The sequence below is a fragment of the Fundulus heteroclitus genome, chromosome 6 (genome assembly GCF_011125445.2).
Source record: "Fundulus heteroclitus isolate FHET01 chromosome 6, MU-UCD_Fhet_4.1, whole genome shotgun sequence".
NCBI classification, from domain to species: Eukaryota; Metazoa; Chordata; class Actinopteri; order Cyprinodontiformes; family Fundulidae; genus Fundulus; species Fundulus heteroclitus.
Genome location: NC_046366.1, coordinates 19,401,916 through 19,546,094, shown reverse-complemented (window position 1 = coordinate 19,546,094; position 144,179 = coordinate 19,401,916). Strand labels below are relative to the sequence as shown.

The following is a 144,179-nucleotide window of genomic DNA, read 5'->3' as shown; positions in this document are numbered from 1 at the left end:
GGTCAAAGCGGACAGAGGGACAGTGATGAATCTATATAAAAACGTCCTATCCAGCATTACCACGGAGCCAGGTGGCAGGCGACCATGTTATTATCTACAGCCACTTTCTACTTAATCTTTATCCTAACAGTGGTACCCTCCAAATCCAACAGTAGCCATGTTTATCGCACGCAGTGAGTTATTTCAATGCAGCACACCTAATTTAATGGGCTATCAAGAGGCCTCCTCCTCTGTTTTCGCTCCTCCGGCTGCTGACATGTTTTTTTTTTTTTTTTTTTTGACGGGTCCGGTCTAGACATTACAGGGAGCGGCTATTTCCCAGCAGCCCAGCCTCGAAAGGCCCCAGCAGATCGCTGCTCGAGGCAGGGAGTGTTGGGACACGGGGGGGGAGGAGCTATCAGGGAGCTGCAGAGTGTGAAGGACAAAAGAGCCGGTGTATTCAAGCGCACCGCACCGTCACCCGTCACAGCTCAGCACAGGTTCCATCAGAGCAGGCAGCACTCACTTTAAACTGGCTCCTAAAGAAGAGTGCAGGAGAAGGGACTATCCTCCATAACATACACAAGGAGAAATAACCCTTAGGAGTTAAAGGAATGCACTTTTAGAGTTTATGAACAGCCGTAAAATTTCCACTGTGCACCGCTCCCTAAATATTGAGACCTTGACGATGAGCTCTTGAGATTTTGTAGCTACATTGACATGATTCCGAAGGTTATTTGGCCGTTTATAACAAAAGAAGTACAAAGATCAATGGAACCGATGCTGGTTGCGACTGGAGTTAAACCAGGCTGAGTCCTGATGAGGCCTTCACTAATCCATCATGTCCACTTAACCCCACAAGCAGAACATAAGAAAGGTCAGGTTTGCTCTTTCAGATGCCAAATGGCACTTCCCTCATAACTAGCTTGAGGGAAGGAAGGCTGAGGAACCCCTGGGTGGGTGGGGGTGGGATCGGAGGGGCGGTGGGCTGTCATCCTGTTACACTCCTGCCAGAACTGGCAGTTCAGCTTTGTGTTCTGCAAGTTTACACTAGGGATGGCATAATTGACAATGGCTAACAGCAGAGAGCAGTGCAGAGCTTTGTTGAATGGCCAGTAATGATTGGAGCAGACGCCCACTGCCCCAGTCCCAGGGGACGGTAATCCAAGATCCTGTTTCTGATATAATTGTTAGTCAGAGAATTTCTGCATGGCCAGGCTGGTTCACATTCCCAAGCTAGTTGACACTGCCAGGCAGTTTAATAGAAAAACTGGATGCCGAGGTTTTTTAAAGCACTGAACCTGGACACGGTTCACCAGGAGCGTTATTCTGCCTCCCCACAAAAAATAAGAACAAGCCGGTAACTTTACTCTCACACTTGTAGCCAATGTCAGCCGCTTTCAGGGACTTTAAAGTCCATAACACAAGCAGTCTCGTAAACATCAGATCCGTGCCATGCTTCCCCCATTAAACACATTAAATCTGAAGCATTAGCTACTACATCTTTTCACTGAACTGACAGAGTCTACTTCTATTAGGCTGGACACCAGTTATTTGGATATAGTAATTTGTTTTTCTAATGGCTTCAAGAGGAATTGATCTGATTAAAGAAGATTATTCTGATGGTTTAATGATGAATCAATCCTAATTTTAAGGGTAAAAGCAAAAAGAGTAAAAAAAAAACAAAAAAAACAACAACTTCCAATGTTAGACCCACTGTCAGCACTTCAGAGAATACATCCATGTTAAAAAAAAAAAGGACCGTGTACCTGTATCCCTTATATCCGTTCCGATTGTTTTTTTTTTGGGCTACCAGACACATCTGGATACAGAGGACAGCGCCTTTGAACAAGACAAGACAACTTTTTGCATCTTGCATCGACACGTTTGGATACGTGTCGGTTCTTTGCTGTGGACTCGGCGCACCTTTAAAAAACGTCAGAGTGTAAGGCTGAGATAAAACTGTTTGCAGGGGCTTCACAAATAATCGCTGAGCTAAGCGTGGCGTTAGATGCTAAACCAGCATTTAGCACAGCTGCAGCTCCAATCTCTGGCCAGTTCTTGGTGACTCAGTTGAATCTGGTTTCTTTGAAAGATACATGAGCGGAAAGGAGCCGATTAGGTAAGGAGCTTTAGGCAGCGGGCCAGTCACATGACGCCACACGTCAAAGCAGCGAAGTCTAAATCATTTTTCCATAAAGTTCAAGATTTTTCCTTTTTATTTGAAACACAGCGCTTTTTCAACCTGCTCCACTATTTTCTGAAAATGCAATATTCTAATGAGACGGATCAATTGTAACAGGAAAACAATAGTTTATTTTTGCCTCATATAAATAAAGGCTTAGTCTTGGAAAAAACAATTGTCTCTTCTCAGCAACAAGTACAGGACGAGGGTCAGTCTGTCTTGGAAAAAGAGGAAAAAATTTTAGAGGAACAAATTGCTGGATGTTGTGATTTTAAACGACAGCAAAAATAACGTGTCATGGTGAGAGACTTTGGTAACTGTTTTGTAAAAATATGCTTTATGATCTTTAAATCTTTGTCTACAGTAAACTTAGCGTATTAGTGCATTTAAACAAATTGTCCTGCTTTGTTATTCATTCTCCTTTCTCTTGTTTAACCAGGGAAAGTTGTCGGAAGAACTTCGGCTCATCTCGGCGTTCCTTCAGTCCCTGAGAGACGATTCTGCCTCCATCAAAAACGCTGGAAACAACAAGCATAACCAGTCCAGATGCTGCTGGAGTGAATGAGTAGATGCCTGCAGTGCAAGTAGCAGTGTAATTGGACATTCACCTGTACCAGACAACTTACTTACCCTAGCATGCTTCACTATCTCTACCCCCCCCCCCCCCCCCCCCATCTTCACTTGCAGCAAATCCATAACAATGAAACAGGTGACTTTCATGCTGCTGTCAGGACTGATCTAATTTTAGCTGGGTGAATGATTGCAATTGGCTTTGCCTCATCAGATAATTAATCTATGTCACCATTAATTGGAAAAGAGAATAATTACAGGCAGTGTTGACAGAAATTCTACGCTTCTCCAGATTTCAAGATCCAATTACAACTAGTGAAACCCCGTGACCTTAAGTAGCACTTAGTGCACTTTGGCCACTTTGACCACGTCCAGGTGGAGAGCACCGTCCTGCCGAAAGTCTCCTGTTTTTGTTACGGTGCCCCGTTCTCCTCCAACGTCTTCACCCACTGAAAGCTGTCTCCCTCAATCACTTTTCAATATTCAATCTTAATTTTGTGGAAGTTTAGCATTTTCAATGAGCTGGAGATGAATGATTAATGAATAAATTTAAATGCTTCATTTTGTCCATGGATCATTAGTTAAGTCCTTTGTGGGAAGGACCTGAGAAAGGAGTGAAAATTATTGAGACATTAGCCTGGAGCAATCCAGGGGTAAATAGTGTGCACAAAAGGATGTTGTGTGCGCACTATCCACTGGCTTTCTAAAGAACCCTGGGGAAACGCTGTTTTCAATTTGGAATCTTAACTGAATCACATTTAGTTCTTGTAGGAAATTGATTTTTGTTTCATAGTGTTTAACCAGAGTCATACCATTGCTGCACAACATATTATCTGCTTCATATAGACTTCAAAAGTTAAGTGTGAACCATGGCTTTTAAAAGAATGTGCAAATAGCAAAAATATCTGTTAAATCTAACACAAATAACGTATGAATAGCTAAACACATTTTGACTAATTTAATATTAATCCTGCAAGTTTTTGTTAGGGATATAATGTTGAAGCCCCTTAACTTCTAGGAAATACTGTACCATCCTGTCTGTGTGGACAGAGATCATGTTTTTGTTGTTGTTGTTTTATCAGAGACCTCTCCTGCCAGTCGGGACAGAAGGGGGCAGTGTGAACACAACAACACTGGAAAGATAACCGACTGAAACATGATCTGTTCCAGGGGATCTCAAACCTCATGTCATGAGGTCCACATCTCATTTCTGATTAAAGTCAAAGGTTTGAAACAAGTGATGAGCAAATCCCTTTTTATTTCATTTGCTTACATCTTACAAGCAAAATAGATTGGTCTCTCTGACTAACATAGATTGTTTATGATCCTAAGTTGTTTTGGTTTTTGGCAATAAGGCCTAATAAGCACTTTAAGTGTAAACATGACAATGTAGCATCAAAACAACTGAAGTAAAACTTAGATACCCAGAGACAGTTATGATAAACGGCAACCTACCTTAGAAAATGGCACCATAAGCCTTCACTGAGCTGAGTAAATATAGGGCCCTTAAAAAGTTATTTATTATTATTGCTCTTAAAAATCCATTTTTGTTTTTCAGAATTCCATGTTTTAAAAAGTAAACCATTTATATAACTTTAAAACATATCCAATTATATTGTTAATTTATAAAGCAAAAATCTAGTTGTCAGTTATCTATATGTTTTTTTATACTTAAAGAAGATACCATCTTTTTTGTAAACCCAGAACTCTTTAGACATGAGTACAAGTTTCTCGCTGCATTTTGTTAGTATTATGTGTTTTACAACAGCTTTGGGATTGTGATCTAACTCATGGATGCTTATTTTGTGTCTCCTCACACTTTCTGAACACTCTTCCTTTCCTTGGGTTTTAGAAAGCTGCTATTATGTCCTAACACCACGTCTTGTTAAACATCCAATGTTCTATCAATGCTGAACCATCAAACAGCTTAAAAGAAACTCCATCTCATTATGCTGATATTCTCTGCGAAGGCATGAGTTTACAAAGATAACTGACTGGCTCTTGTTTTGATATGCCTTGTTGATAATTTGGTCCATAACATGTAAGCTTTGCGGTTCTGATAATTTGTATTTTATTTACAGAGAGGGTTGTTTTCCTTCTTCATAAAGCAATTTGCTTTATGCATTGAAGTTAATAATGACTTGTGTTACAGCAGCATGCAGTGACGTGCTCAGGTTTCTCCTGGACAGCTGTCGGTCCGAGAGCCAGAGAAGCAGGTCACATGATGCAGATAGGCTGAGGAGAAGCAGCAGCGATCAAACTCTTTTAATGCTATTTCACTGTAAACATAAGTGGAAAAGATTCATAGGCACTTAGACAACTGGAAAACCTCAGATTTGTTCAATCCAGTCCAGAGATGACCAAAAACAAACCCGTTCCAGACTCCATCTTCGCTTTCTGAATCTTGGACTGAATCCAGATTTGCCGCATGAAATCAGACCTGGACCAAAGTCCAGACTTTTGAGACTGATTTATTCTCATGGATATCCTTTCTTGTTAAAACTCTTGGTTTATAATTGTATTCAAAATATATTTATTCATTTTTATGGTTTATCTTCAGAAGTTTTCTAAAGGCTTCTGAGCCTTAACACCTAAATTGTTGGTCTTTTACACGAACACAAACCATATAGCTGCTAATGGGGAGGACAGCTTGCAGAGCCAAGGTACTATGAGCTCACCAAAAACAGCTATAAAAGAAAAGTCCTCAGTCCACCTAATATTCTTCATATCCTTTACTGACTATATGGCAATATCTTACATGAAAGTGCCTCTCCAACACATTTATCTGCTCACCATGCATCTAATCAATCCCCTAAATAAATGAAAGTGAGCCACGACTGGATGTCATCACATTTATCTACTGGCGTACCTCGAGGTGCACGTGCCTAAAAGCTGCTACTCTAAACAGGGTAGACTGTGAAAGTACTAATGAGGACCGCCTGACAGCTGAGACGTATTTTCTTCCATATTTGATGCTTGTTTCACTATGTTGAGGATAAAATTTATAGTATATTCCTTGCCGTGCTGTTGCACACAGTGATGGATCAAAGCTGGGATAGCAGATTTTCGTAGTTTAGAAATAAAGGTGGATTCTGCAAGAAGCATGTTTAGTGGTGGGTCGGTGGGTGGATGGCTGGAGGGGGTGGTGGGGGGGGGGGGGGGGGGATCTGATTTACTGGCAGCGTGATTCTCAATTTCAGCCCGGCGCCACCATGCAGACGATGGGTCCGTTTCGTTTGGATTCACTCCAGTAATCAGTTTTGATCGCCGAGGTGAAGCCGAGCGAATCAGAGCAACGCTCTGTCTTCTCTGGCTAAACAGAATTCTGCTCTGAGGTCTTTTTAAAACCCGGGGAAATGGAGGTGTCCTCTGAAACCGGCTCGTCTTTGTTCATCGGAAAGTAGAGAGTTGAGCCTTGGAGCTGAAGAAGTCAAGAAAAGAATTTGAGTTGAGAAGGAGGGGTGCCGCTGTGTCTAAAATATCAATGAGGGGGGAGATGCTGCCCAGTTTGGGGAGCACACCAGAGGGAAAAGATGACCCAGGCTGTACACGGCCGCATAGGGAGGCTGATAAGCTTCTCTTTGTGACTTTAGTACATTTGTTTAAACATGTTTTAATCCCACTGCTCTGTTTTTAAAGTCAATATTAAAAAGTGAATTTCAACAAACTTCACTAAGGCATCCATCAGTCAGTCATACTGCACCTCTTAACCGTACTCCGGAACTGCGTGTTTGCCCAGGTGAGTCCTTCATGTTGAGCTCAGCAGAAAACATGACAAACAAATTCATCAGTACAACAATACGTGCTCCTTGTGCTTCCACACTCATTTGATTTCAAAGATATTTATCTTAAGAGGATAATAATTTGTGAAAGTCTCTGACATTTGTGGCTAGCTAGCATGATAATAAATCCGTGGCTTGGAACATTTTTTAGTTAATTAGAGTCAATCAATCCAAACTTTGCTCACTTACCGGTGTGAAACCGGAGTATAATGAGCAGAAATCAGCATGGTGATTGGAAAACACAAATTACAGCTGTTAAAGAGAAACTCATCCACTTTTCTTCTGTTGGTGCCAAAATGCCTGCTGTGAGGATTTAAAATTAGCAAGGCATTCCTTTAATGGATGTTGTGGGAATGTGCACCTCTATAATTAAAAAAAAAAGGTGTTAATATCCTCATAGGCTAAAATCAGAAGGGCTAGTGTGACTGCATGGCTGCTCTTACAGAAACACACTGCTCCGCTGGCTGTTTTAATAAAACTTCCAGTGACTTGCCAAAGTATTCATACCCTTTTCACATTTTCTCACCATACTATTGGGGTTCTATTCGATAGAGTGACACAAAATAAGGCATTATTGAGAAGAGGATGGCAATTGATGTGTTTAAAAGCTCGGCGTGCCTTTTCTGTTCTTCCAGAATACCCCGATACCCTAAAATAAAACAAAATACAACCAACCACAGTCACATATTACCTAATGAGTGAATAGGGTCCACCTGTGTGTAATTGAACCTCACTGTAAATCCATTTTTTATGAAGGCATCCGAGGTTTGTTACAAGACATTAGTGAACAAACAGCAGGACAAAGACCAAGGAACACACCAGACAGATCCTCCATAATGGTTGTGGTGAAGTTTGAAATGGGTCAAGTGGCTTTGAACATCTCACTGAGCACTGTTCAGTACAATGCAATGAGGGCGTTTTTCTTCAGGGAGGATAAGGAGGATGGTCAGAGTTGATGGAAAGATGGACCGACCTAAAAAGAGGGCAATCCTGGATGTAAACTTATTAAGAGGCAGCAAAAGACTCGAGGCTCCTACAGAGGTCCGCTTTTCAGAAGGACCGTCGTACTAAATGTACAGCCAGAGTTACAATGAAACAAATTGGATCATATTCATGTGTTTGAATGTCCCAGTCAAAGTCCAGACCTCAGTTCAACTGAGAATCCGTGACGAGGTATTTTACTGTCTACATAATCCTGGAGGAGACGTACCCCAAAAGATCTGCAGCTTGAACTGACTCAAAACGTCAGTCTACAGCATACAACACACTTTTAGGAGGACTTTTGTAGGTGTATTAAAAAAAGTGAAAAGTACTAATTATTTTCTTTGCACTTATGCACTATTACCCACGACATTGTGCCGGTCTTCCGCATTAAATCCCAAAAAAATACATCACCATTTATGGTCGTAAAATGGGAAAAAGGTTCAGATGGTGTAAATACCCCCCCCCCCCCAAGACCCCATAGGTGATGTTTTTGTTTTGCTTTAGCACCGTTCCACGCAATAAAGTTAACGCATAATCTCGTGTGACCACGCTGTACTGCCGAGGTGGTCAGGGCAAGTGCGTCGGTAAAAGCATGTGGCATCTTAATGAACTCCTCTGATATATGAGGCAGTTTTTTTTATTATTATTATTTTTTTTTGTTGCCGTTAAAAGCTGTGTATATCCCAACGAGATGAGAGCTACATTCATATATTCTTGACATATACCTCGCACCTTACATCCATGGAGTAATGATGTGAATAATGACCTTGCGACGTTAACGGCACCATGCAGCGGGATCTTCATCTGAGCTGGATCTGAGCTCCCAGACGGCAGCGGAATGACACCGCCAGGCTGCCGGGGACGACCGCGACGTATAGGACCTCGCTGCCGGATGTAATTTGCTCTCGAGAGCTCTTGGAAGAGGGAGAGCTTATGTTGTCGAGCTGGTGTCGTCGGGGCTGGTAACAGCAGCTTGCTATTGTATTAATTATTGTCAGGGAATCCAAGGGGTGTAGATAATACAGAATGCACTGGTTGGTCCCATTTGTTTCACTTGTCACTGGAGTGAATAATTGGGAGTGCTGACCATATTAGACACAGAGAATTTCTGAAAGATATGCCTCGAACAGTTGCTATACAAAAGTATGGCTCAGAAATAATAATACAAAAAAAAAAAAAAAAAGCTTATTGTGTGCAAGTTTTAAACGGCTGTGCAATAATAATTTGCCGGCTTTTTATTGCCAGAAGCGTTTGCAGAAGTTTAACTCGATAATTCCGATTCCCACTAAAAACCTCCGTCACGTCGGGGAAACGGTATGTTTTATTGTATGTATCAGAAAACATAAAACTGTGTAGTCTTGATTCTTAAAAAAAAAAGGCTTGAGCAACGTCGATAGCACTTCAGTAGAAAAGGGGTTTGCTAATACAATGGGGCTCATCTTGCAATCCTCTCAAGGAATAACTATCAGTCCTGCTACAGCGGCTTCAGCGTCCCTTGGTGACCGCGCCACTGAGCCCGTGCTCGCTCCATCGCACCCCACTCCACGCCTGCTGCCACCCTGAAGGTAGATGCATCACGCTGGGGAGACTGTGCACCAGCAGCCCTCCTCTTCTCCCTCAAGCCTCCCCCAAGCCTTCTCCACGGCCCTCTCTGCAACTCTGGGTGTCCTCTGCAGCCCCTGGTCCCAGAAGTCCAAGGTTCTCCCTCAGGTGACTCCTCCACACCACCTCCGTGTGTCCTCCCACCTGAACTGCACAACTGCTATCCTTTTGTCATCTGAGAATGCCACACACCAACACACACACACCAACACACACACACACACACGCACACACACTCCTGTGCTCACTCTGGAGGGGACACCGCCTGTTCCTTTTTTGCTCACCTCCCGGCTGCTGGCTGACTCCGTGAGCCGTGTCTGCGGTGGCGACGCCATGTGTGGGGGATCTAGGGGTTTAAAACAGCAGGCCTCCCATTCTCCCTGAATGGCAAATATAAGTGCCTCCAGTTTATTATGCCATGGATATTTTATAACTCCTTTCCGACAAAGTTTGATCGGAAACGACAGGCAAAAGCTATTCGGTCCCCACGTCCAAATTGCTCGTGTGTTAAACAACAGAACTGGCAACGATGGCCGAATCCCATTTCCGAGGGTTACCCCTATCCCCAGCACTCTACCTTCCCCTCAACATTAACTAAAGCTGTGGTTAAAATATTCCACAGGGAAAAGGTTTCCTCTTTTAAGAAACTAAAACATCACAAACTCTCAGTGATTCATGTATATAAACAAGAGTCAGTTATTTTCAAATCTGTAGCGAATGTCAGCAACAGATTTCCAAAAATGCTTCCAAAAATGCCAAACTTAATTCTTAAAGTAGACTGATGATGACTCTAATTGCAAGTATACTTAAGTGTTGAAAATGTTGACATCCTTTGTAGCTTATTATTCAACGGTATGCATGATAATACCTTCAAATAGACATTATATTCCTTCCCATCAGTATGCAGCAAACACATTCCAGTGGTTATTGTAATGTAAGGAAAGTTTAAATGAAGACGTGATATGAAAACACATCACACTTTAAAGTATACTTTAGTGCTTATTGTGGCATTACAAATATGATAACTGAGGAAATATTTACATAAATAAGTAGGTTTGCTGGTATCTCGTTGTATCGGAGTACCCCTGGAAAAGCTATTGTTGTAAAACCATTTTCTTTTTCCCCATCCCTGTTCCACAGGAACGATTTGGACCCAGTACCACATGGAAACGAAGGGTTAACAGCTAAGAATGAGAGACAAGGCGTAAAATGTCGATATTAATCAACATGAGCTAAATCCCCAACTAGAACTACCTCGTTTGAACTCTTTAAAAAGGTTTTGGTCATGTACTAATCAACCAATTTGTTCCCTTCACATTAAGGGTTTTTAAGCAGCACAAGAGAGCGATACAACTCTTAGGCTGAATCCCGTTTCCAAGGGTTATCTAAATGAATAAGCAGAAACAGACTTTAGTAAGTATACTAATCTTGAAATATCCTTGAAGGATAAGGATGACTATTCTTCTGATTGTGAATATACTGAAGTATATCATAAACTTATATAACATACTGCATACTTTATACCAAAATGGTTTCACTAGGTTTATAGTACATAAAATTATAAATAACATTGTATATTTTTCACCTTTTTCTTGTTGAGAAAAAAAACACAGGTTTGCATTTAACAAGATATTGTATTAGTTTCTAATATTATATATATATATATATATATATATATATATATATATATATATATATATATATATATATATAAAACTTGATCTTTGCTACATTTCATGATGGATAACTATACTTAAAGGAGCATTGCGTAAACTCCAGGATTTTTCGAGACGTCTGCCCCCTCTGGCGACAAGACGAAATTACATGAGTGTTGTGCACATGCATGGGAGAAGAGGAAAAACCCCTGCCTCTGCGACTGCACAGGTCTTTTGTTTAGAGACGTGATGACTCCTGAGGTAAGAAAGATATAAATATTGAAGTTAGCCTATATTCTCTCACTAATGCATCAGTTATGATGGAGACTCAACAAAGTAGCAGGGTGAACGAGAGCGTGCAGCGCGTCACACGCATGCCAAGATGCTTTGGCCTGAATCACGGCCTCATAAACTGACTAATCCAGCCCATAGAGACAACTGTGGTGAATAGAAGAAAATACATTTTACACGGTGGTCAAATGTATAGGTGTGTATGGAATAGAAAATATGCATTAACTTCAAAACTTGCACTATGCACCTTTAACAATCATATCAAACATGATACATATTATGCATAATATCCATTAAAATGTGTTATATGGGGGAAATAATTTGGATTTTCAGAGGATTTGCAAACGTAGCTCCTACCGCTTAGTTTCCATGTATGACCTGAAATATCCCTTTCTATGGGTCACAAGGCCATTGGCTTTAGCCCTGCCCCTGCTCCACAAAAAAAAGGACACCTACCCCTTAGAAACATAAGGTTAAGGGCTGAGAGTGAGGAGCAAGGGGTTAAATACACAAGTAAAGCACTTATGTAACCATGAATGTTTTACCATAGGCACTTATGGTTACAAAGATGTAGAAGCAGAACCTTCCAGTCAAAACCCCTCCACAGTTATCTGCTTTTAGTTTAGGAGTCATTCAAAACCAAGTTTAATCTAACTGATGAATTCATTTGCGATCTTCTCGGCTGAAATACAGACAGTAAGGTGATGGCAAACGGGTAAATGTCAGCATATGAGATACAGATTACTGTAACATCCAGATTCTGGGATTTTTTTATTTTTTTTTACCTTGTCCATGTCTTTCCTAGAAAACTGCAGCGTTTTCTGCCCCCACCCCTTTAATATTTTCCTCCCCTGTAAAGAATCCCTTTAAACGGTCCACACTTTCACTGAAAAAAGCCCCAACACACACACACACACAAAAATTACAACTTTCACTTAATAGGTTGCCATACCACACGGCATTTAGCTAACAAAATATTTTATAAAGAAGATGATATCACCCCCCCCCCTCACACCCCACCCTCCATGATATTAATATGATATGTTCTCTGATCTGTAAACAGCTGGTTATCTTGCTTTTCCACGATAAGAGAAAGTGCTGAGGATTTACGCTCGGTGAGCACATTTGGGCTGAATCTTTCACACGTCACAAATTGCAGATGGGAAGCAGTGATCTTGAACAGCCGATCACATTTCCGTGACCATCTGACACCTTCCATTTAGGAAAATAATACTTTCTATCTTAGCATACCCCTCTGCAGGAGCCAGCCAAAAGGAATTATGCCTGGTAGACTTTGCTATTCACAACTTTGCTTTTCTTTGTTTCATTGCACTGATTGGATTAAATGCTCGCTCCTTATTCAGCTACCCAACGTTATGGGGAATGCTGACGTGATTATGCTGTATATTTTTTTCCTGTTTTTAAGAGCGCAATGCTATACGTTCCAAAACAAAAGAGAAAGCTTCGCACGGGGGGAAGTATTATGCAGAGATTTGGAACCTTATTACTGTTTCATTGGACACTCAAGATGGCCTTTAAAGCTGACATTATGACTGTTTTTGAAACTCATTTGTTGTTTACTCTATTATCTCCCGCTCACAATTCCATGATCTTGCAGACAAAAAAAAAAAGAAAAAAAAAAAAGACTTTTTAAGCAACAGAGGTAGATGTGGTATCTGAGTAATATGACAGATAAAAATGAGTCGGGTTAACTGGTACAGAGAGTTGTAAATCACTGTAGTGTGATTCTCAAAGGGTTTAATTAGTCTAGAAATTCCTCTCTTATCTGATGACCCCCCCCCACCCCCCACCCACCCCCCTCTCTACCTCCTCCTCCTGCACACTGCAACAACCTACAACCATAAACGCCCTGCAATCTGAAGACCAGTGGCCTCAGGAGACTGAGTTGCTACAAAGAGCTGAAAGAGTTGGAAATGGTCATTTTATTGCATTAGAATAGCTCGCCCGAGACTCGGGTAATGTACTGCTAACCGAGAGCTAGTAAAGATAACAGTATGTGGCTGCACAGCGAAGTACGGTGAATTACTGTAATGCCAGTGAGGAGACCTCTCGGAATGAGGCAACACAAAATCGGTTGCGTAAACAACAACACAGGCTGACTCCGTGCTTGTCTTGAGCGTCCAATTAATATTACAGTGCTACAGTTTTCCTTTAGTGATAATGATTTTCGTTATTAATTTTTGAGAAGCAGTGCGCAGTCTAATCAGTCATCCCATAGAGTTCAACCGTAGTGATTTTGGTGGCGGGGGGGGCGTGGGGGGGGGTACACTGGCTGAGTGCTTGTCAAGCACTAAATCGTCAAAAATATTATGGCTCCATTGTTTCTAAATGCTGCCTGTATTTATATGTATACATACATATGTGTGTGTGTGTGTGTGTGTACATAAATATATATGGTAGCATTGTGCTGCTCTATTTCATAGTACATGAACAGGAGCATTTATCCCTATCTGTCATTTTTTCAGAACTTGTGAGGCAACTGTCACTACGGCTCCCATGGGAGTCCCGCATGTAAGTTTATTTACTCTAATTGAGCTCCGGGTGTAATTGACAGTTTGCGGTTCTAATAAGCGATACCTGATTTTTTTTCCCCGTGTGCGAGTTTTGAAGACGGATTCCTAATTTATTAACGAAGATTAGGCGTCTCTGGGCTAGACACGGGGACCTCAATCTGGAGGGAGCCTCCGTAGCTGTCTGAGGTCTCATTTAGGTGGTTTTTGCTCAGCGCCAGAACTTCTTTCGCAACGGAGACTCTGTTGGTATTCATCTTCTTGGAAGTAGATAATGGTGTTTGCATCATATTCTTTCCACATTTTTTGTGATGTTCTTCAAAGTGGGAATTTATGTCAAATAGCAGTGAAACGTGGCACATAATCAGGGGGCTGAAATATAAAGGATGTCATTTTTTTTTTATATCAAAAAAGTGCGGTGTGCATGTGAATTCATCCTCCTTCGCTCTTATACCCCTAAAGCTGTTCTGCGAAGGCCTCAGAGGTTTGTTAGAGCACATTAGTGAACAAACGGCATCATGGGGGCCAAGGAATACAGCAGACATGGCGGGCAGGAAGTTGAGAACAAGTTTAAAGCAGGACCAGTTTATGAAACAGTATCCAAAGGATTGCACATCTCCGTGTTCAATCTATCATCCAAAACTGGAAAAAGTATGGCGCAGCAGTACAGATGACTGTGCCCCTAAACCAAAAGGCAGAGCTTTAATCCGAGAGGTGGCCAAGAGGCCCATGGTAACTCTGGAGCGGCTGCAGATGTCCTTAGCTTTGACTGAACAGCTAATAGTAAGTGCTTTTTAGATTAAGATTGGTGAATTGTGAAAAGAGAGCTCTAAGAGGTCCCGTTTGCAGCTTAAACAGGTGGACGAGGGTGCTCTGGTCAGATGAAACCAAAATGTAACGTTTTGGCTTTCATCCTGCCGGAGAACTAACACCAAACCTCGCCTTGGGCTCACCTTTCTCATGCTGAAACATGAACAACGGCAGTATCGTATGGTGGGAATGCAACAACTCCCAAAAGTCTTCATCGCAACTGAACAATAATAATATTGTGAGAGTAACTCCAGCAATAACGGGTTAGCTTCCATGATTTCTCTGTTTTAAGCAACACGCCACATGTTTCAGTCAACCCGACCCGCTTCTTTGTCCCTGTTGACGAACGCATTTCCCGCAGCATTATGCTGCCACCACCATGTTTTTGTGTGTTCCTGCGTTCTGTCTTAAACTGCACAGATTTCCATGAAATAAAAAGGATATTGTAATGTAGACGGTTTATTTATGATAGTGCTTCATGATAAGCCACTTTTATGTGCTTGTTTCTGTACACTTTGGACAAGGTGTGCCGTAATGCTGCATGAGATGCCTTTGTCACAGGATGAAAGGGGGGGGGGGGAATTTAAATGGTTTCACTTGACAATATAAGCACTGTATGTACACCACGGGTGCATGCAATTTATTATACAGATGCGAAACTTGTGTTAGTGCAAAGCATCTTCTTTTGAAGGACTAGCAGGAGCAGAATGAGATGAGGGGGTTATTTTGGCGATGGAGATTAAGGCAGGGGCTTTTTGTCATTTGTGCGAGACAAGCCATTCATCCATCCAGTTCACAGCCAAAAAAAGGCTGGTCCCAGAAATTAGCAGTTTCAGCTCAGCAGCAAAGTCGTCGGGCTGTGAAGGCAGAGAGAAATTGACTAATTAGCAATGCGCACTAAAACTTGACGGTTCTCTCTATAACAGCGAGGGAAAGAGTCGGGTTTTTTTTCTCTTTCCTCTCCCCCCCTTTTCTCTTTTCTTTCTTCCAAAGATGTTTGAAATCGCAGTCATTTACGCTCGACAGTTTTTACAATAGCCTTGAGCCATAATTTTGCGAGTCTCTCCAGCATCCATACCCCTGCATGGTCTCTCTCCACCGGCCATGCACGACCGTTTCTCTCCCCAACCGTGGATTTCCTATTACTCTCGTTACGACTCACTGAGCCCCAGGCCCAAGGATAATGATGTGTTGTTTCTTGGTAGCATAATTTGTCACACGTATATTTCTTCTTCTTCTTCTTCTCTTGCAGAAAGCACAGCTCCCTCTCACACAGTCACACACTTCTTGTTAATTCAGAAGAACAAATGATCAACGTCAACAAATAACCTGAAACAGTGACTTTGTGAGTTGGAATCAATGGTTATTTGGAGACGCCTCGGAGCAAAGACTTTAAAGGAAAGGGATATTCTTTAAAAAAAAAATCCCTCCTCAAAAAAAAAAAAGACAGAAGAACAAAGGAATATTGGGGAGATATTTTGGATCCTGAAGCGTACTTTCTTTCTCTTTTTTTTTGTCGAGAAGAGCTGAAGTCAGGTAAGTTTGGTCTCCCTTCTCAGGAAAGCTGCTCGCATCATTTAGTTGTGACAGGCGCTTTTAGGGACAACGCTACGGCTTAAGTTTACGCACGTTGAGCCAAGCTTGGTCGCAAAGCATTAGAAACGAGCAAACAAACAAACAAACCAAAAAAATAGCGACGCGTAATGTGGGTTAACTTTCCCGAGAGATGCATTCCTGCCAATATTACCCGAATACTCACGATCCGTTCACGCCCGCGCTGCTGCCGCTGCTGCTGCTGCTGACGGCTCGGAGACAAACTAATTGCTTTTTGTATTTGACTCCGTAAATCAGTGTAATGTCCTCAATGTGAGGGGTGTGTGCGCGCTAAGACCGGAAAAAAAAGGATGGCTGGATGCTGCGTGTTGTCCGGCTCCAAGGTGGCGGCGGCGGCGCCTCTCTCCTCCCCCGGTACCCCCCGACAACTTCGGCCGCGCCAAAGGAGAGGAATAGCGCCGCAGCGTCTCCCGGCTCCTCGGCTGCGCACACCGAGCTCCGTCTTCGGCTTTTCCGAAGCGTCTCGCACTCCGGTTGAGCATGCATAGGAGCGGCGCTTTGTGGAGAGTACTGCTGCGTTTCTGTTTGCTGCTTTACGACCAGATCTCAAAAGTTGGAAGCGCCTGAAGCCGTGGCGGCTGGTTGTTGTTGTTTTTTTTTCTTTCTTTTTTGTTGTTGTTGTTGTCTCTCCCTTCTCCTCCCGCTGCTTGGATGGGGAAAAAAAAAATAACTTAAGTGAGAAATCTCTTGTGCTGTCTAGGATGTTTGCTGTGGAAATAAATGGCTTGCGTGGTTTATGTTTTGCCTAGGTGGCGTTCACAGTCAGGAAGTCATGTCCAGATCGGGCGATAGAACATCCACCTTTGACCCAACGCACAGTGACACCTTGCTGCATGGGCTCAACCTCCTGTGGAGAAAGCAGCTTTTCTGCGATGTGACTCTCACTGCCCAGGGACAGCAGTTCCACTGCCACAAAGCCGTGTTGGCGTCCTGCTCGCAGTATTTCAGGTCCCTCTTCTCCTCCCATAACGTGATTAGCAACGAGGGGAGCAAGGGGGATCAGGGCAGCAGTGGGACCCCCTCGTCCTCCCCCGATGACAAGCTGGTGACCACCAGCGCCAGGCCCATCAACAACCTGGTCCTGCAGGGCTGCTCCTCCATTGGACTACGGCTTGTGCTGGAGTACCTCTACACTGCCAATGTTACTCTCTCCCTGGACACGGTGGAAGAGGTGCTTTCAGTCAGCAAGATCCTGAACATCCCCCAGATAACCAAGCTAAGCGTGCAGTTCCTCAACGACCAGATCTCCGTGCAGAACTACAAGCAGATCTGCAAGATCGCCGCCCTGCATGGGCTGGACGAGACCAAGAAGCTGGCCAACAAGTACCTGGTGGAGGACGTGTTGCTGCTGAACTTCGAGGAGATGTGCGCCATGCTGGATGCTCTCCCTCCGCCAGTGGAGTCGGAGCTGGCTCTCTTCCAGATGTCCGTCCTCTGGCTGGAGCACGACCGCGAGACACGCATGCACTACGCTCCGGACCTCATGAAGAGGCTACGCTTTGCTCTCATACCCGCCCCGGAGCTCGTGGAGAGGGTGCAATCCGTGGACTTTATGAGGAGTGACCCCGTGTGCCAGAAGCTACTGCTGGATGCCATGAACTACCACCTGATGCCATTCAGACAGCACTGCAGGCAGACCATGGCAAGCAGGTGAGGACGAGAGAGGCGAAAAAAAAGATGAGCTCACAGGAAACACTGAGGACAATTAGGGTACTGAGACAAAACAAGAAACCAAACTGCATCAGGGGATCAGGTCTAGTTGTGAGGGTTGATGGTCAGATCATGGAGGTGGTGGGGTGCTCCCTCTAACACAACACTCTTTAATGTACTCTGCACTGCACTTCATCCATAATAACAAAGCCGGCATACATATACAAACTACTTTTATCTCTTTAAATATTTGTACAGCTCGTTCCAAATCAATGCGGACGAAATGCAAAAAAATCTTCATAAGTTGTATGCACCTAGCTCTAAGCGGCTTTAATAAGCGGAGCCTGAAACGCTGGAATTGAGTTGTTGCCATGGTAATTACATGGTAATTGCATAGAATTTATGATCCAAATGAAAGAGTTTTTTTTTTTTCTGGTACTGAAATTACATGAAAAAATAAATAAATAAAATGTAACAAAGTTAATCATAATTTTGCGCATTTTAGATATAGCTAATTTTCTTTGAGCCCGGGGAGAGTTATGTTACAGTTGTAGTGAAGAATATCCACACGTGTCGTGTCCATGTCTGTCTGGACTGGCACTTTAAGAAGCAGCTTGTAGCTGATGGATTTGTGGTAAGTGGAGTGATTGTACGAAACTCCTTTTTCCTTTACAGTGATTCCATTTATTTGTTAGAAAAGCAGCGTTAGTGGGGCTTTTATACTTTACAGTGGGGTTGCCGTTTTTTTTCCCCCTGAATAGGCCATCATGTCTATTCAGCCGACACATCGACGCCCTCCTTAGGTGTATAATAAATCCGTTTCCACATTTTCACCCAAATGTGCAACAAATCCCGAATTCTCATAAGTAGTTTAATCTGGCGGTGTTCCCATCTTCTCAATTAATCACTATTATTTATGTCCAGGGCCTCATTTGCATATCAATTACCCCCAAATGTTTCTGAAGGGCCTACATGTTAGGATGTACATACAGAGAGTACAGGGATTTACCCAAGCGAAAAAAATAAAACCAAAAACGCATTTAAATAAAAAAAAGGTTTTATCTGAATATAGAGACTAGCTACAGCTGTTGTTTAAAATGCACATTGTGACAAAGTTATGGAAGTGCATTGGCACTTCATTTAGAATCCCATAGTGGTTATTAATTTACAGTAAAGCTTTGAGGTTAGAGCTGATCTACGAAAGGGAGAAAGCGTCTCACAATTGGGTTAGAGGAGTCACATGAATGAGTGCAGCCAATGAAATGGAGACAGTGTATAGGCAGGTTTATGTTCTGTGCTTTTAGCCTCCAGGATGGCACCCTGCAGGACCATCCTCGCTTCACAGCTAATTGAAAACACATCTTTAGTGTACAATAACCATTCAGCAACACATCATAAGGATATATAGGCGATTGAGCAAATTTAGCTCATGAATTTGCTCTCATGTTATCGAATAAGCCGGGTTAAATAACCACAGCCCATTTATTCTTTATTTATTACTAACCTCCTTCCTGTTATGGGAAGTTGGAAACTTAAAAGTCAAACAAAAAGCTTATGTTGTGAATCAACTAATTTAAAGATGCCCTGATTGCTTTGTACCTTTTTTTTCTTTTCTTTCCCCCCAAAAAAACCTGCACCCTTGGCATCACAGAATCCGTTCCAATAAACGAATGCTGCTCCTGGTGGGTGGCTTGCCTCCTGGACCCGATCGTCTTCCCAGCAATTTGGTTCAGTACTACGACGACGAGAAAAAGACATGGAAGATCCTCACAAGTGAGTTTGCACGAGGCTCTCGCCTCCTCTGCCGCCCCAGGCATCTTGTTTCGGTGGCTATTACGATAAGAAATAGTTGTTCCTGTGGATGACTTTAACACGGGTTAATTTCCACAGAAAATGAGAGTAAGGAGTTCCCTAAATCCTTCAGGTAATAATGTATCACCATCACTTTTAATATAAGTTTTTAATCAGAGCGTGACTTCGCAGCATTGTGGAGCTTCATGCCCGGGTTCCCTTGTTTTTGCTGAAATACGCTGGCGGGATGCATGATGAGATTTGCTTGGATCTAATGATCTATCACAGGCAGCGGCGGAACAATAAGAGATGACATCTGCCCTCCGTAGATTCTGAACGTGACGTTATTTCTTCACTCGCTGATCAATGCTTAAATTGAATTACGCTGTACATGCCGCTACACGGGGCGGCAGTCGACTTGTTGACCCCGTGTCACTTGCATTTCCTGCCAAGTTAACGCGCACAGCAATTGACCGGGCATATGAATTTCATAACAGTGTTTAAAATCCAAGTTGCCATCGTTTTGATCCTTTTGAAGAAATGTTGAGCCTGAACAGAACATATCTGAGACCTTTGGGGATGTTGCAGACACATCCATACTGCTCCCACCTCCACGGAGTGTACTTGTCTCCACCATCTCTCTGTCTTCCCTGACCTTTTGAGGCTCACCACTATATTGTTGGCACACTGCGAAAGGTCAGAGCAGAGGTATCGGGAAACTACATTTCTCCCTTGCACCGTCGCTGCTGGACATATTGAGTTTTTGTCCCTTGCTTTTGTCGGAGTCATATCTCAGCCGCTTCTCTCCGTTCATGCAAATCTTCACGTTGTGTCGTTTTGGAGATGGCTGGGGTTGGAGGTTTACAGCCCTTACTTTGTGGATCAAACTTCAATAAATCTGTTTGTTTTTTTCTTATTTTTGCCTGCATCTTGCTAAAAGTCCTAACTTTTCTTAGCAGAAATCTGCTGTTAAAGCTCATTTTTGGTCTATAAGGGTTTTCTTTCTTCTTTTTTTTTTTTTTTTTTTTTTTTTTTACCAGAGGAAGCAGGCAAGTTCACTGGTGTTTACATAGTCATTTTCTCATTAAAGTCACACTCACGGGCGTAAACTGAAAACAAGCGAAAGGTCAAGAGGGATTTCCATCCCTCACCGCTAAAAAAGTTAACACTCAAATGGTCCGTGGCCAAGTGGAAGGACAAAACTGCAAAATCATCCGCTTAACACATCAGTGACCACCTGATGTAGCTTCCTCACAATGGATGTGGAATAGAAGATTATTAACATTCAATCATATCTTTTCAATGAGGCGAAACCTGAGAGGGACAGCCTTTGATTAAGACATTCATCAACACAATTTAGGCAGAATCTGATTCCCCTCGCTTGTGTCAGAGATGCCCGCCGCTCTCGCCGATTGTAGTGGAAAGTTTGCCATCTAGTGTACCCACGGCAGCGTGGCCGCACACCAGACAAAGGCAGGGAGGGATCCAGCCCGCAATACCGGCCGATGTTTGTCCTCTTTTTTTTTTTTAAAACAACCTGCTGTGAAAAATCTAAAACAAGGATTTTGACTATTGTATCCATCCCTGTGCAGCAAAGGAAATCTGTTCAGCAGGATTTGATGGTGTGGGTGTTGAAGGCACATAAGAGCCTGAGCAGCAGTGGTGCATTAGCTGTGAAATCATTCAACCAGCCAACACTGTGCCTTCTATGCAGAGGCTTCTGACTCCCTCTAGTGAGCCCTAGAGCTTATTGTAGACTGCAGTGATACCCATCTTGTGGAGGACCTGCTTATCCTCCTCTAAGCCTGGCTGTTGACCCCTAGGGGTCAGTAGAAGGAAGGGAGCAGATGGCCAAATACATACATAGGGCCTCGCAAAAGTATTCATAGCCCATGAGCTTTGTCACATTACAACTCCAAACTTTAAGGTACAGTACAACACACAGTAGCACAAAAACTGTGAAGTGAAGAATGATAGCTGCTTTTCGTCCCCCCCAGGCTCTTTTGAAACACTACTTTGTAGAAACTCGTTTCACTGCAATTACAGCTGCAAGTCTTTTTGGGTATGTCTCTATTGCTTTGTGCATCTGAACCTTCTCATGACGATGCGTTGATCTTCTAAACCATTCAGTTGTAGCTCTGAGTGTTTGTCTTTGATTGTTTTCCTGCTGGAATATGAACCTCTGTTCCACTTTCATGGCCTTTGCGGCTTCTACACTGCAAAAACTGAATTAAAAATAAGTACAAAAAATCTTGAAATTAGTGCATTTGTCCTTAATTTGAGCAGGTAAATAAGATGATATGCCAATGGAATGAGTATTTTTACACCTAAAATAAGATAATTAGATAAACTACACTTGAAATAAGATGATGGAGATGAGTCGCTCCTATTTTAAGTGCAAAAATCTTATTCCATTGGCAGATCATGTAAACTTGCTGCTCAAATCAAGGACAAACACACTACTTTCAAGAAAACTTTACTCATTCAGCATGTTCCCATGAACTCTGACCAGCTTCCCTGTCCCTGACGCGGACAATCATCCCCACAGCATGGTGCTTCCACCACCACGTTTCATGGTGTAGGGGTAGAGGGGTGATGTGTTCAGAGTGATGGCTCTGGCACACATATTGGTTAACATGTTAGCCGGAAAGAACTTACTTGCACATATTTGCAAACTGCATAATTGACTCTTCTTTTATGGCTTTCCTTAAATATTGGCTTTCTTCCTGTCCCTGTTCCATAAAGGCTAGATTTTTGGAGTGCACAAACAAACCTCTGTCGCCACGTTCACGGATACCTGAGCAGTGTTACTCTGTAGTTCCTCCAGAGACACAGAGGAGATCTTGCCTGCTCCTCTCATTAATTTTCTCCTTGCCAGGAACTTTGGTTTAAGTGGACTGTCATATATTGGCAGGTTTGCAGCTTCACCATATCCGTTCAGTTCTCCCATGATGGTTCGAACTGTACTTCACAACATATTTTATAACCTTTTATAACCTTACTTCTCCAAAACACTACCCCTGACCTGCCTTGTGTGTTTCTTGATCTTTATGATGCTGATTGTTCTCTGATGTTCCCCAGCAAACCTCTGAGGCCTTCAAAGAGCAGCCGTGTTTAGGCTGAGGTTAAATTACACACAGGTATACCCAATTGGTCGCACTCTGTTTTATTTATTGGGGTTGAACTCCTATGCACGCCGCACTTTCCGATTTTCTTTTTTGTAAAAAAAGAAAATTATGTATTATTTTCCTTCCACTTCGCAATTACTCTATTACTTTGTGTTGCTCGAGCACATAAATTGCCAATAAGATACTTGAACTCTGTAGTTGCGGCGTGACCAAATGTGGAAACGTTAAAGAGGCATGAATACTTTTGCAATGCACTGAATTAAATTTTCTTTTGTAGTGAGTCGCGCCGGTATAAGGGAGTCATGATTGATATGCTCTTTCTCCTTACTTCACAAGGACTATTAAGATAGTTTTATTATATCTTTGCCTCATATTATTCATCATTCACCGCAATCTTTTACATCTTCTCCAAGTAGCTTAAACCAGGACTCTTAAACATAGCAGTACAATAATCTTCTGCATCGGTACAAGATGATTTTTTTTTTCTTTTTTGCAAGTGCAAGTCACTAGATACTAAATAAAAAGCTGCCCATCCGTGTCCTATATACTGCTGACTGAATGATAATATAAATAGCATGTAAGGGAATTTGGGATTTCTATGGAACCTCTCTTTGAGGTGCACTGGAGGCAGGCAACCTAATCCCCCTCGTCTGAGATAAAGCTGTGTTTAGCGTATGTAGCATTAGTTCCTATCTGAGACTTCCTCTCCCGTAGAGGACCAGCACATGTCACCCAGCCTGAGTGAGATTGCAGGGAGAGGCCAATTGGAAAGAAATGAGATTCAAGGCTGTCTAATTTTGCAGCAACTGTGATCCATCAGGCAGTGGGGAGGTGACAGTGGAAATGACTGATGGAGACAGACAGGTGGGCTTTAACATTTCACTGATTTGTGCTCAAAAAGCACCGGGCCCGAGATTTATTGAGTGAACACGATCATGTTCATTATGACTGTCACCTAAGACCATTTCTCTACATCTCAATGGGGTCACTTCAGCAGAAGAAGATGGAGGAGAGACACGGAGCACAAAAACACACATGGAAGAAAAATCCCCCCCGCAGCGGCAGTGGATGTCTAATGTCAAACTATGCAAACATGTATATATAAAAAAGGGCGACATGATGCTGCAGTTGAACTTTATTTGAGCTGGAAGGTTCACTACCGTGGCATCTTTTAGCAAAAAAAAACATGTACACTGTTATATCATTGTCAGAGTAAAATCCGTAAGTATGGGAATGGTAACAATAAGAATTCCTTTAATGTTCCTGCAATGGGGAAATTCGGACAAACACTCAATTATTAGTGATTAAGGAAAAACAAAAATACAGGTAAAGTAAGCTGTCTGATGTAAAGTTAGCTTGAAAGAAAACACCAAGAATAGAATATAAGGATAATATCAGACTAAATATTGTCCAAAGGAAAAATAAAGTTGTTTGATAGTGGAAAAAAAATAACTCCAGCCTATTTACCCAGCATACAATAATAGAATAAGCAATACTTCCATACATACAATTCTATGACATACCAAGCATGTACAAAGTGCACTATCTATCATAGTCCAGCAGCATCCCAACGAAGGTATGTTACCTTAGCATGTACAGTGTAAACAATTAATGGCTGAGTCAGAGCCTGTGCAACAATCTGGATGATGTAGACAGTTACCTTAGTATGTGAGAATAGTATAAACAATTAATGGTTGGACCATGACCGCCCTGTGATACACTGGGCCGCCTCCCGCCCATTGATAACTGCAGATAGACACCAGCATCCCTCGTGACCCCACAAAGGATAGACGTGTTAGAAAATGGATGGATGGATGGATGGATCATGGCCTGTGCAATAATTTGTAGAACTTAAACAGATATTATGTCTGTTGGGAGCAGCCAAGATTAAAAGTCTGATGAATGATCAGCGGAAGCGCTCTTTAGAGCATCCAGCCTCTTCCTCTAACAGGCCACACCATAGAATATGGCTGATGCCACCACAGAGTTAAAGAAAGGCTTCAGGAGCGTCCCCTGCACTCCAGGAGACCTCAGTCTCCTCAGCAGGTAGAGTCTGCTCTGACCCTTCCTCTAAAGAGCATCAGTATTATGAGTCCAGTCCAGTTTATGGTTCAGGTGATCACCCAGGTAGTTATGACAGTCCACTATCTCCACATCAGTTCCCTGAATATTCACCTGTGTCAGTGACGTGGGTCTGCGCCTCCGAAAGTCCACCACCAGCTCCTTTGTTTTCCCTCCACTTAACATGAGGTGGTTAACCGTACAACCCTCATTAAATAATAATAATAAAAAAATAACAATGTCAAAGTTTCATTTGGGCAATAAGAATCTAAAAATGCACTGACCACAGTTCATAACCAGAGACCTGATATATACACTTAGTTTAACAAAAAAAAAAGTTACTTTCCACATGAGAGTTTTTTTCAGAAAACCTATTTTGTAATAACTAAAGCGTCACTATCAAATCATAATCCTCAATTGCAAACGACTGTTTTGATACAAAACTTGTTTGGGTGTTATATTTCTAGGACCAGGCATTCACACTTTACATCCCAATAATATAGCTGGACAGTTGGACCGCCTTTCCCTGCCCTGCCCTCAATTTCCTTTCCTGATACAGATTTTACTTAGCGACATGCTAAAGGTCATGGAGCTTGATAGGAACATGATGGGAAAAAAAGAGAATGGCAGCGTAAATGAGGCTTAAATGCAATAAATATCATCACTGCTATTATCAACAATGAAATGGCAGTTGCATGTTTTCCTAACAGCGTAAATACTATGGCACAATAGGAAGAGTAATAGATTCCAGCTTCCTGCTGCCACATGTTGATGTGCCCCTGGGCAAGGCACCTAACCTCAAGTTGCTCACCGATTCGGCTTTAGGTGGTCAGCATGATTAGATGAGCTATAAATAAATTCAGTCCGTTTCCCAACTACCAACCGCGCAGTATTCATCATACTGTACACAGACAGAAAGAAGAATTTGGGAATTTATTCTGTTTATTCTTGTTTTGTTCCGTTTGAATTTTTATGTAACTTTTTGTGCATTAGACGTTTTAGGGGGAAATTATTTCCTCACCCTTTGGTCGAAATTCTGTATTTGCAGAGATAAAGACACGCGCAAAAGAAAATTAACTGAACCAAAACTTGAAATCGCATGACTGAGTCGCTTGCTAAGACCCAAGACAGTAATTGCAGCAGATGCACAGATTGAAGAGCATTTTATTGTGGTCAAATTAAAGAAATATTGCTGTTATTGCTGCCCTATGGTTGACTGGCGACCTGTCCAAGGTGTTCCCCACCTCTTACCCAATGATGGGATGAGATATGGAGCAGCCTCTCGCGATCCCATTGACAATGGATGAATGGATGGCAGGATGGATGGATGGGTGGATGGATGGATGGATAGATAGATGGATGGATGGATGGATTCTGTTGTTGCATTACATAAACAAGCATTTATGCAGAGGTTGTCATTAAGCAAGAGCTAGTTATAGCTGCATATACACCTGAAACGTTTTCGGACACACTGTTCTTATAGTGATAACGTCCTTTTGCCAAGGAGGGGAAGGAAAGTGTCAGATTGGCCAGAATATACTCCTCCTGTGCAGAGCATAAAATAGAGCACAACCATGTCAACTAACCCCCCTCCCCTCCCCACCCACCCCTTGTTTGTGTGTGAAAAATATAAATGTGATACAGTCATATTTAACTTCCGGAAGTTCAAAAAGTTAAACACAATTTTTAAAGATTATGTTTACTTAAGCATCTTTTTTTTTTTCTTTTTTTTTTTAACAATTGATTCATTCTTGCATCTGAATGTAAATGGTTTTAAAAGTATCTTAAAAGGTCTTCATTTTAATTTGCTGAAATATGCCAAAATCCCTGTAATAGCAGCTAGTTGTCCTCTGCAAAGGGCAGAGCAGCAAAACACGTCACAGATTAAGTTCAATTGCTATCTGTTCTGTTTTTACTTAAGATTATGTATTAAAATAACAATAACAACAAATAGATGTTTTATTAATGTATCCTACTGTATTTAAACTGCAATGACACTTTGTAAAGCACTTTGTGCACCATATGGACTGTTGAAAAGTGCTATAGACATAAACTTTGATTGATTGATTGATAATGATAGAGATGTGGTGTTTGGAACTGCCTTGCATTTGTTGTGTTTTCTCTTCTTGATTGGAAAACAATTCAGTGTTTGCAAAGACTCAGGTCAAATTTGGCCCTAATGCTGGCGTTTCTCTTCATCTGACCTTTATCATCCCCATACTACTGAAACTAAACCCTTTTCCCTGTTTGCCATTCAGTAATGCCTTACAACAGCGCTCATCACTGCGTGGTGGAGGTGGAGAACTTCCTGCTGCTGTTGGGTGGAGAGGACCAGTGGAACCCAAACGGTACGGCACCGTCGCAAACGTTAATTCGCTCTTCCACCGAATCCCCTGCGTCTATGTTTGTTCAAATTCAAACCACGTGATGGGCTTTCAGAGAGCTGTAAACACTCATTCTAGGGTTAGATCAGCTCTGAGTGGACAAACAACACTCCCGTAAACACTTGTCAGTAATTGGGGGAGGAAACTAACTGCCGTTGACGTTGAAATATTTATGGTGTCAACATGTTAACAGTGTTTTTGTGTGAAATGGTGGTAACATGACCCAAACCCTAGACACTAAATCTGATTTATCCAAAAATCAGAGATTAGTATTTTCTTTGTCTAAACATGGGAATTATTCAATACTACTGTTTAGATACACTCACCAGAAACTTTATCAACTACACCTTGCTAGTATGGGGTTGGACTCATTCCTTGCCTTCAGAAATGCTTAAACTTTGGATTCAACAAGGTATCATTCGTATTTCAAAGATTTTTTTTATTGGTCGGAGATCTGGTGACTGTGGAGGCCATCAATGTGAACTCAGTCATGTTCAACAAGGCACTCTGAGATGATTTAAGCAATGTGACATATGTATGTTATCCTGCACCCTATAAGTAGATGGGTACACTGTGATAAAAAGTGAGGGGCATTGCTGCTGAAGGTCCCAAAAGAAAAAAATCTACCCCACACCAGTACACCCCCAGCATTAGCCTGAGCTCCCAGCTGAAATCAAGACTCATCCGACCGGGCAAAATTTTTTTCAGTCTGATATTGTCCAAATTTAGTGAACCCACGTGAATTGTAGCCTCCGTTTCTGTGGTCGTCCGTGGGGATAGCCCAGCTGCTTTAAGACCCAACATGTCGCACAATCATGGATACTATTCCACATGCCCTGATTTTAACAAGCGGTTCATTAAACTGGATATTTTATCTGTCTTGTAAATCCAAGAGATGGTTGAGCCTAAATAATCCTGGTAGGTCAGTAGTTTCTGAAAAGCTCAGATGAGCCCCTGTCACTTTCAAAAACCTCATACATTCCTTTCTTCCTTAAACTGATGCTAGTGAAGTGTTGTAATCTATTTTTGGTATTATACATTTCTATAACAATCACTTATTAGTAAATTGAGTATTTATTACTACAACGTTAATTACTTGTTTGGTATATTTATATATTATATATTGGTCCAGTTTAACAAAAGTATATTGAATTACAATATGTATTCAAAGCATTATAAATAGGGACATGTATTATTGCAGTACATTATGTGTGACAAGAGGGTAGGAGTGAATAAGTGTATACTTCATCCTGCTCCTTTTCAAACTGATTTTTGTCCATTAATCTTTCTGTTTTTATGTTTTTTTTTAATTCACAGTTATTGTTTGAAATAAACTTTCATTCATTCATTCATGATCCGTTTTATCTTCAGTTAACTGTTTTAAAAATGTTTAATTGCCTAAATGCATTGAGTTGCTGCCTTATGATCGGATGATTCACTCTTTGTTTTAATAACTGTGCACGTGTACCACATCAAGTGACCCATGAGTTGAGGTGCATTGTGTGTAGTGGAATATATTCAATTTGTACATAATTACACATTAAAAAAAAGCACAGTTTGCACTATGAAAAACTGGACACTTCATAACTCAAACAGAAATCAGAAGCACGGCAGAAATCAGAAGAAATTATCAAACTGATTGATGACAATACAGGCAAGAATGTATGCAGTTATTTATACCGACAGGATGTTCAGATGTCCGACAATGACATTTAACTTCTTGCAGCAGGATCCGTTTTCTCTGGTCACTGTAAAAGATGTAAATAAATTAGAATATTTGGGTGGGGATAACTATAGGAGAGTGATAAACAAACATGGACCGTAAGACTCTTTTACTGGTGAAACTTTAAAGTGGTTAAAAAAATATATCAGTGCAAAAAGAGAAATAAAAAAAGGGAAATAAAAAACATAGAAATAAAACAAGACAGAAAAAGTTCATGTAAATGCTTTAATAAATGCGTGTTTGAATAAAAATGGCTTCTTTTAAAAGAATCAGTGTTGTCAATAGAGCGTTGTAACAAGGGTAGCATATTCCACAGCCAACGTGGAGCAAAAAAGAGACGATGTGTCCAGGTTGGAGAAACGACCTAAAGTCGATGGTCAGAAGACCTGACAATCTGGTCAGAGCGATAAGGAAGCACAGAAATATATAACGTTATATTGAAATGTATCAGACCTAATTTAGTCAAGAGGAGCGTTTAGCCGATCAGGGCAATGTTTAATGGAAAGGGTTTGATGTATCTGGTTTTAAATTCTGGATTTGTTGTGTGTTTTATGCTGCTGTCTTGGCCAGGTCCAGCGTGAAAAAGAGGTTTTAATCTCAATTAGTTCTTTTCTTGGTTAAATGAAGAACATGTTAGGCATCATCTGACACAGCCAATAAGGAGCAGATCAGCAAACGTCAAACTTCTAACAGCGCCTATCACTTATAAAAAGAAATGCGCTCACAAACTGCGACAGCTGACGTCGACAGTAGTGTAATAATGAAATATTTCAAACAGCATCATTTATTTGAATTTCTTTTCTTTTTTTCCCCCCAGGAAAGCACAGCACTAATTTTGTCAGCCGCTACGATCCCAGATTCAACAGCTGGATTCAGCTGCCTCCCATGCAGGAAAGGTTGGTATTTATTTACTTTTAAATGCACAAGAGACGAGTTTAGACAAACAGTAACAAGTCACAATCACAAAATATATAAGTAAATACAGTAATAATTTGCATTTAGTTATCATGCATCCTCTTTTAACTCCATAAGGTTTACCGGAGTTATCTTCTCACAGTTTGAATGTAGCTACTTTGTTTCTTTTTTTATTCTTGTGATAAATTCCTTGATTACTCTTCACTTTAGGAGTGTGAGGATGCATTGAGCTCACCTTTTGTTTCAGGCTTCGCCGAATGAACGTCCGCACAGTCTAGTGTGACGTTAAGTCATATTATTAGATAATATATTAGGTATTATTAGGTAATCGTAGCAGCTGCATTGGTTCTGTTGCAGTGGCACCCATGTTTGCAAGAATAGTTTTTTTTTTGGCATTTCAGACATGCCATATAGAAAAGCTGGTTGCCTAAATGTACCAGGGCAGTTTTTCTCTACAAAAAGGATATCTGATGATGGTATCTTAATTGCATGATTGACTTGATTAGAAAAGGACTACATCTCGCATCAAAGAAGGCAGGCCACCTGGACGGCGAGGATTTACGAGATGTGTGAGAGTTGTGGCGAGAGTTGTGTCAGTCCGGCTGAACTAGTGATCAAATTGTGCATTCAAGAGTTTAAATAAGTTAGAGGATGTGGGAGGGTTCATTTCCTATGGTATCATGTCTCACGCTGATACTTAACCACGTGATGAAGGTTATAAATTACGCTGCGTGTCTGACCCCTCCTCCTCAGGAGAGCCAGTTTCTTCGCCTGCCGCCTGGACAAGCACCTGTACGTCATCGGAGGTCGGAATGAGTCGGGCTACCTGTCCAGCGTGGAGTCCTACAACCTGGAGACCAACGAGTGGAACTACGTGTCATCTCTGCCGCAACCTTTAGCCGCGCACGCGGGAGCAGTGCACAATGGCAAGATCTACATATCAGGTTAGGGGGAAAACAAAAGGCCAAATCATAAACAGCAGTTACCAAGCAGATGCTTTATGACGTACTGAGTAGCCGCAACAATATATCAGATATTAATGTGTGGTGGACTGGTGGTGAGAGCATTGCACTTTCATCCTGGAGGTTCTGGGTTTGACTCCCACAGACTGCCACTGTGGGTCCCTGAGCAAGACCCCAGATTACTCCCTAGGCACCACTCAGTGTAGGCAGCCCACTGTTTCCTGAGGGATGGGTTAAACGCAGAGACAAAATTTCCCCTCTGTGGAACTTTGAAGGGGAATCTCTCTTTCTTTTCTTCTTTAAATCACAAGCAATTACCAGTAGATGTAAAATTATATTTAAAAAATCTTAGATCAGTAACATCTGACGTTAAGGTTTTAGGTAAACGAACTTCATAAAGTTGCATAAAAATGTTTAGTCAGTCAGAATAAAACATCAAAGTGTTTTTCTTCTTTTTAAATCAATGCCTTTTGGTAAATAAGGTGCTATTTCTCTGCCAACAGTTAATTTACTCACACACACACACACACACACACACACACACACACACACACACACACACACACACACACACACACACGCGCTCTTACATTGTACGTCTACCATATCTACGGTTGCCTCCCCACAGCATGATACTCCCACCACCATGTTTCAATGTGGGGATGATGTGTTCGGGGTTCAGTGTCAGGATCATAAAGAATACACTTTCTCTTTGAATTTCTGATGCAGTTGTTAGCAGAAAAGCTGGCAGACTAAAATCCACTCAGTCGTGTTGACGTAAAATCTTCATAATCATCCTAGACCCCCCCCCGTATTATTTCTTTTTAAACCACATCTTTTCTTCGGGTGCCTTTCATTTTAATCAGCTCCATCATACAAATGCAGAATGTCACAAAACTGAAGCCGCGCTGTATGTGTTTTCTGTCGACTCTTGCTGGCACTGAATCATCCCTACTCCAGTCACAGTGGCAGCATTAAAACAGGCAAACAAAGACACCAACCTGTTCGAACAAAACAGATGGGAGAAGCAGCCATTAAATGTGACACATCATGCTCTATTAGAATAAAAGAAAACAGCGTCTACTCAGCAACGGCTCCAAATACGTTTCTGTGGAGGCAAAAGAAAGTATCAGAAAACGTGTAATCTGCCTTCATACTGTAAAGATGGTTATTCACTGTCAGTACTGGGTTTATGTAGCATGTACTTTTTCAGGCTTTTCACCTCGTTGTATAGCGTGTGGTGCACAAGCGTGCCGTTTTTACAACCAAGTTGTACTTTAACACTGAAACATACGTACATGTTGCAGGAGGAGTGCACAATGGCGAGTATGTGTCCTGGCTCTATTGCTATGACCCTGTCATGGATGTGTGGGCTCGAAAACAAGACATGAACACAAAGCGCGCCATTCACGTCCTGGCTGGGATGAACGATCGTCTGTACGCCATCGGTGGGAACCATTTGAAAGGTGAGCACGCAGGCCTTTTTTTCGGGGAAATGACAAAGGGTCACGATTTGTGTTCTTTTTTTATTTAAAGTTGTGTAAAAATCATGTGGCTGCTTTGCACAAGTGCTGCCCTTTATAGCTCTCTGCACCTTTAATCTCCATTGTTCATGGCGCAAACCGTGGAACAGAACTCGAGGCACACTGCATTTGAATGCATGCGTGTAACAGAAATCTCAGGGAAAGTTGTTTTTTTCCCCAATAGACACAACAACTGTGTTTTTTTGCTTGCATGAATTTGTTTTGTTTTTCTCTTTGCATGCTCACAGAGATACAATTTTGTTTTCAGTTGTTGTTTCCTAAGAAATCTAAATTTTACAGTGAATCCTTGGTAACCTAAATTCGCTTTGACTGCGTGGAAAAGACGTTCACATCTAATAAAATAAGATAAATAAAATCAGCGTTTTTGACGACTTTTTGGTGTTTTTCTGTTCATGTTTTGTGCCAGTCGCCAGGCAGTGCAAGCAAATGACACCAGAACTGCTTGTTCATTTGTGCTTCTCTAAATCCAGACTGGTGCACAGAGGTACTTAACATAGCCCTTTCCAACATGCCCACACAAAAACTGCAGAAAGCGACCAGAGAAAAACATAACGCAGAAAACAAAGAACGGATTATGCCGATGGAAGATTTCTATTTTCGTCTGAAGATATAAAGCTGATTATGAGATGTGTATTGCCTGAGCAGTTACCACATTTTTACCGTTGTTCCTCCTTTCTCTTGGACAGGGTTCTCCCATCTAGACGTTATGTTGGTTGAGTGCTACGACCCAAAAGCTGACCAGTGGAACATCCTCCAGACACCTATACTGGAGGGCCGCAGCGGTCCAGGCTGCGCTGTTTTGGACGACAGCATCTTCCTCGTGGGTGGCTACAGCTGGAGCATGGTATTTAATGTACTTTACACTAATTAAAAACAACAGTAGTCTAATGTATCCATTGGCTGATCATGGTTGGAAACACACCATGCTCTGACCCGCTTAACTATTCATAGTTTAATTTCAAATTACTGTTAGAATAATCTGGACAACGGAAGAATGGTGATCGCAACTTCATCCCAGACATAGCAAAATATCGCCATCTCACGCTTCATGAGAGTTCACAATAATAATTCAGTTTAATAAGAAACAAAAATCCCTTTAATCTTTTAAACCGGTCTTGATCAACATCTCTTCCAGCTTTCAGGCGTTTTTTCATGCTCTTTACTGTTATTTCTCTGTTTCTTGGTCTATTACTTGACATTTAACACTTAGTACCTTTTATGCCTCATGACGGCATAGGAAAGGCTCAGAAACTCAGGACATGATTTAGTGCTGCGTCTACATTTAACACGCGATCCAACAAACAGCCAACGTACCGACAGGCTGTGAAAAGGACACAATTTATTCTTATTTTTATGTCAACGTAAACGTGACACCGTTTGACACACATACAATGCAAAGATGCTGCGGATATAAGTTTAAGCCGGACAGTTTTGTTCTCCAGTTGTAAAATTTCCTAATTTTTACCAAACACTCCATGCCACGTGTCATGGTCGGCTCTTTTGACTGAGTAACTTAACAAAGAATGAACACAGCAGCCAAAAGCCCGGGGAAAACCTGTAATTCCTCCAGAAATTTTGCAAGACTATCCATTACAAACAACTAAGCCTGGCTTCTTAGAAACCAAATACAAGAACCTGAGGGTTGCTAAAAACTTTTACATAACATTGCTGATCAGTCAGCTAAGCATCTAAACTGCTTAGGAAAAGTATTCTTTGAATATTTTCACATTTTGTCATGTTACAAACACTAAAGTGTTTGCTTAAAATTGTATGTGATCTATACACAGTAGAACATAATTGTGATTTGGAAGAAAACTGATACATGTTTGAAGAAAACATTCGGTTCTGAAAACTGGAGCATCCGTCTGTGTTGAACCCACTTTACTCTGATATCCCCTAAATAAAATCCAGCGCAAACAATCCAGCGGTGTTCTTTGAAGGCTCTAGAGCAGGGGTGTCAAACTCATTTCAATATTGGGCCACTTTGCCATCATGAAGTCATTAAATGGGTCACTTGCACCTGTATAGATGACACTTTTAATTTCATTCCAGTTCACATTAAGATGTTTAAAAAATGCACAGTATCATAAAATTAGCAACCTTAGGCCCAGTTTATACAATTCATCTGCAAAAAAAAATCAATATTGGCATGAGTTACACTTTAAACCCATCATTCTGCATCACTTTTCTCTTTTTGGACATTTCTGGGTTATTTTAATGTGTTGTGGAAAAACTGACATCTATTGGCAGGATGCTGTTACTACACGGTAAAAAGAAATCAACATTGACTACAGGAGGCTCAGTTTTAGCCCCTTTATACACTATGCCTCTACTTTATGACCTGATATGCCTTTTTCTGGCTCTTGAGGGCCGGATAAATTGCTTTGACGGGCCGGATTTGGCCCGCGGGCCTTGAGTTTGACACATGTGCTCTAGAGGTTCGGTAGTTGGTGAGCAGACGGCCTCATGAAGGCCGAGCAGCATGATGCAGTCTGGTCTCTGATGTTCTCTCACAAACCTCTGATGCCTTCACAGAACAACTGTATTGGTACTGAGACGAGATAACGCGCACCTGTTGACCTTCGTTACTGATTAGATGACTTCTAAAGCAAAAGAGGGTTAAACCACTGAGCTATATAATACACTGGAGTGCTGATTTTGCCGAAAAACTGAAGTCACTGGCCGCCATCTTGCTACTCCCTACTCTCACAGAATCCCATAGGATTTGTTTGCAACAAAAAGCGGTTTTCTGGCTGAGTGAAAACGTTTCACAGGTAATTCTACAGTCAGTGGATGTACTAACACTATGAACTACTAGAAAATTAGGTGCTATAAATTTTTTTACATGTTACTCATATTAAATATACATATATGTATGTATAAATATTTGTACATGTATATATGTATATTTATGTATACACATATGTAAATATATGTTTTTGTATATTGTTATTTATATATTTATAACTGTTATATATGTATATTTAAATTATTAAAATGCAAAATATTTCAGCACATGACTTTCTCATTACTTGATAGTTTTAGAACATAACATAAAAGTATATGGCATTTGACATTGTAAAAGTTTTAAGCCCCCCTTGAACATGAGAAAGTCCTCGTTATTCGATGCCCTAGTTACTGGAGGAAAATAGGGAGTACCAATATGGCGGCTGGTGGCTTCAAAGCGACTCGTTCTAACAGCGGGCGATTAGCACTCCAGTGTATTATGTAGCTCAGTAGGTTAAACACTAATACATGCCACACTTTTCAGAACTGTGTGTTTGCAGTATGTTTGTGTTGGTCAGTCGCATTCTGTCCCAATAAAACAGGAAGACGACGTAATCGTGTAAAGGAATAAAGAAAAAGGTGTGATTTTTTTTTTTCTTCAGGGGGCGTACAAGTCTTCGACCATCTGCTACAGCCCGGAGAAGGGGACATGGACGGAGCTGGAGGGAGAGGTTGCGGAGCCTCTGGCGGGCCCGGCCTGCTCCACAGTCATCCTGCCTGCCTGCCTTCCCTTCAACAAATGACAACTAATCCAACCAGTGGGCGGTGAGGGCGACGAGCAGCAGCCGAGCGACTGGGGGGAGGACCACCAATAAGCAAAACATTCGTCGAGAACCTTTGCGACAAAAGCCCTCCAGCTTTAGCCCCGGTTGTGATGTATAAATTATTTTTTTACAGGTCTGACCAGAGCACTTTCGTTATTATCTACCGATGGATTGAGAGGGGGGTAAAAAAAAAAAAAAAAAAAAAAGGGACGGTGTAACCCATCTATTTGAATTAATCATCTGTTCTGAGGAATAGTCCATTTCTATACTTGATTTTATTTAATTAAACAGTTTGTGAGTGTTTTTTGGCTTCTCTCTCATCGCACGCATGGCGTCGAGCTGGACTACAGCGTTTCGGATCCATTGTACCTTGTGATCGGTGGAGGCATCATCACCAGATATTGTTTTGAGGGAGGCTGGGGTGAATTAAAAGTGTATAAATAGTCAAAGGTTACGTTGGGACCCATTGCTCTCTGTCCAGACTGTTCACTTATGTAACAAATACGTTGTCTCTTTAGGAGAATGTACATATTTGGGCATCTGAAACGGGACAACCTGGCAACCTGCGCATCAGAGCTGCTGCCAGTCGGTATCTTAACTTGTCTTAATAATGTACACTCAAACCGAATTTGTGTTTTTCTTCATGTTAAATCTTGCCAGAACTTTGTGGCGACACGTCTTTGGTGTCGCGAACAAAGCTATTTAAGAATAGAGATTGATTACTAATATTCTGGTGACGCACTAATATTGTTCAATGATGGTACAATCAAATTGGAATCATTAACGAGTACGATTGTCTGGGTAAATATATTCTGAGGGCATTTGGGGTGTCCGTCCTCTACTGGGGCAGGTCTGTTTGTGAGACCATATGGTTTAATTGTTTAATGTAATAAAGAAAAAATGAAAAATGAAACGAGAGCACACAGTGGTCTTTGATGCACTTTCAATTCAGCAAAGTTCACTGATCTGTAAATTAAATGAATGTGCCGTGTTAAAAGATATCTTCAGTGAAAATGAATCCAGTCTTGTCCACGTTATTACGTCGAATGAAATTAACTCTAAATATCGATACTGTTGAATTCTGTAAAAAAGAAAAAAAAAAAAAAGAAGAAAGAAAAAAAGTTGTCGATTTCAGTCTTGTACATAAACCGCCTGCAGTGAAACATTTTTGTGCACTCAACCTTGGATTTATTCTCAAATCCTGTTATGTATTTGGCATTTTAGAAAAAAATGTAATAAAATGATTGATGATCAAAATGAGTCGTTCAGTCTCTGACAAATGTTCTTAAAAAGGGGAAACAGAACATACACATGGTCAAAGATTTGTTTTGTTTAAATGTATTACAGTCAATGTTTTGATGAAGCAGCAAAATCTCACACTGGTATTAGAGATATACAAACTTTAATATAAGTGTGTATATATATATATATATATATATATATATATATGATGCATTTGATGAGGTTGGAACCCACACAGAGAGGGATATTTGAGAATCCCTTTCTAGATTATCAGGGGCCCTCTTGCTTTCCATTGGATTTTGGTCTTATGACCATAGAAGAAGTCTGCAAAACTATTTCTGTGCTGATTTCTGGGCATTTATTTTTAATTATTATTAGTTTAGATGTTTTTTTTTTTTTTAGTTTATTGGTTTATTACAAACAGGACTGGACTATATAAACAAATGAGATTTCACATTATACATAGTGTAACAGCTCAATGTTATCTCCGAAATAGAATAGAAAGAAGTATAAACTTATCTTGCTGAAAGACAGAGCAGCGACCTATTTTCTTCTTTTTCAAAATGTTAACAGCACCACGTACTCTGACAAGTTCTCAGGGACTTTGGAAAGGGAACAGTCCCACAGCATCATGGGTCCATCACCAACAGAGGGTGAGATGGGCTTTTCTGCATCCATTCTTTGTTATGATAGGAGAAAACATGCTTTTTCATGACCTCACTCTGAAACAACATGTAGATATTGTCTAATGGTGACTAGGTCACACCAAGATACCACTCTTTGCTTTAGTTCTCCAACAGTGAGCTTTGGAGATTTTCACCTCACATGTCAGGTCAAATCTAAGCTGGTGCTGTAAAGTTGGAAAAAACTTTTTTCCCCACCTTATGGAGTGATTGCGACACTGAGATTTGTTCATAACAGGTATTTCAATTCATTTTTTATTTTTTTTTTTGTTTAGTTTCAATTCACAACAAATGTCATACTTGGAGGATTAGTTTTACTGAACCATGCTTTTTACTTCTACTTGAGTTACATTATCTTTTTCAGCTATCGCTGCTTTTACTTCAATACCATTTCTGGCTCCTCTTCCCACCTCGAGTTACTTGTGTGGTTACAAACACATTTTAACCAAAAAGGCACCAGGTCAGCAGAAACATCCGGTTTGAAAACAAACTTTAAAGTTTTTTTCGTCTGCTGAGCCTGTTGTGCTATTTGGAGGTCAAGTAATTATACAGTAAAAAACATGTATGTCTTCTGCCCTGATTTGTTATTTTGTGATGATGTGATTCACTTTTATTTTTTTTATTTTTTTTTACAAATTTTTACTTTATTCTGAGCACCATATTACACAGTTTTCCTGAGAAATCATGTTAAACAGGACTACTCAAGTACTCAATACTTTCTTAGCCTTTTTACCGAATACTTTTTTACTCTTATTTGCTAACTTTTGATTAATCCATTTTACTTCTATTTGAGTGGAACATTTTTTATTGAAATTGTGCTTCTCTTACTTGAGTAAAACATTTGGCTACTTTACTCACCTCTGGGACTTAAGTTCCAAAGCGTGTAGATGAACAGGATCTGTTGAGTTTCAGATATACTGAAGTCTGTTCTCCCTGGCAGATGGCACAACTATATCTGGACAGATTTAAAGCAGCTCTTGGGGGTAGCCAGAAAACAAAGTTGTTTATTCAGAAATAATTTCATTACATTACAGAAATCAATAGAGAGGGTGTCTGGGTGCGCTATGTGATGCCTTGTGCCGGTCTGCCTGGGGCTGTCGTGGTCTTCCGGATCTGAGTCCACCTGTCCTTTGCTGCTCTTGTGTGCTGAATGTTGCAGGCCATTTACCGCTCTCGTCTCTCTAGCAACTGTGCACATCCAGGTGAAAAACTTGCTCACATCCACCCACTCTACACAATTACACGTATTTATCCATATATGCTCACCCCCACGCACACACAAACATACACACACACACACACAAATCCAAATGGTTGAAGGCCATCTGAACACAGATTACTATGACATTCATGTGGCGTTGATTGAGTCTGCATTTCATACGGTCAATTACACAATAAGGATTTTGTCCTGAGATTTACTTCTTAGCAGAGTAAATCTGCTCTGGCACAGGTAGGCAACCAGCCTACAGGACAAAAACAAAACAATTTAAAGCAATCATTGATACTCTTAAAAGCATGTGCATATCAGTTTGTGGAATGTGATGGGGGAAAAAAAAACAACAATCAAAAAAACATAAAGAATTAAAATAAACAAAATGTGAATATCACACTTCCAAGAATAAATGTTAGGAATCTATTTTGAAGGGGTGCATCATAAACGAGGAAGAAATAAAAATAATGCACTTCTGACTGAATCCAGCGTAACGCTTCACAGAATGAATACACGGCTGTTTGATTATATAGCATGAAAATATCAATACATGCAGTCGCATTCAATAAATCAGAATACTATTTTAACTCAATTCACTAAGTGAAACCCATTATATGGATTAGCTACACTCACAACAATGTTTTCAAGCCTTTATTTCTGATAATTACGATGATTTTTCACTCACAGCTAATGTAAACATGACATTTAAGATCATTATATCAGAACAGTAAAAACAAACGTTGGCACAGAAATGTGGGCTTCATGAAACTCATGTTTAATATCGGCTTAAAGGTTGTTGTTTTTAAATGTTGATTTTAATCTGACACACGGGCCTCATCGTAATGCGCATTCGAATTTACTGAACCGTGACTGTATATGTGTACAAGAAGTCCTAGGACCTCAGAATAAATAATCGCTCATATTAAAAGTACTAGAATGACATTTTTAAGGGGAAAAAAATATGCGGATTTAAGTACAGTTATTCAAACTCAAATTCCCTGTTCTAGTTTCTTTCAGTTATGTATAAAGAACAAAAAAAAATTGAGATTTTGCTAAAGTTGCTGCTGTTGTCACACGAGAGGCCACCCTGTGGTTCCATCTTTAACCTCTAACACTTGACAGACACTGAAATTATTCTAACTAATATCTGTGCAGACTTGTCTCCATACCATAAACACGCTTTAGAATATAAATAAATAAATAGAGCAGATTCTTATGGAGTGATGCAGAAGTGGCTAAAATGTAAAGAATCGAGTGAAGAAGGCCCGACCTGTTCACTGTTAACCTCACATCATGTCTTTGAGCATTACAGACTGTCCAACACATGAAACAACATGCATTTGTCGCTGTTAGATACACACACACTGCTTCTTTTCTCAGTCTTGCTTGTCATCTTCATTTCATGCATCCGCTTGGCAAAGTGCCCAGAGCACAGGACAGCAGTTACTTCCCCACAGAGACGACTCTGCCAGATCACATGCGCCCGTATATATCTCGCAATGTGGCTTGGGAAAACTTACAAATACTCGACAGCCTTTATCTCCCAAAGAAAAAAAAAACACATAACTGTAGCGATTTCTTACAACACTTACAGTCCGCAGACAGCCGAATGCTCGAGTGATAATCAGTGGTCATAACTGAAGGAGAACAAGGTAACAGAAGAACAACGCTGATTTGATTAAGACAAAGACACGGAAAGCCATCCACTGAGGAAATCAGGAAATTTAGACAGGTAACAACAGCTTTAATGTGAACGTCGAGCTCTGTGTCGACTTGAAGTCTTCATTTCTCCCTGAGTGTCGGTGGCAGCAGATGGTTTCTGTGCTGCTCAAAGTCCCACTCATGCTCAGCCTTGGGAATAAATGGATTGGTTAAAAAGAACACGACTGACCTTTTAATTATTACATAGACCATCCGGGCTCTGTTTTAATCAAAGATAAACTATTCTCTGTAATTAGCTCCGCTGGAGTAATTATACCTGGCAAAAAAGAAACATTTCCCTCAAAAAAAAAAAAAAAAAAAAAAAAAAAAAAAAAGGGTTACATCCTTTTTATCCAGACAGTACAGTTCTCAAAAACTATTTCCAAGGTCTCATAGTTCAAACCAAAAGCAGCGAGGACACTGAATTGAATGTAAAAGAGTGCAATAAAACGATAAATTTGATCTGTATTTTAACTACCATTTATGTAAATAACCCAAAGAAATTAAGTAGTTAACATAAAAAAAAGTATTCATCAAAGGAGGCAAAGGACAAGTGAGGTAAGCTGCAGGGACAAGGCTGTCAGGGCACAAAACTTCATATTTTCAGGATTGTTTGTCAAGACATTTTATGTGGAAAACGAACAGCACAACAAAACCAAAAGAGCAAAAAGATTTACAAATTTTTAACAACTGTCATGGGTTGTGGAGACAGAGTACCGAAGTGCAGGCGGGAAGCAGGCAGGAACATGTGACGGTGAGTTTAACTATAAAAGTTATGAATAGAAAAGTTCAGTAAACCCTTGCAGTGTGAAATCCTATTGGCACAGAGAGTGAAATAAAACAGATACACAACAGCAGGCAACACGGAGGGTAACCGCAGGACCTGACGATGACTGAGTGAAACAGGAAGTAGTATGTATTGGGCAGAGGGGTTAACTGGATAGGAAGCAGCTAAGATGGTGGGGGGGGGGGGCGATTGGAGACAATGATAGACAATGACTGTAACAACTGGGAAAACCTGGGGTCATAGAGAAACTTACAAAAGCAAGAAGAATAAGGAATATAAGAAGAAGAATATAAAACCTGAGAAACAAGAAAACAAAACCCCAAGAGAACTGATTCAAAATGAAGGAACCAAAAAGAGAAACCAAAGGTCGCAAAACCAAATAGATATATAATTCATTAATATTTGATCCTTAGTTATTTAATAATATTAAGACTTTGATGTTGCTGCATTAACGTAAAAAAATATAAGGTAAAAAAAGCAAATAATAAAACCTTTCTCTTCAGGCAACTAAAACTTCAAACCTCAAGAAAACATCGAGACAAAAGATAAAAACATTCACAAGTGGTATGAAAAGGTTTCTTTTGCTTTTGCTTTTTGTCATGTTTACACGTTTCAGATCATCAAGCAAATATGAACATCAGATAACGATAACCTGTGTAAATACAAACCGTTTTCGAATGATTTCATATCTTGAGAGAAAAATTGCCGTCCAAATCAGCACGACCTTATGGAGGACATGTAGCTGGCTGAGCCCCCTGTAGCAGCAACCGCAGCTATCAAGCGTTTATAAGAACTGGCAATGAGCCTTTTTCCATCGCAATGGAAGAATTTTGCCTCATTTTTCTTAATTCAGCCACACTGGAGGGTTTTGGTGCATTAACAGCATGTTTAAGGTCAGTCAGATTTAAGCCCGGACGTTGACTAGTCTGCTCCAAAACATTCATCTTGTTTTCACCTGTGGTCAGGCTTGTTTTGATATTTTGTTTCCATCAGTGAATAAATTCAACATTTGGACACTGTATTTTGCAGTTTCTCTGCAAAATACATCGGTTTGATGGTCTGAAATATCGAAGTGTCATAACAAAAAGCAACAACAGGAGAAATCTGAAATAGGCTTCTTTATTTCCTATTTTGCAAATTTACATTTCTTTAAAAATGGGGCAAGATGAATGTATTTCTATTCAAAAGCACAGGGTGCTGTGGAAAAACATGATTTGTTTGTACGCTTATATAAACTACCTTTCACATAATACATAAACACACTGCAGATAATCGATTAGCCATTTTCACATTTAATCGCGTTTTTGCTTTCTGTTTAGTCTTTTAACTCTCAATCAGGCTCTTTATCCTTTTAAAATGAAATGCACTGATAAGATCCAAAAACACAATGAACCAATGAACTATTGTTTTTTGTTTTTTTTCATGTTGAAAATGAAACTGACTAAAATGATCAGGTATGATGTGTTGTTTATTTCTGGTAATAACTCAGCAGTTATTTGTCATTGAAGATGATTCACCACTCACAGAGAGAAGATGGAGTAGTGAGTCATTACTAGTTTCATACATTTTTTTTATTTTTTTATTAGGCTATTATATTTTCCACTTTCTTCTCTGTGCTCTTGTAACACGTTTTAAAATTTCAATAAATATGAATAAGGAATATAATCGCAATTGTCTCTGTTAATCAACTAAGCTTCATCTGGACCCTTGGAAGGTCACTTTTCTGAGACATTCATAATTTGGTTTCTTGAAACTAATTCAAACCAAACTCTGTTTCCTAGAGATAAAGAATAAAACGAGCAGCTCTTCCTCAGTATTTTATCTGTGTTGCTTTAGCCCACCATCTAGTGGTACACATCTGAGTATTTGCCCCCCTCACATCCCCCTTCCACATGGATACCTGTTGCATTTCTTTCTCTCTCCAATTACCATTATCATCCCTGCCTCCACGGAGGAGATGAGAACGAACTCTCCCGGTGAAGTTTTGAAGCCACAGCCCTGCGCGTCGTAATCCACGCGCCAAGTGACTCATATATCGCGGACAGCCCGGTTTGCGTGAAGATGGTCGGGATTATATCCACGCCTCGGTCCTTGTCTCCGCGCGTATTTACGCTCATGTCTGCCACACGGCTCTGGCTCCCAGCCACCCAACGATATTTATAGCCACACAGCGGCGACCAGCAGCACTCAAGGAGATACCTGGCTTCCTCTGAGCATCAAACTTGGACTGATTGAGTGGCAGGCGGGCAGGAAGAAAGAGGGAGGGGGGTGGTGGTAAAAGGGGGGTGCCATGGATTTAGGATCCAGCTCAGGATGTAAGGAGCGCGCCGCACCTCGAGGTAAGCCCGCGATCAGATCCATTGATCAGTGCATGGGTTCAGTGATTTTTTTTTTTTTTTTTTTTTTTTGGCGTTCGCCTGCTTGGCGGCGGGTGCATCAGTCCTCCAAGTGTGCATTTTAGCAATCTATTTCCATACTTCTGAGTGCCGCTTTTGTTTCCGCCTCCTCCACTCTCGTGCGCGTCAAACACTTAACTCCGCGGGAATAAAGAAGCGGCAGCCTAATTAACAATACCCGTTAACTGGCTGGTTAATGCATTTCCAAGGCGAATGTCGACGTGCGACTGACGTGAACAAATTGGACAGAGGGGGGCAAAGGAGGGGGGGTGGGGGGCGCCTGTTGTTTTAGTGGGCACTAATTAAAGGAGATCACAGTCTGAGAGCTGAAATTGGAATAAAATAGGACAAGAACTCCTCCACGCATGTGTTTTAACTTTAGCAGAGACTGCTCCTGCGTCCATTACAGAGGAAGGGTTTAATTCTTGTTTGTGTAAGTCCACAAACAGGGATCCACCCTGCTTCTTGTGTAGTTTCAGCTTGTTGGTATATGCAGCCTTGACCTTTAATTGCCCCTCGTCTGTGGCTCCGCAGCAGACTGATAATACCACCTACCCGTCTTTTGTGCCACCATCAGAGGCAGCCCACTGCTGAGCAGCATACAGGTGCCATCAGGCTGCCCTTCTAAATGTGCGCGCTGACCTTGCAGCCTCTGCCGGCTTTCACAGAGGCGCTGCTCCGGTGTTGGAGGGCAGAGCTCAGCTCAGGCTGTGTCCGGTTCGCGTCTGAGGAGCCCCTGCTGCTGATGATGAGTGAGTCACCGAACGCTTTTTTGCCTCGGCTCCTCCACACTCAGTCATCTTCTTTTCAGCTTCCAGCTCAATGGAAGCGGCCTTGTTTCGTCTGTCTGCCCGCTGACTGGCTGGCTCCGTGCGAACTTGCTGTTTTTCAGCCTTTTGACACTCCATATGACCCCCCCCTGTCTCAGCAAGACACATGGTTTGCTGGCAGCAAAAAGGAAGAGAGAGAGAGAGAGAGAGAGAGAGAGAGAGAGAGAGAAAAAGGCTTCACATTGTTTATTTTTAGCTAGATTAAGGCTGAAAATGACAAAACTCCAACCTGACTGTCAGTGGTGGTCCTTTCATAAATGTTCCCTTGGGTAAACCGCTCCTTCTGTGCCCGATTCATGGAGATTCGTGAATCTCAGACTGTGTTGTGGGAAAAGGTCTTTTTCTGTGTCACTTTGTGTACACTCTGGACATGTCACCGATCTATGGCAGGGCAACATAAAGACACCCAAGACAAATAACCACGCACACACACACAGGGCAATTTGAAGAGACCAATTAACCTAATGGTCATATTTTTGGACTGTGGGAGGAAGCTGGAGTACCTGGAGAGAACCACAGGTACAATCAGAACATGAAAACTCCACGCAGAAAAAAACCCAGGCTGGGGATTTAAACCCGAGACTTCTTGTTGCAAGGCAACAGAGCTACCATCTGCCCCACTGTGCAGGCCACACTTTCAGCTTTTGATGTGTAATTTCAGAACGTCACAATAATCAGATAGAAACTTCAGCATCATTATCCAGCTAAGGCGTACATAAATAATTTGTACAATTGAACCACTGTGCACAACACGGTGGGAGTGGGTTGGGGGCGCTCATGCCTATCTGACTGAACATCTGTATTTGCAAGATGGTGACATTTTGTTTCAGTATTTGTTTCAGCCCGTGATACATTGGCACTCTGAGCAGAGAGCCACATCATTTCAGAAACCAATACTGATTTTTGTAGATGTTCAGTCAGAACATTTAGATTAGACAGAAATAGATTTGAGGGCCAATGTATTTTAACAATCTATTTGCATTTTGCAACTTTAATAGTTGGTTTCGAGTATCTTCAGGTTTTATAATCGAAATATTCCGCTTGCCGTCCAGTTTTATAGACTAATGGAAAACCCAAATCACAACATTTGTATAGTTCCTAGCTTTCTATCTGAAATAATCCTCATCCCTCCAATCCCTGATTTTTAAAAAATCAGCCCTACAGTCAGGACAGAGTGGACTTTAAACAGTGGACCTTAAGCAGCAAAAACAAAGCATCTCATGCAGTGATAAAAGAGGTGGTTCAGCAATACTTAGTAGCCAGAAAAACTAAAGCCTGAAAACGAAAGATGCTCCCATCAACAGCTGATTTACCCCCAATCTGAAGGTCAAATATATATATATTTTTTTTTCTAAATGTGGTTTTATGTCCTAAAGCCAACTGGAATTTGTCCGTTTCGGGTCAAAAGGTAATTTTCGAGGTTTTTTGAGATCAAACATTGACAAACTTGTCCTCAGGATTGTATGGTGTCAGCTTCAAATTTGGTCAGTATCCCCTTAAGGCATGGGGGATAAAAAATTATGAAAAGTTTTTGAGGGTGTCTAGGGGAGCGAGGCTAAGCTTCAAACTTGTGTCTCAAGACCTAGAAAAAAGTCTCAAAGCGCTATGGTTTAAATCCAACAGGAATTCAACCATGTTGGATCAAATACGTCATTTTGAGTCTTTAACACACCAAATCCCTCCAACTTTTTGACCAAAATAACTCACCAAATTCCTCCTACGGCTTTCGCCTTAAACATTTCAAAAGGACTCAGTGCAGTCTCATGTCATTAGAGATCAAAAGTTACCAACAGCTTTAATTACAGATCTAATTACTTCCATACACAAGGGTTGGGCGGTACCAAAGTTTCTGCCTGTCCTCACAGACCACTGCTAGACACTTTCACACGGTTACTTGCTGTCAATACTTTGGCCCCGCCCACTCAGAACAGGAAGTGACATTTTTACTGGTGGATCTCCTCCTTTTACACCCTGACTCAATCATTTCAAGCTGTGTCTGTTGACACAGAACAAGCTGATGTTGAATCCTTCTCTTAACAGCGACTGTTGGTCGGACCATGTGGGTGTGATGGAGCAGCCGATGTTTTTATCTCGCCGTTTGGACACGGTTGGTTCTAAATCACACAAGCAGAATCTGATTTTCACCAAACTTAATAGAAATTATGTTTGTCAACCTCCAAACAGCTCAGCTTGATAAACATTTGAATTTGAATCAGTTATGCGCCCGGAATATTTGAAACTGCTAAATCTCTCTGATGCATTGTCAGATCCTCACCACATTGTGTGTGCTTCCTCGCGGACCACTGTTCAACACATTGGTATGAAACACTGATGATGTCGCTTTAGCCCCGCCCACTGAGAACAAAGTCCCAGGTATCTGACTCCATGACAGTCTGTAATTGTCTAATAACAGATAATCATTTCAAATGACATTTCCAAAATATTAGACAATGTGGTCCTTAATCCTTTGACAGCAAACAGGAAGTGACCACAATTTCCATCAGAAAGGTCAGATTTCAGCCGAATTTCGCAAGACTTCTTACCAGAGCTGAAATGAGTCTGACTGAACGTAATATCAAGGCTCGGCTACAATACGGCCAGAACTGAGTGGCGGTCTCATTGAAGGGCACTGAGGTGGCGATGTGGAACACCCGGAGCGGCACTGGGGTGCGAGGGCCGTTCCACGCTGCTTGCAGCTTTAATTATTTTCATTACTACTGTTATTTCTCTCTCTTGTCTGCGTTATAGCGATTGGAAGAATCACAACCTGCAGTCAGAACTGGGATGGGATCTGCAGGTCACAACTCAGTATGACCGTGTCAGACAGTAATCTCTAACTAGAACCTGTTGTTTAAGACCACCAAAGTAAGATTAGAAAACGTGCAGCATTACATAACAATATATGCTGAATGAGTCACTCAGCATATATTGTTTTCTGTTTAAAGGGAAAAATACTGTATCAACGCTACAGACTCAGCAGGAAAATAAGTATCTACAGCTAAACGAAGAAGTTGTCATGTGCACAACAACAGCACATAGTTATAATGTCACGTTCAAGTGACATTAGGTAATTAGAGCTAAGCACACAATGCAGCGGAAGCTACTCATTTATCAATCATTAGCTGGTATTTGGGCACAATACGAGGCATTTCCTCTAAATAAAATGCAGGAATCTCTCAACTCAAAAGGAAACGTTCTAATAAACCGACTGCGGTTGCTGATCAAAAGACAAAAGTTGTGATTCCTTTGAGCGCCACTTGAGCCTCATTGCAGGTTGCTGAAACGTTTCAGTCTGGACAGAAACTAAAAGAGTCCTTTAACTGTGGCTTGTCAATGTTTCTCCAGTCAGTGCTGTCATCTGGCATTCATCATCTTCTGCTTCTCTTTTCTCTTCTAGCCCCATTTGTAGAATTATGGTGAACCTGCGAAGCTCCTGACCCCTGCAGTCATGCTCACCCGTTCGGACCAGTCCCTCTCCCGTTCCCTCACACCGACTCTCCGCTCTCCGTCGCGCTGCGGACGCACTCATGTCCAGTCTTCTCTGTCCCTGCCGGAGCCTGAGGACTGGAGGAGGCCCATCTCGGCTGCCCGTCCTGGCTTGGCTCAAGGAGTTCGCTCCTCCTCCCTGCAGGTCCCTCCCGGCGGCCCTGAGAACCTGGGCCTGCCCCCCCGTGCAGCCAGCTTCGACGTGCACTACAGCCAAGAGGACGGCTCGTCCGATCAGGGCTCGGGGTCTCTCAGCCCCCATGCTGCGCTGCGGCGGCGCGGAGGTCTTGTGGAGCAGAAGGACATCATCATGGCCCACCAGGCTCACAAAATACAGAGCACGCCACAAGCCCGCAGGAAGGAGTGGGAGTGAGTATAAAAGAGCTTCCGATTCAAAGGATTCCTTTTTAAACTGCGCATGTAAGGATGATAAATCCGCAAGGAGTAGGTTGAAAGCACCAATTAAGAAACAAGAAACGACACAAGCATAGTGCAGAGTTTTACTTATCAATAGATATAAAGATATAATTATATGAAAAAAACTTGGTCGAAAACATGATCTGAGACTTATCATGGACAAGCTTCTTCATGAAAGGCTTTTTCTATGTTTCTAAGAAGTCCAAAATATGAGCAAGCGTGAATAATAACAGGGCTGCTGAGCTGGAAACAGAATGTATGCCAGTACTGACAGTAATAATTACATCTGCAACTCCTGCTGCGACGTGTCTGTCTGTCATCAAATTAGTTAGAAGATGTGACATGCCACAGCCTCGGCAGATGCCTAATACACCAAGACATTTCCATGTTTACTAAAACCGTGGCAATTAATTGGTTATTTTATGACTAAATTACTCCTACAGAGTTTTAAAATGTGTTTTTATCTAATAGTTTTGGGTTTATGAGCGCCTGTATTTCTATTACAGCTCCAAATAGAGGACAGTGGAGCATTTCAAATGCTGTTGGAGATCATAACAGGGTGCCATCAAGCAGACTGAAACAAACAAAAAAACTTTTCTTGCAAAAATATATATCAGCCAGCCTAACATTTTCCTTCTAGTAAAAAAAAATTCACATAACAATTAAGATACATTTAAAAAAATGATATTGTCATTAATGAAAATACATGTAGAAAATCTAATGGACAAGGCTTTCACTGTGTGTGGAGGACTGTCTGTAAACCTTATATAAATAATTGTCACATAAAGGGCATTAATTAGTTATAATACATTTACTATTTCATTTCTAAGCTCTTACAGGCATCAGACATTTAAATCAAAAACAGCATTCGTCTTCAGCATTCTTATTGTTAAACAACAACAATAATAATAGATCACGATATGGATCGATATTTTGATTTTGCATCGATGTAATTGGATCGTTATTCATTTAATTAATATATGTATGTGGATTGATGTTTTGCAGTGTATTTCCACTGACTTGCAAAAGCATTCTAACCCCATGATTATTTATTTTAACACATTACAACTATTAACTTCAACACATTTTCTTGTGGTTTTAAGTGATGCACCAACACAAAGTATTGAATATTTATGGGCCGGTAGAACAAATAATGAATTGCGATGCTCTCAGACATTTTTGCAAGTAACTATCTGAAAAGCATTGTGTACATTGGTATTCATCTTCCCCTGAGTCAGCACTTTGAACTACATATCACTGCTATTGCAGGTGCAGGTCTTTTAGGGTATGTCTCTGTGAGCTTTACACATCTATAGCTGACATTTTTGCCCATACTTCTATGCTCAGTAGCTCAAGCTCAGTCATATTGGATGCAGAGCATCTGTGTACTGCTTATTTGACACTTAAATTTTCAACTCAATTCCATTCAGAAAAAACGTTATTAATCCCAAAGGGAAATTAAATGTTGTTGTAACGCATATAGGTTTTTTTTCAATGAGTTGTTTTAGAGGCTGATGGCTGCAGGCAGAAATAATTTCCTGTAGCGGTCTGTCTTACAGTGGATCTGGAGAAGCTTCTGACTGAAGACATTCTGTTGTTGGATGACAGTCTGATGAAGAGGATGCTCAGGGTTGTCTGTAATGTTCTTCATTTTATGAAGAATTCTTCTTTGTAAAAGCTGAAATCAACATTTTGGTCCCATTTGTCCAGAGCTCCTACTTCGCCATGTTGTTTGTTTCCCTTAACTAACTAATTTAAATTTTTACAAATGGGGTTTATTTTATCGTCACCTGGCCTTGGGTTTCTCTGCATGAAGTTTGCATAATCTCCCTGTGTGCGCATGGGTTCTCTCCAAGGCAAGGAAAGGCAAGGCAAATTTATTTGTATAGCACATTTCAGTCCAAAGACAATGCACAGTGCTTTACATGATTACAATATAGGAAGATAAAACAGAATGAAAGCAAGTTGGAATAAAATGTAGAAACAAAATAAAACATGGGAAAATAGAAACTAAAAGCAAATATTAAAAATAGTTGGACTACAGAGCTGAACTAATGATGTTTCAGTAAAACAGTTTAACTAGAACAGCCCAAGGAAATCCTAAACAAATGTTTTTTTAATCTTGATTTAAAGGAACTCAGGCTTTCAGCACTTTTACAGTTTTCTGGAAGTTTGTTCCAGATAAGTGGAGCATAGGAACTAAATTATGCTTCTCTGAGTTTGGTTCTGGTTCTAGGTATGCAGAGCAGGCTGGAGCCAGAAGACCTGAGTGGTCTGGAGGGTTGATACACTGATAACAAGTCTGTGATGTATTTAGGTGCTAAGCCATTCAGGAATTTATAAACCAACAGAAGTAATTTAAAGTCTATTCTCTGAGATACAGGGAGCCAGTATAAGGACTTTAGAACTGGGGTGATGTGCTCTACTTTCTTAGTCTTAGTGAGGACGCGGGCAGCAGCGTTCTGGATCAGCTGCAGCTGTCTGATCCACTTTTTAGGCAGACCTGTAAAAACACCGTTGCAGTAATCAATTCAACTAAAAATAAATGCATGGATTAGTTTTTCTAGATCCTGCTGAGACATCAGTCCTTTAATCCTGGAAATGTTCTTCAGGTGATAGAAAGCCGACCTTGTAATTGTCTTTAGATGCTTTTGGAGGTTCAGGTCTGAGTCCATCACTACACCCAGATTTTGTTCCTTATCATTGGTTTCTAGCTGAAGCGACTGAAGCTGTGTGCTAACTCTTGATTGCTCCTCTATCGGTACAAAAATTATTATTTCTGTTTTGTTTCTATTCAACTGTAGAAAGTTTTGGCACATCCATGCATTGATTTCTTCTAGGCATTTACTCAGTGCCTGAACTGGTTCAAAGTCATCTGGTGACATGGTGATGTAGAGCTGTGTGTCGTCTGCATAGTTATGGTAGCTGATGTTGTATTTTATGATCTGAGCTAAAGGGAGCATGTAGATAAATGAATTGGAGGGGACCCAGGTTTGACCCTTGGGGAACCCCACATGTGATTTTTGTCATCTCTGATGTAAAGTTATCTACTGACACAAAAAATTCACTGTCCTTTAAGTAGGATTTAAACCAGTGGAGTGCTGTACCAGAATGGCTGACCCAGTTCTCCAGGCGTTCTAACAGAATGGTGTGATCGACAGTATCAAATGCTGCACTGAGGTCCAATAGAACCAGCACGGTGGTTCTTCCACAGTCTGTATTTATATGGATGTCATTATACACCTTGATAAGGGCGGTCTCTGTACTGTGGTGAGCACGGAAACCTGACTGGAATACGTCAAAGTGGCTGGTCATTGTTAAGAAGGTATTTAATTGTGGAAACACAGCTTTTTCCATAATCTTACTGATAAAGGGGAGGTTTGAGATGGGCCTATAGTTCTGCAGAAGTAGTTTGTCCAAATTGTTCTTTTTCAGCAGTGGTTTGATAATTGCTGTTTTTAGGAACTGAGGGAAAACACCTGACAGAAGGGACGTGTTTATTATCTATGGCAAATAAGACACTATGACAGGCAAAACTTTCTTAAAGAAAGCTGTGGGGAGAACATCAAGGCAGCAGGAGGAGGAACTTAGCTGCTGAATGATTTCATCCAAGCGTTTGCGGTATATTTGGCTGAATTGGGACACTTTGTCAAGATAAGTTCTAGTTGGATACAGTTTTGGTTCTGAACTTGATACGGATGTACAGACTGATCTTCTGATCTTTAGGATTTTCTCAGTAAAGAAGTTAGCAAATTCATTGCAGGCCATGGTGGAGTGGAGTTCAGAAGCCACGGACACAGAGGGATTTGTTAGCCTGTCAACTGTGGCAAATAAGGCACGGGCATTATTAATGTTTTAAATTATATCTGAAAAAGTCTCTCTTTATAGATGTCATAATGAACCTGAAGTCTTTCTCCACCTGCATTCAGATTTTTGACACTCCCTTTTTTCACTTCTAACTGCTAGAACACTTCTCCACAGAGATTTTTTTCTTCCCTAAAACAACCTTCGCTTTAATTGGAGAAATGCAGCCAATGATGTCTGAGACTTTAGACTGAATGTTATCTACTAGTTCATCTATTGAGTTACACCATAAGGTTGAAGTAGCAGAGGAAACTTGGATATACATGTCTGTGGCATCGTCCTTAAAGGTGTGTTTTCTTATGATTTCCCTTTGGCTAAATGAGTCACTGGAAATTATGCTTTCAAAGGTAACAGAAAAGTGATCAGATAGGGCAACATCAGTTGCATTGACTTTGGAAATGTTTAGACCTTTAGTGATGATTAAGTCTAAAATATGTCCCTGTTTGTGCATTGGCTGTTTAACATGTTGAAATAAACCAAAGTTTCTAAGTGTGTCACACAGTTATTTTGCACTTCTGTCTTCAGGGTTGTCAAAGTGAAAGTTGAAGTCTCCCATGATAATTAAACAGTCATAATTAACACATACCAAAGACAGGAGGTCACTAAGATCATTAAAGGTACTCTGGCTTCCTCCCACAGTCCAAAAACATGATGGTTAGGTTAATTGGTCTCTCCAAATTGTCCTTAGGTATGTGTGTGTTGTTTGTCCTGTGTGTATCTGTGCTGCCCTGTGATGAACTGGCGATATGTCCACGGTGCACCCCGCCTAACACCGAAAGACTGCTAACACCCCCCCCCCTCCCGTTATTGAAAAAATAAACCGATCTCCAGCAACTCCAAGAGCTTCATATCAGAACATCAAGAAGGAAATTCCCGTTCATAAATGGAAGCAGGGACAGAGCATCAACATAAGATCCCATCAGTCAATTGATCTATTTATAATGTTGTTTGTACTTCAGGCTAAGAAGAGCTTTGGTATAACTATTATCACAGTATACATCAGAACATTTACTCAAGTCAATCAACTCTACAGTCATATCTGAGCGATCGGCAGCTTTTGCTTCCACTTCAGTGGAAACCAACGTTCATACTGTATTCCTAGCGCTATTCCAGTCTTTTCCCTCTTGGAATCCTATATTTTTTGTGTTTTTTTACCTTGGACCTTTCTTCAGTGCTTCTATAGTTTGCTGGGAGATGCTAATAGCCATTAGCTGCTTTCTGCACATGAACAGTGTTGTACTTCCGTTGTTATTATAAATAAACACAAACGGCTTTATTTACTAACAGATTGAGCAAAAACAAAGCATAAAACACCAAAATAACAACTAATATGACAGCAGGACGTAACACTCTTTCGTAAAAACTGTATATGCAACCAGAGTGAGTTACTGATGTATATATATGAAAAAAGGCAAATAATGTGGCACCTTTAAGGAGAAGCAGGTATAGACAATGTTTGGATGGATGGATCCTTTTCATATCATTTATTATTCACACTATGTGCAACTTTGTGTTGGTCTATCACAAAAAATCCAAATAAAATAGCCCAACTGCAGTGAATACTTTTGCATGGCACTGTACACCCACAAATGTGTGAAATGAATTGATTAAAACTGATCGTCTGCAACTTTGTGACTGCAATAAACCTGCCGATTGTCTCAGTTTTCTCCTTTTAATCTCAATTCATCACACATTTGAGATTTGATTCAGGAATGTTTCAGTCTGATGTGCTGCCACCATTGCTTTTCTCAGTTCCTTGTATGTCATCCTTGCTGGCACCATGATAAAATTCAAGAGACTTTGTCTCCTGTTCTTTAAATAAAACAAGACACCCACTCACACCCAATTGGCATATCACAGGGAACTGAATCTAATTTCATCTGAATAAACCCCCAGCAAAACACAACAGTAACATCCATATTGTTAAGGTTGGATCTTTTTTATCTTAGAAAATAAATGTTCCTTACTAGTTTAACTGTGGAATTTTCCGGTTTTTTTTGTTTTGTTTTTTACCAACATGCAAGCTCCAACTGAATTTAAAATATTTTCCACATCATATTTTTAATTGTAGTGTGTGTGCAAATCTATGTGCTAAAATTAGTGATGTATATTTGCTAAATCAGTTTGCATCCCTTTCTTCATTAGATAGATTTTTCTCTACAGTTTATCTAACCAGATTTCTTATAGTTTAATGAATGGTGGAGCTCTTCATGCTAACCTGTGAACCTCCGAACTCTGGAGCCGGATCGGTTTGATAATCTACCTCTTACCACTTGAATGACAGAAGGCGCTGGATCAGTGTAACCTCCAGTCAACCAACATAACAACCCCTTCTGGTTTCCATTTACTCCTCCGCACACCCTCTTTATTTCCACTTTGTTGTTGAACACTCATGTAAAGTTTGCGTTCTCCTCAAGAGCAGTTACAACACACAGCAAAATATAAATGCTTTAAAACAGACCCCTAAATTCATGATCACTATAATTTTGTTGGGGGTGGTCTGTAGATGCATTGTGGTTATTTGTCCATTAGGGGATGCTAGGGAATCAAAATAGAGCTGGAGTGTGATGAAGTAAGCAGTAGAGGTTTTGAATGCTGCTGAGCTTTCCCCCAGAATGTTAAATGGCTATTAACACCCTTTAATGAGTAATATGACATGTTTGCAGAACCGACTTTTAAATGTGTGAGATGCCCCTCCCTCCCCCTTCCTCTCCGGAGGCTTTGAATGGAGACTTCCACACATTTACCCAGCATTCTGACCCAAATTTGGGTGTCAATAAACAAAATTGGACTCTGGTTCAAAAATGTGTAACTGGTCTTTATAAATATGCAACATAAACCGACACGGACGGCTTTGCGCCAATCCGGGGCGATATAAGAAGCCATTATTAGACAAATCAAACTGACATAACTCAGAAGAGAGAGTGTCTGTTGCTAGGAAACAGAGAGAAAAATAAAATACTAAAACCACTCCAGTCAATGTTGGGTGAAAGCCTGTCTGCAATTATATAAATGCCCTTCAGAGCTCTGGCACCAAGTGCCATTAATGTTTCAGCTCTCGACGCATGTCACCTGCAGCCAGACCTCCTCGGTCTTCCTCTCTGCATGCATGCGTGACGTGTAGGATGTGACTCCTCGCTGCTTGTTTCCCCAAAATGCATGATTGTAAGTATAAGTCAGCTCTAGCAGCAGACTTAATCTTTTCTCAAAGTTTGGTAAGGCCCAAGCAAATTGATTAAAGCTTTTCTGTACTTGCAATGGTGCTATTTTTGCACTCGTCTGAGTAGGCTGCAAACAAAAGCCGAACCGTCTTAAAGCAGGCTGCACCTGGTCATCTGCATACTGTTGTTTGGAGCATCAGTGGGGCGACGGCGCTGTGCACAAGTCTGTCAGCTTCCTCCCCGCAAGATATCCAGTGACCCTGACTGGGAGGTGCGCTTGTGTTTGTGTGTTGGGAGAAACAGATTTCTGTAGGATGAGGTTGCTCCATTGTGCAACGTGGCTTTTGTTGGCAGAAATGAAAAGAAAGAAGCAGGAATTCAAGAGAGCTATGTAGCTATGGAAACAACAGCAAAAGAGAGAGCTGGAGACACGAGCGCGGGGAGAGATGTGCTGCTGGCAGAGATGGACAAATATTTTTGTTAGGCAACACATGAGGAAACGTTTTTTTTTTTCATTTGTTTTTTTTTTTTTTTGTAATGAGAGCTTACGAAAAGTATTCACACCCTAAACTTTTGCAGATTTTGTCGAGCTAAAAACACAGCCAAGATGTGTTTCGTTGGGATTTTTGAGCAGACCAGTACAAGTTGGGATATAATTGTCAAGCGGAAGAGGAAAGATACAAATTTCTTTAACAATAAATAATAATAAAAAAGTTTTTGCATGAAGCCTTCCTGAGTCAATGACCTATGTTTTACTGCAATAACAGCTCCAGTCCTCTTCTTAAAGCAGTTAAAGCAAAATTAGATTGGACAGAGGGGTGCATATCAGTTTCTAACACAATAATATGAGCTGATTTGAATCCCTCCACCACAAGGCCAGCGGTATGTTTAGTGTTATTATCCTCTTCGAAGGCAAAGCTCTGACCCCTGTCTCATCTCTGTTGCAGCCTATTAAAGTTTTTTCCCCCTGCATTGTCCTCCATCCATCATCCCATTAACTGATGAGATCTGTTGTTCCTGCTGAAGAAAGACATCTCCTATGCATAATGTTGCCACCACAGTGTTTCACAGTGGAGATTGTGTGTTCAAAACAATGTGCAGTGCTGGTTTTCCACTTCATATGTTGTTTTGACGTTCAGTTTGATTTCATCTGACGAGAACACCTTATAAAACTGCAATTGTTATGGCTTTTTTCAATAGTCATCTTTCCTGCTGCTCTTCCATAATGGCCAGATTTGTGGAGTGCATGACTAAACAGTTGTACAGTCAACATATTCTTCCACCCGAGCTTTGAATCCATGCAGCCAACATGATCTAAGTTAACATGCGCCTTTTGGATTCTTCTCAGATCAATGCTCTCCTTGTGCTGTCTGTCAGATTTGGTCTCTGGTGATATCTTGGTCGGTTTGTTGTACTTCGTGAGATCGTCAAAAAGTATTGTTTTACAACCTGATATAAACTTTTCCACATTATGCCTAACTCGTTTTGTCTCAATGTTATTTGTTCACTAATGTTCTCTAATAAACCTCTTAGGCTTTCACAGAACAGCTATATTTTTAAATGAGTTGATTAAATTATGCCTGGTGGACTCGATTCACTTATAGGTTGTCATCTGTACGATGTTGGTGGCAGTTGAATGCTATTTAGTTGTGTCAGTAAAATGATCTGAGCACAAATGCACGCCACACTTTTCAGATTTTCGTTTATGAAGAAATTTCTAATTAGATATAATTTCCCTTCACTTCACAGTGTTTTACACGGTGTTGGTGTGTCACAGAAAATCTCAGTAAAATCCATAAAGGTTTGTGGTTTTTAACGTGACAACATTTGAAAGAAAAAAATCCAAAAGTGTGAAGAGGCTTGCCGGGTCATGTGAAGTCCACTGTAAAGTAGAAATGGATGTCAGTCAGCTTCTTACATGAGCGGTTTTTGCATTCAGCTCTTGCGTTGCCGCTTTGCATGAAGAGATACTCCCACCTTGTTCCTGTACAGTATAGAGCAGGCAAACATCGTCTTCCCCACAGAAATGCATTCATAGACCCCGCTCAATGTTTTCTCCTTTCTCTTCCAGAGCTCAACTTGTTTGCCAAGTGCGATTAGGTCACCTTTCCCTTTCTCCTTGTTTTCACAATCTCTCTTTCCCTGTCTGCACAGTAATAGCCATCAGTCAATCTGAAACACTGAGCTGGGATTTCAAGGTGATTAATGCGGCCATTGGTTTTAATCATCAAAAGAAAAAAAAAACCATGGCAGCATCAGTTGAACAATCTGTCTGTGGGGGCTGAAGTGGTCATCTTCAGGAAAAAGTTGGGGAGGGGAGAGGAGAGCAGCAGATGGAGTGAGAGCGCCCAGTCGCCTAATGAGGTCTCACTTGTGGCAGGGAGTGTGAAAAAGACCCTGCTTTCTTCTGCTTTCTTCTAAAAAAAGAGAGCAACCCTTAGATCTATCTCGTGTTCTAATTTTACCCCCTGATTTTTTTTAACCCAATATTAGCACAATGGCCCAGTTTTTACATGTCGCAACAGTCTGCCACTGTTAATGAAAAGATGACAACACTGCTGTCTGACAGGTGGCCAGAAATATTCCCATGACAGAACAAACCTCGTATCCTTCCAGATGCCTTACATCGCTTAATGGCTTATTTTGTCCTTAGTTTTATTTTGATTTCACACATATTTTCTTTTCCCACAGCACCCACCAGCATCTTTACATAATTGTGTTTTGAACCCACACAGCATGCTGTATATAGTCACTTTTTTGTTGTTTTGGAGGATGTGTTTTTGTTCATCCTCAACAAACGCTAATTGCTATGGTAACTAAATGCCGTCCCTCCTCTCCGGCAGCTTCCATTCAGATGAATTTCGAAATGTCCACGAAGTATAGCGCTGTGGGAGGGGACAGCCAGTGCTTTGCGTGCTCCTGGTTGATCTTTTTTTTTTTTTTTTTTTTTTCCTCCTTTCCAGAAGGTGATCAGTCTCTGCGCGAAGCACGTTTCACCAGATGAGGCAAAGCGGCTTATTTTCAACAAGTTGACCACAGCGGGAAAATGCGTAAAGTTTTGAAAAAGGAGCCTCGGATCTCTCCTTCCGAAGCGCGCATGGTAGATTTTGATTTCCACGGTTTTACAATTTACTACCGGCTTGTGTGCTGGTAGAAAATTACAACTTGGATTTCTCCCTCCCTCTTTTTTTTTACCCGATAAACTGCCCCCGTTTAGAGAGGCGCTTACATTCAAAGTTGCTGAGAGCTAAGCGTTGCGCGCTCTCGCACAGTTGATTTTCTCTGCAACCCGCGGTCTTGATTTGACTCATGGGAATCTTTTAAGAAAATTGAAAAAGCTGAACGGTATAAGTTTCTTTTTCCTCCCTTGCGGAGATGGAGTGAGAGGATCCTGAAACTTGTTAAGGAATCCATACAGCTCGAAAAGCTGAGAGCGGACTGAAGGTGGAGGATTATTGCACTGTTTGCACTCCCTCTCGTAAGTAAAACTATCTAAGTTGGTTGAAACCCTGTGTCTTTTTTTTCTTTTTTTTCTTTTTTTTTTTTTTTGTAGAATGGCTCGGTTCGGAGACGAGTCCGTTCCCGCCGCGGCAGACTCCGGGGAAGGGGACATGGAGCGCGGTAGCGACGGACAGGACACGGCGTCCGGCGGGCTGACGGCTTCCATGAAGCAAGCCAAGGCGCAGCGGGCCCGGACCATGGCTCTGTACAACCCCGTCCCTCACCGGCAGAACTGCCTCACCGTCAACAGGTCGCTTTTTATATTTGCAGAGGACAACCTCATTAGGAAATATGCAAGGAGGATAATAGAGTGGCCATATCCTTACAGTGAAAGCATGATGCATGTTTTAAAATGTTTTCTTTAATCGGAGTTGTTGCTGCGGTTTTGTCAGCTCAGCACCATGGACAGCAAACTTTTTTCTCTCTTCTTCTCGGCCTCTCAAGTCCTGTTTTTGGTAAATTTCTGACTTCTCCTCATCACGAAAATGACTCCCAGTTTAATGAAAATGTCACCTTTCCTTTACCTCCTCTCCTCATATGTTGCTGTGCAGCTTATTCGTCGCTGGTTCTTGCGGGAAAAAGAAAGCAAGCGTGTGATGATCATTAGAGGCAGCTCTGCTCACTGTGGGGGTGGCTTGTAGGCACATCTCCGCTGCCTTAGTGCTCATTGGAATATGAACCTGGCCATGAGTAGGAGTCAGTTCAAATTCAGCAGGCAGCGCTTCTCTGGTTCCCTGCTGTAGTGCTGGCAAGCGGCTTCTCTTTATTCGGAAAGCTTTCCAAGGAATTTGTCTTGTCATTGAACATCGTGTGCACGATTCTGCAACAACAAGACGACAGAAGATGCTCGCTTACTTTCTTTTTAGTCTCACGCATCTCTTGAAGCTCAGTGCCTTGCATCATCAGCTCAGCAGCACCGCTCTGCTGCCATCTCTGCCCACCTCTCCTCCTGCCTCACACCCCCTCCAGTACAGCATGCCAGTCTCCCACAGTTACCTAACCACATGCTCTCTGTGGGCGTGTGGGAGTCGGGCAAGTGGTCAACACTAGCTGGCCACTGATGTGTGTATCAGCGGAGGCAGAGGTACAGTGCATGTGTGGGAGAGAAAATGGCCAGTGTAGTAATTTTTGTGGCTGTGAAAACAGCACGTGTCAGAGTGTTGACTGGGTGAGACCTGAAACGTCCAAAAATCTGAGCGTGTGGGTGCAAAACAAATCCCTGTGAATATTTACAAGTCAAGTAACACTGGTAATTGCACACTTCTGCCAGAGCTTCAAGGGGATTTGTGCAAGTGGCTTGCTTGTTGGAAATTTATCGGGCAAGGAATGCCACACTCACATGTGAAATATAGCACTCTGAAAAGTGTCCAGACCCTAAATTCAAACCAAAAACCCTAGTGTATTTTATAATGGTTTTATATGGTTAACAGTTGTATGGTACCACACAATTGTAAAGTGGAAGAAAAATTATTTTTCTGAATAAAAATCTGAAAAGTGTGGCGTGAGCATGAATTCAGCTCTCATAGTCAGTACTTTGTTGAAGAAAACCATTCCCATCAGCGTAACCCCCAGATTCCACGTCCTCCACGCTTGGTCGTGTCCGTTCCCTTACAGACCTCCTCCGTAAGTCCATGAAAGAATGCGCATACTAAATCCGCGGTTACTCCGTGTAGCTCCGCTCTGAAGTTTCTTAGAGAGCATGAGAGGAGAGCATGCACAAGAGGTACTAGTTCACGAGATAAAAACAAGGATATAAAAGATATAAAAGAGCCGGAAACAAAGCAAACTTTTCATTCATCATTAACAGCGTCCAAAACCCTCTTGGTTATTGATTTTACATCGATTCAGCAAATGTCTACTTCCATCATCAAGTATGGGGGTGTGCAAAACGAGTTTGGGTTTGCATCCCATATTAACCCGTCAACCATCAAGGGCTCATCAGTGGGCCCTTGACGATTAAGGACTCAATAGGTTTTAACCATGGCCGGCTGTTAAGGGATATGTGAAGATGTGTTATATGTGTTATATGTGAAACATAACCCTAACCCTAACCCTAACCCAATGGATGGAGGTTTATCCCCCAGCACAACTGTTTCCCTGAACAGGCAGGAAGACTACACTTAAAAAAACATTAAATTTAATTTAAATCAAATCTTATTTTTTTTGCTAATTTGCAGCAACACTAAAAAACTGCTGTTCACAGGCGCTCTCCATCCAATCTGACTGAGCTCGAGCCATTTAGCAAAGACGAATGGGCAGATTTGTTAGATTTTAGCTTTTTAAAGCTGCTAGAGGCATACACCATGCAACTTTTAGCTGTGATTGCAGTGAAGTGTGGTTCTACATTTTGGAGAGTATTTATTGGAGAGAGAATAACAATGAAGTTTTCAGACTTTTGTTTCTAATAAATTTGACATTCCTTGGACTTCACAATTATTCTTTGTGTTTGTCTAGCACATAAGATACAGTTAAAACATGGGGAAAATGTAAAAACGCTTCAAGGGTTTGAATAGTTTTGCAAAATGTTAAGTGAGACAAATGGGAATGGGGTTTACAATAAAGAGGCTACTAAATATATGGAAACAGGTGATGGTTATCGAAAGAGCGAGTGAGATAAATGATGGACTTATTGAACGCAAAGTATTTGAAATATTATCTATTTCCAACTACTTTCTGATCCTAACATTGTCAATGTGAGTCGTTGTGCGTCTCCGAGGACCCTATCTAAGCTCTCCTCCTTGAGTCAGTGACCCCGTTTCGCTCGTAGCAGGAAAATTAATAATGAGCAGCACATCCCTCATGGGAGCGTTGGTGAACTGAATGTAGCAAATGTTAGGGCTTAAATAGTTTATGCCACTTAACACATGTACAAGTGTCATACTCTTGAGGCCAGTTAATACTCTGTTTTTAGTGGTTGTGCATTACCTAATATTTTAAGAGTTTCCTCAAAATTTGACTTTGAACTTTGGAAAGTTTGGGCGCTACACAGACAACAGCCTTGCCATGCAATGAAAACAAAGACATACGCAGGAATATGTTACTTTGGAGTGCTATTGTCACAGACCTGTTGCTTTGTTGCATGTCATAAACATTTACATTAAAGTTTAATAGATGAGCCTGGAAAACGACTCAAAAGTTGGCAGACCGTTCAGGCTGCAGCTAATGTTTTAGTTGGAAATAGAATGGTAGAAAATGAACAAAGTACCAGTTATAACCGTGTAGGTTTATAGCGAAATGCCTAACATATTTCTGTGCCTGGCCTCAGCGACAAATCTCTGGGTCCCTGCAGGCTTTTGAGTGTCTCAGGTTTAAACACTAGATAAATGCCGATCCCCTCTCAGTTCAGACACTAACCCTGTACGCTTCGAACCGAAGAGTTTTAATTAACCCGTCTCTATGGCGGAAAAGACACGAACTTTAAAGACTTGTGATTCAGTGACAGCGGACTGAATGTATAAAGGCTTTAGTCTGCAGTCTTGTCAGCATTTGGTAGAGAAAGGAACCCGAGTTGTTTGCTGTACTTTCTGCAGTTACACCGTTGGGCCAAGGTGACTTCACAGCACACTCGTTCCCTCCCTTACCTGCTCCTCTTACTCTTCATGAAAAGCACTTTTAAAAGCACGTTGCCATGGATACCTCGCAGTCTCTCTAACAGATTGCTTTCAATACCAGGAAAAAATATGTACCATGGTAGTACATCAACCATCATACAATTGTTCTCTGCCTTCCAGTAAATGTGTCTTGAATAGATTTAGTGAGCGTTGCTATCACCATTTTCTCTCTGTTTTCCCATGTTCAGTTTTTCAGCTTTTTTTCCTTCGGGTCAAAAGAATTTTCCTTAACCTCTTGACCTTTACACCATTCGAGTACATGATCCTGGCTACCATCACAGCTAACTGTGTCGTCCTGGCCTTGGAGCAGCACCTCCCTGGAGAAGACAAGACCCCCATGGCAAAAAGACTGGTGAGGACAAAATCTGGTTTATCAGTGGTTTCTGGGATGTAGATCCATGAGGGAGTTGCAAACAACTGTGAGGCCACCGAGGGTCGTTTTGTACCATAATCCGCGGATATTAATGAAGATGTTGTAAAAATGTCCGCTGGCCAGTCAGAAGCTGTGTTTCAGTTGCTAAAATCATTACTTTAATTGATTTGTGTTGGAGAATGTTTTTTGTAGTTTTAATGAACAAAAGGTCAATGGTTAAAACTGGTAAACCATACTTTGCTAGTCATTTTATTGGGTAAAGAATGACAAATATCCAAAACAAAGCTTGGGATACCTCCTTTTCTGCCTTTACGTAGTTTACTGATTTACTTTGGAACTCAGTTGCTGGTTATCTCCGGAAAGCCTGGCACTGTGCGTAAGTATACATGGATTTTAACTGTGCAGTGCTTTGTTCTAATGTAGTAATATAAGACTGGGAGATAGCTGGGAGAAAATAAAAGATTTTCTGTTGTTAATGTTCAGATTAGATGCAATTGAATTATTGTTTAATTATTACCTTGCAACACAACTTGGTGCATTTAGTTTATCATGTGCAGGCTCATGAAAGAAAATAGGACACCCTATATCAGCCTGTGTGTTTTTCAAACATATTTGAATATATGTAGGAATAAACTAGGACACCCCAGACAAGCACCTGACAAGACAGGAAACCCCAAAGTTCAAGCCAGACACTGTGCTGCATTTATTAAAAGGTTTATTGAAACACCAGAAACCTGATGCAGAAAGGAAAACCTCTGCAGGATGGCTGAGGCTTGGTCCGAGTCCAGGAGACAGACTCAGGTCATGCACTGGTGTGGTGGACCGAGAATTGTAGACAGATCCCAGGGGCAAGGCTCTTTGTCGTGGTAACTGTCGAGGTGGAGGTCCAGAAATCAGAAGCTTGGTCAAGACAAGATAATCAGGCATGAAGACCGCTGGACATCTACTAACCAAAACCCTGGAATAATCTGCCGCTGTCTGGCTGTCTGCAGCAGGCTTACGAAGGGTGGAGAACAGCGGTGTGTGGTGAGCTTTATTGCGGTGCCGCAGAAAAGCGGCTCATAGGTGCGTTGAATAATCTTGATGAGGACGGAGCAAGATGAGTGTGGAGGCATGGAGAGAGCAGACAGGCCTGAATCATAACAAACCCCTCGTTTTATTCAAACCTAAAATGGCTAAAACCACACACAGGTATATCCCTTCAGGTCAACACAGTAGCTACGTTTACATGGACAAAAGCAGTTGGAATACAGGGCCGATCAGAGAAATGTAAACATGCAAACACCCTAATCTGAATATGATGATTGGATTAAGCTCAATCGAAATTAAGTTGTATTCCAAATGAGAGGGGTTGTTTATGCCAAGTGATAATCTGATCAACGTGCATGTAAACGCTGGTCAGGTTCAAATTATTCCGAATGTGGCAAACTGCCCCAAGCACGCATGTGCGCCCGACGTAAACGTGACGTATTTCTGTGTTGTTGAGTGGTGGAAAGCAAAACTGTCAGGGCTCCTCATTCAACCTTTCTGTTTTTTGAAAAAAAAGAGCTCAAAATTGTTGCTTACTCAGTAACATTTCAACCGTAATTTAAACATTGTGCATATCCAGCCTGGGCGCTCGGAAGACAAACAAACACGTTTACTATTGTTTTGTTTACTACTGTTGTAGTTTAGCAAAGACGGAAGTACTTCTTCTGTGTGTTTTTTTAGGTAAATTAGAACCAGAATCAAGTTTATTGCCAAGTAGGTTTGCACTTACAAGGAATTTGACTTGGTGTTGATGGTGCAGACAAAATATATATATATATATATATATATATATATATATATATATATATATATATATATATATATATATATATATATATATATATACAGAATCTGTAGCTATTTACACAGTAGGTTTTTGCATATACATGCACATTATGATTGGATTACTTGATTGTGTGCCCATATAAACGGTGCACGATTATTTAATCCCAATACATTTTAATCTGATCATGAAAATTTGTGCATGTAAACATAGCTAATGAGAATATCTTTACTCAGCCTTTGGGGTAGAGTTCTGGCTTTTTGGCACATCAGAGATTTAGTTTGTAGACTGCTGAAATGAGTGTGAACACCATGGAAAGATTAAAGCTGCCTGAGTCCTACAGAAAGGAGATTATAGCAACCTTTGAACCTCTAGGAGATTATAAAAATGTCTCAAAGAAATTAAAACCAGCCATCTACCTACACTGAAAATAGTCTACTATAAGGGTCTCCAACCCTGGTCCTCAGGACCCACTGCCCTGCATGTTTTAGCTGTGTCTCTGCTCCATCACATCTGAATCAAATGATTTCATGACCTCATCAGCAGCCTTAAAAGGCTACAGAGGCCTGTTAATCACCCATTTATTTAAGTCAGGTGTGTGGAGGTAAGGGAGACACTTAAAACATGCAGGGCAAGGGGTCCTGAGGACCATGGTTGAAGACCCCGGGCCCATAACATCCCCTGGTCTGGACTTCCAAACAAGTTCACCCCAAAAGCAAACAACAAAATGCTAAAAGATGTCTACAAAAATCACACAATGTCATTATGGGGACCCGCAGCAGGCTCTTGTTAAAATTGATGGGAAAATGCAACCTGGAAGTTAAATTTGCATGGAATACTTGAACAGAGGTCACATGTAGTCTAAACCAAATACAGCATCCAAGGAAGAGAACCTTGTACCAAATGTGAAGCATAGATCTAGAAATCATGGTATGTTAATGCTTAGCTGCAACAGGGCCTTTGCAGTTCATAATCATAAAGTCTGCCACAAAGTCTACTTTGTTATAAGAGACCTTGCAACACGTCAATGATCCAAAACATACCAGTAAAGCCACCAAGGACTGGCTGAAAATGAACAAATGAAAAATCCCGAAGTCCAAGCCTGTTTCTAGCTCTTAGGGATGCTTTGAGGTGACGTGAAACAAGTTGTACATTCCTTTCACATCTCACAGCTAAAAGTGAGGTGTGGGCCGACGTTTTTCTCAGACTGATATCCGAGACGGGTAGATGGCTACAAGCAGAGTAACACTGAAGTTATTTCAGCTAAACACTAGCTATTAGAGGTTGGTTATCCTAGCATTTTCCTCAGCTAGGAAATACATTTTGTTGATAGTTTATGGTTAGTGAGTAAAACCATTTTGCTGTAAGGACCTTTTTTTCCAGAGATGAAAAACGATGACAGTTTCTACAATTAAATAGTACCTGCCATCGTCAACATGGATTACTTTGTTGTTCTATTACTGAGAGAACTATGAATTCAGTTTCGTCTGAAGGCGCTTCTGACCTCTGTGCTGACTTTACTCCCACAGGAGAAGACAGAACCGTACTTTATTGGGATATTCTGCTTCGAGGCGGGGATCAAGCTGGTCGCGCTTGGTTTTGTTTTCCATAAAGGATCCTACCTGAGGAATGGCTGGAACGTCATGGACTTTATAGTTGTTCTCAGTGGGTGAGTTAAGTTGAGCCATTTCAATCTAAACCATAGGATGAAATATGTATTTCCGTGTCTGCATAAATGCCAAAAGTGATGATAAAGGATGTTCTAAGAGCAGTAGGGTTCATTACATACTCTGAGAGAAAGTAAATCTGGTGTTTGCAAAGGAAGGCAGCTGTTGGGCATGGACGGCTGAAAAACATGCCACTGGGATAGTACTGATAAATATTGCAACGATGACTGAAATATAATTTAATTCCCGACTTTCTCATCTTAGCTTTCAACATTCTCTGTGACATTTTCTATTTTTGGCACTACTAAGCTCTACAAAGTGTTGGCACCTGCTGGAAATAGACTTGATACAACATGCTGAACATGACTTTTGCATGCAAAAAGTGAATGCTTGAACATAGCCACCTACAAATACTGCATTGCTGTCATCTGTAATATTAAGATACACACTGGTATATTCATGACAAAACATTTTTGAGTATATTATGCTGCCACCCACAAGCCAGGATCATGTAATGATCCTACAGGTTCACGTTTAAGCCAGGACTAGCAATTATAAACCCTCTTTTTTCTTAGAAATGACAAATGGCTGGTTCCGGTTGCTGCTTTGAGAACACCTGTTAGAATCACATAAAAAACTGTGATGAAAATATTTGGTTTAAATGAAAAATTATTTATCCATAATCATTACTTTACTTTTATCACTTTGTTTGTTTTGTGTGTCATAAGTGGATGTTTTTTTGTTTTGTTTTTTTGTTTTTGAGAGACGGGCACTTTATGTTTGCACACAGGTCAAATAAAAAGCTTTCTAAAAAATGCAGATCAAAGCCATAAAAAAAAAAAAAACTAAATTGTTGAGTGGCTCATGCAGTCAGCAGACTTTTCTTAGCTCTGAGTCACAGAGGATAAAATTTTTACACCTAGGGGAGGATATTAGCATAGTAGTGTAATGTCAGTAATGAATAAGCATTGTTGATACGTATTGCTTGAATTTTCCTTGGGACTTCGAGTATATGTTTGTGTTTTGCTATTTAACTTTCTGCGTTTCCTCATAGTTTAATTTCTCCCTGTGTTTCCCTGTGTCAGTGTTAATTGGTTATTTCTCCTGTGGTCCATTGTAATATTTAGTTGGTTTCGGCGTTTATTTCCAGGCCCTGTCCACACGAAGACGAACACGGTAAATTATCATAAATTATTAAGAAAATACATGTGTCCACACTAGAGGAAGCAGCACCACTGAAAACTGTGTCATAGGTATGCCAGGCCCATGGGTTGCCCTGTGTGACATTGCCACAAAAACATGCCAAAAGCACCGGGCATACAACTCATGTGAAGGAAACGCAGCAAAATGGCTGGGGGTCCAACTCAAACTTTTACACATGTTCAACGTGATCTTTATGAATGGGCTGGCAGGGAACACGACGTGTAGAGCGGGTTTGTTAGAAAGGAAGAGTCAGAGAATACTACTAGCAGTTATAACAACTATTTGCCTTAGCATGAAAGCAACACCAGACGGTGCCATCTTTGTTATTATTTGTGAATGAGAGGGTTACAGAGAGAGATGAGGCTACGACGTCATTGTTTAAAAAAAGATGCAACTCGCATGCACACATGAAAAAAAACAAACAGTGTTTTAAAATGTGTCCACTGGAATCTGGTTGCCAAAGGGATCGTCTTCTTTCTCCAAAAACGTTGGACCCGTGTGGATGCACAGCCTAAACGACAGACTACCTTTGGAAATGCACCTAATCTCGTCTCAGTATGGACAGGGTCTTAGTCTCCCCCAGTTGCCTTAGTTCAGTTCTGGCTCCACTGCAGCAAGTTCAGTTAGTTAGACTCACATGTTCATTGTTCAACTCATCACTCCTCCCAGCATCTATGCCCTCTCCCATTCCTTCCTTGCCTTATTCTTGCATTTCTTTTTCATGTTTCCTCTTTGTCTTCTTTGCACTGAATGATATAAAAAGGGAGAAATGTCCTAATTGTCCAGATTAAAATCGCTCACTGTCCCAAACCATCAGGAACTCACATTTCAAAACCCAAATATTTAATCTTGCTTTTCCGTAGTATATAACTGATTATTTCAGTTTTTTTAATTGTTTTCAAAGCGTCTTTGCGTGCCCAAAAAAGTGCTATATATGTTTGATGTTCTCAGCTTCAAACTTATATATGTTTGATGCTGTTCTCAGCCATAGTCTAAGAAATCACTGTCCTTCATGTTATGCATGGGTCTCTGCTCCAGCAGAACTGGTTGAAATGATTGCATTACCCCATCTGCAAGCCACCAGGTGCTGCAGTTCATCTACAATGACATGTATTTTTTAATGGAGATAATTAGTAGATCTAAGGGAAATGTAGAAATTATTTTAAATTGAGTTATTTTTGTGGATCAAACATTACAAGAGCCAGTTATATTACTTCTAATTTGTTAAAAAAAATCTATGTGATATGAAGTTTTTGATTGGTTAAAATGTCCCAGTGTCCTGCATGTATCAGTAGTTTTCAAAAGAATTTCAAAAAATTTACAAGAAATTAAAATCCCAGTTGGCTTGAGGTATGTTAAAAATAAGACCTCCTGTTGAATGCTCCCAAAACAACGGCATACTGGAGATTCAGAAGTTGAATGATGGCAAAAATCAACCCATCTTCAGATTTGTGTAACTCAGTAATTTGTAGTTGTAGATTAATGTAAAGACCTATTTTAGTATTCTGCAGAAAGTGTTTTTGCAGGATTGAATGACTTATAATGTTAGATTATATTTCAAAGTTTAGTTATCTACAAAAGGACTTTTTAAGTTAAAAAAAAATGCTTATGCCTATGTGCAATTGGGTGACACTCAGGGGTTACAGATATATTACTTTAGAGCCACCTGAGCATGTGGCGTGTAACCCTTCAATTGGTTAATAAAGAAGTGAACAGGTGGGAACGAATAGCAAGTGTTGCTGGATATTAAGTGGCTCCCCTTTCTTTCAAGTAACACCAGCCACTCAGCTAAACTTAACCTTTTCCCCACTTTACCAATACTTATTGACATCCATCCGTTATGTCTAAGTGAACAGGGTCATTGTCCTGTTGATTAGTTAAGGTTTTCTATCTAAGGAAACATAAGCAGTAAGTTCTGAGCCAGTTTTCCAGTCAAGAGAAGGAAAAAAAGCACATACAGGTAGTTGCACTAAAATCTGAGCTAATAGCTATGTCTAGGAGAGAAAAATGGTTAGACTCTGAAAGATAAGGCCAACTGTATCATCTTTAAAATGAAGTTGCAACTGTACTGAAAAGAAACCAGGGATTATTGTTATTCTCCTCTATTTATGATGAGAAATACGATGCTCTAATGATGCTTTTTTTGGGTTATCAAAACTCAAGAGTTATCCAGAAATGGTCAGATAGGACAGGCATGTAAGGAAATGGCGTTATTTCTTCACAATCAGTCCCATGTGTCAGTACAATGTCCAAAGTATGAAGGCAAGAATGCGTCGGTTTGTGCATATTTTGAGCAAAACCAATTGAATCTATGATCATTTTAATTGCTACATCAAGGTTATCACATTCAGCGTCAACATGGATGTTAAAATCCCCCACTATTAAAACCTTGTCCGTATTTAACACTAAGTCAGATTAGGAGTCTGAGAACTGGTGGCCTGGTGGACGATACAGAGCAACAAACAGAAGAGGTTTTATTGCTTTGCAGTTTGGATGAGGGAAACTAAGGGTTAAATGTTCAAAAGAATTGTAGCTATTAATTGCCCTTGGACTAATTAATTAAACAGACTGAAAGCTTGTTGCAACTTCTTTTCCTCACCCGGTGTTTCTGGGATTGTGAAAATTTGAATAATTATTTACACATTTGCCTTATAATCTGACTGAGCTTGATGTCTTTTGCAAAGAAGAACGTCTATCATTTCAGTTTCTAGATGTGCAAAACTGGGAGAGATATGCCACAAAAAGACATTTGAAGCCTTCACAACCTTCCCACCTTGGCTGCACAGCAGTGTGGTTTTTACTGCTGTTTTTTTTACAGCAAAAAGGTCAAATCTACATTTGACTCTGTGTTACACGGGTGACCTCTCCAGGGTTTAGCCCACATGGGCAGTGCCCTGCGCTAAGACATTAAGCCGGTATAGGAAATGGATGGATTCACAATTATGTGCTACTTTGTGTTCGTTTGTAAGAAGTCGTAATAGAATACACGTTAACACGACAAAATGTGAAACGGCAAAATGTGAAAATGAGACGCAAATCTAATGAGAGAGGGATAGATTACATGCGTGTTGGGATATTTGGAAGCATGTCAAACTTCAAAGTCAAGAACAAACTTTTAGGAATTTTTTTAAATTAATATTCGGCAACTGACTTTTCAATTAATTTAGACAGAATTCATTTTTTAGTTTACCAGGCTGTGGCAGGTGAAGCAGAGGATTAATTTCAGACGTTGATTGTCAAACGGTGTCGGAGCGTTCATGCGTGTGCGTGTGCGTGGTGTCGCCGTTTATCAACGTTTGTCACATGTGAGCTTATGCTGCGGCTGAGCGACCTCCAATGCGGACACACCATCTCTCGTGTTTGAGATATGCTTGTGAATTGTTGACCTCACGGTTCTACATTCTTGTAGATACGTTTGTTTGTCATACACGCTACATACATCTATAAGAAAACATGACACATAGGTGCAGAAGGAAGTGTGTTTGCACGGCGCAGTCAGGTTCTGGAGTCAGAGGTAGGTGGGTGGATAAGTGGATTGGCGGTCGTGTCTAAAGCTCGCTCTGATTCACCCCCAGGACCTCTGTCAATTGAATGTGTCTCGCAAAAGCATAGAAAGAGCAGATGGATGAAGGAGCATGGAATTGAAGAGGTAGAGAAATGGAAAATGGGAAGACAAACATGATGAGAGTGTTAATTTGTTCCATGTAGGACTGGCTGTAGTGAATTAATCGGACTATGCCGTTTATGTAGCAGCATTCAAACACGCAGGGAGGATTGCTGTTGGCATCTTGACATCTCATTTCAATCTGACACCCACATCTTTCTTTTTCCTCTGTGTTTCATATTTCTCTCTCCTTCGTTCTCCCTTTCACTCTCTGTCTTACATAAAAAGGACATCAGCAGCACGTTTGTTGACCAGTGAAAGCTGAACAGCTGGGTGGTTGACAGATTTGCACAGAATTTACATGACTGAAGTCTTCAGGAGCTTTGGGAAAGAAACAAATTGAGCTTTGATATTTTAAAATTTTCTAATTAGGCACCCGTCAAAGTTTGCCACAAGTAGCTGTTTTCAAATTAAGGCCGGCTTAGTCAAAGATGTCAAAGTCAGACTTGCATTAGATGCAGGACAGACAGCTAAGTTTATATTTCGATCCACACAGACCTTCACTGCAACTTCTGGTGCAATTTAAGTACTAAAAAAGTACAAAAAAGACAACAATCAATAAAATACTAAACGAGGCATTTTACAGCAAAAAGAGGTAGTTTAAATAAAGTAGTTAAAGTGTTTTAAATAAAATAAGCCTGGTGTATGAAGCTGTTGTTTAGCCTGATTGGTTCGGGCCTTTAAGGCTTCACAGGAATACCATTATTTAATAAATATTAGGATACTTGCAGACAAATTTCTTTCTTTGGTACATTTTAAACTTGTCACACGCTTGTCTTTTTTGTTTAATCACATTTTAAATCAGGTTTGCATGGCACAGGTAGAGATAGCTGTGCCATTCAAATACAGTTTCACATAAAAAAGCTAATTCATAAAATGTTAAGAATCAAAACTTTCATTCATTAGATTTATAGTTTATTAACATTTTACAAAACTGGCCAAATGTAATAATGATTTACAGAAATAGTCTTTGCTTTTTGCAGTTTTCATTATGTTCCTATCACTGTTTCATTGTTTCAGCAGGAGTACATGGATGTTCAGATTTTATGTTTAAACACTTAAAATCTCCTATAAACCACATAATTTATGGTGAAATGCAGCATAGTCAATGCTGCATGTTTCCAAATGAGGAAACTGCTCTTTTTTCCCCCTAGGCCCCTCAGGCCTACATAAATCGAGTGTTTCTGATGAGATTTAAAATGGATTATCGTTTTAAGGCCACTTGAGTGAGTTTTGTGACAGTTGGATTGAGTTTATGTGGACTTTTACTGGCAGAAGCTGGTACAGTACTCCCATTTTGTAAAAACAAATTAAAAAAAGCATATGCTGCGCTGGCATCATCATTGTGCACCTGTGGTAATATTGTGCCGAAAACCTTGAGATTAATTAACTTCATATATCCCACACTGAAAAAGATGTTAGATGTTAGGTTTGATATTTGAAATGTAGCCAGTACTTGTTTTTTTTCTTCAAAAACTATTAAAATGGGGATTTTTAAATCAGTCCCATTAGACAGAGAGGGGGTCCTAGGTTTTCATACTCCTCTCTTTCCCTCATCCCAAATGGTTTTCTAGAAGATAAAGTATGTTTTTCATGTTCGTATCTTACTGTTTGTATTTGTCTTGTCTTGGGGACATGGTCTGTAAATTAGCTGTTAGCTAAATGACCAATGAACTTGGCATTGGTTGCACTTCAAATTGTAGCAATGTTTTTTTCTGTCCCTATCAAATAAACTTAATAATAATAATATAATAAATAAAAAAGGTTTTGGGGACTGCTATGATTATGTAGGGTCTGGCATTTTTATTTAATGTCACACTGTGTTTCAAAGAGTTCAGGATGACAAGAACTTAAACAAGATTCCCCTGGTCTTTAAACCAGATCCTCCTGGAGTGTTTGTTGCCACAAAGCTGACTCCAAATCTTACCTCGTGAATGTACTAGGTTGCAGTTAAAGCCCAGAGGAGTTTTCTAAACTAAATATGTCTATGCTTGTAATGGAAAGACATAACAATCTTTATAATAATAATAATAATAATAATAATAATAATAATAATAATAATAATAATAATAATAATAATTATTATTATTATTATTATTATTATTATTATAATTAATAATTAATAATAATTAATAATAATAATAATAATAATAATAATAATTAATTGAATTTGTACTGCACTTTATATTTTTCAATCTCAAAGTGCTACAACATAAAATTAGTACAGAATAGAGCAAGAACTAAAAGCAGCAAAACTTAAAAACAAAAAACAAAAAAAATGTAAACACTAACATCTTTTGGAATGTAGATTGTGACATTAACAATTTTGGATAACATTTTACCTCCATGCTGTCCTGCTCACTGCGCATGTCGTCCAGACAAAATATGAGTTGTTGTCAAGCCTGGGAGGCTAAGAGAAACTGGCCTCTGTCTAATATCATATTTATACTCCATAGAGAAAGAAAGTTATTGATTACTTCTTAAAAGTTCCTATAAAGCTGGTTACTCTAAAACCCTTTAAAACATACCACATACACTACACACAGACACTTAAAAGATATCACCAAAATCACATTCATAATTCTTATTTCTAAAGGCCGAAACCCTGGTGATGTGCAAATTAGTAAAAAAAAAACTTTAAAGTGCAGTGTGCTATCAAAAGTGCTATGTGCATGTTCCAGCGTTTTAGGTAAGAACTATTCCTAAAACCAAATATTTTGTAAGGTGGGATATCCCTTCACTAAAGAAATGTGCTGATAATTAAATTGTTCAAATACTTTTCAAACCACTTTAGAAGGTATGACAAACCCAACCACTATTGCTGCAATTAGCCTCTAATAAAGACTCTAAATCAGGGGTCACTAACCTTTTTGAAACTGAGAGATACTTCTTAGGTACTGTGTCACACGAAGGGCTACCAGTACTGATCTTTGAAGTAGAAGAGTCAGCGCTCACCGATAAATATTTTTGCAATGTTCTTTTTTAAGATGCTGTCATTTGTAAATCTATATAAATGCAAGTGTGATTACAGAAGTAGAGCAACAGACTAAAATAACATTTTAGATGCAGCTCACTGGAGGGTTGTGCTTGAGGGCGCCACATGTGGTCCTTGGGGGCTACCTAGTGCCCTCGGGCACCATGTTGGTGACCCCTGATTTAAATCTTATCCTATGCTGTATAGACGCTCTGTGAAGATTCCCTCACCTCATCATGATGAATGCTTAAAGTGGCTGAAAATGCAATGCGTACTTATGTGGTAGCTTAACAGACTGAATGCAGTATACTCTGCCTTTAGCACTTTGGCTGGCAGACCCATGGCATTTAGAGCAATGTAAAAAGAGTATAAAAACTTTGCGTCAGTTTTTTTGTTTGCAACTGGGAAGCTCGTACTATCTCGTGAATGTGCTATATGCAACAATAATGCAGCTGTCTGCTAAAAGCAAGTGTTATTTCCGACAATTAGAGGAAGAAGGGCCTTGTTGATGTTTGCAACACACAGCAAAGTGTGCTGCTCCCTGCAAAAAAAGTTTTAGGGACAGAAGGGATCATAGCAATTGTGGCAAACCGTTCATGAACTTCAGAAAAACCCATAATAAGCCATTCCTCTAATTTCACTTCTGGGTCCAGTTGGATGCCTTCTGAAATTTGGCTCAAGGCTTTAGGATCGGGAGTATAGTGATAAAATATGAGGGAAAACGACTCAGAACTGGAAAGTCACTGAGAGTCACTGGTAGAAAAAGCTTAACCGAGGAAATGCTGAGATTTGTGACTATATTTGTATGCACTGGTCCTACCATTTTATTTCCATACATGCCCAAGTGAGTTTTTAAAGGCCAAAGAGTCATTGCACTTCCTGCTCCCACTATATCACAAAAGGAACAAAAAATAAATAAATACGAAACATGAGGCTTGGTGGTGGAGGGTTAAGGCAAAATTGCCTTCAACCAGGTAAAAATATTTTCTTGGTCACTGGCAACCCCTGCCAGTCATCGGATGTTGCCTCATTAGGGCTGTATGTATGGTTTTCAACCAAACCATTGCATTTGTTTTATTTCGGTTTCCCTTAGTCCAATCAAATGCATCAGATAGAAAGTGATAAATTAGATCCGCTAACATGCAATTGACATATTTCTTTGAGGATTACCCCTTACAGTACATGACAAAATGTATAACCCTATCACATTGCCGCTGCGTTTGGGTTTCTCTTGTGTCTCTGTTGTTTATGTTGTCTAAGGTGTTGCATATTAGTTCATTATTAATTTATTTTGGTTTATGGTTGAATTTTGTTTTTGTTTTTTTGCTGTTAGATTTTTCCAGTTTGTTTCATATTTTCTTTGTGTCTCTGTTCAGCTCCATTTGTGTTAATTAGTCTCCCTCCATCAGCTTCCCTGCTTCTATGATGCCACACTCTGCTTCTGGTTTCCTTATTTTCCAACCCTGCCTCAATGTATTTGAGCTCCTGGTTTGTTGTTGCACATGGCTGGATTCTTCCATTACCCTGTCCATTTGACTCTCTTCAACATGCCCGTTTATCTGCCCTTGCTCCATGACCAGTTCTTCCTGTCCAAAACTAACCTGTAAGTTTCTTTGTTTCATTTATCAAATAACTGTGCTGTGTGTTTTTATCCCGCCCCCTTTACTCTGTTATCCACTCAATAAAAGTCAGCACCATCAATTGCATCCAGAAGTCCCATAATTAGTAAATATGGTTTAATTGTAGGTGATGTAATCTCAGTATAGATATAGTCGTTCTGTGCCAGTCTCAAAGGATTGATAGAGAACATTAGTGAACAAACAGCACCATGAAGTCCAAGGAACACAGCAGAAAAGTCAAGGACAAAGTTGTGGGGAAGTTTAAAAAAATGGTTAGGTAATTACACCATGACAATCTTTGAACATCTCATAGAGCTCTGTCCAATGCACCATCGAGAGATAGAAAGAGATATGACTTACAAACTAAACTTAGAGGCTGGAAGCCCCTAATCAAATAAGCAACTAAGAATAAGTATATATTAATTTTGGAGGAGCTGCAGATATTCACTGCTCAGGTGTTAGAAACTGTTGAAAGGACAGCTGTTTGACATGCATTTCACAAAGCTAGCATTTATGGAAGACCAGCAGGATGAAAGCCATCAGATGTCACACTTACAGTTTTCCAGGTAGGGGACACAGCAAACATGAGGAAAAAAGTTTTTCTAAGCAAATGACCATGGATGACTGAAGGATCGATACAATAAAATACAGTGAAATCCTGAAATAAAACCTGTTAAAGGGTGAAGAAGACTTCTGAGATTGCAGTGGAGGTTTATGTTTTTTTGCACAGCAACTAGCCCAAACATAGAGCCAGAACACGATTGAATCGTTTAGATCGGAGCAGAACACATTCACGTGTTGGAGTCTAGACCTGGAGTCTGCAACCTTTACAATCTAAAGAGCAATTTATGCCCCAAGTCTAGCTGCATAAAACTAATTTAGAGCCTCAAACGTTACATAAACCTTTGAAAAGATTTCCTATCATATTTGTCAAATATCTACTGAAGACATTTTATTGTCATTCTTAGGTTTCAAAATAAACCAAAATATGAAACGTTCACAAAAAGAGGATGGCTACATTTTAGTCTATGAGATGTTAATTTTTGTGGGAAAATGATTCAACCTAATAAAAAGCGAAATAGATCTCAAAATGATCAGATATAATTCTGGTGTTATTCTGTTGTGGAAAATCTATGCAATTATTCTATGAGAAAAGCTAAAAAAAACTTGGAAAAATGCTGTAATTTTTAACCAAAGTTATTAAGAGCCGTGGTGAAAGGATTGTGATGATGAAAACCTTCAAAAGGAAGACTTAAGATTCTTTTGGTTATGTTAAGTATAACGCAACACTGTTTATCTGGACTCAAAAGCTGAAGTTATGATCCTTGTTGCTAACTCAAACCATGCCACTTACAGTATAAAATGCACCAAGTGTGTTTTCTGCAGCTCACAGATCCTCTTCCTTGGTATCGTTCCAGTTGTGGCTAGAATTGGCAACAGACGACCTGATTTCCTGCCACCTATCTGACACAATTTTTTCTTTTTTTTTGGGGGGGGGAGGGGGGGGGGTAGCACATATACTGCTAGCCTCTCGTCACTCACTGTCTGAAACACGTACACGTACACACACTCACTCAACACACACATACATAGTCTTACTCCAGTAGTCCAGTACAAGTAAGTCAGACTTAAAAGAAACACATGTGTCGTCGAGGCCAGCTGGGAGTAAAATCGAGGCCACTGGGCCAGTGCTGTCGGCATTCATTCCATTTCATATTAATAAATTGCTAGAAGCAAATCTGCTGGGACAGGGAGCTCAATTAAAACCCCTCTGAGTTAGTGTGTGTAGCAAAAAAAAAAAAAAAAAAATGACCTCAGCTGTGACAATTTACCCACAATCCAATTTATATCAGTAGGATTGTTAAAATGGTCGGTTATACCCCGCGGCTAACAGACTGCGCACAGGTGGATTTGATGCTTTGATTAGCAGTGAAATGGCCCCCTAATGGCTTGTGTGTGTTTGTGTGTGTGAATGTTGCTCTGGTTTTGGAGATTGGAGGTAGTGATTGTTGCCAGTGAACTCACTGCCCTCCTGTTGCTAGATTAATTCTGGTAACTCCCTCATCAGACCTAATAATATTGATCCCAGCTGTACGTACACACATTCTTCTGTGAGTCTGTGTGTGTGTGTGTGTGTGTGTGTTAGCCGTCCATTATGCTGTGTGAAGGATATCAGGTTGTAGAGTGTGATACTCTGTTAAAATTGTTGCTCTTTAGACAGGATGAATAATAAAACTGGGTGGGAGTTGGGAGTGAATCATTGGCCATCTGGTACAAAGAGCGACACGCAGGAGAAAGACAGCCACATGCATGGGCGAATTAGCTAATTGGGAAATTCAAATCCGCTGTTTCCATGTTCAGTGCATTAACACACATGCAGTCATGTCAGTTTAAGGCAGATGTCTCAGCGGTGCAGTTTTCTTTATTTGGACTTGCTCCAAATAATCTTTTTCTTACTTTTTAACGACTTACTGGTTTTATCTGGCGGATGTGTTTTGTAGATCAGGTTGCTAGTTTTTATGAAAAAGCTGGGGACTTTCTTTAGTCTAGATTTCCTTGTAACTAATACACGTTTGAGTCACTTAACATGACATAATACCAAGTACACGACACCCCCATTAAATTTCATAAAATTCATGCCATGTGCAACCGAAATTCCTTAAATGTATACAGTCATGACATAATACAGATGACAGTGATTCTGGTTCAATCATAGTCAGTAAATTTAAATAATATTCAATAGTTAATTTATTTCAGTAACCAATTCACTGAAGGATACTCATAAATTTTTTTTTTTTGCAAGCAAACTCTTCAAACCACCTAATCTTTTCAATATTTTACTTCTGTTGTGATGATTTTCAGTTTAAAAAAACAGAATATTTAAGATTAGATTAGATTTTCATTTAGACCAATTAAAAATAAAGGAAATAAATAGATAAATTTGGCCTTAATAAAAGGTTGTTATTTTCAAAAGCTACTTTTAATCTGACAGACGAGCCTCATTAGAACACATTTTCTAATTTATTGAATATGACTGCATTGTATTGTATTGTATATGCTTGAAAACATGGTGAACATTGTGGTTTTCTTCCGTTTTTTTCTTGACACCGATCTTTAGTCTTGTTTTTTGTAGTTTCTGTAGGAAAGCTTTAATACTAAAACACAGGGCTAACCATGGTATGAAAAATGCCGAGCTCTCAATCCTCATGCAATGCGCGTGAGACACGCATTTTCCTGACTTCACACCCAAACGCGCCGTACATGGCATTCCTCGCGCTGAAAACAAAGCCCATGTGGAATGGGCTGTGAGTGATCTGTTCACTGCACTGTCTAATCAGAGCTCGGTCTAACCCCCACCCTCTGTGGAGCTGTTTCTGCCTTTTTCACAGCTTGGTGTGCATCTGTAGTTCCTGCTGCTGTTGGCATTTAACAGAGTAGTAGGATGGCCGATGCAAAATCTTAAAATCAACAGGAAGCCAGTGGAAGGAAGATTAAATTGGGGAAATGTGGCTCTCCTGTAAATTGTCTTAAAATCTCTAGCAGTAGTGTTGTGAATCAGTAGAAGGCTTCTCAGACTGACTTTGGAGCAACCTCCTAAAAATAAGTGACAGTAATTAAGCATAGCTAATCTAACATACGCTTGAACAAGTTGGTCGGCATTTTAGCAATGTTTCAAAGATGATAGAAAGGGGCTCTAGAAACCTGTTTTATATTTGAACTAAAAGACAAATCTTGATCAAGGGTCTCCAAGGTTCTGAGGAATGGCGCTAGATTTCAAAGTAATGCCATCCAGGAATGAATTGCATAATTAAATTGTTCCTAAAATGCTCAGGTCCAAAACCAATCACCTCAGTTTTATCAGGATTTAGTAACAGAAAATTAGAAGGCATCCATACTGTTATGTCATGGAAGCATGCTTTATGAGTCTGTTGTGGCCAGCACGATCTTCTTTGCTGTCACATGCTGGGGCAGTGGGCTGAGGGTCGCTGACAACAGACTGAACAAACTGATCAGGAGGGCCAGTGATGTTGTGGGGGAGGAGCTGGACACTCTGACGACCGTGGCTGAGAGGAGGATGCTGTCCAGGCTTCAGTCCATCTTAGACAATGTCTCACACCCTCTCTGGCCCAGCAGAGGAGCTCCTTCAGCAGAAGGCTCCTCTTACCCAGATGCTCCACAGAGCGCCACAGGAAATCATTCCTGCCTGTGGTCATAAAACTTTACAACGCCTCCCTCAGTGATTCAGAACCCCCCCCCCCCCCCCCCCCCCCCCCCTCTGCAATTGACATTTATTCATTCTTTGCACTGTTCTTGCACAACGTCACTATCACTTTATTTGGATCTATAGTTATACATATATATATATATAGAGAGAGAGAGAGAGAGAGAGAGAGAGAGAGAGATTTATACTATTTTTTGTGGATTGTTGTGTATATAAAATAATAATAATAATAATTAAACTTTATTGATCTCACAATGGAGAAATTCACTTCTGCATCGTATCATCCTTGGGGAGCAGTGGGCTGCCACTGTGCGGCGCCTGGGGAGCAATTGGGGGTTAAGGGTCTTGCTCAGGGACCCAGAATGGCAGCTTGTGGGAGTTGAACCGAAGCTCTGTGCTCTAACCACTAGGCCTCCACTCCCCACTATATATATATATATATATATATATATATATATATATATATATATATATATATAGATAGATAGATAGATAGATAGATAGATAGATAGATAGATAGATAGATAGATAGATGTATATGTGGAGCGTGTAATAAAAGTAATTTCCCTCTGGGATTATTAAAGTATGTCTGATTCTGATTGTAATTGGGTGAGCTCAGCTTGTTGAACTCATTTGGTTTCAATAACAGAAATAACTGCATGTCATCTGCATAACAATGAAAATACATCTTATGTTATCTCATGTTGCTACTTACTGTATATTACCCAATGGAGGCATATGCAAGTTAAAAAGTATTGGACCAAGCACTGAACCTTGAGGAATGCCATAAGTGACTAGTTTGTCGGGATGATTCTTCATGCTTTTAGATTATATGAGATGACAGATGCTGAAGCTGATTAAAGCAATTACTGGGAAATAACAGCTAATTCACTGAAACTGACTATCTCGGGGTAACATGTGGATAAACCTCGGGGTCTATGCTATGTCACTGTTTAACAGCGACACGCCTACTACAGACATATGAGGGATGGACCACTCCTGCAGGGGCAAGTCATTACACTGGCTCCCTGTATCTCAGAGAATTGACTTTAAAATACTCCTGTTAGTCTATAAATCACTGAATGGCTTAACACCTAAATACACCACAGACTTATCAGTTCTCCAGACCATTAAGGTCCTCTGGCTCCAGCCTACTTTGCAGAAACAGAATCAGAACCAAACACAGAGAAGCAGCATTTAGTTCCTATGCTCCACTTATCTGGAACAAACTTCCAGAAAACTGTAAAAGTGCTGAAAGCCTGAGTTCTTTTAAACCAAGATTAAAACCCCATTTTTTTAGGATTGACTTTGACTGTTCTAGTTAAACTATTTTACTGAAACACCATTAGTTTAAGTTTGTAGTCCAACTTTTTTTAATATTTGCTTTTAGTTTCCATTTTCCCATGTTTTATTTTGTTTCAATTTTTCCACATTTTATTCCAACTTGATTTTATTCTGTTTTTATTTTTCTTTGTTTTAGTCATGTATAGCATTGTGTGTTGTCCTTGTGTTGTAATATAGAAATAAATTTGCCTTGCCTTGCCTTATTTTGTTTTCATGTATGAAGCTCAGAATTATGCCATGGGGCACTTCTGTTTTGGTTAATCGTGTTTCTTTTTACCAGGGCAACATTGTCAAGAGTAGTCCGAATAAAAAATAAATAAAAAAAAAACAGCATCAATAAAACAATTTGTGTAGCTACTGGGTTAAAGTGCTCATCCTTTGTTAAATTGATGTATGACAGAATTCAACAATAAAGGCATTGATCCCTTGAATTTGTCCACTGAGTTATCTGAAATAAATCTCCTATAATTGAGATACTCCTGATTCACACTACTTAACTGCAAGCTCACATCAAGGACAGTTACCAGAATGATCATGATAAAAGCAGCATAAGAATTCAGAGTTTAGTGGTCAAATCTGCAGTCTTTCCAAAATAAAACAATGTTCAGTGGATGCAAAGGACACTAATTGTTGTGCAGCAAATGTGTGTAATGCTGCTGTTTGAAGGAAGTCACATAAGGTCAGCTGGTGGTCGAAAAAAGAGTTTCTTGGGATAGGCTACTTTCAAACTGCAAAACTATCGCTGATTAAATCATCCCGATACATTTCTGAACGGTTGTCTAAACAAAATCCTTCTCAGACTGTGTTTAATGTGTTCACATTTGAGTTTTACATCTCTTATGCATGATTTCATTCCACTGGACTGATATTAATGCCAGACCAAAACTCACCTGATTATATATTTTTTTAAATCCTAGAGTCTCTGTTTACAATATTAATAGGGAAAATTATTTAAAATCTATAAAGATGCATTAATTATGCTGTGGAAATTCTGTTGTTTGGTTTGCAGCAGTTTGGTGGTGATAGATGAGCCTTCTGTTTTTGTTTTTTAGAAAGATGACTGGTCTTGCGTTGACAGCATGTATTTTGACATATTTGCATTATTTATGAGTGAAAAACAATCTGCAGGCCAGCAGAAAATCAACAAACAATATCCCTTGCTTGAACAGATTTATTCATTTGCATGCTGTTCTCTCATGGATTTGGTTGAATACAAGCAGATGATTGGTCTAACATAGTCTACATATATAGACAATATATTTTGATCCATATTAATGAGTTCCAATCAATTGCTCATGAATCAAGAGGCAAATTAGTATCCTGTGATTCTGTGACACCTTCTATACATACACTGAGTAATTATTGCTATGACTAATAATGGATAAGTGCCCATTCTTACATGATCAAAATTCAACAAGAGCATATTAATGTTGCTGTTAATGTATTACTTGTGTGTTTTTTTTTTTCCCCGGATTAATTGCAAAACCATTACCTTGGAGGTGCATTATGCTAATGTTAATTCATTTGTGCATTAGTGTCTGTGATGCCATGGTGAAACAGTGGGTAACAACAAGATGCTGCTGCTGATTACTGTAGTTTTTGGTGCCGCTCTTTGTGTAGGTGGAGGTGTGTGGGAGAGGGCTCGTTCTGTACATGTAATGAATTCAGTCTCTCCAGAGTTGGTTTGGAACAATTTTTGCAGAAGTGCTTCTTGCTGAGAGCCCGCGAGCAAGAGATGAACCTCTCGGTGTGATGATGGACTCGGGGCTGTTACTTAAATTCCCAGTTTGACCTATTTGTAGACTTGATATTGCCAGTTCCATGGCCTTATTGATAGCTTTTGTAGAGTGGAAATATTAGTATGTGCGTATGTTTTGTCATGTCAAAGACATTACAACGTTATATCCATAGCCAAGCTATGGATACACTGCTTAAAAAAATTTGAGGAACACTTTTAAATCATATCACATCTCAATTGGGGGAACAGCTAGATATCTATACTGATATGGAAAGGGTAATGTGTTAGCAACAAAAGGATGCTACATCATTTGATAGTGAAAATGATTAATCAACAGAGGGCCTAATCTGAAGTCACAGAGAAAAATAAACTGAAAAACTGGTGCAGCAGGTTTGTCCAATTAGCTGAAGTGTTTCTGCAGCAACTTTAAATAGTGCTCAGTAGTTTGTATGGCCCCCACATGCTTGTATTAATCCCTGGCAACTTGGGGGTGTGCTCCCTATGAGATGTCTGAAGGTGTCCTGGTGTATCTTCTCCCAGATTCTGACCAGGCCATCACTGAGCTCCTGGACAGTCTGAGGTGCAACCTGGTGCCATCGGATGGACCTACACATGTTGTCCCAGAGATGTTCTATTGGATTTAGGTCAGGTGGAGCATGGAGGCCAGTCAGTGGTATCAATCCTCAATAACCTGCACCAGTGAAGGGTATAACAGTGGGACTAGGGGTTTCATCCCGATACCTAACGACTGGCTTATACAGGTTTGTGTCTCTCCACGGATGTAGCTGTCTAGATCAACTGACCCACCACCAAACCGATCATGCTGAACAGTGTTGTAGGCATTGTAATGTTCACAGCAGCTTCTCCAGACCCTTTCACGTCTGTCACATGAGCTCAGAGTTAACCTGCTCTTATCTGTGAAAAGAATAGAGCTCCAGCGCCAAACCTGCCAATTAATGGTGTTCTCTGGGAAATGCCAGTTTAGCTCCACGTGGCTGAGCAGTGAGGACAGGATCTATTAAAAGAGGCCAGGTCCTCAGGCCATCCTCATAAAGTCTCTTATAATAGTTTGGTCAGAAACATTCAAGCTAGTCATTCAGTGCAGGTCCATTTGTAGGGCCCTGGCAGTATTGATTACGTTCCTCTTTGCACAAAGGAGGAGATACTATTCCAAAATTTTAACTCATACATTTAATTTAGTGACCTTTCAAAACACTCAAGGTCACTTTACAAATAAGGAAAAAAACAACAACAATAAAACAAATATAACATCATCAATAAAAGTTGAAACCAAAGCATATAAAAAGTCTCGAAGAGGTGTGTTTTGAGTCTGGATTTAAACAGGCGTTGAGTGTCAATATTTCGGATGGGAGAGAATTCCAGAGTTTGGGAGCAGAGCAAGAGCAAGCTCTCCTCACAAACGTACCGAGGCAAAACAAAAAAAAAAGAAAAGAAATCAGTGAGATGGATTAAAGAGGAAGATCTGAGGGGCCAGGAGGAGGAGGTGACATGAAGGAGATCAGATAAGTAAGGAGGCGAGGTTGTGGATGACCTTGAATGTAAACAGAAGAATTTTCGATTGAATTCTGAATTTGACCGGGAGCCAATGAAGTTGCTGTAAAACAGGGGTGATGTGATTAAAATGAAAATGTACCTGTAATGATTCGAGCAGCTGAGTCCAGGACCAGTTGGAGCTTATGGTGACTTTTTTTTTGCGGGAGACCAAACAGAAGGGAGTTGCAATAGTGCAATAGCCAATACGGGAAGAAATGGGAATAGAAGTCAGGCAGAGCACGATCAAGATCTGAGCTCTGAGCAACACTTAGTGTTTAGGCTGTAGGTCTGGTAAATCCATGTAGAACTCAACCTCACTTTAGAACCATAGGGCTACATCCAAGGCTTCAGATTTTACTACTTCATCGTATCATACAAAAGAGTCTTCATGTGGACTGGTTTTACTGTTTAAAGCAGGCTTTTTATAAGATGCTAAAAAACATGTTGATGTTTGATGTTGCGAATTGTTTTAGCAAAAACGGTTTCTGCCTCACAGCTGTATCTAAATGGAATAAAATGACCTCTGTGGTGTGTGTGTGTGTGTGTGTGTGTGTGTGTGTGTGTTTGTGTGTGTGTAAGGATGATTCATCAGCTACCACAAACAGCATATTTGTTTTAATTTTGAGCAAGCTTCCCCTGAATTGTTTGCGCTCGGAGCGCAGCCTTGAAGGAGCTGCTGCAGCTGCCTGCCTTTGTTTTGTGTGTGAGGTTTGAAGGCCGTTTCCACAGACTCCCACTGCCGTGCTCCCTTTCAGTAACAGTGTCTCTCGCTGTGTCATCTCTTTGTCTGACACGCTCTCACTTGTTACATTGCTGCTCACTAAAACCTAATAAACTTCACACCGAAATGGCAAGTATTTTGCATGTGCAGCTCTGCCGCAAAATAAGAGAGAGGTAATAAAACACATTGAAGAGACTATTAGTTCAGCGTATCTAAATCAAACATATTCGCACTCCTTTCTGTGCTGTTATTTCTTTGGTTTGTAATAACAGGAGCACAGCTATGACTTGCTGACGTTTGTAGCAATATTTCTGACGCATGCACAAAAGGAAACTATAGAAACCATGCAAAACTGCATCCCTCACAGCGGTCTGACTGATGTATAATTAAATGTGCTGAAAGATGACAGAAGTTGCCATTTCAGTCCATGTCTGTGACTTATTATTCTCTTGTGCAACACCAAACAGCATAGGAACTTCTTCAAAGATATCGGCACCAAAACACTAAAGGAGAGTGCTCAAGCAGCTGGTTTTTCCTACCAAAAGAAATCCTGTCAGCAGTTTTTGAAATGGCAATAAGTAGATTTATGTGATTCAAGCATTCTTTGTTGCTAGTATCGGCGTGCTGATCTTAGGAAATGTAATGTTTAACTTGACAAGAGGTCAGGGGTGGGCTGTATGCCCCCCAGCTTTGAGGTCATAGGTTTTCAGTAGAAGGGAAACAAAACAAATGTTATTTATTTTTCCTCAATCATAGTGAACAGTGTTGAACTGAATATCATTCATATTAAATAAAACCTTTCCAATATGAATATCCTTTGGAGATAAAAAAAAATAAAAAATAAATAAAAAGTTTGAAAGGTTACCTAACTGTTCTGCACCGTACTATTCTTGTTTTTAGATAGCACATTTTGACCTGTGCATAAGAAACGTTTACAGAAGAAAATTCAGAAAATTCAAAAATCAGAGATGAAAAATTCTGTTTCATCTCTGAAAGACACACGGCTTGCAGGAAGGTTCTTGCTAATATAAAGCTAGTTAACATTGCTTGCTAGAAAGCTGGAAGCAGGAAATTTTATCATGCCGCTTTGTTGCTTCCAGCAAGTGATTAAAACACTCAACCAAGTATGACTGCATGTCAGCTGCTAAAAAAACTCCAACAATTTAAAACATTTTTTTTTTTTTTGCTTTATGGGTTATGCTTTAAAGGTTTCATGGGGAAGCAGAAAGTCAGGAACATGAACCTCCTGCATTTGTGCATTTGTACCTTCCATGTTTAACCTTGCTTCTCTCCAAGACAAAACAATCAAAGATGCTATGCTATTAACTCTTCAGTTTATACCCAGACTATATAAACTCCACTACTGGGTCAGAGCTTACCTGTTTGGATGTGTTTCTCTCCTAGATGAAGCCACTAAAAGAGCTTCTGCTCCCATTAACCCTTTTTTTCTTCTCAAATGTCGAACGTATTCCTGGACCTCTGCTTCTATGATTTTTTTTTTTGTTTGTTTGTCTGTACTGTCTTCTCAAACCTTAGTAGGTAGAGGTAGATGGATGCTCACACTGAGCTGGGTTCTGCTGGAGGTTCCTGCTTATTGAGAGGGAGTTCTTGTTTCCACTGTTGCCACATGCATACTCAGGGTGAGGGATTGTTTGGGATTTACTGCTCAATGCAATCGTCTATCTGCTGCAGCAACATCCAGAATGAGAGATTGCTGCAATGTCAGTCGCTATGTTTACATGCACAACATTTCATGATAGGATGAAAATGTATTTGGATTAAATAATCAATTTGTACCGTTCATATGGGCACACAGTCAATTAACCCAATCATAATGTGCGTATATATGTACGTGGCTTTATTCAGAATGGAACCACTCTGTCAAGTGCAGTTATCAAATTCTGCAAAATAAATAAATAAAATAAAATAAAAAACGCAGAAGTACTTCCATCTTTGCTAAACAAAAAAAAAGAAAAAGAAAAAGTAAACTTGCACAGTGTTCTAATTGGCTGAATCGTTACTGAGTAAGCAACAATTTTGAGCTGTTTTATTTTTTCGAACTGAAAGGTTGTATCGGGAGCCCTGATAGTTTTGGTTGCTGACATATTTACGCCACTCAACAACATGGAAATACGTCACATTTATGTCGGGTGCACATGTGCACTCGGGTCAGTTTACCACATTCGGAATAACTTGAGCCTGACAAGCGTTTATAAGCGTGTTAATTGGATTATCAATCGGCATAAACCACCCCTCTCAATCGGATTGCAATTTAATTTTGATTGAACATAATCCGATCATAATATTCCGATTGGTGAGTTTACATTTTTACTCCGATCAGCCCTTTATTCTGGTGACTTTTGTCCATGTAAACGTAGCTAATGACTCATTGCATCTGTTATTTTATTGCTTGACATAAAGTCACACACAATACACAAAAGGACAACTGAATTTAGTTAGCAAATCCAATATCATTTACGGTAATAATGCTTTGATTTGGACTGCTTTCAATCTAATCAGGAGTATCTCTATTTGTCATGCTTTCAATAGCATTTATTATTACTTTGAGTTTCAAACATACTATTCAGTATGGTTGACTGACATGGTAATAGTATTCAGGTAAATATGCTTGTTAGGCAGAACAATATATAATTTTTCTGGTCTTTATCGAAGAAAACAAACAATAACCCTAACAAGATGACAGGTGATCTACTAATGTAGATCAGTCATGCTGCTCTTAGCCAACTGTAAGCTGAAACACTCTTCGTACGAACAATGGCTTGTTATTTTCCAAAGTTATGACCGTCTGTGTTTTAGCGGGATTGAAAACATTTCCAATAGGAATAGGTCTTTTTTCAAACCAAACTATGGGTTGGAGTCTGTTTTTCACGAGCTAACAGGGCAGAGTAACAAGTTTGGTAGGGGAAAAGCTTTGTTACACCATGTCACCTACAGTCAAGAAAAATTGGTCACTTTCTGCAACATCCTATTAAAGGGCCCTTAAAGCTAGAGTCAGCGATTTTTCTGAACGTTTCACCAAGTCCCTTTTTGAATAACTGTGTCCCTTTTTGAATAACATATTTTAGACCTTAACATCTGAAACTAGCCCACGTCTACACAATTAATTACACATAAAATGAGAAAATAAGCCTCTCCAAATCAAACTTTTGTTTTGTATTGTGTATTGTTTTGTGAATATTTATGTAAAAATGCTCGTTTTCTCACTTTTTGTTTATGCTCAATGAGCCTTTTGTCGGCAAGATCCTGTTGCCTTCTGAGAAAGTTGCTTAGCTTTGGTTGTTATGGTTCGGAAAAAATCTTTGAAGATTGATCGTAACAGGGGCGGCCAGCCCGCACAGCATTTCTGCAGCTGCGGTGAACTTTTAGAAAAGGTTCTGAACGCGGTGAGAGCATTTTCAGATTTCTCCGCATTAGTGCGAGGACGGCCTCACTCATTCACTCGCTCGCTTGGCCTCGCTCCCTCCCACTGCTTTCAGGAGAGATTCTGCGTGGGTTTACACTTGAGTTTCTGCCATGTGCTTTCTACTCCCTGTTCACATGTGCACACGCGTGCGCGCACACACACGCACACAACACACACACACACATATACCCTCCCCCACACTTCCCAGCATCATCCAAAGATTTTATAAGTTTGTATGTTTGCATAAATGTGTGTGTGTGTGTGTGTGTGTGTGTGTGTGTGTGTGTGTGTGTAAGTGTAAATAAGCAAAATGGTGAAATCTGATAAATAAATCTCATTTCTTAAGTAGATTTAAAGTCTTTGAAAAGCTAATTAACAATGGTACCTGACCTCCTCATTAAAGCCTTAATGTTTGAACCTTTTTTTTTCTCTCTCTCTCTCTTGGGTTACTTATAGTAGAAGTTATGCATCGGAGGTGCGGTATTTTGGTTTTCTGCCATCTTTTGGGAAACATCCACATGTGGTTTCTCCTGTGAGCCACGCCGAGGCAGTTGCTCCTGATGCTGTTTTTTCGTTGTTTGTGTGTAGGTGGAGGCACATCGATGTGTGCGTGGGTAGATGTGAGTAGAACTGGCTGCCAGGTGTATGTGGCTGTGCATTCTTTGTCTCTCGCCATGCAAGTCTGGTACATTCCATGAAAACACTGCACCACTCACCGGCTGTGCAGTTGTCTCCGTTTTATGAAACGAGTTCGCAATTTGATTTATTCCCCCTTTAAAACGAACGGTTTATGTCTGAAACACTGTCCTGTAGCGACTTTCGTTCGTTTAATTTTGTTGATTTTTGAAAGTACTTTTTTTTTTTAGCCACCACAGACAGAAATTATTGATCTCAAGAAAGTTTGAGAACCAGATCCAGATGCTCTGGTGAGGGCTTTAAATGCCTCTGAGGCATATTGTGTTAAAAACGTCTCAGAAATTGTGGTTGCAGAAATACAGCAATGTACTGTGTGTCTAGCATCCCCTATGTTACATTATCTTTAAACAATTTCTGTGTCCTCCAGGATCCTGGCCACTGCTGGAGCCCACATGAACATCCCCGTCGATCTTAGGACCCTGAGGGCGGTGCGAGTCCTAAGACCACTCAAACTCGTCTCTGGGATCCCCAGTGAGTCACTTACTGACCTTTAACCTCTACATGTTGCACATGAATGTTTTCTTATTTTATTGCATTTATTGTATTTTTATTGCAGGAAAAAAAGAAAGCAGAAATTGTGCAAAATGCTCTAGTGGATGATTGAAAAGATCTCTTATTTCTCTGTTGAACAGGGTCATAAAACTCAGACTTCCCTTTTGGTCCATTTTGGCTGAAGATTAGAAGAATTATAAAAGATAAAAAGACTTGCTGTTTAAATCAGTGGTTCAAAGGATTTTATGCCTTGAAATTGCTTCTTCTTTTCAACAGGGTCATCTGTATCAAGTTCACATCCACACTGTGCAATTGTTAGTATTATCACAGTTTTGGTCAAATGTGTTAAAATATGCAAGACACATTATTACAACCATAAGTTAATGCTTAGGTACCTACAGAAATAAACCGTTTTATAAAGAGTTAATGTTCTTGCGCTGTAGCAACACACACAAAGTGTCACCAAATTCAATTTCAATTTAAATCTGTGGATTCGAAATATGGCTCCGTTTGAACCTGAAACTGTAAAAGAATAACAAAGTTTAAATGTACATTTCACATTTTAAAAAAAAATCATATGCCATTAACTCACTCTGTCTGCAAAAATTATCATGTTCTGCTGGCGTAGTATTTGTTTTTTTTTTTGTTTTTTAATCTGTTTTTTCTCAATTTGTTCGCAAATATAGCCTTTTCTATGTATATTTATTTACCATCACCACATCATGTTACCAGGGTTATATCACTGCGCATGCGTTCAATTGGTACACAAGCTGAAGCAATAGAGGCAAGCGAGTGTGGAACTCCCAGCATATTTAAAAAAAAGAAAGAAAAGTCCAAGATGAAGTTTAAAAAGGTGCAAGAAGATGTTTCTGTCGGTTTTCCATTGCTGGTGTTCTATTTGGGCTGAAAAAGGACAATTAATTATCTGGATGGACTCTTAGAGTATATAGCCTTTTTATTTATCATGATCAGCTGGATTTTGGACTTTTTGGTAGAGGCATATAAAGTGGCTATATACCTTTAATGATGCACTAAAACCATCACCTGCTGGGAATTATGGAGAGAAATATTTTTTAATTTTATTTTTAACTGAAAGGAAATGGATAGTTTAAAAAGACTCAAATTTTTGTTGTTAATATGAACTAAACAATGTCCTATTAAAGCTTAAACATATTAATCTTAAGGCTGACATGTTTCAGTAACAACAGTTTTTAAACTAAATTGGGTTTTTCATGCAAAAGAAGTTAAAATCAATTTCAAATTTTACTCAAAAGACAATCCAATTCTCATGTAGTATTTCCAATGAGAACATTTCGTCATCCACTCCAGGTCTTCTTCTGAGGTGTGTAACGACGAGTTGCAGGGCATCATCACCTCCCACTGTTTAAGACTATCAAAAGCCACACATATTGATTGTATTGTGTTCCCTCTAACATTTTTTTTTTTTGGCAAAGAGAAAAGGCCTGTGTGTGTGAACCAGGTTGCATTCGAAAAGATCAAATTGATAAGGACTCTTTAGCCAAAGCGGAAGTGCATCACCATTTGCCATGACAAGTGCTGTCTGAATAGTGCAGTCAGTAAGGAAGGAGGTAGAAAAGGAGCCTGCATGCTTCCTCTCATAGTTCCTTTAGGATAGGGAGCTTGAGATGTACAAGATGCCATAAGGAATCCAACGTTCCTTTGCGTGACATGACGTATAAGCACAGCCCACCTCACGGAAATGAACAACAATGTCCAGAGAGACATTAGTACCATTATGAAGCGATGCTAGGTCAGTCTGTAAGCTAGTACTATTTACATTATAACTTCATGGGTACTGTGTGTGACACATGCAAATGCACTCGCCTTCATATGTTTTGGTTTGTGTAGTGGAGAGCTTCAGCCATTTGATAAATTTGTCCAACTACTGGCCTGGATTTGACTCGCATCATCCATGTGCGTTTCTGTCGCATCATGTCACATGAGTTAAAGGCTGTCTGAAGTCGGCGCAGGAGCTCCAAAGCTCCTTTCATTCCCACGATAGAGTAGCTAGAGGAGCTAGGAACTATAATTAAAACATTTAGGACAGAACCCCATTTCTGGGTCTCAAGCTACCAGTTGAGATTGCTGGATTTACATGTCACACTTCTTTGTCTACGTGTGTTTATCATAGGTAAATAGCGTAACATTGAGAATAAAACATACACTCGCTGGCCACCTTATTAGGATTCTCTTCATTCTTCAAAACTGCCAGTAACTAAAGCAAGAATCTCAGAGGAATGTTTTCAACACCTTGTTGAATCTATGCCCCAAAGATTTAAGGCAGTTTTGAAGAATGAAGAGAATCCTAATAAGGTGGCCAGCGAGTGTGTGTTTTATTGTGAATGTAGACAAAGAAGTGTGACATGTAAATCCAGCAAGTAAACTGTGATCTAAATGTTTCCTCATCATTTAGTTATCATTTCATTGTGTTTATAGAAAATGTATTTGCTGTCTCTTTGGCTTCATACCTCACATCACCCCTCAACTCTCTAGGGTCACACAGACCTGGTGTCTGAGTCAATCCCCTCACAGCTGATTGCCTTCATATGGAGACACTATCTTTTCCAAGGCATGTATAACTACGAGTTCTAAAAATAGTTTGTAGCTGCAGGGATAAAGACACAAAAAAGAGGGGTTACTTCCTCCAAGAGTTAAAAAATAAGTTCTGCAAAATCTTAAGAACACCTAGAGTTGTTGACTGAAAACCATTATATTTCGTAATTTTATACTTTTAGAGGAGCAGCCACTGAAGAGATATCTGATCATTACCTTATAACAGCTTTCTTATAGATAGATAGATAGATAGATAGATAGATAGATAGATAGATAGATAGATAGATAGATAGATAGATAGATAGATAGATAGATAGATAGATAGATAGATAGATAGATAGATAGATAGATAGATAGATTGATTGATTAACTTTATTTGTCCCAAAGGGAAATTTGATTTGGGTTACAGACTCTGGCTGCTACATAGTCCAAACTATGTGTCACACTGCATTCACACATAACACTACTATAAAAATTCCATTATAAGACAATAAATAGATACATAAAGGGGCATGTTACATTATATTCACAATAAAAATTTGAAAGAAGAGAAAAAATAATAATAATGATGATAATAAATAAATAAACATGCATAAAAACCGTTCTTTAAAAAAAATCTGTTTTAAGAGATACTGAAAAAAATAAAAATAAAAGAGCATGTGTCAGTTTAAATGTTGAATACTGTTGCCTATTCCGCATGTTGAATGTTGAATACTGTTGCCTATATGAAAACCTTATATGTGTGTCCTAATATTTTTACTACTGTTTTGATAGCCTCGTAATTTGAGCTTTTTCTTCTATGAATGTATTGCCTAGGAAAAAGTTTTTTCTCTCTTTAAAACTTTGCCTTTTCTAACAGACTAGTTGATGATAAAAAAGCAATAAAAGGGAGAGAAACTGAGGACAATCTACAAGCTTTTTCTGAAACTTTTGCAACACAATTATCACAATAAAAATTTGTGGAATTTGTTATTCTGTTTCGTGTGAAGTTTTTTTTTCCCCCCCTCACTTTTTAATCACCCCTTTCAGGCTTACAGATTGTGCTCAAGTCCATCATGAAGGCCATGATCCCACTGCTTCAGATCGGCCTTCTCTTGTTCTTCGCCATCCTCATGTTTGCAATCATCGGCCTGGAGTTCTACAGCGGGAAGCTCCATCAAACCTGCCTGCCTTCAGATTACATTCTCGGTAAAAACCTTACATAATGCTGAAATCTACTTCTTTGAACTATGTGAAAATAATGTTTAGAAACAAGAAAAATCTTTCATTCAGATAAAAATTATTTCAATGCAGGATGAAACCCATCGATTCGTGCGTGAAATGCTGAATTTCAGTTTCAGCCCCTTTTCAGACACATTGTTTTGAAGTGCACCAATTTCTACAAACTACTAGCTACAAACTAATATCCCCAGGGTTTGTTTTTGGGATTATTTATGAGCAACTGTGAATCATTTACCAGAAAAATGCTAAACATGTAGTTCAGTCAGTTTTCTCAAAGAGAGGGTGTGAATATCTTTGTTTGAGGGCTTCGTGGATTACAGTAGCAGCAATCTCAGAGGTATTATTACAGTAGATGCTGGCTGATTTAGCTACCGCTTAATTAGTCAACAACTGCTCTGTAATCACACGCCACACCATAGCATTTACTGTCATCGCCCTGCTCAGAGATGGATTTAGATGCAAACACCCCGAAAGAAATCCAGAAGAAAACCAGTGCTTCCTGACTTTTTAGTTTACTTCTTTTTTTTTTTTCTTGCTTTAGAGTTTTGATTCTTTTGACTCAAATTTTTAACACATATAAAAAAACTTTTTAATGGAATGGTTTACAATGTCTTGGAAAAGAATAATGTGCACATCTTTCCTATTTCCTGTGTTTAACCATTAAAGGCAATAGTTGTACCGTCTTTTTCAGAAGTATTCACACCTTTTGAACTTTTTCACATTTTAGCATGTCACCACTATAATCTTCTTTTGGTGTATCCCTTTCAAGGTTGGCCACAGCGAGCCATTTGTATCCATCTAACCCTATCTCCTACATCTTCCTCTCTCACACCAACTACCTACTGCCTGTCCTCTTTTACTCCATCCATAAATCTGCTCTTTGGTCTTTCTCTAGACCTTCTGTCTTGGCAGTTCCAGCCTCAGCATCCTTCTACCGATGTACTCACTATCCCTCCTCTGAACATGTCCAAACCATGTCAGTCTGGCGTCTCCAGCTTTGTTTCCAAAACATCTAACATGAGTTGTCCCTCTGCACTCTTTCCTGACTGTATCCGTCCTCGTCACTCCTAACATCTTCATCTCTGCCACCTCCAGCTCTGCCTCCTGTCTCTTCCCCAGTGCCACTGTCTCTAAACCGAACAGCATCCCAGATCTTACCATCTTGTACACCTTTAATTTAATTCTAGCTGATACCCTTTTATCACACAGTACATGGCACTTCAACGTGTTTCATCTGGTATTTTATATGATATACAAACTTCAATATTCAATTGGAAGTGGGAAAAAACTATACATGGTTTTAGTAAAATATTTGACATTTGTATTAATCCTCGTTTATTCTGACACCTCTAAATAAAATAAAACAAAATTACCTTCAAAGGTCACCTGATTAGTAAAGAGTGCCCAACTGTGTTTCTTTAAAGGCCTCAGAGGTTTGACAGAGTAAGTGTTGTGATGCAGTTTAATGAAGGCCCAAGCACAAAGTGTGTTACTGACTAAAAGTTTAATAAAAACAAGAAAATGTACACAATGTCTCACACACAAGGAGATCAGGAAGTTAAGGAACTGTAGAAACTGTAAAAACAGAGAGAGTAGGGATATGGCAGATGGGAAGCAAAGCGAACTCAGACAGAGCACTAGGGAAAACAAGGTATAAGAAATCGTTTGTGCCATCTGCAGTGAATACTCTGAACTCTGCTGCTGCTGTATGATATTGTATCTATTCTTTGTATTGTAATTATTTATTGATTGTATTTAGTGTCTGTTTTATGTGCTGGTTGACTGTCAAGATGCCAAAGGCAAATTTCCACAGTGCTTTAAATCACTGAGCAATAACGTCCTCTTATCTTATCTCAGAGTGAAACCAACAGAAGAAACCAGCGATGAGAAATGAAAACCAGGGAGTTTAAATACAGAGAAATGTGTGAGGAAAAGTGAGGCAGAGACAAGTGAAGGTAATCGGGAGGAGATGAAGGATAGCTGAGACCAATAAAGACTGATGAGCTGAGGGGAAGAGTCCATTGAATAGGAACAGAAGGGAAACACATGGAAGGAATCTGACAGGAAATTTTTCAAAACGTACATAGAATGATCTAAGAGCCTAATCCACAACAGTATGGGCTAAAATGGGGATAACTTGAAATTATAAACCAGAAAAAACAGAAGCATAAAGAAAACCTAAAACTAAATAACCTAAGATCAATAAGGATAAGAAACAACTAAAGAAAAATGTACCTAGGAAATATAGCAGCAAATAAATACTTTAAAATTACATAAAATAACATTAAAATGCAAACACCTGGGAATTGTGACAATTAGTGAACAATGCATCATGAAAACTAAGGAACACAGTCGACAAGTCAGGGGATAAATACAACTGTACAGCATACTTTTCAGATTTTTATTTGCAGAAGAAACCCAGAACCACAAAGTTTCCATCCTCTTAAAAATTACGTGCTGCTTTGTGTTAGCCTATCACACAAAATCTCAGTAATATACACTGAAGTCTTTGGTTCTCACTTGACGAAAACCTTTTAGGCATATGAATACTCTTGCAAAGTACTGCAAGCGTTCATTCGGACAGTTTACAGTTTACATAAAGCTGAAGATCACAAACTGCTTTTATAATATGATTCTGTTTTGATTTATTGGGAGGAAATGTCAGTATGTAGGATTATAGGATTTACCGGGTCAGAATCCAGCTTGATCAAACTCAGTTCAAAACCAATTTTGTTCCAGGAATATTCCCCCTCACAATATTCATTGGGAATAGGCACAAAATAAAATGGAATTTGACTGCAATAAATTGGCAGAGGGGTAAAGTAACCCAAGCCAACATTTACTCATAGGCCCTATGTGGGTAGGTAGGAATTGTTTGAAAAATGAGGCCAAGAATGAATTCTGAATGAAGTCTGTAGGTTGCATAATGGACCCATGGTAATTGGTTTCATGGGTTGACACAAGACAACTGAAACCTTAACCCATATGGGTCCTTTTTCCAGGGACAAATTTTCCTAAGACCTGTTTGAGATCCAGCTGAGACCTACATAGCATGCCTTACTGACCCTGTTTTTACATCGCTATAAGTGAACCCAAATGGGTTCCATACAAGATGCCCACTGCTTCACCATGTAACAATACAGACTGAGCTAAATCCATATGGGGCTCACATAGACATGTTGGCTGAGTGGGCTGGTATCCAGGGTCACGCTGCACTCTGAAAATGAAAGCATAAAAAACGATTTCAGTGGAGGAGGACAGCAAAATATTATTTGTAGGCAATTGTGTCTAGTTAAAAAAAATCCTGAGCTTAGAATGGGTCTTCTTTGTTTCTCATGGATGTACAGTAAACAACACCACACTTTCTCATCTTCTTTGTTAAAATGTTTCACCACCAACATGTGAAACAGACAATTGGTGGTTTTAAACAAGCGAGCTGTGTAATAATTTTGTATCAATTGGCTTCTTTTTATTTTTGACCAACCACCTGATTCACTTTCAGTGAACTGATTTGACAGCGTTTGCAAAAATTCTTATCAACTCTTTCCTAAAATCTAATTTATGTCGGACACTACGTCAGGAGTTTTCTCGGTTCAAACCTTCTAATCAGGCTTTAATGGCCATCTGTGTATTTAAAATTTCTTCAGTTTTATCTTGATGCATAGTTTAATGTAGTTAACACATCAGTGCTGGTGTTACTCTATGTTCTATACATGCATTTCAACTTCACTCAACAGCTGTTCTCTATTTTCGTCTAGATAATGAGACTCTTGACTCATCAGAGTTGGCATTTGCATGCGGGGTGAGGAAGTGTCCGGAGAAGTACGACTGTAACGACACCTGGATCGGGCCCAATGACGGCATCACGCAGTTTGACAACATCCTGTTTGCTGTCCTCACCGTCTTCCAGTGCATCACCATGGAGGGCTGGACAGCTGTGCTCTACAATGTGAGTCTAAGAAGGTGGTCAACCAGTGAACCACAACACGATTAAATCCTTAATCATTTTAACATTGCGGACATTACAGACCAATGATGCTCTGGGTCCCACGTGGAACTGGATATACTTCATTCCTCTCATCATTATTGGGTCATTCTTTGTCTTGAATCTAGTGCTGGGAGTTCTGTCAGGGTGAGTGGGCTTATTTCTGTGTTTGCAAAAAGTGAATAAATAAATAAATAATTGTCTTGGTGCCGGATATTGTGGAGTAAGACAGTTGTTTCCTTCTTCTCAGAGAATTTGCCAAGGAAAGGGAGAGGGTGGAGAACAGGAGAGCCTTCATGAAGTTACGTCGTCAGCAGCAAGTGGAAAGAGAACTGAACGGCTACCGAGCCTGGATAGACAGGGCAGGTACTGGGAAGCAGAAAAACTTTGTATCTTGCCTTACCGCACCTTAACTTAGGGGTGTGGTGGCCTAGTGGTTATAGCGTTGTGCTTTTGTCCTGAAGGTTCTGGGTTTGACTCCCACAGAATTCAACTCTGGGTCCCTGAGCAAGACCCTTAGCCCAGAATGCTCCCTGGGTGCTGCACAGCGGAAGCCCGCTGCTTCCTATGGGATGTGTTAAATGCAGAGCATACATTTCATTGGAATATATCCTGCAATGACACATAAAGATGGTTATTGATTACTGTAGTACAGGGTGATTAAAATTATGAGCGAAATAGATTTTCCTAATACTAACTGCTTAAATACTAACTATTTTTTAACTCATTACTGCATAATTGGCACATCATATTAACCCTATTAAATTACAAATATTTGCTTTAACTCTTAATTTAGTCATTCTATTTAATTATGTTGTTTATAGTGTCAATTCACAACAAATGTCAACTTAATACAATTTTTTACAGCACAAGTGTAACCTGAATTCAGATAAATTAAATTTACTCCCATTGCAATATAACCATTTAGTCAGATTCAGATAACATTAATGTCCAGTGGAATCCAGAATTCAGTCAATCATAACATAGCAGTGGGTTTAAAACTTATATATTTTAGGAAGCATAAGTAACTGCATTGAGTTGTTTCATTTGCAGCAATCCCTCCTGAGCAAGCATGTGGTTAATCAGGAAGAGACCTCCAGTGCAACCAGACTTGGTGTGAGCCATCTGCTGCTTGAAAGGACAGGAGGGAGAAACAGAACAAATAAGCAATGCACTTTTTTTGGCACTTCTTTGGCGCCTATATTTGACAGTAACGGCAACAGGAAATGAGGTTGAGAGGGAGGGGGAAGATATGCAGCAAAGGTCCATCACCAGGACTTGAACCTGTAATTTAATTCCATTAAATTCAGAATACTTTATTAATCCCAAAGGGCAATTAAATGTTGGTGTAACTCATGCCATAGGTGTTTCTGTAATGAGTTGTTGTAGATGATGATGGCTGCAGGCAGGACGGATCTCCTTCTCCAGTCTGTCTTACAGCTGATCTGGAGAAGCCTCTGACTGAAGACACTCTGTTGTTGTACAACAGTCTGATTAAAAGGTTGCTTAAAGCTGTCCATAATGTTCTTAATTTTATGAAGAATCCTTCTTTGTAAAGTCATTTCCAGAGGTTGTAGAAGAGCTCTGTCAATCAATCAGGCTACATTCACACTGCATGGAAATGCGACCCAAATTTGATCTTTTTTTCCCATATGCGACCTATATCCGTCTTTTTCACAGCAGTGTGAACGGTCCAATTCCAACCTTTTCTACCGCCCAAAAAAACACGATTTGTGCTACCTCCATATGTGGTAATTCAGATACGTATCAGCTTTTTCAAAGCGTTCGCAGTCTGAACAGTCATGTCACATTTTATCCGTCTTTCACGTCGCTCTCCCTTCTCTCACTACACATCCACACACAGTGGTAGCAGTTAGCGCTCCATAGAAGACCATTGTTTATAGCTGGGCTGCTTTCTTCTTACTTGTCTTGCTATGATGTGGTCTTAATATTGTCGGCTCCCATTGCTTAACAGCTTTCTAATAATAACAAGGAGAGACGCCGGCCGGTATCTGCGTGTGTTTTTTTTCCCGAGTTTTCTTTGTTTTTTAACAAAACTTAATTGAACACTTCTAGAAACAATTACATTCACCATTACTTTCGTAAAGAGCGCGCTGCTGTGTGACGCCTCCTTCTATTATCTGCGAATGTGGGTTGGTTTGTGGTCTTGAACCATTCAGACAGCAGAATGATGGCGGTCACATTTAATAGTAGTATGGACGGCCACCTCAAAAAAATAAATAAATCAGATTTCAGCAAAAAATCCGAATTGAGCATCAAGACCTGCAGTTTGAACGTAACCTTAGTCAAACAAAGAGTACTACAGTCCCTCCCATTCTAGACACAGCTAAACATATCATCACTGGGCTAGGCATCCCTTCTAATGAAAAGACATAGAAAGAAAAACACAGAATGGGGAGGTATTGGCTGCAGTGGCTCTGTTGTTTACCTTAAGAAAAGAGCGACGGCGTAATCTATTGCTTTCTCCTGGAGAGAGACAGCTAAAATAGAATTACTGGGTCAGCAGTACTTTCTATGTAAAGAAAAACAAAGTCAACGGTAGCAAAAACTTCATCAAGGACTCTCCAAAGACAAAACAGCCGAACGCAGAAGCAATAGGCCAGGAGTACTTCCTATGGGGGGAAAAACTGAGAAAGTACACAAGGGAAATGTTAGCAATAGCTCCATAAATGACTTCATCCCGAAAAGAAACACAGTCAGACACAGAACCACCGGGCCAGGTGTACATTCTACAGAAAGGGTACTACTTTAACCAATTGAGACCCAGGTTAGTCATAGTCTTCAATTAGATTTCACTAAATAACTATATTATTTTGGCAGAACAGATTTCACTGCTTTTATTCTGGTAAATAAGTCATTCTAGTCTTGTTACTGGAAAGTTAAATTTACATTTTGTACCTATTTCATGATCTACTAACACGAATTGCATCTTTGGGTTTTAAAACATACTCAAAACTGCACCCAAGGCTCGGCCTGTTTTGGAAAACGACTGCTCTGCCATGGTTCGGGATCTTCATCAGAGTAGCAAAGTTGAGAAGCACAAACATTCAGTGCTGTAATGGCATTCTACATTGCTTGTCTCCCACGCAAGCAGAGGGTGAGAAAAAGGTGATACTGACTCACTGACTTAAATTTGTGTGCATGTACGAATGTGTACGCGCATCTCACTGTTTACATGCCCGGGTGTGTGCGCGATGTAGACGCCGCGCAATAGTTGTGTGTGCACGAATGTGGGAGAGTGTGGGAAGAAAGGAGGAGAAAAAAAGAGACAGAATATAAGAGGGATTGAGAAATCAGTCTTCAGAGAAGGTCAAACCGGCCTGTTAAGGTAGAGCTTACATCAGTTCCTGCAAATGTTTGCAGACATCCTAAGCTATTCAACCCTGACAGCCGCACAGCTCTACTTCTGATGGTTTGAATTGTTGCTTTGTGTGTAACATCCAGCCTTTATTGTATTACAGAGGAAGTCATGCTTGCAGAGGAGAATAAAAATTCAGGCAGATCCCCATTAGATGGTAAGTTTCTGTATAGTTCATAAAGCATCCTTTTTACCTTACACTCGTCAATGTCTTATTTTATTCCAAGCAATTTTCAGTTTCATGTAACTATAAACAAATGAATTATAGACTCAATGTTTGTAGAAATTCAATGTTAAACTCAGTGATGGTATGAATGAATAATTTATTTCAAACATCCCAGTGAAATTATAAATTTAACACACACAAACATTATGTATGAATAATGATAATAATAATATATATAATTATATTATATGTATAATTTAGTGATTATGTCTGAAAAGGGGTATAAAAAAGTATTTACATATTTACTCATACCCCTTTTCATTCCTATACTCCTGATTCCTACTTTACTTATGAGTCCATGCTACTCCAAAATTCATTAAGTAAGCAAATAAATCAATATACTGCGTATAATAAAACATACATATACACATTTGCATGTGCCTGTGCACATCTACATTCAGATACTCATTATCTACACCCCATAGCCCACACCTACCACAAGCATTGCAAAAGTATGCATGCACCCATGTGAAGCGGCTAAAAGTACCCATTGGTGTTCGCTGTTCTTCTTCCACCTCATATCTTTTTAGGAAAACCAACTTTTCCTTAATAGTCTCAAGCTTGGACATTGTTTTAATTCAATGCTGAGTTTGTTCCAGACCTTCACACCACTTACTGAAAGCCACATTAATTCATGTTTGTTCGAGCCCATACGATTTTTAAATGTAGGTTATCCGTGTAATGATACCCTCCCTCTCTCTTAACTAAAAACGTTTTTGAGTGCAGTCTGGTAAGTGCTTAATTTTGAGTTTATACATTAACTGTGAGGTTAGAAATTCCACCAGATCTGAGAATTTTAGAAAGCAAGAATGAATGAATAATGGATATGTGTGGTTGTGATAGCTAGTCTTATGAACCATCGTTCATATGGTACGTACCATTTGCCTCAGTCAGAAGTCGGAAAATTGTGTTAATTACACAGATATATAATCTGCTGTGGTGCTAACGGGTATTAGCAATACACGCTAACATAATAACATTTTTTTTTTGCCATTCATTACATTTAATTATGAGAGGAGTATAATGATTAGCCTCTTTCTGATAAATATCACAGATACTGTATATATTATTAAGTACTTTGTGCTCTATTGGTTTTAGAGCAACGGATTAAGTCAGCCATCCAAGCAAACTCCTTATTTCTGCAACTGTGGCTCAGTCCGAATACCCTTTTAGAGTAAGGACTCTTTAGCCAAAGCAGAAGTGTGTCAGCGGTCGCCATGATAAGTGCGGTTAGTAAGGAAGGAGGTTGGAAAACTAGTCTTTACGCTCCTACCCACGGCTAGTTTTGCCTAGGAACCCTATGATGTCCCTTGCCGACACTAAGAACCCTTAAGGTATCCCACAGTCCTTTGCGTGACACGACCTATAAGCACAGTACCCTCATGAAAATCAATGAAAATGTCAGAAGAGAGGAAAGCAAACACGTTGTTTTTCACTTTCGGAGGGCAGTAGGCCCAGATTTGACTCGCATCAACTATGAGCGTTTCCGTCACGTAATGATGTCGGAGATGAAGGCTATCCGAATTCGGCACAGCAGTCACAAGCTCCTATCCTATCCACGTTGGAGTTCTTACTGTTGACTCCATGGAGGGTCAAGGAGCGGGAGCTAGAAGCTATTATTTAGGGTATGGAGCCTGAGTTTTAGATGTTCAACAACCAGATTGGATCTGAAATTGATGTTGACCCGGGTTCTCCAAATTTCCAAGTCAAACTTCTGCAGAGGGCATTCTATAAATGTTTTCAACTTGTAAATTCATACTTCTGGGTTGAAATTAAACCCATCATGAGCAGATATTAGAAATTATTTGCCTTATATAAAACCTACTGTGTCACAAGGAGTTCTAAATCCTTTCCCTACTTGTTATTCAATGTTGCTATTTTTCTACAATTTTTTTTTCAGTGCTGAAAAGAGCGAGTAAAAAGACAGGTGCACGGAGAGCCGCACCAGGAAGTGACAAGTACACAGACCAGTCCACCGCCAGTAAGTCAAGGACATTTCTCATTTCCTTTTATTATATTGCCGAAATTAGTGGACAACTTAGAGGGCACCAGCTATAGTTCAAATCCACCGCAAGATTTATAAAAGTTATATTTAGGTAGAAATACTGTTTATTATTTTAAAAATTCAACCATTAGTTTGAGTACATCTTTTTCAAAAGTTTGAAATAAAATTCAAAATGTTGAAAAATAATTGACTTTTTCCCCCTTTGTTTGTTTTCTCCATCAAATCATTTGTTGCACATTTATTGACAGCCCGAATAATTCCCCCAAAAATTTACGTAAAATAATTTTTTTATGTGGACATAAAAAAGTCTCTTGGAGCTTTTAATTAGTAATCTGCAAGTTCACAGAGGCCCATTTGTATTTGTCATGCTTCAAAATGGGTTTGGAACAACTGGAACTGTGACAAACAAAACTGGATGAGGAACCAAGTTTATCTTACCAGAGAAGCAGAAATATTCACAACAGAGGCAACAGCAAACAAGCTTAAATTGGAGGCATCCAGACTGTATCTCAATCTGAAAAGTTTCGACACCTATCCAGGGGTCTTTGTCAGTTCTGGTGGTTCGTACTTGAGTAACCTGCAGCTTTAGTTAAGATTGAATAATTTTACTTTGTCCAGTGACGTTCCTTTTTTTCCCCACCTTTAGGCATGTCAAGATCAAGAATGAACTTTCGCAGCGGCCGCCGTGGCCCAGCTGCCTACCTGCGACGTAAAGAGCGCATGTTGCGCATCTCCATCCGCCGTATGGTGAAGACGGACACTTTCTACTTGATGGTCCTCAGTCTGGTGGCGCTCAACACCATCTGCGTGGCCATCGTGCACCATGACCAGCCCGACTGGCTGACCATCGTCCTCTGTGTGTTTTACTCTTGAACAGCTGACTGGGTTTTTCTTTTAACTGTCACCTTAAAGGAAAATGAAACTAGGTCACGTTTAATGATGGTGTTGTTTGTGATTTCAGACTTGCTCGTTGTGCTTTTTGACATGACTGCCTCTGTTTTCCTCCTTATCTGCAGACTATGCAGAGTTTGTGTTCCTGGGGCTGTTTCTGGCTGAGATGTTTTTGAAGATGTATGGTCTGGGCTTCCGGCTCTACTTCCATTCATCTTTCAACTGCTTTGACTGTGGGGTGAGATCCTTCATCTTTTATTCTGACTCCATGTAACTGTAGAAAAAACAAAAGCAAAACAGTTTTTTTGTTTTTTTTGCGTCAGACAAAAATGTTTCTATTTAATGCAACGCAATGAAGGATTTAGGGCGCCTACTTGGCATGACAAGTTTGATACATTACTTGCAATAAATAATTACACATTCTTTTAGACTCAACAACAACTTGAACCAAAACATCCCACTTACAACACTACATAATCATTGCATGTATTCTGCTTGAGCTGGTTAGACTTAAAGATTTCCCTACCATACCTACATTTTCCTTAACAGCAGCCAATATAAATTGCACGGGACATCATTCCCCCCTCCTGTTTATTTGTGACATGTTTTGCAGGTCATTATCGGCAGCATCTTTGAGGTGGTCTGGGGCTTCTTTAGGCCCGGCATGTCATTCGGTATCAGTGTACTGAGAGCGCTGAGACTCCTGAGAATATTCAAAATCACCAAGTGAGTTTGACGCCCGTTAAATATAATAAAACGTAAGGGGAAAAAACATGTTAAGAGTGAGCTGTTGCAAGTTTCACTCAGCTAACCTCTTTAGATCTTTATTTAATTGATTTAAAACTTACCGGTACATGGATTTAAAAAAATACTTTAACTTATTAACTTAACTGCTACCAAACTTTCCTACTCCTTGTCGGAAATCTTATTAAGTATGTTTGCGGACAGCTTTCTTTCTTTTTTATTTATGTTTTCATTCGCAATAATTACATTAAAACAGCATCAAGATGATCATTACAGTGTTGACGATTTAAGCTGGTATTTTTCAGTTTTACACCCAGAGGTTACCTAATTTTAGCGCCTTCCTGTAGTATGCTATAAACTTCATACCTGTTATTGACAACAGATTTTAGGCTGCTACTTTATTTAAATCCCTGTTTCAGAACCTCTTTAAATATACATATATATCTTTACCCAAATTCATACGTTTCAAGTTATTTGTATTATTTTTGTATTTTAAGCTAGGGCTGGACGATAACTCAATAACAATATATATGGATCGATAGACGTATATCGATGATAGAAAAAAGGTCAATAAAAAGTTCAATAGAATAACAGTTTTCCTTCCTTTTGCATTCTAGCCATATAGGTTAATATTACAGTCATTACATCCTCCCAACCAATCACAAACACAGATCCAGAAACCAAGCTCCGCCCCCTTCAAAGAGTTCAGAGAGCACATGTTATTTTTTCTTTTTTTAAAACTTAAAATAAATGTTTTGAATTTGTTGATAATTATCAATATCGATCAAAATAATTTCTATTTTATCAATACGCTTTTTTTTTTATATATCGTCCAGCCCTATTTGAAACATTATGTTTTCATCATCGGCATCGGTGGTAGTATTATAATTATTATTACCTTTACAGAAGGCCAGTTTCAGAAGGAGAGGTCTTGTGCATAATTGCTGAGAAGGGAGAATACCTGAGGATTGTTTTCATTCAACTGGGCTTAGCTGCATCATGGGTTTGTAGTTTGGTCGCAGCATGACGCCACTAAAATTCTTTAGCCAGAGCGACAAATCCCAGGAAAATAAATCATGTAAGGAGCCACAAATGAATGAACACACAAATCTAAGAGTTAACTGTATATAAAGTACTGTAAGACCGAGTACAAAGAAAGCTGGATGTGTTTCCCACTTTTTAAGGTCCAAAATTTCATAATTTTTATCATTTACTTTTATTTACATTTTGTTAGACAGCTAATCTTTTTGAGACTGGTGGTTTAATTCACACAAGAGAGCGGTAGTTGAGGGAAGACCTAAAAGAAATGCTGGTTTTAGAGAAGCTGATCTTGCTGACATTCATTTTTCTTACCAGGTACTGGGCCTCTCTCAGGAACCTGGTTGTTTCCCTGATGAGCTCCATGAAGTCCATTATCAGCCTGCTTTTCCTTCTCTTTCTCTTCACTGTGGTGTTTGCACTGCTCGGGATGCAGCTTTTTGGAGGGAGGTATGTATGGACATCCTTTATCGTGACTTCCTACGAAACTAGCTTCTATATTTCAGGGTTTTTTTTTTTTTTTTACCCACGCTTCCAACCAAGAGGAAGGTGCTGAAACAGTATTTACTCACTTAGTGATGAAGGACCAGTTTCCTCAATGGCATCTTTGAAGGAGGGAGAGGAAGCGCCATGTCCGGATGAAAATAGCTCGCTGCATCTTCCTCCTCCTTCTCCTCCTCCTCCATTCTTACTTCTGTTTTCCCTCCTTGGTCATATCTGACCCTGCCTCTCTATCTGCTTTCCCTCTAGGTTCATCTTTGAAGATTACACTCCCACCAACTTTGACACGTTTCCAGCTGCCATCATGACAGTGTTTCAGGTTTGGCTCCCACAGATCTCCCATCCCCCCCCCCCCCAATTCTGCCTGCTCTCCATGACACATTGCACCCTGGGATATTTCTCACCCCAGGCGCAGATTAAACAACTCTGCTCAATCGTTCTCCGCCCCCTGCCTCCGCTATCGTCCCACACATCCAAGCACACATATGCGCACATGAATATCAGACAAGGGAAACATGAGCAAGACCGCATCAGATCTGCTTCAAACCAACTGCACTGTGAAAGACTGTTTTGATCAGCTAACATAGTAATTATTATCTCGTCACCCTTTTTAATGCTGTATTGTTATCAGAAGGGGGGGGGGGGTAGGTCTGCCGTTTGGAGTATTTTTAAGCCAGCATTCACATGAGTCTAACCTGAGCGGTGTAATTATTTCTGCTACATGTTCGGTGCCTTTAATTGCCCGCAGATCCTGACTGGCGAGGACTGGAACGAGGTGATGTATAATGGAATCCGCTCGCAGGGAGGCGTTCGCTACGGCATGTGGTCATCCATCTACTTCATAGTGCTCACTCTGTTCGGTAACTGTATCCTTGTTGACCTAAGAAGTGGTCAGAGAGCTCTGATGTAACCAGAATGCTCGTTCGCCATCACTTTTGGAAAAGCAATAATGCATTCTTGAAATATTCAATTACAAGAGAAGCTCTGGAGTGTAAAAATAGAAAAAACATTAACTGCGAGATGTACTAAAATAGCCCCTTGTTGATGCACTCTGGGATAAAGAGTCGTTATAGCCGCGGTCAGGAGTTTACGCTCAGTCATCGTTGGCATCGATTATTTAATTTGGGCTTGCAATGAATTATTTGAAGATTTTTTTTTTCTTCTGAGATGAATTAATAACACGGCATGAAGCTTTAATATTCTCTGATAACAAGAACTGGGTAAGTATTGTTTATACCCTCATACCCACACAGCGTCAAGACTTACACTTAGCATTAAAAGTGGTGAAGTTTGTGTTTGATCAATTATGTCTTTGTTGTCACAGATTTTCTTGGCAATGAATCGTTCACCATTGGCAAGGCTGTTTATTTCCATTTAAATTGTGTCATTTTTGATAGGAAAATGCACTTGTGGGTTGAGCAGCAGAGTTGAGTATGTGGGCTGCAACCATTCAAAGCTTGACAAATGTGGTTTAGCATTGACTTGAATGAGCAGTTGTCACCCACATTGAGTACATTTCAGTAAATGTTGCTCAGAGAACTTAAAACTAAATTTTCTGCATTTTTTGGTTCTCCGGCCACTAGTTTGTGATGACGGGTTGACTTAAATCCTGGCATAGCTAAACAATCAGTGATCAGTATTTTCTTCAAATCACAAAATATGGCACGTAAAACAAGCAAGCAGAAAAAGACAGAACTTAATATTTTTAGATTAATGTGAGCTCGTTAGAAATTGTTTCCAGTCAGAGATGTCTACTTGTTGACAGAAAATATACAGTTTTCTGTTGTTAATGCTATCAAATAACCCAGATAAAGAAATCCTGGAAGTAATTCAATATTCTATTGAGAAAAAAACTGAACCTTACGTCATTTTTGAATGGCTCAGCCGCCCTAAAATACTCTTCTCACGTTGCTGACCAATTGCTTATAAATACATTATATTCTATCTGAACTCTTTGTAACTTTGAAAATGAAGGACTGTGTATCTTGGAATATATCCTGGGCACAATTGGAAGTCTTATTGTTATTTTAACAAATAGACGGGATTGTGAATCCTGGCTAGCCACATTTGTCCTTAACGACCTTTATGACAGACACACTGCTAAATGTCTTCTTGGCCATCGCTGTGGATAATTTGGCCAACGCACAGGAACTTACCAAGGTTTGCATGACTTTGATCTGTATTGCATTAACTTGTAAAAATTACGTGTTTTTACACGTTTATTTAAAAAAAAAAGTGTTGAACACTCGTTAACGCAGTTTGGATCCCCAGGATGAAGAAGAAGAAGAGGAGTTCTTCAATCAGAGATATGCAAGAGGAAGAGACGGCTTGATATCAGAGTAAGTTACATCCGACATCAGTCTTTATAAAAGAAGACAGCTTCTTCTTTACACTTAATGCAGAATATGGTGGTTTATACAGTGATTGTATCATCTCTGTCCCTTAAAGGCAGTCTACATACATAGGAGCATAATCCTATTTAGGTAAAAACTAGGTATAACATCCCTTCGTTGACAGCTGGTCTGCACCAGTCGGAGCATTGTTAGTCAGCAAGCTGTTTATCTGAGCCATCATTTTTGCCTATATTGTAAATCTTCAAATGTCGGCAGTGGAAAAAAATCTCATATTTACAAACATTTTTGTTCTAAGAGTACTCAAAGGATTTCCCAACCCTAATCTTGGATTTATTTTTTTAGGGAATATATGCGGTTTATGTTTGCTCCCTTTGTTCTGGTCCTGATGTAAATAGTGTACTCTGTTCTTGTTTCACTGTTCTAATTTCTTGCTCCTGGTCTTTTCCGTTACCCCTCATTGTCCCTGGATGTCCTCAGCTATCTGTATGACTCTTTTAAACAATCTGGTCTCCACCTCTTACTCATCCCTCACCCTTTTCAACATTTCACCTCCTCCATCGCAAATGCTGATGCTAGATGATAACTTCTTTGGCCATATTCATTTCCTCTGTGTAGTTCATTTATTTTCTTATAAGCTGCTTATTTGTTGCTTTAAAGGTCACATTTTTTTTATTTCAGATTTGACAGCAACAAGTGTTTTAATATCTAATCCGTCTGCTTCTTACCTGTTATAGACCTTCGTTTGTTTCTATGGCCTCTTTCTGATACGTGGATAGTTGTATTAGCTCTTGTTTGTTATATCACAAAGTAGAAACAAGAATTAAATGTAGTTTTTTAAAACTGCTTTTCCTTTGATTGAGCACATAAAAGTGAAAATAGTAAATGCATTGGACTTGTTTGGTGGTTTTCTACTCTTACTGGCTGCTAAAAGTACTTAGATGGCAAATGGTAAATGGCTTGTACTTGTATAGCGCTTTAACTAGTCTTGACGACCTCCAAAGCGCTTCACACTACAGTTTTAGTCATTCACCCAGTCACACACACATTCACACCCTGACGGTGGTGAGCTATGTTAGTAGCTACAGCTGCCCTGGGGCAGACTGACAGAGGCGAGGCCACTTATACCCTAATAATCCCATCTGCTCATACACTAAAGGGCATGTTGTTGGCAGAATAAATGACAAATTAATGGTGTTTAAATTAACAAATTAAATGGCGTTTCGGTGGGTTTAGGAGGTTGAATTGGACTCAGAACCACCAACTCTCCCCAGTCCCAGGTATCCCATTTGAAAACCTGTTTTATTTTTATCAAAAGGTGAAAGGGTCAGTGTTAGAAAAATGGTTACGACTTCAAAATAACAGCTCACTGTCAGCAAAATGGGCGGATGGCCTTTTGTAACAGTGGAGTTATTAAAAGTAGCGAGTAGTGGACTTTACCATTAGGCAGAGCAGATGTGTATAGCATTTTTATGGTTTTCTTAACATCAGACCCACGTATCGCCGCATTTGACTATTTCCTGTGCAGTAATATTTTAACCCAGCAGGCCAAATAACCTCAGTCACTGTTACCATTAATCTTGTCCCATCAGGTGCTCTTTACTTGCTTTGCGTTTAGGATTTGCGTAAACGTCCAATCTTTTGGTCCCGTTTCCTGTCTGCCATTCTCCTCTCTTCTCTCTGTCCCCAGCTGAACCAGTAGCAGCAACAAAGACTTTGTAATTTTGAGACTTTTGATCCATCTGCCTTTCATTACTCATTTACTTTGGATAATTACACAGTAATTATCCAAAGTAAATTTTTTAATGTGACTTTCTAAGATACTTAAAATGATTTAAAATGTTATGGAAATTCAAGATGTGCAGATTTATTTATTGATCTTATTTGACCAAAGCTATCATCCTTTTACGTTTCGTTCCCTAAGAAGTTTGACTTTTTTCTTTGAGTTAAAGAAAAGCTAAATTATTGTAAACATAGTAAAGGAGAAGAGATAGAAAAAAAGTTAAACTATGGTAAACGGCTGTCTTCATCTGATTATATAGCAGTTTTGGTGTGTTTTTTTATGGAACAGTATAAACAGATCAGATATTTTAATTTGTATTGATGAACATGACAGATTTACAAAAACCCTGTGACACTTTTTATTTTAAAGTTTCCAATATGAACGTTTCATTTGTTTGTAACATATATAAATGTAAGTCATGTATGTGCTGCAACCACTAATACGTTTATCGATGTGAGTTTTTCTGGCTCCATCTTGTTGTCTTGTTATATTTTTGTTGTGTGGCACTGAACAAAATTATCAGCTCAGCATTTTCAGAGCAACCATTTTTAATGCAGACACTTGTCTTGATAATATTAAAATATCAAGGGATAATAATGCATTTAATTTATTCAATACAGAAAGTGAATATTTTATATAGATTCATTACCCATAAAGCAGTATGTTTCTATTATAGCTGATGAAATTCAACTTTCTCAAAATATCTGATTGCATTAGCTCAATAAAAAGGATTAAAAACATAGAAATGTCAGGTTAATGTAAAATAATTTCATATACCGTACATGATGTGCACTCATGATCACTTCTTTTGCATGAACTACTACATCAGTGCAGATTGCATGGAGGCAAAAATGAATTAACTTGCTATGATACTCTAATCTATTGCTGTTTAATATTAAGTGGAATAAAGTAGACTCCAGCGAAACCTTTAAATGTGAATCAGCTGACATCTGCAGCTTCTGCTTCCATGTTGACGTTTTGTTCAGTGCCACGTCAGAAGTTCAGTGTATGTTGTAAATCACTAATGTCTTGTTTTCAAATGACCACTCATCGGACAGCAAAAGAATCCGAGCACCAGTAAGTATAACTGAATGCCTCCCTGTCGCACAGACCTTTCTTTAGTTTCCCTACTCGATTCCCGAGATGATTTTGTGGATGTTACACAATGTTTGCACTTTAATCCCACGCATTTTATTTTTTGTTCTTGTGGGTTTTGTTCTCCTTTTTTTCCGACTTCTGATCCGTCCCTTCCTCCCAGGTATTATTGTTCATTTTATGGATGCTTTTTCCGCACATTTTTTTTTCCATGGGAATATTTTCTGTTAAGAATTAACCAACATTACCAATTTACAGAAAAGGTTTCCTCTTTTCTCCCTACTTTTATTTAATTCTTTTCAACATTTTCGTGTTAGATAGCTGGTTTGCCAAATGGATATTTGTCTTTCTTTCACTAATTCTGTACATTTGGACAAGGTTCTGACCCCATATTCAGATGTGTGTTGTGTTGTGATGTTTTAGTGGCAGAAGAAGACCCTACCTATACAGAAAACGGGCAATCCACAGAGGGCGGCCCAATTTCCCAGAAGACCTTGATTGTGCAGCGGGGCCCCCAGATGAGCAGCCCATTCGTGGCCCTAGTGCGTTTGCCAATCGCCGCGAGAGGAGGAGAAAAGTTAACATGTCCGTGTGGGAGCAGAGAGCCAACCAGCTACGCAGACGTCGTCAGATGGCGAGCAGAGAGGAGCTGTTTAGTAGCCCTCCAGAAGAAAACAATGAAACTCCCACAATTCCCAAACACGTTCCCGCCATCTCCCCGGGGGCCAGCCCGGCTCACCTGCCTGAGTCTCCCATGTCGGTGAAGATGCCCCTACCCGAGCCCCCGATGTCCGTCTCCATTCCAATGCCAGATCCCCCGGCGGGTGAGCCTCTTGTCAACCTGAGTGAGGAGAAGACAGCAGGAGCAAACCACAGGACCGCGGGCGGTGGCAGGCACCGGATGGCCCGGAAATTTAGGTCCAGTCAGGCACCGGAGGAAGGAGCCCGGCACAGGCGCCACCGCCACCGAGAAGCCCGTGTTGAGGCCAAGAGTCTGGACTGCACACAGCCCCCGCGCGAGGTCCTGCACGTCAGACGGTCACTCAGTCAGGAAAGGAAGATCATCGATGAGAGCGAGGAGAAGGAAGACAGAGAGGAGAGCGAGCGAGCCGAGGGAGAGGGAGGACAACAGAACGTGACACAGCTAGAGGAAGATGATGGAACGTGCATCATCAATCCGTACGCAGAGGTCGGAGAAGAGGGCAGAAGGTAGGGTTGTTCCTGTGAACTGTACCTGTTCTCCTTGTCTTCACATTGTGGCCTTACTGTCCATCCAGACATTCAGAAATGCTAGAAACTCCTTCAAAAAAATAAATATTATTCTGCCATAAAGCGACTGTTACTAATCGACCTGATATGTGTCATGTGTTTAGAAACACATTTAGTGACACCCACTGGTAAAGGCATTTATTCAGCTTGGGAAAAAAAATCATCATTAAGAAATAATTGTTTAAATCACCACTGCCATCCTTTTGGCAGCTTTTTTCGCCACCATGCTTTGCAAGAGGGTTGATTTTACGATTTTAGACACAGCATAGCCTTCTCTTATAACTTTAAAGCATTTTACAAGGGAACATACAAAGAGAGAAGGGTGCTCTTTGACCGTTCTTTATTGCATAATCGCTCCTTTGGTTTTTGTGGCCTCCAGATTTTTATTTAACTTGTTTTGATATTTCAAAGAATGCCTGATGCCATGCACTTGTAACAAGGTTCTCCTGGCCCTTGGATCCCTGCCATATATAATTGTGGTTAAGGATATTGGTGCATTTCCACATATTTAACTTTCATTTCATGCTAGACCCATCATGAGTGTTGGTTTTCTAAAAGTGTGGTGTTAGATTGAGATAACCATGGCACATGGTTCCAGTTGAAGTCTCAGTGGAGTTTTCCTTCTGAGATATATTGGTAAGAAGAAGAGGCTTTGATTCTGGTGTCATTCCCAAAAAAAGAAGTTGCCTTGTGGATTGCATCTAAAAGTTGTTATGGTAACCCCTCTAACATTGCGATTTAAGTTGCATTTTTTACCCAGCCTTAGTATCCTTCTTTTTTTACGAGTTTCCAAGATAAATATGTATACTAACACAGCAAATACACCAGTAGCTAAAAGAAATAGCCTTAGGCCTTTAAACCCCGGGGACAAAGGAAATCATAAATTACCAATTACTAATTTAGAAGATCCAAGAAACTGATGAAATAAAAAGAAAAATGCTGCATCCTGGGACTACCATGAGTAGTCACTGCACTCCTTTGTTTGTTTGTTTTTTTGTTGTTGTTTTTTTAGAGGCAAGTCATTCCTTGTAAGGTTGATCATTGTTCCACGTTTTCTGCATTCATAGACACAGTAATTGATGCCATTGCAGCTCGTCAGAGTCTAAAATCCTTAGAAATAGCTTGGTCAATCTTACCGGGCTAACGCATGTCCACAGCTTTGTTTCACCTTTGTTCTTTCTTTAGATCAGGGCATAATACGTTGCCTTTTTTTATTTTGCCTACTTCATTTTGTCAAACAGGTTCTGTTTGGGTGATTTCTTTCATGTCTGGCAGTAACCAAGCTTTGGCATGAAGATTTGACACAGCTCTCAGACAAATAGAGTTAACCAGTGATAGTGCGATTTAACAAATGAGGCAAAATCTTTTTTTTTTTACATTGGTCTAGGTTAGTTTTGATAGCTTTTTTTCCCCCTGAATGAATGAAGTCATCGTTTTAAAACTGCTTTATGTGTTTACTCTGACATTAAACTTTATTTGATAATCAGAAACAACAACAAAAAAGTGTATTTTAGCTAATGTTACATCACAGTAGGTCAGTCCAAGGGTATATCAATCTTTCTCTGCACTCTGGCTCGTTGTTTCTGATGCAGACTGATATACCTTTAAGAACAGGTCCTATTTTGAATAAATCTGTAGTTTAATTAAGATGTAAACGTCAACTCTGATCCAAAAGGATTCTTCTCGGAAATTCTGACATTTCAGATTAAAACAACAGCAAAGGAAGCAAAAAACTCAATTTAATTTACTTAAACCTTTAAATGGTTCCTTCATGTTAATATGTCACAGTAAATCATTTTCTCTTTTTCTTCTTTTGCCTTTTTTTTTATTATTATCATTTTTTTTAAATTCTGTGGTGTAATCAGAGATGCTGCTTCCAGCAGCGATATTCCTGATCCTCCGCAGTGCACCTGGTCACAGCAGGGAGAGCCCGGCTGCCCGGCTGCCTCAGTTGACTCCGCTTTAGAGGGAAAAGAGTACACCGTGAGTACCATTGAGTCGGAGAAACGCAAGATCTCCATCAAACGTGACAAGTCCAACCCGGAGGGCAGCGTGGCCATAGAAATGTCTGCACAGCCCCTTCTGGCACTCACTCCTGTCACAGGTAGACCCGTGTTTTATTTTCCCTGCAGTCACACCGCCTTAAACATGGCATCATGAAATAGCACCACCAGGTGTATGTGTTTCTCAATTCTAATATCAGTAGCTAACAGACTTTTCTTGGTTACTCATGTTGTTCTTTGTCGCAGCTGCTTAAGCAAAACTCATGTCATCCTCTTGGTCTTCTCCCACTGTCTGTTTTTGTCAGAAAACAGCAAAGAGTTGGAGGCAGACCTGTCCGATCAGAAAGAGGACGAAACGGAGGACGAGGAACCCCCGCTGCCTCCTAAAACCGTAGCTCCCGACAGCATGTTCATCTTCAAAGCCTCCAATCCGTAAGACACAAAGCAAATCCCCCAGATCGTTGTTCCCACATTTTTTGAATGCAACGAGTCAGCACCCTCCCCTTTGTTGCCCCTCAGTATCAGGAGGATCTGTCACTATGTGGTCACTCTTCGCTACTTTGAAATGACCATTCTCCTTGTGATCGTGGCGAGCAGCATCGCGCTGGCAGCAGAGGACCCTGTGTGCACAAACTCAGACAGAAACAAGGTATATGAACCATCAAGGGCTATCGCAAATTAGGATTTAGCGGTAAATTAACATCAATGCAATATTTGTGTGAACAAATTTGACAAGTATGTGACTGGAATTAAATAAAAAGTACAGTCCAGGAGCTCAGATCCACATTTTTCTCATCATATCTTGTGACAACACTGACGTTTTTACTGCAAAAACAAAAAGATAAACACAAGCATTTGGTATTTGTTGCTGCTGTATTTTGTACGTCATTACCCCGTTTTAGAGCAGAATATACCTCAGGTGAGACCAACCCACGCAGTGACGGAGGAACACAGGACAGACTGAACGATGCCAGTGTAGAAGATCACAGGTTGCACTTCTTGATTTGCCGCAGGAAGTACAGTCGCTGCTGGGTCTTTTTCAAAAACAGTCTCACCATCTAAAGACCAGCTCAGGTCCTGAGAAATACTGGCTCCTAGGAACCAGAAAAGATGCACAGTTATGTTGAGGATGGTGAGGAAAATCAGTGTGGGGGGTGTTCTCCGAAAGTTCACCGTCATCTCCACTGTCTCGAGCGGGTTAAGCTCCAAGTGGTTCTGACTGCACCGGGGGACCAACGGATCCTTCTGTCTTTATTCAGACTCATCATTGTCTTGGATCAGACCAATGACAGTGGTGTTATCTGGGAACTTCAGATGGGTTAGCTGAAGTGAAGTAATTTGTGTACAGAGAGAAGAGGAGTGGGGAGAGAACACCTCCCTGGGGCGCTCCGTTGATGATGGTTCATGTGTGGGAGAAAATGCTCTTCAGTCTCACCTGCTGCCAGTCAGTCTGGAAACTGGTGGTCCACTGACAGGTTAAGGGCGGTAATCTGAAAGGGGTGACCTCTTGGTGGAGGATGTCTGGCTTGATGGTGTTGAAGTCCGAGCTGAAGTCCACAAACAGGATCCTGGCGCATGACAAAGTGCAGGAGCACCCAGCAGGGAGACAGTGATATCCTTCAGATTCTTCAACACCAGTCCCTCAAGGGATTTCATGACCACAGAGGTCAGGGCGACAGGCCTTCAGTCATTTAACCCTGTGGTGGTGCGTTTTATGCATGGTGGAGTGTTTGAAGCACAACGGGAACCTCACACAGTCCCAGAAACTTGCTGATGGTTTGTGAGCCTGGGAACACCATCACAACTGAGAAATACTGGGTTGGCAGCATCATGTTGTGTTGCCGTTTTACTGTAGGAGGGACCGGTGCGCTGGCATCATGTGGAAATATTCAACATCTCAAGACATCAACCAGTTGGAAGTTAAAGCTTGGCCACAAATCTACGGCACCCCATATAAATCGGTCTTAAAAATGGACAATGAACTTAAGCACACAGCTAAATTAATCACAAAGGGGCTTAAGGACATAATAGACAATATTTTGAAGTGGTCATCACCAAACCCTGATCTCTGTCCTATAGACAATTTGTCTTTGAAGAGATGAAAAGGTGTGTAAGGGCAAGGCGGCCTCCAACACCGACTCAATTAAATCAGTTCTGTCAGGAGGAATGGGCCAAAATTCCTGCAAACTATTGCGAGAAGCTTGTGAAAGGATACCAAAAGCATCTGAGCCAATCAAGTCATTTAGTTTATTTTTTATTACTACCTAATATCAAGAAATTATCAATAAAAGTAAAAAAATCAACATCAACTCAAGAAATACTTAGAACATCCTTAAGCAATGATTGCAACTTCGCGGCATCTCTTAATAAAGTACCAACGATGACGTTTCAGCTCAGTGTCAGGCTGCATCTCTAGTTGACATAACACAGCCAGCAACAATGTGTCATGACACGTTTGGCTTTCACGCACATCCAAGGTGAGAATCAGCAGCTCTGCCTGGCAAATCGCTGTGCAGTTTGTTTTTCACAACTTTTCCCTTTTCACAGTGTCGTGGAGAGAGTCCACAGTATGCACACGCTAGTATGGCGGGACTTCGTTCAGCTGTCGAACTACTCTTGAAGGGAGATTCCATCAATGTTGACAAAAACAAAAATGTCTTCTTTATGTCTCCGGGTGGAGTTTAGTGATGTCAATAATCCAAACCGATTGTGTGAATTCATAAATATTGGCTCAGCGATGGTTTAAAAGACTTTGTTACGCTCTGAATTGGTGTGCATTTTATAACCGGTCTGCTGTCCGGATGTTTTCCTCCTTTAAATTGGTCTCGTGAATCACGCAGCCTAATGGAGCCATTGCTCTACATTACTGCCGCACTTTAGGCAATCAGTGTGGTCGTTATCCCAACAAACAACTCCTATTTCATGATTTGTTTTGCCGAGATGATTCAACAGAAGCAGATCCTGACAGGACTAAAAATAACTGCGTTTGTGTTTGTATCTGTGTCTGTAATTGTAAAAGCTCTAGTGTATCCAGGTTGATTTAGATAGTATTCACCAATGAGCCGTTCCAGCCTGCAGAATCTTGTCCTGTGCCATTTTTTTGTGTGGTAATCAGTCCAACTACAGGGCAACCAGTGTATTACTATCATGCACTTACAGGGAGTCAGGCTTAAAAGTGTTTTTGAACCACCCAGGTGCTGCGATACTTTGATTACGTCTTCACTGGAGTGTTCACCTTTGAAATGATCATAAAGGTAGGTGACATAAGCAAGTTTCCTATTTGAAAAAAAAAAACTTTAATTAAGACCTTCTACAGTATTCTGGGCCTGTTTCCTGTAAAGGTTTTTGCATGCATCTATTTTTGGCCTCCAGATGATAGACCAGGGTCTCATTCTGCACGATGGCTCCTACTTCCGAGACATGTGGAACCTCCTGGACTTCATTGTAGTGGTGGGAGCTCTGATCGCCTTTGCTCTAACGTGAGTCACAACGCAGTTCAGCCTTTTCCTGTGACTAACGGCTGACTCACTGCGGCTCATAACTTTTTGAGCATGCGGTACTTTTATAAACGGTCCTTCCTGAATTCACAAACTACGCGCATCAGGATACCTGCAAGCCTGGGGAGTTTGTATCTGCGTTCTAAATTTTACCCCAGGGCTTCAAGAGAAAGAGATGATTTTTGTGTAGCTTTTTTTTTCTGTTGTCTTTCATTGCTTGCATGCAAATGTTAATTTACTAACTAACTAACCCTCTTGTGCAATTTGTTGGAGAGGGGTTTTACTGTATGTTGATTTCTCTGTTGTTAATATGAATGTGATGTAACCTTTTTTTATCCCTGAATTTTTTTTCTCTGTTGTTCCTGTGGATTTTATGACTGTTGGGGATACCAGGAATGTGATGGGGTAAAAATTTTCTAAATGTGAACATCTCTCATAAGTCTTACATATTTCTCTCGTTGCCATGCATCTTGACCTTTGTGTTAATGTGGTCTTTTTTTCATAATGATGCCCTTCACACATCACACAACTAAAGATTCTGGCATGTATTAGGAGCAGAAAATAAGACAAAAAAAAAAAAAATATATATATATATATATATATATATATATATATATATATATACTGTAGGGAAGATAAATGTTAAACATGTCAAGGCTTTTCCCAGTCAAAATATCATTAGCATGCAAACTAAGATGACATCTACACTAGATGTTGGTAACCTCCCAGGTAACCCACACATATAAAGAAATCCTAAAAAATTAAGCCCAGAATTGAAGTTGTATGCAATAGAGTGGAATAATACTGTAAATAAATACTGAACACTAAGTACTAAGTATGATGTAGACAAGTTTTTACAGGTAATGACAGCTTAAAAAAAAAATCTTGAAGAACTATCATCAGGGGATCAGGTTAAATGGCTTTGACTGTGGGGGACTTTTTATAAGGTAAGATTTTTATGGTAATTAACTAAATAGAGCAATTTTAGTGATTTGTTCATTACTGTATGCAATTTTGGGTCTCCTTTTCTCAGCGTGTTCAGTACTTATTCCCTGCACTAGTCAATTTCATTGCACAAAACTTAATTTATGGGTTTATCAGTATAGAGTTCTTGTATGTGTGGATTGCTTGGATTGCTTAATTTGTCATCTATCTATCTATCTATCTATCTATCTATCTATCTATCTATCTATCTATCTATCTATCTATCTATCTATCTATCTATCTATCTATCTATCTATCTATCTATCTATCTATCTATCTATCTATCTATCTATCTATCTATCTATCTATCTATCTATCGATCTTGCAACTATTAGTAAAAGAAAACGTATTATTTTTAACTCTTTCAGTTTATTAGAAAGAACACATTTTAGTAAAAGCTACATTTGTGAGTAAAAGCCTTTTGACATATCATTTATGGAAGAGTAAAAAAAAAGGACTTAAAACAATAACAACAAATGTGATAAGTGGGAAAACTATTAGTAAAACGGCATCAGAATTTTACTCCTAATGTCTGCCAGTCTCTAACCTTCTCTCAGACCTGAAGTTCTTTACTACATTGTATGTTTCCTTCTCTTAGTTCACTGACATTTTGCTCTCACTGTGTTCTTCTATTTATGCCATGTCTTTGTGTTCGAGTTTGACTGCAGAGCTGCATTCCTTGATACTTTATTTCAATGTCACCAGAAACAACAAAGGCAGAGACATCAAGACAATAAAGTCCCTCCGAGTTCTGAGAGTTCTGCGGCCCCTTAAGACCATCAAGAGGCTCCCTAAACTCAAGGTCTGGTGAAGATGTGAAAAACTTGCTTTTGCCAATGCTTTTGATTGATTTTCTTCGCTTTGCCTACCTCTTGTCTTTCTCCTCCACAGGCGGTTTTTGACTGTGTGGTCACGTCTCTAAAGAACGTCTTCAACATCCTCATTGTGTATCAGCTCTTTATGTTCATCTTTGCTGTCATCGCGGTCCAGCTCTTTAAGGGGAAGTTCTTCTTTTGCACTGACAGCTCCATGAAAACAGAAAAGGAATGTCGGTAAATAAGCACCCGAACCGCTCTCTCAGACTCACATTAGTGTTTTGAGTAGGTATGCCCTGTATATATCAGCAGCATCCTCCTACATGTTGTCAGCCTCAATGAGCATGTTCTTCCACACTTTACATCACGGGAACTGTGGACAAAAACATGAAAATTAAGAGACAAAATCAGGTTTTTCTGTTGTCAAAAAGGAGCTTACAGCATTGTTTTTTGACATGTTGGGAAACATTCACTTTTCTGTTAAAAGAACAGTCATACCTCTCTTGTCTATATATATTAGGATTACAGCCTGATGGTATGTTACAAGAGAAATATTGATGGGTATTTTCTGATGTGTGATGCAAAGTTACAGCTTAAAGTCAACGGTGTTTTTATGAAAGGAAATCAAAGCTACCAAAGCTTATTTAAACTTTTAAAGATTCTCTCAAAAATTGTTGCCACAATGAAATTTTTTAAGTTTTGCTGTATTTATATATAACAGAAAAGGCCAGCAACTGGAAATCTCCACAGTATTCTTCAAGTTACTCTTTAATGTATATATGACATTCACATGTAACCAAAGCTTTGGTAATGTTCATTAAATTACAGGTTTAATTGGTGAATTAAGTGAAATGATGACCTTCAGTCTGCTCTGTTCCCTGCAGAGGCTTCTACATTGACTACAGCAGAGACAAGAAAGAGGTCAAGAGAAGAGAATGGAGGAGGCACGAGTTTCACTATGACAACGTCTGCTGGGCCCTGCTCACGCTTTTCACGGTGTCGACCGGAGAGGGGTGGCCTCAGTAAGTTCTCAGTGCAAGTCAACACTTTTCAGGTTATATCCTTACTGTTAAGTAGCAACAGACATTATCTTTTCATGGATAATTTGAGGAACCTACCTCTGACTTCTTACTTCCTCCAATGCAAGTCTTCCATTATCTTCCGTTTTTCTGTGATGGGGTTGTAGAGGTAACAGGTCTAGGTGGGAAATCTAGAAGCAACCTTCTCCAGCTCATTCCTAAGGGATTCCCAGGCCAGGTGGAAAACATAGTGCCTCCAGTGGGTTCTGGATTTAGCCTGGGATTTTATCCCTGTGGCAAAAGGGAGGAGCCAAGAAGACAAGCTGATCAGATGCCCGAACACCATCAACTAACTCTTGAATGCAGACAATGAATGGCTACTCTTCACCCTAAATCTGAGACTGTGTGAAGACAGCCTTACAGAGGAAGGACATTGCAGCTGATTCCATCCAGAATAGTGTTCTTTCCTTAAAGATCAGTATGTCATGGCCATAGTCGAGGGCCGGACAGAAGACGAACCAGTAAATCAAGTGCTTCGCTTTTTGGCTCAGCTCTTCCTTCACCAAACCAAAGCAGCACCTGCTTTACTGCAGATGGAGCCCTGATCCATCTGTTCGCCTCCTGCTCCATCCTGCCGTATCTTGTTAACAAGACATCAAGATACTAAAGCAGAGACTAATGCTGCGTTTAGACCGAACACGTTCTGAGCGTCTAGGCCCTAGGGCATCTGGTTTACATGTAAAGTCTATGGTGGACGCAGCTCAAGCCTCCTGAATGACGGCCATTAACCTCAAACAGATAGCCAGACGCTCTTGAGCTAAAATGGGGCGCCTGTAGTTGGTGTCCTGGCGGGAGATGAGGTCACCGATGCGGGTCAGCATCTCGGCTGAAACGTTAATTGCGCTGAAAGCGACCGTCGTCAACCCGCAGCTGCTGCAGTAGGTGGTGAAAATCACCAAACTCAGAACGCCTCTGATTTATCTGGTGAATCTAGACACGGTGCAGAGGCTTCAAAAGACGTTCTCTACCTTTATTCGGTACATAAAGCCAAACCACTCTCTCAATTTCATCCGCCATTCTGCAAATTGTCTGGCAGAGGAAAAGGACACGGAAGCTCCTCCCAACGGCCGCCAAACAAATTTGTCCACACTTTGCCACGTGTCGTCAGAGCGTTGAGACTCTAGACAGCGCGTCTGACTTTTATGTGCAACAGCATCCGAGTTGAGGATGCTTGTGCACATAAAAGTCAACTTGGATGACTTTTTGAAGTTTAAAACATGTCTGGTGTGAAACCATCATAACCCCTGAGCTGAAGGGAGCAGTCCACCTTCTTCCTGTTTAGAAACCACAGCCTAATGTAGTTAGAGGAGCTTTTTGAATGTCCTAGAAAACAAAACAAGTAAAATTGACATATAAACTACCAACAGCTAAAGGAGATTGATATTTACCGCCCTTCCCCCAAATTTAAAAAGTTGTGAATCTAGAAAACACAGCTATCAGAAAGAGTTCACCTAAGCACGTAACCATGACTGAAGCAAATGAGACAAGCATGAATGTATTAAATACATGTGTGCCAAAATAAAAAGCAGATCTACTGCAATGAATCACAATAAAACGGACTAAGTGTGAAAACTACTGCATGTTAATTTAGTTTACTGTATAAACATGCAATATAGGCAATGGGGAAAATTAAATAAACGAAAAGAAACAATCAGATACTAAATGATGAGAAACTCCTATAGTGTCTAGAAGCTGAGGGTCTTCATGGATGTGCATTTATTTTACTGTTCAAGACCAGGAACAGGAAAGGTACATGTTTGATGTCTTTTTCGTGATCCAGGGTCCTTCAGCACTCCACCGATGTCACAGAAGAGAACATGGGGCCGAGTCGCGGGAACCGGATGGAAATGTCCGTCTTCTATGTGGTCTACTTTGTGGTCTTTCCGTTCTTCTTTGTCAACATCTTTGTGGCTCTTATCATCATCACCTTCCAGGAGCAGGGTGATAAGATGATTCAGGAGTGCAGCCTGGAGAAGAATGAGGTATTAACAACACTGGCTGAAATTGTTCGAGGCATAACTGTTGCTTAAACTGTGAAATTCCTCCCCATCAGAGGGCCTGCATTGACTTTGCCATCAGTGCCAAACCGATGACCCGCTACATGCCCCAGAACCGGCAAACCTTCCAGTACAGACTCTGGCACTTTGTGGCCTCGCCTTCTTTTGAGTACACGGTGCTTGTCATGATCGCCCTGAACACAGTTGTTCTTATGATGAAGGTAAACCGTTTTGTCAGCAATATGTATATAACCAAACCCTTTGAGACGATAATACAACAATGTCTTTTTTATTTTAGTATCACTCGGCCCCAACAGCTTATGATGCCGTCCTGAAGCACCTAAACACCGCCTTCACGGTGCTCTTCTCCATGGAGTGTATACTGAAGATCCTGGCCTTTGGGTTTGTGGTAGGTGGGGATGCGAGCAGAAAAGCAGCCGACTTAAGAAGTTAGGGACACATTTTTTGTTTCTGCGATGCATTTATAAAATCTAACCAATTTCAAATTGTGTTTACTCTGCAGAACTACTTTCGAGACACTTGGAACATTTTTGATTTTATCACTGTTCTTGGCAGCATCACAGAAATAATTGTAGACCTGCAGGTAAGCCGTGTCTTGTATATTGATCAATGTTAAAAGGTTGCAACCCAAAACTAAAAAACGGGAATCGGCACCTCCGAACGCAGCATCAAATCTTTGCGAGTTTCCTCTCGCGCGTGTCGGCCTCTGTCTCCAGTGCCTACTGAAGTCATGTTGTGTTGAATTTTGCCATCTGTCATTCACATCCTGTCATTCCTGCCTGGCTGCCACTCTTTCTCTCTCTGGCGGCTTCTCCCTCCGTCTAACCAACTCGTACGGCCGTCTTAGTCGGTGAACACCATCAACATGAGTTTCCTGAAGCTTTTCCGAGCAGCCAGGTTGATCAAGCTGCTGAGACAGGGCTACACCATCCGCATTCTGCTTTGGACATTCGTACAATCCTTCAAGGTCTGAAAGTCTACATTCTTTTATCTATTCAGTTAGTTAGTTGGTTGGTTAGTGTGGAGAACATTTCAGCAATTGCAATATGTTTGACCTTTATCTTTCCTTTCTCCTCTGACAGGCTCTTCCTTATGTCTGCCTCCTTATCGCCATGCTCTTCTTCATCTACGCCATCATTGGAATGCAGGTGATATTTTTGCTACTGTTGTTTCAGAAACTTCGCAAGAATATTTAGTAAAATGATTTCATTTTAGCGCTCAGTGCAGTTGTTCGGTGTTGAAAAGAAGCATAAAGGTACAGATTTCTTAAAATTAAACAGCTTACTTTAAAATACAGTGGGAAGGTGTTGTTACTCGAAGTACAGTCAGAGCAGAAAAGCCTTTCTTTAATTAGCATTTACAAGCTATCTTTTGGAAATAGATCTTTTAACAAGATATCGTGTTAGATCCCTATTAGTTAGTCATTGCTGTGTATGGTACATAGTTATTTTATTTTTCCCTTTTGTGAGTATTAGGATATAAACCTGAGGTCTGATGTATCTAATGTGTGTAGTCTCATATTCTGTCCGGCCACCGCTGCGGTAAAAGCTAAACTGGAGTCCCGTGAAACCATTCAGTTCTCTGAAGTCTTGTGTTTTCCGCAGGTGTTTGGAAACATCAAGCTGAATGATGAGAGTCACATCAATCAGCACAACAATTTTAAGACCTTCTTCAGTGCACTGATGCTTCTTTTCAGGTGAGCTGTATCAAGACAGACATGAAAAACAAAAGTGTGTCATGTTGATTTAAGCTAAAGATGCTTGTGTTTTAAACACCAGGAGTGCAACAGGGGAGTCCTGGCAGGAGATCATGCTCTCCTGTCTCTCTGGACAGGAGTGTGAACCAGACCCGTCCATTGCCCCCCTCACCATGTCTCCAGACCACGAGGGCGGGTGTGGCACAGACTTCGCTTACTGCTACTTTGTTTCCTTCATCTTCTTCAGCTCCTTCCTGGTCAGACTCCGCAATACATACAAAAAAAAAACAACCAAAAAAAATATATATATATATATAATATATATATATATATATATATATATATATATATTATATATATATATATATATATATATATATATATATATATATATGTATATGTGTGTGTGTATGTATGTATATATATATATATATATATATATATATATATATATATATATATATATATATATATATATATAATATATATATATATATTTTTTTTTTTTTTTTTTTTTTTTTTTTTTTTATTTGGGGGGGGTTGTTTGTTTTCTTGCAACTCTTAGTTTCGTAACTCAATTCAACCTCTCACCCGGTTTATACTGTCATCTCAGATCTTTATTTGTTTGTCTTTTTTAGATGCTGAATCTGTTTGTGGCTGTGATTATGGATAACTTCGAGTACCTGACGCGGGACTCCTCCATCCTGGGCCCTCATCACCTGGACGAGTTTGTCCGAATATGGGGCGAGTATGATAGGCTGGCATGGTGAGCTTTTACCTAGTCTCTGCTACTGCTTCACATTTCAGTATGTGGACCAGAGGATGTTCTGTCTGGATCCAGCAGAGGGCATCCAAAGAGCATGAAATGTTAAAGCTTTAAAATATCTGCACTGCAATGTGATCATTGCCTTGCAAAAGCTATCACACCCATCAAACTTTTTCCACATATTGTCTCATTACAACCACACACTGCAATGTATTATATCAGGATTTATGTGAGAGACCAACACAATGCCGTGGCTTTGGTTATGAAAGTATGTAACAGGCTTTGAACATATGGGCTATTTAAATCATAAAAACTAAACAGAATGTACATTTGCCAAGTGGTAACTTTGTTTTCAACTACTTATTTAATAATAGTTTTTAATAGTCTTTATTTTTATTAATGCTTGTTTCTGTAAAACTGCTGGAAATATTTGGGATGTGCAAGCAAAACCTATTTATGCACAAATCCAGCTGCGGGAAATAAGGCTTGATTTATTGCGGTTTCTGATAGAATGAAATGAACCTACAGTACGATCTACCATAGATAATTTAGATGAAAACGTATTTTTATCTCAGAATGGTCCAAACCTAAATCTGCAGTAATTGAAAATGGATGCTAAGATGTGAAAATTAACATTCATATGCCCTCTGAACTGAATCTGACTGAATTTGAGCTGTTTTCCATTTGGCCCATGAAGAAAGTTTAAACTCTTGATGAACAAAACTGGTGCAGGCTTGCAGCCGTAGTTGCATCGGTGGCTCTAGAAAGCATTGGGTCATGGGGGCTAAACGCAAATGAATGTCATACTTTTCTGTTTTTTTGGGCGTTTTTTTTTTTACAAAACTTTAAGCCTTTGTACAATTTTATACACTGCACTGTGTTATTCTCTCTCAAAAAAATAACAATGCTGATATTTGTGGTTGCAAGACGAGCAAAGGTTTAAGAAGCTTTCGCGAGCCACTACATGTTTAATACAAGCCTATGATCAGCCCTCATTTTAAAGAGCAATAAAACTCATTCTTTTCATTAATGCCTCCACTTTCTTTGCTCCCTGTCTCTCCTGTGTTCTCTCAAGTGGGCGTATTCACTACACAGCTATGTACGAGATGCTGACACACATGTCTCCGCCTCTGGGCTTGGGTAAAAAATGTCCCGCTAAGATCGCCTACAAGGTAATAAAAATGAGATCACTGTTTTCAAGCAGAGTAAGTTAACTGGGAAAGTGTTAAAAGGAAATTTAAAGCAAACTGTTCTGGATTTAAAGAAACTGTTTTTTGTTCTATTGCTTAGGTTTTACAGCTGAGTTTCATTTCCCTTTTCTTGTTCTCTCTTCAGAGGTTGGTGTTGATGAACATGCCCGTGGATGAGGACATGAGCGTCCACTTCACCTCAACTCTAATGTCGCTCATCCGCACAGCTTTAGACATCAAAATAGCTCGAGGTCAGGGTCATGATTTTTTATAGCAGACACTGTAAAGAGTCAATTCGAACTAATAAAGCAGTCATCAGAAGCTAAAAAAAGTCTATTTGTCTCAGGTGGTGAGGACCGCATTGCTCTGGATGCTGAGCTGCAGAAGGAGATCAGCATCATTTGGCCGTATCTGCCGCAGAAGAACTTGGACCTACTGGTACCCATCAACAAAGGTGAGGCTCTGACTGTGAAGGCACTTAGTTAGTCTGCTGCTGAGAGACGAGAGGCGGGGCTTAATGAAGCGCGTCCGCTGCTCCCACAGATACCGACATGACAGTGGGAAAGATCTACGCCTCAATGATGATAATGGACTACTTCAAAACGAACAAAGCAAAGAAACTCAGGCAACAGCTGGAAGCTCAGGTCAGCACAGCATGTTTAGTGCAAACTCTGGTGCACCTCATTTTGAAAGCATAATTTTTTGTTAGATTTACACTTTTTTTTTTTTTTTGCTTTCCATTTCATACCACTGGAGAGAGTCACTGGGTTTTCATACAGTCTGGAAAATGAATATAGAGTATGGAAAAATATTTGAATTTGCAGACATGTTTTTCTATCTCAGTGTTTAAATGTTGTCTTCCTCCTTCCATCTTCCTGTCCAAATGTCCTTCTTTTTTTCCTAAAGCCCTTCTATGCGTCCTTCCTTTTTTCCTTTTCACTTTCATGTCTCTCTGTTTGTTAGTTCATTTTCAAATTTTAATCTGGCTTTTGAAGGTTGTTGTTGTTGTTTACCTTCAGGTATCTGGAAACCTCTCCCCAGGATGAGCCAGACCTATGGTGGTCCACAAATCTCTTGCAATATTTTGGTTGATTTCATTAGATCCTCATGTCTGAGGTCTTTCCCTAAAATACAACCAAAGGCATGCCTCCAGTCAGTTCAGGTGTTGAGATTTAATTATCTCTAATTAATTATCAGAAGCTTACCACGTCATCGCAGCACTGCAAAAACGGATCTAAAAATAAGTGAAATGTTCTTAAAGTTAGTGTTTTAATCCTTGATTTGAGCAGGTAAATAAGATTATCTGCCAACAGAATGAGTATTTTGAGCCCTAAAATAAGATAATTAGACATCCTGCACTTAAAATAATATGATGGAGAGGAGTTGTTCCAATTTTAAGTGCAAACATCTTATTCCATTGGCAAATCATCTTACTTATCTGCTTAAATCAAGGACAAATACACTCATTTTAAAGAATATTTTACCTATTTCTAGTTCCATTTTTGCAGTGAGCATTTACGAGGCTTTCCTAAATGGTTTATAAACACAAATAATTTAGGTTTTCTTCACAACCTAAAACATGAAAGGTTCAGCTTAGATGTCAGTGACATAAAGAAAAGCTTTAATATGTTACAAATCTGCAAAAATACAAACTTCGATTCTCTACCCCCCCCCCCCCCCATCATCATTTTTGCCCACATTTAAAACACAAGTCAATGCCTTTCAAAAATAAAGAAAAAATCTTAACTGTGGCCAGAGTTAGCAAAATAATCTACCCTAAAGTTGTGACCTGTGTTTGATGTATGCATTTTTTTTATTTTAGAAGAGCAACTTGATCTTTAAACGTCTGGACGCCTCCACCCTGCCCGAGGATATTCTGTCCAACACCAACCCGCTGCCCATGATGGCGCACAGCGCGGGCTCAGCCCTGTGAGTCTGCAAATGTTTACGAAACGTATGTATTTACGGTGCTTTGCTGCAAGTGTTTCCTTACTCAATTTGTTTTGTGCCTTATTTCGGTCTCCCACGCAGGACCAGAGGGGGCTTTGTGGCTTTGAGCCCCATCTCCCCCCAGGACCTATTTCTGCCGCCCATAAGTTCGGACATCGATGGCGACCAGCAGCAGCAGAATGTGGTGAGACAGAACAGATGCAATCACCACGACTACTTTTTACAAGATGAATTTGACATACACACTGGCTTCCCATTGAAATCGCTTTAAATATCTAATTCAAGGAAGGAAAAAGACACTGATTTTATTGAATACCTGATTTTGACTGACTTATTTGTGGTATATATGGGCTAAGTGGTCACTGGTGTTTCAGTGCCCTGCAGAGAACTGCAACGCTGCTTTTTTCTGCTCCTGTCTGTGAGTCCTCAGCTGGTTGGAATATAGGAGGCAGATTGTCCCACTGTTGGTGTGTTGCTTTGTCTTTCCTGTCTGATTGTCCCGGTCTAGACTGCCTGTCAGTCGGATGATATCACATTATTCTGAGGTACTTCCATGTAAGTGTGCAGAGGAATGCCTTTTGGCCCCTGGGCAGATGCTGTCTTGCCTTAGGACTTGATAATGCATGACTTATTGCTCTTCCAAGCTGAAACATGCAATGCGTTGCAAAATATATTTGTACTCCTTGAAGTTTAGCAGGTGCTGTCACATTACAAGCACAAACTCTAAAATGTTTAATTGAGATTTGGAGTGACCGATGGGGAGTTCCAGACTTTTAAAAACTATGATGTATAGTTTTCAAGAAATCTAAAAAGTGTGGTATCCAAGTTTGTTCAGGCCTCTTTACTCTGATACTCCCATATAAAATCTAGTGCATAAAGACCTCCAGACGTCACCCAATGGGTAAACATAGCCCACCTCTGTGCGATTTAATCAAAGTGTAAACACAGCTGTTCTGTGACATTAAGAGAGCACTAGTGAATACATACAGCATCACGAACACCATGAAGCACAGTAGACGGGTCGGGGGCTAAAGGTGTGAAGAAGTTTCAAGCATCTGCTAACCTACCAAGACATTTGTGTTCATCTAAAATGGAAAGAAGGGAGAGGAGAGCATTACTGAGTATGCCATCCAATAGGCCCATGATATCTACGATGGGGCTGCAGAGATCCACAGTTCAGGTGTGATCATCTGAATCTGATGGGAAAATTACTGGTAGCTCCACTTTATAGATGACCAGGAAGAAGAAAGCTTTTATTTCCAAGTAGGGGACACAGCAAACATTTGGAAAAATGTTGCAAGATGAGCTGTTTGACCTACATACAAATAGTAGACTATGCCAGAAAACATGCACGCCCCCTTAAAAACGTCTCCAAGCTGGAAAAACACGGTGGTGGCAGCATCATGCTGTAGCAATGCTTTTCTTCAGCAAAGACACCTGTAGCTGGTCCGAGTCGATAAGAAGATGGATGGAGCTAATTGCAGGGCAATCCAGGAAGACAATCTGTCAAAGGACTATAGATGGGTTGGAAAGCAGCTTAAAACAGTAAATAAGACAACAACATATGAACATGCAGGCAGAGCAACAGTGAAATTGTTTAAATTAGAGCATTTTTAGGTGCAAGAATAGTCCCAGTCCAAGTTGAGAAAGGAAAACCTTCAGCAAGACTTGATGATGTTAACAGATGCCAGATGGCGACTGAAAAATTTAGTCAATATACTGATTTATGCGGCAAAACAGAATGGCCAAATGACTCACTCTGTAGATGTGCAGTGCTTGCAGATGATATTGCAGAGAGATAGATGATTCTGGAAAGTAGTGACTCAGGGAGCTTAAAAAAAATGTCAAACTTTTATTTGTAAAAAGATAAAAAAATAAAAAAATTGAAAACCCCACATCGTTTTTTTCCCCCACTTCCCAGTTACCCTGTTGGTTTACTACATAAGTCACACGGACCTTTGCGCTTGTAATGTGACAAAAGTATCAGGTACTTTAGCCATGCACCGGAAACTCTGTCTTTCTCTGTATATTCTTGTTCTTCTTCACTCTGTGCTTATCTTTTACGGCCTCATCTTCTCATTTTTCTCTCTTCTCACTAAAGTCCAACTTATTGTTAGTTATTAATCTGTTTGTGTTAGGCTGACACGGCGTAACTTTAGATATTAGGCTCGTGGTTGAGATTTCCCAGAGTGATGAATGGGTTCGTCTTCCCTTTTCTCTTTCTGGTCTGGGCCTGTGCGTACGAGAGGCAGTGCTAGCAGGGGGAGGGGGGGGGGGTGAACCTGACCGGTGCTCTGTCTTTCCTTGCCCTCCTGTCTAATTTCTGTACTCACGTAGGTGGGCGAATGCATTTGGGGGATTGAAGCCCCATTGGAGCTTCCACTTGGGAGAGGCCTTTGTGTGCGGGCCTCCTCTATGCCCCGTCTGGCTGTAGAGTTGCAGGTACACACAATCTTCCACGACATTGGCTCCCTGGCTGGATCTCTCGGGCTTCGACGGCTGCATGGGCTCTTGAGCCAAAGTGCTCGGGTTGTTTCTCTATGTGCACGGTTTGTCTGTTTTGAATTCAGAAGAGTTTGGTTCTGGCATTTTTGCTGCTTTCAGAAGTTGCCTGAGGTTCAATGAACTGTCATGGTTGTCATCCATGATCGCTCATGGCTCAACTTGTTATGACTTTCATCCCCAAAACAGAGAGCAGACGAAACCAAAGGATGCACTGCACTGTTTGCACCAATAGATGCATGAAAACATGCTTCTCACTGTTTTTTTTAATACTAAATCCTATAGATGGAACTAGATTTTTGTTCTCTTAAGCTGCCATTGTTTTTGTTTACGGTCACACATAAGCAGGGAGAGGCTACAAACGGCTCCATGAAGCGGTCGGTCTCCACGGTTGCAGATCAACGTGTAAACGGCCTCTGGGAGGAGGACAAAAGCCCTGAGAGAGTTTACCGACCTCGACACAAAAGCTACAAGGCTGCTGGTTAGTCATTTGATTTAAATTCTTGATTGTCTTTGCATCGATTGTTGCAAGTTCTTGTCTACGTTGTGAGGACAAATTTTCTCTCGCAAGAAGAAAATTATAAAACCCTCTCTGTTTTTTGTTGTTGGAAGATTTAGAAACGGCATGTATTGGACTGCAACTTAACATGTGGCAGGAGGAAACTAGAATCAAACTTCCATGTCATGAGACGACTAATCTTAACACTGATCCACAGTTACCCCTAACCGCATCTTCTGTTTTCCAAATAAAAAAAGATTTGATTGAGAGGTACTTAAGAATTAGCTAACTAGGTTAGAAGAGTTAAACAGACGACAAGGTTAACCATAGAGGGGCAAGGAGGGATAATTATTACCTTTAAATAACTGAGGGTCCTTATTAGTGTTATACTGAGTATTTGGAATTAACAAGGATACATGTAATTAATCAATCAATTAAACAATCTGTTTACCAATCTGATTGAATCCTTGACCTTTGCTGGAAATTATCAATTATTACACATTTTTAAAAAAAAAGGAGTTTATTTATTTTTAGCACTATGATTTATTTCTAATCACATAATCTGAAACTCTGAGAAAATCTTAAATCACAGTTTAAATGTGTTACCAATCAAGCAAATATTTTGTGATTGTAAATATACTAATCAAACTAACAACACATATAAAGCCAAACCATCTACTCAAACCACCTTCTACTGACTTGAACAAAGGGGACTCTGAAGTTATGAAGGAACTGTTCGGCAAAATTATCATTCAACAGATTAGGTTCAAATTATTCTATTTGAGATGTTCAAGGAAACTATGTATGAAATTGTTCTGCTTTTATCCATCGTTCCTAAGAGGAAGAGGTAAGGAAAAAGTTTGAATCTGTCTCTTCCAAATCCATTCTTGTCACCTCAAGATCACCAGACTAACACAGATTTATCCAGCGTCATGTCCATGGAAACATAATTTTGCTTTTTCGTTGTCAGGCTGTTTTCAACTCTCCCTCTGTTGAAGGAGTTTTGGCCCATTACCCTGACGGCCAGCCTGGGGTGCTCTAACAGCAGGAAAAATGTGTTTGTCAAACAGAATTGGATATTCGAGTTAAACATTTTTTTGGGGGGTGGTGATCCCAGCAACAACGCTTTCTCAATATTGCAGCTATTAAATTAAACTGAGTCACAGGAGGTTCTCCAGTGGATGAAAAGGGAACACAGAGTCTCATATAAAACATCTCCTAAGACACTTTTTTTGAACCTCTGAGGAGTCTCACAGAAAAATCATGTCTCTCTCAAGAAGGCTTGCAGGAATAAAAGGCTTCTGGAGAGTTGCAGGTTGTAAATGTGTATACAATCAAGGAATTAGACTTTGGTTACTGCACTCACAATTTACAGACAATTGATATACAATATAAAAACAATACATTTTTATGTAGATAAAAGAATATGGGAAGGACTTTGAATAGTCATGCTGCACTCAGATGATCACAATGGACTGCATGACAGGTTATCTTGATAACAGCGGAGCTTCACACACACACATCACATGTTCTTCTTCTCTGTTCTTCCTCTGACATGCCATTACGTTTTAAAGTTTTTAAATCCCTCTTACTTCCCACAACTTTCTGACACATCTAGAATGCTGCTCCGGTGAAGAGGGGACACGAGCTGGAGAGGATTCTTGTATTAGGAGAAATTCAGTATGATGTGTTGGCACAGATGTGTTACCCTGGAGGGATAACCTTTAACTAAATTTTATCAAGGATAGAAATATCTAAACACAAAATACCCCCCAAAAATCCTCCCAGGTGTTAAGAAATCATCACGTTAATACTTTAGAATATGTCATCTTAAGAATGTTAAATATGACCACATCAGTCTTGAAAAGCATTCTAAACATAAATTCACAACCATTCTTGGAGCGCATATTATCTGAAGGTTGCAACACAACACGTTTAATCAAAGCTACACAATAATGATTGGACTGTCTACATTTCGGAAATAAAACAGTATTTCTGTGTGCACACCAGACAAAGCCTCTGGAACATCAAGCCTTAGCTGTATTCCTCACTAGAAAAACAAAACAGCTCCTACAAGCTGAAATTAACACTAACAGCATGGATGGGCCTTGGGAGAAAAAGGAAATGTTTGATGGTAGCATACACAACATACCATTTTAAAATAAACAGAGAATTACCTTATTTTATGTCAGGCATAAAGCAAAACATGCGCCAGCACTAACCCCAACACCAAAGCTTTGTGAGTTAAGAATGCAGTCTTTTTATATGTTTAATATTTTAACTCCGTGTGATATGTGATATTAAAATCTAACATCGGAGAGAAAGTAAATGGGATTGGTGGAGAAACAACATCGCCACATGGATTACTCTGCCGGTACTTTAAAAACACCAGTCTCCTGGGGTTCATTTAAAATCGTTCAGTATGGTATAGAGGAGTAACAATCAAGTATTAATGAAAGAATAATACATCTTTAAGTATTGTGATTTTTTTTTAATGCACATTTATCTCGTGTTTTTTCTTTTCGTTTTATCTCCTGATGCCGCCCAGTCTCCCGGTCTGAGCACAGGGAGCGCGGCCGGTCTAAGGAGCGTTGCCACCTGTTGTCTCCAGACACCTCTCGTTGTAACTCGGAGGAAAGAAGCTTGCAGCCCTCACGCTCCTCCAGCGTAGAGCGAGCACTTCCCCAGGATAAACAGGTGCGTGAAACATACTCACCTACACAACAAAAACTCAAATGAGGTTTAAAATAGACATACCAAAGCTGTTCTCGCTACTTTATGTCTCATGTTGTTTCTTGACATTCTCAATGAAGCATCTTCACCTCATAAAATCATGTTTGCTATCCGGTTTTGATGACAGCTGGGGGACCTGCCTAGTATTAGGCAACGCAGCAGCAGTTGCGTGTCTGATTAGAGAGCCACTGATAAGAGTTTTGAGCCCAATTTCCAGTTTTTATTGATAGTAAGCTTTGACCAACTGTTATTTTATACATATGTATTAGATGAACAGGCGACATCATGTTGTCACAAGAGCTGCTGTATTACTTTAAAAGACAAAACCTTTGCAGGGTTGGCATTTAAATTGCCTTAGTGATTAGCGTAATTTGCATGGCTAGTGTTTCTAAAATATCAGTCTCTGTTTGTATTGTAAAAAAAAAAAAAAAAGTCCAGCATTGTCTCTTATAAACAAAGGTTGACAGCTTAAAGTGATAAAACAGCAGCATTGTTGTACTCTGTTCAGCCTTCTTCTTGTTTGCTGAAAGCCTTGCTCTCTTGCCCTCTTTGCAGCCCGAATCAAACACAAACCTCGACGTGGCTCAACATGCAGTATTCTTTTAAATCGCTTCCTACATTTTAAACACCTAAACGATAGTGAAAATAGCTCATATTTAAATGTTCATCCTTTAATACACACTTCAACACCAAAGAGCGTTGCTGTCAGTGTGACGTGGTTGCTCTTTGGTATTAGCTACTGATCAGAAAAAGATCAAACTCTTTAGGTTCTGACTGGTTCAGGCCTGAAAACTGTCTGATTCTGAGCAGCATCTGATTTCTGTTTGCTTCTTTACTTGTGATACCAGAAGTATGCGCACCGTTTGAACTTTACCCCATTTTGTCACATAGAACCCAAACTTCAATGTATGTTACTGGGATGCAAAAGATTGTGTTTGTTGGTATTCATTGGATTGTATTTAGGGAAATGAGAACTGGACCGGGTAAAATACAAAATCACGTCATGTAGTAACAAGTTTTGTTTTTTTTTCACATTGAAAACCGTGAATCGTTTTCTTTTCGCTTCCCAATTATCCACTATTTTGCGTCGGTGCATCACAATATGAAAGGCACCATGAATAAATGTGAGTAAAGTTCAAGAGCAGCTACCGGATTAACTGTTAATGTATTCATTTTTTTACTTCAGGGCAACAGCTCAGACAGCCCAGTACCCTCCACGTCAGAGTCCAGCACACCCAGTGGCCGGCGACCTCTCTCACAAACCCCAACCCGATCCCGCCCTCACATCTCCTATTCCCCACTGGAGTGTCGCACGCAAGTCTCCGTCGGAGAAGTCGACGATGAACAAGGCAGCCCAGAGACCACGAGGCGGGCCAAAGCATCATGGGAGACCCAAGAAGGAGCTGCGGGAGAGAGGCGGAGTCACCTCGATATAAATGCGTCCCCACCTCGACGCTACCCGTCAGAGCCTTTCCTGGCCTCGCAGGAGGACGACCACAGCCCGGACCCCTCTGGTCCCATGGAGACGTTGACCTTTGAGGCGGCCGTGGCGTGCAGCCTGGGACGCTCAAACACCATTGGCTCAGCTCACCCACGCTGGCGGACCGGCTGGCAGGTCCCCAATGGACATTTCAGGAAGCGTCTGATGCAGACAGCCTCAGCTGCGGGCTGCGACACCCTCAGTGATACAGAGGAGGACGACAGGTGCTAGGGACAAGGACACGCAGCATGGGCAAGGACATCGGCACCAAGCGTGAAGGTTAACGTGTCTCTTTTTGCATCGTCAAAGTCGTGCGCCCTCTGGATGCTGGGCGAAACCCCCAAATATGACAAAGACCTTAATACTTCCTGAAACTGTAGATGCCAACTTACAACGAACACTGACAATCAATAAGGTCTATTTCCTGACTTCTACTTGATGATACAGAGTAATAATGCATCTCAAGTTGTCACCGAGTACAGAAAATAACTGAAAAATAATGGACCAGGTCATGCCATTTGTGTCAATAGGTATTTTCCTTTCTGAAGATGTTTTTAAAAGATTCTGTGTTGCTCTAAAAGGTATTTATCTGTGGGGTGTGTGAATATGTAACTATGTTTTGTTATAATTTTTTTGTAAATAAATTGTGATCATCTTGCCATTGCCATCTATTAGAACCTGTCAATGCAACAAGCCATTATAAAGAGGGAGTCTGACACTTTTCCAGGTAATGCTATATTAATAATAAAAGAAACACTAATAATGCTGGATTTTTTTTGTTTAGTGTTTGAATGAATGTGCAGAGATCCGCTGTCTAATTTCCCCTCTTTGTTTTTCTTTTTGGTATTAAACATAGTAAGTTCACAGATCTGAGATATGGTTAAAGTAATAGAACATCATAGAAAGATTCATTTGTGATTTCTCTTGATAGTATTATTAAATCATGCAATCATCAAACCTCAGACCTTTAAATTTGGTCAGTTATACTTAGTTTATTTTTATTTGTAAATCCCTTTGAACTTCAAAGCCAAAAGGCCCTGTGTGGCGGAAAACTCACACTGCACATCACACACAGCAGAAATGTGCCACAGTAAAATATGATTGTGGCATCCTCATTCTTCTGGGATGCCTTTCCTCAATTTCTGAGCAATTAAACATCTCAGAATATGCTGAGAGTGCAGTTTTACCACATACTGGTGCAAACACTGACCACCTTCATCTATTATTGTGATCACTACATGAAGACTTCAAAACATAATCTATTAAAACTTCACAGGTACACCATGACACTCCTTGCGTCTAAAATTCACTTTACTCTAATACATTTGCAAATAATGTACAGAGAATCTATGCTGTTAATAACGTTTAAAAAAGGGGAAAAAAAGGTCTTTGCCGACAAGCTTTAAAGCTAAAGTTTGAATCTTTGGAAATCTTCATATTAAGGTTGTGTATTGTTTGATTTTCCTGACAAATAGGTGAAATTATTGAAGCTCGCTTAACCAAAAAAAAATTTGTACTTTAAGTTCCAGGAATGCAAATACTCTGTGGGATTGTATGTATACAATAGCTGTATATATAAGTAAAGGTGTCCACAAGTGGCCATTGTTATCTGAAGTCATCTCTTGTCATTTTTCCCTCTTTATTAAGTCAAGTAACAGCTCAGATTGAGAGGCTTTAGTTTGCTCATTGTGTCTATGCATTTAGCATAATCTTTTATTTACTAATGAGGATATAACAATGCAATTAATAATAAAAATAACTAACAATAAGGTACTTAGAAGGAAGACCACTTCTTAAGTTCTGGGTAAAAGTCTCTAGACATAGAGTGTAGATAAAGTGATAACTATAGAAAGAGATACAATTAGTGGCATACAATTACTAAATGTTGCACACACTAATACTTCTGGTTTAAATTAAGGGAGAAAAGGATTGTGATATACTTGAATGACAGTGCTATAGTGCTGTACTTAAATGATAGTAAGGAAGAAGAAGAAGAAGAAGAATCAACTTTATGGACCACAATTGTGCAAACAAACATTTTACTTTTGTTCACATGTGCACAGACATTAAGTATAAATATATAAACTTTAGAGGAAATAAAAAGACAAAACAAACAATATCTACATCTATGTGAGTGCACAACCAATTCTTTTTATATATAAACATAGGGTGTATTAGTGCAAATGTGCCTATTTTGTTTTGTTTAATACAATAAAGCCTGTTCTGTTTAGAGTCAAATTTAAGATCACAAATGGACTGTAGGCTATATTCAATTTAAAAATTGTTCAAAGAGAACATTTCGGATCTCAAAAGCCAAGAATGTTTTGATTTTATTATGACACACCAATAGGTTGGGTGTTAATAATATGCATCACTGTCAACATGTAAAGTTTCCCTGGGTCATAAGCATATTTGACGCTACCACTGATCATTCAGTAATTTTCAGGTTTTCTTAAAACTTTTCACAACAAGTCTAACCTCAGTAAATAATGTTTTCCAACAATCACCATGGTGTCAGACAGTTTAAAATAGGATTACAACAGGAATTGGACCTTTCCAGTGTTATGACTTAAAAAAAATCAAAGTATGGAATTAAAATGTGATTTAATTGTGTGTTTTATTTTAACTCAAACAATCTGAAAATGGCAAAAATCAAAAGAAATAGCCCCTAACAACAGACTTGGGGAAGTGTCAACATTAAAAAAAGATTCTCACAATATGGCTGCCTTACATAATAACACAAGCTGATAGCCATGGTGAGGAGAACAACAAACATTCTTTCTCTTTTTTTATGCAATCCCGATGATATGAATGTCATTAAATCATTACATACACACAAGCACACAGACACACAGTTCTATACAACCATCTTTAGTGAGCATGCTGCCATGGTGTTTGAAAGGACAAAATACAGAGAAATCCATTATTTATTATTCTGTTTTGCTAGCAGTACCTAGCCTGATCACTAACAGTTAGCAAGTCTGTTTTTTCCTCAAGTTGTAAGACATACACATAAATCATACAAGGTAAGACATATATCTGACACAGTAGGTGCATGTGCAAGAATAGCTGCTTAACCCTGTTTTAAACTGTTATCAACATATGCACAAAAAACATACAAGAATGATTTTAAGAAGTCAGCCAAGAGCTGCTCTTCGAGGATTCTAGTAAAAAAAGGACCCTGACGTAAAAAGAGAAAACTTACAATAAAAAAAATAGGTCATTGCATCGCTCTATTCCCATCTTTAAAACGCCATAGTTGTAAATTACTTGTGGACATTTTTAAGGGGCTGGTGTTCCACTCCAGGACACTGGGCGGCGCTGTTTCGCTTCCTGGTCTGTAATACGTAAACGAAGAAGAAACGGCTAGAGAAGAAACGGCTAGCAAGGAAACAATTTGTTTAATGTCACTCACGAAGTTGAAAGGCGTGAGTGGTTTTTGAGTCTGCCACCCAGGCAGCTCAGTGGGACTTCCAGAGTTGCTACTGAGCTATAGGCCTTGTGTAAATAGCGAGTCTTTAAAGGGAATGGGCGTCACGTATTGAGGAAATCGGGCAAAAAGAGTCGCTATCTGGAGTGCTAGCCGCTGTCATCCTCATCAAGGAGAGTTCTTTGTTTTGTTTCTTAGCTCAGTGCAATCATGAAACGAAGCTAGCTTGTGGTTATTTTTGTTTTATTTTTTTTACTGTTGGCATTTAACATGTGTACAGGAGTTGTATAACCCTGACAGGAATGTAAAGGTGTTTTTTTTTTTTTTAATAAACCTGAGCAGGTAACAATTCCTGGGACGGAACACTTAACTTAATATTAGCCGACCCAGAGCAACTTTAGCAGCCCGGTCGGGATTGTTTTTTTTTTTTTTTTGTAACGTCGGCCCTGATAAGGACTGGAGACACGGAAATATGGGCAACTGCCTGAAGTCCCCAACATCCGACGACATCTCCCTGCTTCATGAGTCCCAGTCCGACAGGGCGAGTTTCGGCGACGGGACGGATCCCGACCTGGAGCCGCCTCCTCCGTACCAGGTGAGGGTCTTCCGACGCTCACTTGCTCCTTCATTAACCTGAGTTAAAAATAAAATAAAATAAAAAACACAAGGAGGAATGTTAGCTAGCAGATGATAAATAATGGTTATAGTAGTGGTTGTTTGGTAATTATGCAAACATGGCGTGTTTATAGTGGCAGGTCTGTGGCCTCATTTGACTTCCCTTTATTCAAACTGGCATTTAAATGGGCCAAATGTATCTTTCCCCGTTATTATGATCGCTGCTGGGTAAAAATCAAATATTACTGTCTGCAGCAGCTCTTGTTTTTTTTCCCCCTGTCTGTCCTCTCCGTCGGACCCGTCGGACCAGATTAGGTGTTGACAAAGGTGGATGTGTGTTTTTGTTTCTTTGTCTGCCGCCAGGAGCAGGCTCACATGCCCATGTACCACCCGACACCCAGCCAGGCCCGTCTGGCCACCCAGCTGACGGAGGAGGAGCAGATCCGCATAGCTCAGCGCATCGGCCTCATCCAGCACCTCCCTAAGGGCGTCTATGATGGAGGGCCAGACGGTTCAGAGAAGAAGATCAGAGAGTAAGCATTTGTTTGGAGAAGGGGGGATCTCACTGGAAACGCTATATAGGGCTTATTTTTTTTGTTGTTGCAATGAAAAAACAAAATGTGTTGGGTTTTTTTCAGACCTTTTTTTATTTTAAAGATGATGGTGGTGAAGTGCACAGATTTTGGATACGTGACCTGCTCTCCTATAAATAACAAAAGTATTCCCATCCACTACTCAAGTAAATGTGTAGATACTAGGGTTTAAAAATACTTCTGAAGAAGTAGAAGTATCAACTCAAACTTTTACTTGTGTAAAGGTATAAAAGTACCAGATATAAAACTACTCAAAGTATTTAAGTAGAAGTAAAGACCCCCCCCCCCCCCCCCCCCTTGAAATTGGCTTCGTCACCTACATTTGAAAACAAACCATTTTGTACAATGCAAATATAGCAATGCAGAGTGTCAACATGGACTCCTTGGAGAAGAAAATCAAATGTATTTTTCCAAAAAGTAAAAATTCAGAGACACATCAATAACCTTTTACTTATTATTGGGAATCTAAATGAACATCCGAGCGTAGCTACAGGAATTGACGCCAGCAACAGATGTAAGATAACAAAACTGGGCATGAAACGTGCATTACCCTCTTATAACAATTACCCTTGTATGGTTGTCTGTACTCAGTGGACATTGTCGTCCAAATGAATTATTAATCTTAGTGGTTAATTAAAAAAATGAAAATAACAATCCTAAACATGCAATGTTCTTCTTGTACGTTTTTGTTTTCTTCTTCTTAAGTTTTTGTTGGGCCGTTTGGCAAACAACTGAATATTTTTTGTTTTTTATTGGCACGCCGGAATGAAATCAAGCTGAAATAAGATAGAAGCAATGAGACTATTTTCAAAATATAAAGAGTAGAAGTAAAAAGTAGGCTAAAAAAGAATTACTCCACTCAAGTATAAATAACCAAAATTTCAACTTAAGTACGGTAGCAAAGTATTTGTACTCAGTTACTTGACACCTCTGATGAATTAGTTTGCCGTTATGCACACAGAATGTTTAAGTCAATATAAATTAGGCTGTAGCTTTGTTTCTTTTCAAATTAATTCCAGGTTCAATAATTATTAGAATCTGATGTAAAAATAAACACCACCCCTCTGGTATGTTGCTTATTGATTTTTTTTTTTTTTTTTTATTTATCTAAAGCAAAAGGGGGATATAACAAAGTCATTGTATGATTATTTTTTTCAGCCAAGTGAAAGGAAAGTGTTCTGCAGAAGTAAATATCTCTTTGTTCACTCCCTTTACATTCAGTGTTAATTAGGGATCGGTTGATTAGGCTTTTACCAGCTAAAGCCCATGTCCAGTTTTATCTGAGACCCAACTTCCCAATTCCGATTTTAAGCTCTTCAGATATCCATTTGAAGGGCAAAAACACATAGTTACTTACTAAAGTTTTTATTACGCCTAGACATTTTTCACATGGGTTACAACCACAAACATCAATGTATTTAACTGCATTTCTATAGGTTAGATCTGCACAAAGTAGCACAAGCAGCTGTGAAGTGGAAAGAAAATTTTGCACTGTTTTCTAAATACTCTTACCAATAAAAAGCCCATTAGTACTGTGATACCCCTAAATAAAAGTTAGTGCAACTAATTGTCTTTAGATATCCGCTAATTAGTAAATATACAACCTATTTAATCTCACTGGAGAGCACTTTCAACTGCTCCCTTATTCAGGCGGGGTCATTATAACTTGCACACAGACTTGGCAGAGTTTTGAAATCGGATCTCGTTCCTAACCCAACTGGGTCCATTTGTTCTTTACAGGCCTTAAGGGTTGTTCAAAGAAGATTGGTGAACAAACTGCATCATGAAGACCAATTAACTTGGTAGACGGGTCAGGGATAAAGTTGTGGAGAAGTTTAAAGCAGGGTTAGGTTAGCCACAAGAATAGCCCAAGCTCTGGGCCTCTAAAAGAACAAATCTTTACTTGAAAATCGATAGAGTATGGTTCAACCGCAGATCTACCAAGAAATGGCAGTCCGCAAAACTTACAGAGAAGAGGAGGAGAACATTAATTAGAAAAGCAACTAATAAGCCCCTGGTAACTCTGCAGGAGCTACAGAGGTTCACTTACCAGGTCAGATAGAGTCAAGAGAACGTGTTGCGTTCCCCACATTGTTGAAAGAAAGCCTCACTAAGTCCCATTAGCCCTTTTCCCCGAAGCCATGAAAAGGACACGGTAAACATGTAGAACAAGAATAAAGATGAAAATCAGAACATTATGTCTACATGCCAAACACTATGAGGCATGAAAATACCAAGACTAACATCACCCAGAAGCCGTCGCCCCTGAAACGCAAGCAGGATCGTGCCTCGGTACAGGTTTATTCCATAGGAAAGATGATCAGGGTGGATGGGAAGAGGGATGGAGCCAAATTCAGAGCAGTCCTGGAAGACAACCTGCTAGAGGCTGTAAAAGACTGGAGACTTGGAAAGAGGTTCACCTTCTAGTAGGTAAGCGCTCCTAATTGTATAGTTAGAGCTACAGGAGTTTAGATTGAAGAATAGCCCTGTGTTAGAGCGGCCACGTCAAGGCCCAGAACTAAATCCAATTAAGAAATGATTTTACCAGATGCTCTCTAACCAGTCTGACTAAGCTTCACCTGTTTTACAAAGTAAAGCGGGGAAAATTTTCAGTTGACGTATTTCCAGATAGACCCTCAAATATTTGCTGTAAACGTAGCAAAAGTTGGTTCTGCAAAGTACTGACTCAGTGGGGCTACATAGAAATGCATGTCACATTTAAAAAAAAAAAAGCAAAAATAATTTTCCTTCCACTTCACAATCATACATCTGCTTTGTGATTGATTCTGTCATGTAAAATCTCAAGAAAATTCCCTGAAGTTTTGAGTTGTAAAAGTGGCGATACGTGAAAAGTTCTCAACAGTTGTGGAAGGCACTATGCAAACTCATTTATGGCATCCTTGTTTATGTTAAAGATTAAATGTAAGAAATCTTGACCATCAAAAAAAGTGTCCCAATTTCTTTCATAGAAATATATATTTTTTAATCCAACAGAAACTAAAAGGGTTAAAACATTATCTCCGTGTGTTCATCAAAGCTGATGTTGATGTGTTTACAGACAAAGAAAGGGAGCTTCCAGCTTTGATGAATTAATGAAGAGGATTTTTTTTTTTTTTTTATTCTACCTTCAGATCACCAGCCAAAACAAATTGAGTCACAATG

General features: G+C 40.0%; 4 protein-coding genes across 14 annotated transcripts in view; all 4 read left to right on the top strand.

The window, feature by feature from the left end:
* LOC105935520 (coiled-coil domain-containing protein 178) overlaps positions 1 to 3,971 on the top strand; it is a 36,323-nt gene extending 32,352 nt beyond the window's left edge. For 2 of the 3 annotated variants that reach the window (XM_036138267.1, XM_036138266.1), the window contains one exon: positions 2,604 to 3,971. In XM_036138267.1, the coding sequence (XP_035994160.1) occupies positions 2,604 to 2,729 (126 nt within the window). In that variant the 3' untranslated portion in view covers positions 2,730 to 3,971. The remainder of the gene's footprint in view (positions 1 to 2,603) is intronic. The other variant, XM_012875974.3, reaches the window with a different exon arrangement.
* An 11,767-nt stretch (positions 3,972 to 15,738) lies between these two features.
* On the top strand, positions 15,739 to 35,895 carry klhl14 (kelch-like family member 14). 2 transcript variants are annotated; one of them, XM_012875961.3, is made up of 9 exons: positions 15,739 to 15,925; positions 16,753 to 17,653; positions 19,305 to 19,426; positions 26,892 to 26,981; positions 29,558 to 29,636; positions 30,409 to 30,599; positions 31,925 to 32,083; positions 32,848 to 33,005; positions 35,551 to 35,895. In XM_012875961.3, the coding sequence occupies exons 2-9, from the start codon at positions 16,776 to 16,778 to the stop codon at positions 35,689 to 35,691; spliced, it is 1,818 nt and encodes a 605-aa protein (XP_012731415.1). In that variant the 5' UTR covers positions 15,739 to 15,925; positions 16,753 to 16,775; the 3' UTR covers positions 35,692 to 35,895. The 2 variants fall into 2 exon arrangements, with proteins under 2 accessions (XP_012731415.1, XP_012731404.1); XM_012875950.3 differs by lacking the exon at positions 15,739 to 15,925 and having other exon boundaries at positions 15,982 to 17,653.
* A 7,410-nt stretch (positions 35,896 to 43,305) lies between these two features.
* Positions 43,306 to 137,993, top strand: LOC105935453 (voltage-dependent R-type calcium channel subunit alpha-1E). 7 transcript variants are annotated; one of them, XM_036138265.1, is made up of 48 exons: positions 43,306 to 43,674; positions 47,959 to 48,416; positions 59,043 to 59,306; positions 62,848 to 62,953; positions 66,317 to 66,456; positions 89,981 to 90,084; positions 93,709 to 93,867; positions 97,659 to 97,849; positions 97,929 to 98,032; positions 98,136 to 98,251; positions 101,368 to 101,421; positions 103,391 to 103,471; positions 104,142 to 104,351; positions 104,512 to 104,624; positions 105,000 to 105,112; positions 106,487 to 106,618; positions 106,919 to 106,988; positions 107,418 to 107,535; positions 108,762 to 108,829; positions 108,941 to 109,008; positions 112,322 to 113,107; positions 115,051 to 115,271; positions 115,476 to 115,602; positions 115,690 to 115,819; positions 118,365 to 118,424; positions 118,543 to 118,649; positions 119,061 to 119,072; positions 120,357 to 120,453; positions 120,543 to 120,703; positions 121,351 to 121,488; positions 123,326 to 123,527; positions 123,599 to 123,763; positions 123,841 to 123,951; positions 124,066 to 124,146; positions 124,411 to 124,530; positions 124,646 to 124,711; positions 125,168 to 125,259; positions 125,342 to 125,516; positions 125,898 to 126,025; positions 127,101 to 127,197; positions 127,361 to 127,466; positions 127,562 to 127,669; positions 127,759 to 127,859; positions 129,038 to 129,144; positions 129,247 to 129,349; positions 132,013 to 132,148; positions 134,715 to 134,863; positions 136,086 to 137,993. In XM_036138265.1, exons 2-48 carry the CDS (start codon positions 48,010 to 48,012, stop codon positions 136,608 to 136,610), a joined length of 7,029 nt encoding a protein of 2,342 aa, XP_035994158.1. In that variant the 5' UTR covers positions 43,306 to 43,674; positions 47,959 to 48,009; the 3' UTR covers positions 136,611 to 137,993. The 7 variants fall into 7 exon arrangements, with proteins under 7 accessions (XP_035994158.1, XP_035994157.1, XP_035994154.1 ...); XM_036138264.1 differs by having other exon boundaries at positions 115,048 to 115,271; XM_036138261.1 differs by having other exon boundaries at positions 115,033 to 115,271.
* A 1,721-nt stretch (positions 137,994 to 139,714) lies between these two features.
* The window catches only part of LOC105935504 (RING finger protein 11), a 7,145-nt gene continuing 2,680 nt past the window's right edge, over positions 139,715 to 144,179 (top strand). Inside the window, exons 1-2 of one of the 2 annotated variants that reach the window (XM_012875937.3) lie at positions 139,715 to 140,404; positions 140,794 to 140,957. In XM_012875937.3, the coding sequence (XP_012731391.1) occupies positions 140,282 to 140,404; positions 140,794 to 140,957 (287 nt within the window). In that variant the 5' untranslated portion in view covers positions 139,715 to 140,281. Of the gene's footprint in view, positions 140,405 to 140,787; positions 140,958 to 144,179 lie in introns of both variants that reach the window. The other variant, XM_012875927.3, reaches the window with a different exon arrangement.

Coding starts and splice junctions, on each gene's coding strand:
- klhl14 (XM_012875950.3), top strand. CDS start 16,740: ATGTTTTGCCTAGGTGGCGTTCACAGTCAGGAAGTCATGTCCAGATCG. Junction 19,427..26,891: donor GACATGGAAGATCCTCACAA/GTGAGTTTGCAC, acceptor TTTGCCATTCAG/TAATGCCTTACAACAGCGCT. Junction 30,600..31,924: donor TGGCAAGATCTACATATCAG/GTTAGGGGGAAA, acceptor TACATGTTGCAG/GAGGAGTGCACAATGGCGAG.
- LOC105935453 (XM_036138261.1), top strand. CDS start 48,010: ATGCTCACCCGTTCGGACCAGTCCCTCTCCCGTTCCCTCACACCGACT. Junction 90,085..93,708: donor ACTCGTCTCTGGGATCCCCA/GTGAGTCACTTA, acceptor CACCCCTTTCAG/GCTTACAGATTGTGCTCAAG. Junction 106,989..107,417: donor CCATCATGACAGTGTTTCAG/GTTTGGCTCCCA, acceptor AATTGCCCGCAG/ATCCTGACTGGCGAGGACTG.